Source organism: Oncorhynchus tshawytscha, linkage group LG15 (genome assembly GCF_018296145.1).
Source record: "Oncorhynchus tshawytscha isolate Ot180627B linkage group LG15, Otsh_v2.0, whole genome shotgun sequence".
NCBI lineage: Eukaryota > Metazoa > Chordata > Actinopteri > Salmoniformes > Salmonidae > Oncorhynchus > Oncorhynchus tshawytscha.
The window spans coordinates 19,474,610-19,598,796 of NC_056443.1; the positions used below are offsets into that span (position 1 = coordinate 19,474,610).

The 124,187-nt window shown below is 42.8% G+C and overlaps 4 protein-coding genes and 1 pseudogene across 4 annotated transcripts; 1 reads left to right on the forward strand and 4 right to left on the reverse strand.

Moving 5' to 3' along the window:
- Window positions 1-6,872: 6,872 nt before the first annotated feature.
- Window positions 6,873-10,406, reverse strand: LOC112215083 (annotated as a pseudogene).
- Window positions 10,407-17,719: 7,313 nt separating this feature from the next.
- On the forward strand, window positions 17,720-24,671 carry LOC112214579 (zinc finger protein 501). Its single transcript, XM_024373440.2, has 2 exons — window positions 17,720-17,993; window positions 22,942-24,671. Exons 1-2 carry the CDS (start codon window positions 17,834-17,836, stop codon window positions 24,288-24,290), a joined length of 1,509 nt encoding a protein of 502 aa, XP_024229208.1. The 5' UTR covers window positions 17,720-17,833; the 3' UTR covers window positions 24,291-24,671.
- Window positions 24,672-31,932: 7,261 nt separating this feature from the next.
- On the reverse strand, window positions 31,933-62,567 carry LOC112214580 (immunoglobulin superfamily member 1). The gene is made up of 20 exons (XM_042297799.1): window positions 62,416-62,567; window positions 61,480-61,524; window positions 61,055-61,327; window positions 50,464-50,742; window positions 45,356-45,640; window positions 43,190-43,453; window positions 42,655-42,975; window positions 42,282-42,560; window positions 41,860-42,108; window positions 41,555-41,671; window positions 41,412-41,436; window positions 41,237-41,325; window positions 41,030-41,071; window positions 40,855-40,935; window positions 40,715-40,777; window positions 36,752-36,822; window positions 35,921-36,059; window positions 34,579-34,884; window positions 32,235-32,483; window positions 31,933-32,144 (listed from the first exon to the last, which is right to left on the reverse strand). Exons 1-20 carry the CDS (start codon window positions 62,444-62,446, stop codon window positions 31,951-31,953), a joined length of 3,402 nt encoding a protein of 1,133 aa, XP_042153733.1. The 5' UTR covers window positions 62,447-62,567; the 3' UTR covers window positions 31,933-31,950.
- A 3,136-nt stretch (window positions 62,568-65,703) lies between these two features.
- Window positions 65,704-72,693, reverse strand: si:ch1073-220m6.1 (SLAM family member 9). Its single transcript, XM_024373443.2, has 5 exons — window positions 72,568-72,693; window positions 72,032-72,325; window positions 67,376-67,630; window positions 67,076-67,227; window positions 65,704-66,864 (listed from the first exon to the last, which is right to left on the reverse strand). The coding sequence occupies exons 1-5, from the start codon at window positions 72,629-72,631 to the stop codon at window positions 66,511-66,513; spliced, it is 1,119 nt and encodes a 372-aa protein (XP_024229211.1). The 5' UTR covers window positions 72,632-72,693; the 3' UTR covers window positions 65,704-66,510.
- A 32,560-nt stretch (window positions 72,694-105,253) lies between these two features.
- LOC112214583 (ATP-sensitive inward rectifier potassium channel 10-like) lies at window positions 105,254-122,695 on the reverse strand. Its single transcript, XM_024373445.2, has 6 exons — window positions 122,140-122,695; window positions 117,413-118,009; window positions 116,955-117,166; window positions 116,009-116,140; window positions 115,647-115,824; window positions 105,254-106,764 (listed from the first exon to the last, which is right to left on the reverse strand). Exons 2-6 carry the CDS (start codon window positions 117,762-117,764, stop codon window positions 106,349-106,351), a joined length of 1,290 nt encoding a protein of 429 aa, XP_024229213.1. The 5' UTR covers window positions 117,765-118,009; window positions 122,140-122,695; the 3' UTR covers window positions 105,254-106,348.
- Window positions 122,696-124,187: the final 1,492 nt, after the last annotated feature.

Sequence of the window (124,187 nt, forward strand, 5' to 3'; positions counted from 1 at the left end):
CCCCCATCCACATCAATGGAACAGTAGTGGAGAGGGTAGCAAGTTTTAAGTTCCTCGGCATACACATCACAGACAAACTGAATTGGTCCACTCACACAGACAGCATCGTGAGGAAGGCGCAGCAGCGCCTCTTCAACCTCAGGAGGCTGAAGAAATTCGGCTTGTCACCAAAAGCACTCACAAACTTCTACAGATGCACAATCGAGAGCATCCTGGCGGGCTGTATCACCGCCTGGTATGGCAACTGCACCGCCCTCAACCGTAACGCTCTCCAGAGGGTAGTGAGGTCTGCACAACGCATCACCGGGGGCAAACTACCTGCCCTCCAGGACACCTACACCACCCGATGCTACAGGAAGGCCATAAAGATCATCAAGGACATCAACCACCCGAGCCACTGCCTGTTCACCCCGCTGTCATCCAGAAGGCGAGGTCAGTACAGGTGCATCAAAGCTGGGACCGAGAGACTGAAAAACAGCTTCTATCTCAAGGCCATCAGACTGTTAAACAGCCACCACTAACATTGAGTGGCTACTGCCAACACACTGTCAATGACACTGACTCTACTCCAGCCACTTTAATCATGGGAATTGATGGGAAATGATGTAAATATATCACTAGCCACTTTAAACAATGCTACCTTATATAATGTTACTTACCCTACATTATTCATCTCATATGCATACGTTGATACTGTACTCTATATCATCGACTGCATCCTTATGTAATACATGTATCACTAGCCACTTTAACTATGCCACTTGGTTTACATACTTATCTCATATGTATATACTGTACTCGATATCATCTACTGTATCTTGCCTATGCTGCTCTGTACCATCACTCATTCATATATCCTTATGTACATATTCTTTATCCCCTTACACTGTGTATAAGACAGTAGTTTTTTTGGAATTGTTAGTTAGATTACTTGCTCTTTATTACTGCATTGTCGGAACTAGAAGCACAAGCATTTCGCTACACTCGCATTAACATCTGCTAACCATGTGTATGTGACAAATAAAATTTGATTTGATTTGATTTGATCCCTCCGTGACTGTGCATCGCAAAAGGCAGGAAACAAAACAGCCCTAAGCACTAGCTCACCCTCCTCTCTTCTCCTCCTCCTCTACTCCACGACCACACTGTCTCACACACAGACTCCCTCTCTTTCCATCTCACTCATTTCTTCTAAAATACTCCCTCACTTCCTACCTCCCTTCTGGCCCCCTTGACCTGTTTCTGTCCTCTCTTCTCTCTCCTAACCATTGGTTTTGTTTTCTTCTGGAGTTCTCTTCTCATTGACATTCAGTCCAGCTCTGAGGCTAGTTGCAGGGCAACCACAGCACAATACCATTCGTAAATGCAAATACGCACGCACACACACACACATACGCATGCATGCCCACACACACTGCCCAGTGGGAGACGCTGATAAATCGCCCTCTGGGCTTACAGCTCCATCTCTCCTTCTCTCTACCCCTCTTTCTCTCGCTCCCTCTCCCCTTGTCCCATAACCTCCCTGGCACTACAAAGCGCTCCTCTTTCATCTCACACCCTTCTCATCCCATCTCATCCCATCTCTCACTCTCCCATCTCTCACTCTCTCTTAGCCACAATGACCTCTGTTTAGGTTACATTCTCTTCATCATATTAGTATTCCGTCCTCCCAACCAACTACCTGATACTAAATAATATCTAGTTGTAGCCAGCTCCAGCATCTCCAGCCTGCTCTCTCTTCATACCTATATGCAGTAGCAATTGAGACTGGGAACGAGGTTCTCTCTAAGGATTTAACCAAGTGTTATCAGTGCTGTGTGTGTCCTCAGAGTTTGCTACTTAACAATACATATTTTGTGACAAAACCATCAACTTTTTCTCCCCAATTCCATGGTATCCAATTGTTAGTAGCTACTATCTTGTATCATCCCTACAACACTTGGGCCTGGCTCCCAAGTGGGTGGGCCTATACCCACCCATGGCTGGGCCTATACCCACCCTGTCATGTAGAATCTGTAGATTAGGGCCTAATTAATTTATTTAAATGAACTGATTTCCTTGTATGAACTGTAAAATTGTTGTGTTTATATTTTCTTTCTATATATATATATATATATATATATTTATTTATTTATATATTTATTTATTTATATATTACAGATTATATACTATGACATTGTTGAATACTCGTTTCTGATTGGCTTGAAGGGCATTCTAGAGCGTGCATTCCATTTCTATATTTCATTCTTACATGTTCTATGCTTGAGCTGCTTTTGAAAACAAAAGTTGAATTGATAACATTATTGGCCTTGTTGAATTTGATTTTCATAATAGCAAATATAGGACTGATGGTTTGGTTAGCTAAACTAGCAAGTCAGTTTGTTTGCTGACCAAGGCAACTACTGTAGTAGCTATCGAGTAAACTTGCTGGCTACTTCAGTGGATGTTGAACACATTTATTATATATATATAATTTAACAGGTAGAAATGTGTTCAACAGCCACTGAAGTAGCCAGCAAGGATAATAAAAGGGATAATCAACGCAGGGTTCTATGTGTTCTCTGGAAAATAATGAACGATGAAAGGTTAGCTCCGCTAGTACATCGTCGTTTAATACACCTTCCAAGTCGTTCATTATTTTCCATGGAATGCATAGCCCCTTGTTGATTATCCCTTACATAATATACTAAGATCATATCATATACCAAAACTAAAGAGAGTTACTTCCCCTATTGTGGCCTTTGCTCAGAATGTGAGGGTTGGTTGAATACAAATTGACTCAGGGAGAGAGAATCATCTGTTGAACATTTCCTTCATATCTCCTGTTCCGGGAATCTTACAAAACCTTTTCCACATGTCCTCTATCTCTCCATCCTCATCCCTCCATCTGTCATCCACTCCTTTATTTGTCTCTCCTCATTATCAGTCTTTTTTACACCCTGTCCTCCTTTTAATCACTATTTTCATCTAACACTTTTCTACTGATCACCATCTGTCCTCCCGAAAATCCTGTCCGTAGTAAAAGAGGGATGAATAATTATCTTTCGTCGTCACTTTTTTATTTTTTATTTCCTGCTCCATCTGTCAATCTGTCCATTCTGATTTGAGGACCTCTGTTTCTCAGAGGCCAAGATAATGTGAGGGACATGCTGACTCCTTAGCTATCACAGGAACTGTGGAGTGAACATGAGCCTATAAGAGAAAGCAGGGCAGAGAAGACAGGACTTGGGAGGACTAGGAGGAGAGGAATGGAGAGAGTAGAGGGAGGGAGGGAGGGAGGGAGGGAGGGAGGGAGGGAGGGAGGGAGGGAGGGAGGGAGGGAGGGAGGAGGAAGGAGAGAGGAGGGAGGGAGGAGAGGAATGGAGAGAGTAGAGGAGGGAGGAGAGGAATGGAGAGAGTAGAGGGAGGGAGGAGAGGAATGGAGAGAGTAGAGGAGGGAGGAGAGGAATGGAGAGAGTAGAGGAGGGAGGAGAGGAATGGAGAGAGTAGAGGGAGGGAGGAGAGGAATGGAGAGAGTAGAGGAGGGAGGAGAGGAATGGGAGAGAGTAGAGGAGGGAGGAGAGGAATGGAGAGAGTAGAGGGAGGGAGGAGAGGGAAGGGAGGGAGGAGAGGGAGGGAGAGGAATGGAGAGAGTAGAGGGAGGGAGGGAGGAATGGAGAGAGAGAGGAGGGAGGAGAGGAATGGAGAGAGTAGAGGAGGGAGGAGAGGAATGGAGAGAGTAGAGGGAGGGAGGAGAGGAATGGAGAGAGTAGAGGAGGGAGGAGAGGAATGGAGAGAGTAGAGGAGGGAGGAGAGGAATGGAGAGAGTAGAGGAGGGAGAGGAATGGAATGGAGAGAGGAGGAGGGAGGAGAGGAAGGGGGAGAGGAATGGGAGGGAGGGAGGAGAGGAATGGAGAGAGTAGAGGGAGGGAGGAGAGGAATGGAGAGAGTAGAGGAGGGAGGAGAGGAATGGAGAGAGTAGAGGGAGGGAGGAGAGGAATGGAGAGAGTAGAGGGAGGAGGAGGAGAGGAATGGAGAGAGTAGAGGAGGGAGGAGAGGAATGGAGAGAGTAGAGGGAGGGAGGAGAGGAATGGAGAGAGTAGAGGGAGGGAGGAGAGGAATGGAGAGAGTAGAGGAGGGAGGAGAGGAATGGAGAGAGTAGAGGGAGGGAGGAGAGGAATGGAGAGAGTAGAGGAGGGAGGAGAGGAATGGAGAGAGTAGAGGAGGGAGGAGAGGAATGGAGAGAGTAGAGGGAGGGAGGAGAGGAATGGAGAGAGTAGAGGGAGGGAGGAGAGGAATGGAGAGAGTAGAGGAGGGAATGGAATGGAGAGTAGAGGGAGGGAGGAGAGGAATGGAGAGAGTAGAGGAGGGAGGAGAGGAATGGAGAGAGTAGAGGAGGGAGGAGAGGAATGGAGAGAGTAGAGGGAGGGAGGAGAGGAATGGAGAGAGTAGAGGGAGGGAGGAGAGGAATGGAGAGAGTAGAGGGAGGGAGGAGAGGAATGGAGAGAGGAGAGGGAGGGAGGAGAAGGAATGGAGAGAGTAGAGGAGGGAGGAGAGGAATGGAGAGAGTAGAGGAGGAGGAGAGGAATGGAGAGAGGAGAGGGAGGGAGGAGAGGAATGGAGAGAGTAGAGGAGGGAGGAGAGGAATGGAGAGAGTAGAGGAGGGAGGAGAGGAATGGAGAGAGTAGAGGGAGGGAGGAGAGGAATGGAGAGAGTAGAGGAGGGAGGAGATGAATGGAGAGGGAGGAGAGGAATGGAGAGAGTAGAGGGAGGGAGGAGAGGAATGGAGAGAGTAGAGGAGGGAGGAGAGGAATGGAGAGAGTAGAGGAGGGAGGAGAGGAATGGAGAGAGTAGAGGGAGGGAGGAGAGGAATGGAGAGAGTAGAGGGAGGGAGGGAGGAGAGGAATGGAGGAGAGGAGGAGAGGGAGGGAGGAGAGGAATGGAGAGAGTAGAGGAGGGAGGAGAGGAATGGAGAGAGTAGAGGAGGGAGGAGAGGAATGGAGAGAGAGAGGGAGGGAGGAGAGGAATGGAGAGAGTAGAGGAGGGAGGAGAGGAATGGAGAGAGTAGAGGAGGGAGGAGAGGAATGGAGAGAGTAGAGGGAGGGAGAGAGGAATGGAGAGAGTAGAGGAGAGGAAGAGGAAGAGAGTAGAGGAGGGAGGAGAGGAATGGAGAGAGTAGAGGAGGGAGGAGAGGAATGGAGAGAGTAGAGGAGGGAGGAGAGGAATGGAGAGAGTAGAGGAGGGAGGAGAGGAATGGAGAGAGTAGAGGAGGGAGGAGAGGAATGGAGAGAGTAGAGGAGGGAGGAGAGGAATGGAGAGAGTAGAGGAGGGAGGAGAGGAATGGAGAGAGTAGAGGAGGGAGGAGAGGAATGGAGAGAGTAGAGGGAGGGAGGAGGAATGGAGAGAGAGGGAGAGAGGAATGGAGAGAGTAGAGGGAGGGAGGAGAGGAATGGAGAGAGTAGAGGGAGGGAGGAGAGGAATGGAGAGAGGAGAGGGAGGGAGGAGAGGAATGGAGAGAGAGAGAGGGAGGGAGGAGAGGAATGGAGAGAGTAGAGGGAGGGAGGAGAGGAATGGAGAGGGAGGAGAGGAATGGAGAGAGTAGAGGAGGGAGGAGAGGAATGGAGAGAGTAGAGGAGGGAGGAGAGGAATGGAGAGAGAGGGGGGAGAGGAATGGAGAGAGTAGAGGAGGGAGGAGAGGAATGGAGAGAGTAGAGGAGGGAGGAGAGGAATGGAGAGAGTAGAGGAGGGAGGAGAGGAATGGAGAGAGTAGAGGGAGGGAGGAGAGGAATGGAGAGAGTAGAGGAGGGAGGAGAGGAATGGAGAGAGTAGAGGAGGGAGGAGAGGAATGGAGAGGTAGAGGGAGGGAGGAGAGGAATGGAGAGAGTAGAGGAGGGAGGAGAGGAATGGAGAGAGTAGAGGGAGGGAGGAGAGGAATGGAGAGAGAATGGAGAGGAGAGGAGGAGAGGAATGGAGAGAGTAGAGGAAGGGAGGAGAGGAATGGAGAGAGTAGAGGGAGGGAGGAGAGGAATGGAGAGAGTAGAGGAGGGAGGAGAGGAATGGAGAGAGTAGAGGAGAGAGGAGAGGAATGGAGAGAGTAGAGGAGGGAGGAGAGGAATGGAGAGAGTAGAGGAGGGAGGAGAGGAATGGAGAGAGTAGAGGGAGGGAGGAGAGGAATGGAGAGAGTAGAGGAGGGAGGAGAGGAATGGAGAGAGTAGAGGAGGGAGGAGAGGAATGGAGAGAGTAGAGGGAGGGAGGAGAGGAATGGAGAGAGTAGAGGAGGGAGGAGAGGAATGGAGAGAGTAGAGGAGGGAGGAGAGGAATGGAGAGAGTAGAGGAAGGGAGGAGAGGAATGGAGAGAGTAGAGGAGGGAGGAGAGGAATGGAGAGAGTAGAGGAGGGAGGAGAGGAATGGAGAGAGTAGAGGAGGGAGGAGAGGAATGGAGAGAGTAGAGGAGGGAGGAGAGGAATGGAGAGAGTAGAGGGAGGGAGGAGAGGTATGAGTCCTAGATAAGAATGTATTATAGTCAGATAGGCCCAGACCTGCTCCGTACTCTGTAAACACACACTGCATGCGCCCACGCACTCCACCTGCATACCACATCCAAAAGCAAATAGCTATGCATTGAATACTTACAATCATTCCCATTGACCACATACGTTAGTTCAATGTCTAGTTTTGATTTACATTTGGCTGAGATGTCAACTAACGTGGATTCAACGTGAAATCAGCCCAAGAATTTCAAAGTCGGGTAAAAACATGACTAAATTCCCTCCCTTGCGTTGATGCCTTTTTGCAAATCCAATCAGTTTCCCACGTTGATTCAACATCATCACCATGCCATTTCTTGGGTTGAAATTAATTGGACAACATTGATTTAGAGAAAGAAAGAGAGAGAAAAACTCCTTTATTACCCCCACACATGTCACTTCATCTTGATTACAAACAGCTCAAAGACATTCTGGACTGGAACATTCCCACTTAGATTTTTTTTATTCACAAGCACAGTCCGTGTAATGATTAACTGAAATCACATGGCAACCGAGACAAACAAACAAACCAACATGAATAATGCCCATTTTAGAACTCAAGGTCAAATAAGGTCAAAGTCCTTATGTATTTCCTGATAAACACAAACAATGAAAATTGTTCAAGCCAATAAAAATGGCATACAGAGGAAAATCCTGACATAACATCCTCCTATACAAGTCTGTATCATTGTTAACCTTGTAAAATCTTCCAACTCGTGTGCCACATTTCATCGTAGCCTCAGTGTAAAACTGTCGATGCTCAGTGCCACCTGCTGATGTAAATGCAGCAGTTCAGCACCCTCTCAGCTATCCTCCAGTTCAGTGGGTTTTCAAACCTCGAGGGCAAGGGTTCCCTCTTGTTGGTGGAGAGAATTTTGCAGGTTTAAAGCTTATTTCCTGCAATTCTACACATTTTGTCATGGGTTGCAAAGAAAATGTTCTGGTTTTAAAGAAACATTTTCTTGCAATTCTATACATTTGACCATGTCTAATCTATATGTATACGTGTGACATGAGTGAAAAAATAAAATAAAAATGACAATATCTATGGGCTAAAACATTAGAGAAAAAAAAAAGCATTAGCTGACATGGGCTAGTTGATCTAGACATTTCTGACAAGTTATAAATAGCTCTCTAAAAGGTAATCCATTGACTGACATGAAAAGAGGACAACTGCCGATTCACTACCCAGTTTTGAAATTGCACCTCGTCCATTCTACCATTGCACCTTTCAAGAGTAAGTTTAAAGCCGAACTGAGTTCCTTAAAAAAAATGTTAACTTACAAGCCTCACATTTTGGGAAATAACGCTCTAGGGCTCTCAAACTCAACTCTGGACTTCGAAGCCAGTTTCACTGCATTTTTTATTTCCCTCTAGTCAGGAACTGATTTAGACCTGTGACACCAGGTGTGTGCAATTAATAATCAGGTAGAACAGAAAACCAACAGGCTCTGGCCCTCGTAGGGTACCCCTGCTCGAGGGGACCCCCAGACATTTCACAATTTTGTTTAGTTGACAAGTTGAATCAGGTGTGCTAGCTCTGGAATAGATCAAATACATGGAAGGGCTGGGGTTCCCGCTGAGAAGTTTCAGAAACACTGCATCCAGAACAGGATTGGGGTCAATTCCATTTCAATACCAGTCAATTCAGAAAGTCAACCAAATTCCAATTCCAAATGTTCCTCATTGAAAGGAAAATGTAAATGTCAGTGTGCTTCCTGAATTGAAATGAAATTGATCCAAACTGGAATAAACTAAATCTCAAAGACACGTAAAAGAAACATCCTGACCACTCTCTCTCGCACTTACTACTTACTGTAAGTCGCTCTGGATAAGAGCTTCTACTAAACGACTAGCTAAAATGTAAGCTACACCTCCTCTTCCTCCAGTAGGTCTCCCTCCTCTTCTGAGTCGTTGAGAGACTGGTTCTCTCTCGCCCTCTTTAGACTTTCCTCCTTCCCTCCGCAGTTGAGGAGATGAGACACCTCCCCTGTCTCCGGCTTCCCACTACTCTCCATGTCTAGAGGGAGAGCCAGAGAGATTTGAATTGATAAACAAAAATGAGTTGCTTTATGCATATTTATGTCTGAAAATGCAGTGGGCAATGAGTGTACATCCATCACTCGTATCGATCCCTGTCCTACCGGACTTCTTGCTGTGGTCCTTCCCCAGGCGCTCCAGACTCTCCAGCAGGTAGTCCACTTTGTGTTTGATCTGGGCCAGCTCTCTCTTGATGGTCTGCAGGTCATCTGTCTTCACTGGGTTAGGAACAAGGGGGGGGAGAGGAGAGAACGAAGGAGGAGAGAGTCAGAGGCATACATTTACAGTCGGTATGGATGTCACTTCCAGAGAATTAACATGGATGCATGTGTCTACAGGGTAAATGAATAATGGGTAACTGGCCTGAGTGAATTTGGAGTTGGTAAGTGTGTGTCAGGGACGAGATCAAGTTATACCGTTGTGTAGTTAGTACGAGTGTGTTTGATCAGTGTCGGAAGTGTCGAAAGCGTCTGTCATTCCACGTATGCGTGTGGCACTGACTGGTGCGTGAGGTCGAGGTCCTGTGGCTGCTCCTGGAGGTGGAAGATGAGAAGCGGGTCTCGGTGCGTCGGCTGCCCCCTCCACCTCCACTCAAACTGACCCGGGGATGTTCGGAGGGGATCGCCGGGCCGGGACAGGAGTGGAGGCGGAGGGGGGGCACACGGGAATGGTACGAGTACATGCTACAACGGCAACACTAAAGAGGCACACACACACACACAGGTTATACGACATAAGGCTGTTACAAATGTAATGGGTTCAATGTGTAACATCTCTCAAAAGAACGCTGCAGTTTATGGAGGAGGTACAGCAAAAATATCAGATTCTTTATCCCTTTTTAAGTATAGTGTGTGTGTGGCAACGGCAAACCAAAGACTTACAGGTCATAGGTAATCTCTCTGGAAGTCATAGTCCAAATCAAATGAAGAACTGGGCGGGCGGACAGACAGACGGCCAGGGTGGTGGGAGAGAGAGAGAGAGTGAGCGAGATTTAACTGAAACACTTGGTACAGGTGCTATTTAATTGTTTTTTATTCACACAGAGAGGAGTTGAGGTACACCTGTACATGTCTCCTGCGGAGTGCTTAACCGTCTTCAATCTCTGAGGCTTCGGTTCACAAGCGAGGTTAATGTCTGAGAGAGGGGGGAGGGGGGGGAGAAAGACATACAGAAAGAACAGAAATAGAGCAGAGGGGGAAAAAAGAGGGAAAATCAAGAGGAAGTTATATCTTGACAGGGGGTGTAACATCCACATTATCACATGTCCCCACATATACTATGCCTTTAGAAGAGGGGAAACATATTGGAGGAAGAGTGGGGACACGGGAGCAGGAGTGGAATACCGCTGCCTGGGTTCTTACCTAGCACCTGTCCTACAATCATCCTCCCGTCCTCGCCCGCTACAGCGGCCCGGGCGTTCCTCTCGTTGGCGCACTGGACGAACGCGAACCCCTTGTGGACGGAGCAGCCCACAATCTTGCCGTACTTGCTGAAGAAGAAGAACAACGAGTTCATTTACTGTCCAATGTACAACGAATGGAAATGTGTCTTTTGTACATCTGTGGCTGTCCATTGGATATTTTCACGCTACACAAGAATTGCCCTTCTGGGACAGCATTGAATTGGATTCTTCTGCTCTATCCCAACCCCGCAGAAAGACACACATACACAGAGGCTGGTGATGTTGGAGCAGAGAGCAGCCAGAGTATCGTGCTACCTACTTGAAGATGGCCTCCACGTCTGCCTTGGTGACCAGGAGTGTGTTGAGGTTCCCGATGAAAACCCGGGAACGGAGCGAACGAGGGTCCGTCTTGTTGTTCACGTTGCCGGACATCATGCTACTGGAGGTGAGAGGCCGGCTGGTGTGTTTATGAGGGGGAAATGAAGGGAGGAGAGGAAAGAGAGAGGAAGAGGGAGAGAACGGAGAAGTTGAGATATGCATGTTTGTGACTGTACGTACGGGGCTGCTTTCCAAAATAAACTGGACCTGATTTGAGAGTCTGCATCCATACATACACACACACACACACACACACACACACACACACACACACACACACACACACACACACACACACACACACACACATACACATGATTGGTTGTTTAAAACAAGCATCCCATTCATTTATGTTTGTCGGGCTACTTTAGATGATGGCTTACAGCAATGACTGTGCATAGGAGGACTTTAGGCCCTTTTTCACTTTTCTGTGCCTATAATCTACATATAATGGTTTTGTACATAGGAAGGTGGGTGGGGGTTCTCCTATTTACACACAATATTTGTGTGTCAGCAGAGCTTTTGGTTATATTTCAGGGTTTATACCGGAAGGTCTCTGCTTCTACATCTAGAGAACTTATTTGGAAGGTTGAAGTAACCAGAACTCACTCCATGTCGCCTGTGCCCTGGGCGGGCGTGGTCTGCCTGTTTCAGTTGGAGAGAAGAGTGTTGTTATTTGTCAATTGAGCCTGAGCTAGGCTATGCATCGCGGGAGACGTAGTGCATCTATGGAGTGATGTCTCTAGAACTACAAAAGTCTTCAGAGAGTGAAGCGTTTCATATTTTTGGATCAGTGCTGCTCCCATGAGGTACTGCCAAAATATTAAATATATACAGTATATATGCCTCACTAAAAAATAAAAAACATGGAGTCATGGAGGTAAAAGAAAAAGGAGAGGATGGCCAAAAAAACCTGTTGGATGAATAGTATTATCATATAAAACAAGACAAATAACTTAGAAACCGATTCATTGGGCAGGTCAATTAGCCAGAAAACCCCAAAGTACTTAAGAATATTACTGTACATAGACAGACAAACAGTATGAATCATAACTGGCATGTGAGGCCCAACATACTGTAAGAGACACTTGATAATATAATAGTATAATAGTGCACTCTCGATGAGGTGTCGCACAAATATCTGAACAACAACAATATAAACGCCTTCGGGTCCTTGAAAAGTGCTATATAAATCTCATGTATTATTAATAATATGAAGTGATTTTGGCATACCGTCTTTCATTATACATTTCTGTAAATCAAATCAAGGGACATGTAATTAGTGGTGTCAGAAAGAGGACATTCGTAAATGTCAATCCCAAAGCAGAGTACCTCTTGGCCCACAGCCACTTTCCTAATGATAAAAACAGATGTTACAACGGACCACGACACAGCCAAGGGAAGTTCCACACACACACACACACACACACACACACACACACACACACACACAGACACACACACACACACACACCCACACAATCATTTTGGATGAGACTGTTGCGTCTTGTGTTGGGTCTGGTTGTCTTGCCAAAAGCACAAATTGTGTGATGATTTTTTCTTTGCTGGCCAGTTGACGGGTTTGCTATCCACCAGCATCCATATGAGACTAGAATACAGGCAGTGCATGTGACCCGAATCAAAAGGTGATGCAATACACACAGCTGGGTACTATTTCAGAAGGTCCGGTTACACAAATGTCCGAGGTGGCAAAGGGCCGGATGGATATCGTCATTTATCGGCGTAGTAACAAACCCCGACCTCGATACCCTTGCGAACCCAAACTGTTGCCATTTTAAAGCTCAATTCCTGCAATTCTACACATTTTGCCATGTCTTATGTGTTTTCATACCTGAGTGACTCAGCAAAATCAAATGGGGGCCACCTGGGATGTCAAGAGTAAAAATGCATAACAAGAGGAAAAAATGTCCATATGCACTAACAAATTTCTAAATTAAATTGCACCTCGTGCAGGAATTCTACTATTATAACTCTCAACAGCAGTAAGTTGAAAGCCCGACAGTTCCTACATTTTTTATTTGACAAAAATGTACGTCAGGACCGCAGTCCATATCCACCCCTTTCTAGGTCCAGATATGAACCGTGGTCTGCCAGTTGAGTGTGGCTGGCGTAGGGTCTAGGGGTCGATTTGTCATTTGGCCCTAGTCTGGCAGATGTCAAACTCAGAGGAGGGGTACAAACCAATCGTGCTACATAATTCCCTTAGTGGATGACAAAATTCCCCATTAGAGATATTATTGTACAAGGAGTGAAAAGAAACACACAGCATGTGGAGTTGTTTCATAGCGTAGAGCGCTTTAGGTTTAGATTGTGGGTCGCCGTTTCTGACCAGCACCTTCGATGATTGCCTGCCTCCAATTTATTCAGTTCCCAGGTGAACAATTTCATCAATTTTTTTATCATGAAAAATAACTGGTAAAGTAGGGGTTCAATGTGAAATGCAAACTAATAGGCTAATCAAAGCTACAACAATGGAGAGTAATGATTGGCTATCACAACAGCAACAGAAAACTCCTTGCTTTGGGATTTCGAAAAGGGGAAAAGACTACTTCAAAAAGGCAGAGAGAATAAACTAAACTGGATTCAAAATCTATAGCCAATCAGTACTCCATTGTTATAGGCCTGATTAGCCTAATAGTTTGCATTTCACATTTAACCCCTAATTTTCCAGTTGTGCCTTTCATGTCCAATCAAACAGGTTTATTTTTTGTTGTTGTTGCAAATGTATTAAAAATTAAAAAAAACAGAAATACCTTATTTACATAAGTATTCACACCCTTTTCTATGAGACTTGACATTTAGCTCAGGTGCATCCTGTTTCCATTGATCATCCTTGAGATGTTTATACAACTAGGTTGGAGTCCACCTGTGGTAAATTCGATTGATTGGACACACCATTCTATACAAGGTCCCACAGTTGACAGTGCATGTCAGAGCAAAAACCAAGCCATGAGGTCGAAGAAATTGTTCCGTAGAGCTCCGAGACAGGATTGTGTCGAGGGACAGATCTGGGGAAAATTTCTGCAGCATTGAAGGTCCCCAAGAACACAGTGGCCTCCATCATTCTTAAAATGGAAGAAGTTTGGAAGCACCAAGACTCTTCCTAGAGCTGGCTGCCTGGCAAAACTGAGCCATTGGGGGAGAAGGGCCTTGATCAGGGAGGTGACCAAGAACCCGATAGTCACACTGACAGACCTCTAGAGTTCCTCTGTGGAAATGGGAGATCCTTCCAGAAGGATAAATATCTCTGCATCACTCCACCAATCAGGCCTTTTTGGTAGAATGGCCAGACTGAAAACTTCTCAGTAACAGGCACATGACAGTCAGCTTGGAGTTTGCCAAAAGCCACCTAAAGACTCTCAGAACATGAGAAACAAGATTCTCTGGTTTGATGAAACCAAGATTCAACTCTTTGGCCTGAATGCCAAGTGTCACGTCTGGAGAAAACCTGGCACCATCCCTACGGTGAAGCATGGTGGTTGCAGCATCATGCTGTGTCAATGTTTTTCAGCGACAGCGACAGACTAGTCAGGATTGAGGGAATGATGAACAGAGCAAAGTACAGAGAGGTCCTTGATGAAAACCTGCCCCAGAGCGCTGAGAACCTCAGGCTGGGGAGCAAAGGTTCACCTTCCAACAGGACAACGACTCTAAGCACACAGCCAAGACAACGCAAGAGTGGCTTTGGGTCAAGTCTCTGAATGTCTGTGAGTGGCCCAGCCAGAGCCTGGACTTGAACCCGATCAAACATCTCTGGAGAGACCTGAAAATAGCTGTGCTACGACGCTCTCCATCCAACCTGACAGAGCTTCTGCAGAGAATACTGGGAGAAACTGCCCAAATATAGGTGTGCCAAGCTTGTAGTGTCATACCCAAGAAGACTTGATGCTCTAATCGCTGCCAAATGTGCTTAAACATAGTACTGAGTTAAGGGTCTGAACACTTATGTAAATATCATAGTTCAGTTTTTTATTTTTTTATAAATTAGCAAACATTTCTGAAAACCTGTTTCTGCTTTGTCATTATGGGGTATTGTATGTAGATTGATGAGTGAGAAAAAACTATTTTAGGCTGTAACTAGAGATGTACCGATATACAAATTTTGGCCGACACCGATATCCGATATTTTCCTCGCCCCCCCAAAAAATGATACCGATAATCGATATTTAATATTTTAGCGGCCGTTTATGCATTCTAGTACAGTTAAATTGGTTTACACACACACACACCGACCAAAGTTATTTTGTTGGCATTTACGTATGTCCCCATTACCAGTAAAACATAATCACTTACTTGCTTTCACTTACTTGCTGTGCTGTTTCGTTGTTCATTTCTTCAGTCTCAACCAGGATTGCATCATACATGTCAAGCAGTGAAGTTTCAGCTCTGTCTGTCAGTGGCCTCTCTTCCTCGGTGCGCACGGTCACTGTGTCCGTTTACATCTTGTCCAGCTGTGTCTAACTTTTCACGTAAACCCTGTTTCTTGTCTGCAACGAAGTAGCGGCCCTTGTACCTAGCATTTAGCATGGTGGCGACACAGTAGAGGTTCAGAGAGAATGCCATCGAATCGCTTGTTCACTTCCTCTCGTAGAGTACTTTTCCAAGATAACCCGACGATCTGTGTTGGCAGTTTTGTTGAGCACGCGATTCAATGCCATGACAGGGTATCACGTCTGCTGCAGACTCAGTTGAGCTTATTTCTCGAGTCAGTTGTTCGAATGGAGCTAGGAGTGTACATGTTTACAAGTTTCAAACATGTTCTCAAATGCCATTGACATGGCAGCAGCGGTATGTGAACCAGCACATTCTTGAGAATGCAATACGGCTTTCCTCAGTACGAAATCCTCATCGACCCACTCTGCTGTCAGACTCATAAAGCTCATGGGGCTGACATCGGTGGTCCAAATGTGGGTAGTGAAGCTAATAAGAGTGACGCTCATAGCAAGTAGCTCATGGATGTGAGTTTCAACAATACTTTGTAACTCCGGTAAGGCAACATCTTAAAAATAGCGCTTACTTGGTAGTGGGTACCAGTGCTCGACCAGTCGGCGAAAGCCAACATCATCCACAACAGAGAATTATTGATTGTCAAGGGCAATGAATTCCATTATCTTGGCGTTAATGGATTTCGCCTTTGAGTTGTCTCGCTGATGTGTTCTTACTCTTTCAAATGACTGCTGGATCCAAACCCATCAATGGGGGAACACTGTTCCAAACCCAGCACCACGTCTAGAAAAACTTGCCATTTGCAGTGACTGTGGTGAAACGTTTGCTCTGAAAGTTGACCTGCAGAGGCATGTGACTCTCGTCAAGAAGAGACCCAATGAATGCCTTTTCTGCAAAAAAAATGCTACAACTGTAAACTGAAGGCCGAAGTCCAACTCTGTCACGGTGGGACACACTGCACCTGTCAAAGGAGATCTGTGGAGACACATGTAGATTCACACCGGAGAGAGATCATTTAGCGGTGGTGACCGTGGGAAAAGCTTCAGTCTCAAAGGTTACCTAAGAAAGGACAAACACTCTCACATAAGAGAAACCATTTAGCTGTGATGACTGTGGGAAAGGCTTCAGTCAGAAGGGAGACCTAGGGATGAATATACTGACTCACACAGGAGATTAATAATTTAGCTGTGGTTGTGGGATAAGCTTCAGTCTCAAGGGGACCCTAACCAGGCATAAACTGATTCACAGAGGAGAGAAATAATTTAACTGTGGTGACTGTGGAAAGCTTCAAGTCTAGGCAGACCCTAAAGCAGCATAAACTTACTCGCACGAGAGAGAAACCATTTAGCTGTGGTGACTAGGAAAATGTCAATCACAGGCAGAACCTATTCATAGATGTGCTTATTGATGAAGGTAACTTCTTCCCAGGGGACTTTTGATACAGCCCCTACGCTTGATCTAAATGTGAAACAGGCATAGCTTGCGGTACAGTTTTGGAAACATAAGGAATGTATCTTTCATATCAGCAAGAAATAATTTTCACACAGAAAAAAGGTAAATTAATACACATCTTTATAGGGTTAGGGTTAGTGTAGGGGTGGCAGGTAGCCTAGTGGTTAGAGCGTTGGGGCAGTAACCAAAAGGTTGCTAGATTGAATCCCCGAGCTGACAAGGTAGAAATCTGTTGTTCTGCCCCTGAACAAGGCAGTTAACCCACTGTTCCTAGGCTGTCATTGTAAATAAGAATTTGTTCTTAACTGTCTTGCCTAGTTAAATAAAAAATAGAGTCTTTCCACACTGCCATATCTCCATGTTATAGTATGTGTTTAAGGAAGACAGCTAATTACCACAGGTGGTCGCCTCTATCTAGCATCCTCTGAACATCCTCTGTAATGGAAGAAAGCCAACAGAAACATGTTGTAACCGAAAAATACTGTCGTTGCAACTGTGATAAAGCCGGATAAAACCGTGTACAGGGCGGCAGGTAGCCTAGCGGTTGGTGCGTTGGGCCAGTAACCTAAAAGTTGCTGGTTTGAATACCCAAGTCGACATGGTGAAAAATCTGTCTGTGCCCTTGAGCGAGGCACTTAACACTAATTTGCTCCAGGGGCGCCTTACTACTATGGCTGAAACAATTCAATTTACTGCACCTATCCGGTGTATGTGACAATGAAACACATTTTTTTAAGTGCATCTTTTGCAGTTGTGAAATTATTTTTATGTGATATGAAAGTTTCTAGAACTATATTGCAATTGAGAATCGATTCACATTTAGATGGAGTATTTGTCTGTTTTGGCTGCTAGAGCCCGTCTACTTTTGAAAATGAACATATAAGGTCCATGGACCTTAGGGAGTAACGGTAGGCTCATCTACACTGCTTTAGAGTACATTCTTGGGCTAAGGCAGACCCTAAAGACCCAAACTGTGCACAAACTGACTCACACAGGAGATACATTATTCAGCTGTGGAGACTGTGGGAAAAGCTTCAGTCTCAAAGGTTACCTAAGGAAGCACAAAGCAACTCACACAGGAGAGAAACCATTTATCTCTGGAGAATGAATGGTCAGACTGGGGTTATTGTTGATACATTAAACATATACTTTCCAGAAAAGATCTCCGCCCATTTGTCGAAAACTATTTTTCATTCATTTTGAACTAATTCTGCTAATTCATGATATTGAGTATTGATATACAATCGACTCCTGAGAAATAAATGATTCTCCCAGATCATCCTATACTTATGATAACCACTGTTTATCTAATGTTTTAAAAAAGAAGAAGTAGGCATCGTTTCACTTTACTAGTCTGTGGACTGGCTGCCTTGCACAGTAGTAAACCCCCAACCAGCTGGCAGCGCTGTTGTGTTTCTGAGCTTGCCACTCGCTAGCTAGAACCAAGGAATCGTCTAAAATTCCTGGAGTAGAACACGGAAGTAGGATTGGAGACGAATTTGTTTTGATTTTGAACATTCATTCTGTTGACTAAAGAAATACCAACTGACTCAGTTGAATTTGCAACGCAAAACTAATTTGATAGAAAATGTCTAAACTAGAGTTCTTGCGTGTGTTTTTGAATGAGCGTTTAACGGCTGCCGCTGTGGAGATTTTCGGGGCAGTTGAGGAAACGGTAGTGGGGTACCAGGAGGAGAATGATCGGCTACGGAGACTGCTGTGTATCACACCAAAGATAACATGTATAGGTTCGTATGTTTACTGAACACAAATATAAACGCAACATGTTACAGTTTATATCAGGAAATCAGTCAATTGAAATAAATTAATTTGGCCAAAATCTATGGATTCCTCTTTACTGGGAATACAGATATGCATCAGTTTGTACCTTAAAAAAGGGTCGGGGCGTGGATCAGAAAACCAGTCAGTATCTGGGTTGACCACCATTTGTCTCATGCAGCGCGACATATCTCCTTCGCAAGGAGTTGATCAGGCTGCTGATTGTGACCTGTGGAATGTTGTCCCACTCCACTACAATGGCGTTGCGAAGTTGCTGGATATTTGCGAGAACTGGAACACGCTGTCGTACAGGTCAATACAGAGCATTATAAACGTGCTCAATTGGGTGGCAAGTCTGGTGAGTATGCAGGCCATGGGACATTTTCAGCTTCCAGGAATTTATGTTCAGATCCTTGCAACATGGGGCTGTGCATTATCATGCTGAAACATGAGGTGATGGCAGCGGATGAATGGCACAGTCATGGGCCTCAGGATCTCCTCACGGTATCTCTGCATTCAAATTTCCATTGATACAATGGAATTGTGTTCATTGTCAGCAGGTTATGCCTGCCCAAACCATAACCCCACCGCCACCATGGGGCGCTCTATTCACAACGTTTACATCAGCAAACCGCTCACCCACACAACAACATACACACTGAAGTCCGTTATGATGGCGAACTGCAGTCAGGTCAAGCCCCTGGTGAGGACGACGAGCAAGCAGATGAGCTTCCCTGACGCGGTTTCTGACAGTTTGTGCATAAATGATTGGTTGCGCAAACCCACAGTTTCATCAGCTGTCCGGGTGGCTAGTCTCAGATGATCCCTCAGGTGAAGAAGCTGGATATGGAGGTCCTGGGCTGGTGTGGTTACACATGGTCTGCAGTTGTGAGGCTGGTTGGACCTATTGCCAAATTCTCTAAAATGACGTTGGAGTCGTCTTATGGTAGAGAAATGAACATAAAATTATCTGGTAACAGCTCTGGTGGACATTCCTGTAGTCAGCATGCCAATTGCACACTCCCTCAAATCTTGAGACATATGTGGCATTGTGTTTTGTGACAAAACTGCACATTTTAGAATGTCCTTTTATTGTCCCCAGCACAAGGTGCAGCTGTGTAATAATCATGCGGTTTATTCAGCTTCTTGATATGCCACACCTGTCAGGTGGATGGGTTATCTTGGCAAAAGAGAAAGGCTCACTAGCAGTGATGTAAAGAAATTTGTGCAAAACAAATTGATAGAAATAAGCTTTTTATGCGTATGGGAAAATTTCTGGGGTTGTTTTATATTTCAGCTCATGAAACATGGAAGCATCACTTTACATGTTGTGTTTATATTTTTGACAAGTAAATCATTTTACATAATAAATGTCAGTTTAAGTTTTGAACATTTGGAAATGAATTAAAATATATTTTTTAAGAGGTTGGCTTATTTGGAACACCTATGCATGAGGTTAAAGGGTACACTCGGTACCCATTAAGCCCAGTCTGGACTTTTCACATATTTGATCAAATCTTTTATTTCTTATAAAAATTAAAAAATAAATGTAAGTAAAAGTCATAAAACTTCACAAGAGATGAATCTGTCATTTTATATCTACTACAAAAATTAGGGCAGTATATGTTAGAAATGTCTAAACTTCGATTCTGGTGGGTTTAATAGGTACACTTAAATAGGTATACTTTGAAGGTACTTTACACTGAAGGAAGTTAAGCGACATGAAACCCACCCTTAACAAAATATTGTTCACTTAAACCTCAGTGCAGTCAAAAATGTGATTTCCTGTGTTTTTTATTTTTTATGATAAAATTATGATAATGCCCTTTCGGTGTAAGAGCTGTTTGAAAAGAGCCATTTCATCCCGTTTTGGTGGGATGAAGTTTTGGCCTACCTGGTGACATCACCAGGCGGTAAAGGAGTTAATAGACCAATAAGAAAGAGTTCCAAACTTTTCTGCCAATAACAGCTTTTTTGTTATGCTGCCCATTTTTGTAATCGGAAGACAAAACTCTACACACATTTTACATACGTGTCACTTTTTAAAAAATTTTTTTTTTACACATTCGTTACATAGCAAAAATATAGTTATTTGATATATCAGGGTATGGCTCAATTCAAATAGAAGGCAGTCAATTCAAAAAGTAAACTAAAATTACAATTAAATAATTGTAAAATGTTCATTTATTTTCAATGAATTCTCAATAAACTGACAAGTAGAAGCTATTTCTTTCCAAACTATTTACATTTCAGAATTTTAAATAAAAATGACCTGAATTGACTGCCTTTAATTTGAATTGAGCCCAGCTCTGACATCTGGATAGATTGTACTTAAACATATCAGGTAAATGTGAAATAGTGTTTTCAGTCATAACTATTATAAATCATGAGCTTTTAATCCTACCCCTTAGCTACCCTCAGCCAACCCCACCTATTTCTGTACACCACCCACGTATGATTTCCATGTGCCATACATTTTGAGCCTTTCTAATTGCATAGTATCTACAGATTGTAAGTCAAAGATTTATATTTTTTACTAAGCATTATTTTTGGTTTATTGACTATGGTTTTCCAAATCTCCCAACTGTGCTATTTGTAGGGTTAGTTTTAGGTGAATGGAGTGATTTTTCTGCCATTCCTGAACCTGTGACCAGAAACAAGCTACATAGGTTCAATACCAGAATATGTGATCTAGTGATTCTCTCTCTTCGCAACTATAAAAGCTAGTTTTCAGATTTCCCATCCCCACTCAGAACATTCCCAGACAGTCCTAGCAGAAATCGAGGAATAGCTCTTTGCTAAGAAACTAAACTATATGACCAAAAGTATGTGGACACATGCTCATTGAACATCTCATTCCAACCATGGGCATTAATATGGAGTTGGTTCCCCCTGTGCTGCTATAACAGCCTTCACTCTTTCGAAAAGGCTTTCCACTAGATGTTGGAACATTGCTCCGGGGACCTCCATGCAGCCCCAAGAGCTTTAGTAAGGTTGGGCACTGATTTTGGACGATTAGGCCTGGCTCGCAGCTGGTGTTCCAATTCATCCTTAAGGTGTTCTATGGGGTTGAGGTCAGGGCTCTATGCAGGCCAGTCAAGTTCTTCCACACTGATCTCAACAAACCATTTTTGTATGGACCTCGCTTTGTGCACGGGGGCATTGTCATGCTGAAATAGGAAAGGGCCTTCCCCAAACTGTTGCCACAAAGTTGGAAGCACAGAATCGTTTAGATTCTGTTGCGTCAAAATTTCTATGGGGCCTAGCCCGAATCATGAAAAACATCCCCAGACCATTATTCCTCTTCCACCAAACTGTACAGTTGGCACAATACATTGGGGCAGGTAGTGTTCTCGTGGCATCTGCCAAACACAGATTTTTCCTTCGGACTGCCAGATGGTGAAGCGTGATTCATCACTCCAGAGAATGCGTTTCCATTGCTACAGAGTCCAATGGCGGCGAGCTCCCGAAAGAACAGTTATTGTGCTGACGTTGCTTCCAGAGGCAGTTTGGAAGTTGGTAGTGAGTGTTGAAATCGAGGACAGACGATGTTTACGCTCTGCACACTTCAACACTTGACGCTCCCATTCTGTGAGCTTGTGTGGCCTACCACTTCACTGCTGAGCCGTTGTTGTTCCTAGACGTTTCCATTTCACAATAACAGCACTTACAGTTGACCGGGGTAGCTCTAGCAGGGCAAAACATTTGACATACTGACATGTTGGAAAGGTGGTATCCTATAATAGTGCCAATTTGAAAGTCACTGAGTTCTTCATTCAGCCCATGCTACTGCCAATGTTTGTCTATGGAGATTGCATGGATTTGTTCTCAATGTAATACACCTGTCAGCAACAGGTTGTGACTGTAATAGCTGAATTCCTGATACTTGCTGGTTGAAAATGCAATCTACACAGGATCTTCTAATCAGCCTGTTTGCATGGGTCGGAGTTTTGGCTTGCCTGGTGACATCACCAAGCTGTAAATTGGTTGATATACCAATAATAAAGACAGTTCCAAACCTCTCTGCCAATAACAGCTAGTTTTAAGTTTCCCCCTCCCCATTCAGACCACTCCCAGACAGTCCTAGCCAAATTCTTGCTTAAGAGCAATTTTTTTTGCCATTTTAATGGGAAACTATTACAGTAAGGTGCCTAATTGTTACCCAGAAATGATTTGATATTGATTTAAAAACAGTTGCATTGGTCCTACATGTAGTTCACTACTCCCCATCACTGCCAATTAGCTAGGCAGGCCAAATGCATTTTCACGATTAACTAATATCATAAAAATCAATAAATCATAGCACTTTTGGGGGCTCGTTCGACAGTTTTTACCTGATTAAGTTCGTCCCTGTTGATGAAAAATTATCTTAAAAGTACTGTTTCTGCTTCCTGTGGTTGTGGATTTTCGATGTATTGCCCAGTATCAAAACCCTGGTTTCAAATGTCCAATTTCATAACCAATATGCTGATATTTGACCAAAACATAAAAAAATACTCTACACATCACACTTGTGTTCAGATAACTTGTATTTTGCTCAGTTAGCAACTTATAATCTACCACATAGAGGCACTCTTTCCTCAGGTCAAAAAAAAATATCCCAATGCCCCAGGGCAGTGATTGGGGACACTGCCCTGTGTTGAGTGCTGTCCTTCGGATGGGTGTCCTGACTCTCTGTGGTCACTAAAGATCCCATGGCACTTATCGTAAGAGTAGGGGTGTTAACCCCGGTGTCCTGGCTCAGTCAACTTACCTGATAAAATAATGGTCAAATAAAATAAGAACATACTACTTTTGAATGTTTAGCGTAGCTAGGTGTACTCAGGCATGTCTAAAGTCTGATGACTGTATGATTCAGGTGTTCGATTTAATTATGTGGTGTATATAGCAAACCTCTGCTCCTCTTCTTCCCTCCAGACTCCCTGCCGCTCTCTCCCATAGTTTATGAAGAGGAGTCTCCCCCTGAGCAGCAGCACTGTGAGCAGGAGTGGAGCCCCAGTCTGGGGCGGGAGGACCCAGGGCACACACAGATTAAAGAGGAACAGGAGGAACTCGGCACCAGTCATGAGGAAGAGCAGCTTCAAAGGCTGGAGGCTGATATCATAGAGTTTAAATTCACTCCTTTCTGTGTGAAAAGTGAATGGGATCAGGAAGACCCACTTTGGTCCTTGACTCTTCCCCAAACCCAGACTGTGGAGAACAGAGACAGTGACTCTAAACTAGTGGATTCTAAACCTTTTGGCACTGTGACCCACCTAAAGGGTCTCGAGAATCCCTGTGACCCTCCATTTAATCAAAACAATGACTCCAGCTATTTCTCAATTGTAAGCCGCAACCCAGTAGGGCTTGACATTAGCCCACCATTGGGGGAACACTGTTCCAAACCCACCACCATGTCTAGAATAACTCACCACTGCTGTGACTGTGGTGAAACATTTGCTCAGAAAGCTGACCTACAGAGGCATGTTACTCTCCCCGAGAAGAGACCCAGTGAATGCCGCTTCTGCAAAACAAACTACAACTCCACCTGTAAACTGGAGGCACATGTCCGACTCTGTCATGGTGGGAAACCCTACACCTGTCCTGTTTGTGGCGAGACCTTCAAAGTGAAAGGAGATCTTTCCAAACACACAATGATTCACACAGACGAGAAACCATTTAGCTGTAGCTGTGATGACTCTGGGAAGAGCTTCAATCTCAAGGAACACTTAACCATAGATATACTGACCGGCACTGGAAAGAAACCATTTAACTGTGGTGTCTGTGGAAAAGGCTTTAGTCAGAAGGGTTCCCTTAAGAAGCATATATTTACTCACACGGGAGAGAAACGATTTACCTGTAATGACTGTGGGAAAGGCTTCCAACAGAAGTGGACCCTATCTGAACATATACGTACTCACACAGGAGAGAAGCCGTTTAGCTGTGTTGACTGTGGGAAAAGCTTCAATTTGAAGGGGAACCTAAGGAAGCATAAACTGACTCACACAGGAGATAAACCATTCAGTTGTGGTGACTGTGGGAAAAGTTTCAATTTGAAGGGGAACCTAAGGAAGCATAAACTCACTCACACAGGAGAGAAACCGTTTAGCTGTTGTGACTGTGGGAAGAGCTTCAATCTGAAGCAACACCTAAACATGCATACATTGACTCACACAGGAGAGAAACCGTTTAGCTGTGGTGACTGTGGGAAAAGCTTCACTCAGAAGTCTAGCCTGCTGACACATGTGAAAACAATCCACAAAGGAATAAAACTGGATGAAAATTGATAGAGGCAATTCAATTATGACAAATAGATATTATGTAAGAAGAAGGAAATTAAAGGGTAGGATGTGGACATCACTCGTAGGGGGGGACTGAAGAAAACAACTCTGGATTATTCATATTCATATAGATGTGTGATTAATTTAAAGTTAGATTTTATTTGAATGATGACGTAAGGATAAAACAGAACAGAGTATTTTAGGAAACACACAGATCTGCTGTTCAAAGTCTGTTGATGTTTTCAACGGCATTAGAAACAGGAATTCCTCTTAGTTTGTTTTGGAATTTCTCTCAGGGCGATGAGAAAATGGTCTGAATAATGTTATTTGTACATTTTTTTTTAAAAAAGGTACCTTCCAGAAAATGCTATAAAGTTTTCTCATCCATTTTGACCTAATGCTGCTTATCTATATTATAACATAAGCCTTCTAAGCTGCGGGAGAGTACAATTTTGGGCTGATTTTCTTCATTTTAGGTTAAAAAGAAGAGTGTCGTCCTCTTACATCTGTCTGTACACTTGATATGTCGCTGTGTTTTGTATAATATTATTTAAGATCGTGCTGTCATAATGCATTTGATGTAAGTAATTGTGGGCCCATTTTGAATCTGTAGAATGACTCCATTACCCACAATGCTCATCGACTGGATTTTTACAAAATTACCATGGCAATTATGTGTCACAATAATAATATACATTTTTGCAACATGCTGCAATCCATGATATTGAAGGTAAGGTAACACTTTACTTGACACCCAGCGGCATAACACATTATGACACGGTCATAACTGCTTTATGGCTGGTAATGACACCTACAGTGCATTCGGAAAGTATTCAGACCCCTTAACCTTTTCTACATTTTGTTACGTTACAGCCTTATTCTAAAATGGTTTAAATAGTTTTTTCCCCCTCATCAATCTATACCCCATAATGACAAAGCAAAAACTGTATTTTTTTAGACATTTTACAAATTGTATTACAATTAGGCTGAAATATGACACATAGATTGCGTCGCTGTACAGCTATTTTCAGAGATAGTTGTCCTTCTGGAAGGTTCTCCCATCTCCACAGAGGAACTCTGGAGCTCTGTCAGAGTGACCATCGGGTGTTTGATCATCTCCCTGACCAAGGCCCTTCTCCCCTGACTTCTCAGTTTGGCCAGGCGGCCAGCTCTAGGAAGAGTCTTGGTGGTTCCAAACGTATTCCGTTTAAGAATGATGTAGGCCACTGTGTTCTTGGGGAACTTCAATGCTGCATGTTTTTTTTTGTACCTTTCCCCAGATCTGTGCCTCGAAAAAAAATCTGTTTCGGAGTTCTACAGACAATTCTTTCGACCTCATGGCTTGGTTTTTGCTCTGACATGTACATTTTGCAAACATCTATAAATACCTGTTTTCACTTTGTAATTACGGTGTATTGTGTGTAGATTGATGAGTATATTTTATTTATTTAATCCAGTTTAGAATAAGACTGTAACGTAACAAAATGTGGAAAAGGGGAAGGGGTCTGAATACTTTCCAAATGCACTGTACATAAGTGTTTAAAGCCACATTTATTCACATCAGTTTTTTTCCCTGCCAATACGATTTTTTTCCATTTGAAAGTTTGTTTCTTAAGTCCTTAGTTGTTGTAATGAATTCTTTAGTCATGTTTTTTTCTTCCCATCATTTTAAATCACTTTATGACACTGTCATACAGCCTTGTGATCACCGTGTGTCACTTTACTTGGACTAAGAAAATACACTTTATATAACAATGTCAAGAAGCATTATGACCATCATAATCATTATAAGCCAGATAGGCCTGTCAGGTAAATGCCCTTATGTCAGTCATCAGTCAAAAAGAGGGCGTCTTGTCCTGCTCCTTAAATCTGGTCCCCCATTCATCCCAGTCATCAGAAACTGAGCTTTCGGGTAGGTGCATGTCTGACATGCACACTTATAATAATTTAATAATGGTCAATTTCAGAAAATGTTACATAACATAAACATACTCTGTTGACAAGTATACTATGGTGTATAATATAATGTTTTGCTTTGTGTGGTAGGTTTTGTGGGTCTTGACACTCTTATTTAGGTGTCATAACCAGCCATAAATTAAAGCAAATACACACTATATATACAAAAGTATGTGGACACCCCTTCAAATTAGTGGATTCGGTTATTTCAGCCACACCCGTTGCTGACAGGTGTATAAAATCGAGCACACAGCCATGAAATCTCCATAGACAAACAATGGCAGTAGAATGGCCTTACTGAAGAGCTCAATGACTTTCAACGTGGCACCATCATAGGATGCCACCTTTCCGACAAGTAAGTTCATAAAATTTCGTTTCACCTGGTGCTGTTATTGTGAAGTGGAAACATCTAGGAGCAAGAATGGCTCAGCCGCAAAGTGGTAGGTCACACAAACTCACAGAAAGGGAGCGGCGAGTGCCGAAGTGCGTAACAATTGTTTATCCTCGGTTGCAACACTCACTACCGAGTGTCGGCTGGAGTGGTGTAAAGTGTCAGCTGGAGTGCCAAGCGTCGGCTGGAACCAAGAGTCGGCTGGAGTGGTGTAAAACTTGCCGCCATTGGACTCTGGAGCAGTGGAAATGAGTTCTCTGGTGTGATGTATCACGCTTCCTCATCTGGCAGTCCGGTGGACAAATCTGGGTTTGGCAAATGGCAGGAGAACGCTACTTGCCCAAAGTCATAGTGCCAACTGTAAAGTTTGGTGGAGGAGGAATAATGGTCTGGGGCTGTTTTTCATGGTTCGGGCTAGTCCCCTTAGTTCTAGCGAAGGGAATTCAACGCCACTGCATACAATGACATTCGAGAATATTCTGTACTTCCAACTTTGTGCCAACAGTTTGCGGAATGCTTTTTCCTGTTTCAGCATGACATAGCGAGGTCCATACAGAAATGGTTTGTCAAGATTGGTGTGGAATAACTTGACTGGCCTGCACAGATCCCTGACTTCAACCCCATCAAACACCTTTGGGATGAATTGGAATGCCGACTGCGAGCCAGGCCTAATCGCCCAACATCAGTGTCTGACCTCACTAATGCTCGTGGCTGAATGGGAGCAAGTCCCTGCAGCAATGTTCCTAGTGGAAAGCCTTCCCAGAAACGGAGGCTGTTGGTACCAACTCAGGACTGTCTTGGAAAATCTTAATTTTTTTCTTAACTGACTTGCCTAGTTAAAATAAAAATATTAATGACAATGGTTTTGGAATGAGATGTTCGACAATCAGGTGTCCACATACCTTTGGCCTTCTTGTGTATGTCACAACAGTGTAATAACATGTTATGACGCCGGGTGTCAAGTAAAGTGTTACCCCACAAGGGTGTATGCTCAGCCCCCTCCTGTACTCCCTGTTCACCCATGACTGCGTGGCCAAGCACGCCTCCAACTCAATCATCAAGTTTGCAGTAGTAGGCTTGATTACCAACGATGACGAGACAGCCTACAGGGAGGAGGTGAGGGCTCTGGGAATGTGGTGCCTGGAAAACAACCTCTCACTCAATGTCAACAAAACAAAGGAGTTGATTGTGGACTAAAGGGAACAGCAGAGGTTGCAACCCCCTATCCACATCGACGGGACCGCAGTGGAGAAGGTGGAAAGCTTCAAGTTCCTTGGTATATACATTATTGACAAACTGAAATGGACCGCCCACACAGACAGTGTGGTGAAGGCGCAACAACCTCAGGAGGCTAAAGAAATTTGGCTTGTCACTTAAAACCCTCACAAATGTTTACAGATGCACAATTCAAAGCATCCTGTCGGGCTGTATCACCGCCTGGTACGGCATCTGCACCGCCCGCAACCACAAGGCTCTCCAGATGTGGTCTGCCCAACGCATTACCGGGGTCAAACTACCCGCCCTCCAGTACACCTACAGCACCCAATGTCACAGGAAGGCCAAAAAGATCATCAAGGACGTCAACCACCCGAGCCATTGCCTGTTCACCCCACTATCAACCAGAATGCGAGGTCAGTACAGGTGCATCAACGCTGGGACCAAGAGACTGAAAAACAGCTTCTATTTCAAGGCCATTAGACTGGTAAACAGCCATCACTAGGACATTAGAGGCTGCTGCCTGTAGGCATAGACTTGGAATCACTGGCCACTTTAAGGAATGGAACACTAGTCACTTTAATGATGTTTACATATCTTGCATTACTCATCCTCATATGTATATACTGTATTCTATACTATTCCACAGTATCTCATTCACTTATTACTCATCTCATATGTACGTATATACTGTTTTTCTATACTATTCTACAGTATCTCATTCACTTAATAATGCTTACATATCTTGCATTACTCATCTCATATGTACGTATATACTGTTTTTCTATACTATTCTACTGTATCTTAGTCTGTTCCGCTCTGACATTGTTTGTCCATATGTACTGTGTATAGTCTTAATCCCTAGTTAGATTTGTGTGTATTGGGTATATGTTGTGTAATTTGTTAGATATTACTTGTTATATAGTACTGCACTGTGGGAGCTAGCACAAGCATTTTATTACACCCACAATAACATCTGCAAATCACTTGTATGTGACCAATAAATGATTGGAACTGCGCTGCTTTGCTTATAGTCTACAGGGGCCCGTGCGTAAGATCTTCAACGACATATCTCATGACCTGCTGCCCTGTTTCCCTAATTCTTAAACCAGCGTTTCCCAAACTCCGTCCTGGGGACCCTAAGGGGTGCACGTTTTTGTTTTTTCCCTAGCAATACACAGCTGACTAAAATAATAAAAGCCCAATGATGAGGTGATTATTTGAATCAGCTGTGTACTCCTAGGGCAAAACCAAAACATGCACCCCTTGGGGTACCCAGGACTGAGTTTGGGAAACACTGTCTTAAACTAACCTTCAAACCTTTCAAATAATGCTGTTAAATAAAACTAGGTATATAATGAGTCAAATAAGCATTAGGCCTAAAACATAGGCAACAAACGTTAGCTGGTAGATGCCAGCCCACACCGTTGCCAGCCCAATACTACAAGGGCTCCAGAGTGCAACTATTAAAACCATGAATTGATCAAACAGTAGCCTAAAGTGCATTGAAGGCCCAATGATTTCCCTGTGTTTATATACAGTACCAGTCAAAAGTTTGGACACACCTACTCATTCAAGGGTTTTTCTTTATGTTTACTATTTTCTACATTGTAGAATGACAGTGAAGACATCAACACTATGAAATAACACATATGGAATTATATAGTAACAACAACAAAAAAGTGTTAAACAAACCAAATTGATTTTAGATTGTAGATTCTTCTTTTAGATTTTAGACCCTTTGCCTTTGACAGCTTTGCACACTCTTGGCATTCTCTCAACCAGCTTCACCTGGAATGCTTTTCCAACAGTCTTGAAGGAGTTCCCACATATTTTGAGCACTTGTTGGCTGCTTTTCCTTCACTCTGCGGTCCAACTCATCCCAAACCATCTCAGTTGGCTTGAGGTCGGGGGATTGTGGAGGCCAAGTTATCTGATGCAGCACTCAATCACTCTCCTTCTTGGCCAAATAGCCCTTAGACAGCCTGGAGGTGTGTTGGGTCATTGTCCTGTTGAAAAACAAATGATAGTCCCACTAAGCGCAACCAGATAGGATGGCGTATCGCTGCGGAATGCTGTGGTAACCATCCTGGATAGGTGTGCCTTGAATTCTAAATATATCGCTGACAGTGTCAGCAGTAAAGCACCATCACACCTCCTCCTCCATGCTTCACGGTGGGAACCACACATGCGGAAATCATCTACTCTGCTTCTCACAAAGACACAGCGGTTGGAACTAAAAATCTCAAATTTGGACTCATCAGAACAAAAGATAGATTTCCACCGGTCTAATGTCCATTGCTCGTGTTTCTTGGCCCAAGCAAGTCTTATTATTGGTGTCCTTTAGTAGTGGTTTCTTTGCAGCAATTCAACCATTAAGCCCTGATTCACACAGTCTTCTCTGAACAGTAGATGTTGAGATGTGTCTGTTACTTGAACTCTGTAAAGCATTTATTTGGGCTACAATTTCTGAGGCGTGTAACTCTAATGAACCCATCCTCTGCAGCAGGGATAACTCTGGGCCTTCCTTTCCTGTGGTGGTCCTCATGAGAGCCAGTTTCATCATAGCACTTGATGGTGTTTGCGACTGCACTTGAATAAACTTTTAAAGCTCTTAAAATTTTCCATATTGACTGACCTTCATGTCTTAAAGTAATGATGGACTGTTGTTTCTCTTTGCTTATTTCCCATAATATGGGCTTGGTCTTTTACCAAATAGGGCTATCTTCTGTGTACCACTCCTACCTTGTCACAACACAAATGATTGGCTCAAACTCATTAAAAACTCATTAAGAAGAAATTGCACAAATTCACTTTTTAAAAGGCACACCTGTTAATTGAAATGCATTACAGGTGACAACCTCATGAAGCTGGTTGAGAAATTGTGCAAAGTTGTCATCAAGGCAAAGGGTGGCTACTTTGAAGAATCTCAAATATAAAATATATTTGGACTTGTTTAAAACTTTTTTGGTTACTACATGATTCTATATGTGTTAATTCATAGTTGATGTCTTCACTATTATTCTACAATGTAGAAAGTAGTCAAACATAAAGAAAAACACTTGAATAAGTAGGTGTGTCCAGACTTTTGACTGGTACTGTATGTGTATATATACACTGCTCAAAAAAATAAAGGGAACACTTAAACAACACAATGTAACTCCAAGTCAATCACACTTCTGTGAAATCAAACTGTCTATTTAGGAAGCAACACTGATTGACAATACATTTCACATGCTGTTGTGCAAATTGAATAGACAACAGGTGGAAATTATAGGCAATTAGCAAGACACCCCCAATAAAGGAGTGGTTCTGCAGGTGGTGACCACAGACCCCTTCTCAGTTCCTATGCTTCCTGGCTGATGTTTTGGTCACTTTTGAATGCTGGCGGTGCTTTCACTTTAGTGGTAGCATGAGACAGAGTCTACAACCCACACAAGTGGTTCAGGTAGTGCAGCTCATCCAGGATGGAACATCAATGCGAGCTGTGGCAAGAAGGTTTGTAGTGTGGTTTTCCACTTTAATTTTAAGTGTGACTCCAAATCCAGACCTCCATGGGTTGATAAATTTGATTTCCATTGATAATTTTTGTGTGATTTTGTTGTCAGCACATTCAACTATGTAAAGAAAAAAGTATTTAATAAGAATATTTCATTCAGATCTAGGATGTGTTATTTTAGTGTTCCCTTTATTTTTTTGAGCAGTGTATATATACACTGTAAACACAATCATAAATAAATGGCAAGGCAATAGCAAAAACGTCAAAATCATATACATGTTTTTTTTCAGCTGACAGTTCATATTGTAACGATCACATGGATGATTCAGTCTGTTTGATGACATCATCAGATGGTAACTCGTCTTGAGGAGATTTGACTGTTGAACACAAGCCTATAAGAATATCATGGACAGAGATTAGCATCGGAGTTAAACTGATTCAACTGCACAACCTCAGAGGTAATGGAAAGGTTAGTTTGCCATTTTTAAGGGTAAAAAAAGTGTCCATAGAAGACATTTAACAGAAATAGCTGCAACTTATGTCTATTTGAAATGAACAATTTCAGTCAACATTACTTGATAACAGTATTCTTGTATTTGTACTTATTAGGGATTCCCATTAGCTACTGCCAAGGCAGTGATATAAGAGCATGACATAAAGAAGGAGTATACTGAAATAAAGTGGTCACCTCGAGCCCTGCAACATTTTATCATCAGCACAATAGACACCAGTAGAAAGGGAGACACCACCAGTAAACCACACAGCAGCCTGGGCAGCAGAGAGATGAAGACAACAGAACCTGGAGAGAATATCAAACACATGTTTTACCATCAACACACACACACACACACACACACACACACACACACACACACACTGCTCTTCTCACCTCTCACTGTCACCCAGCTCTCTGGTGATTCTCCTTCATTAGATTTACACTTATAGAAGCCTTCATCTGACTTGGACACTGCAGGGATGTTCATCTCTCCTGTGGTTTCATTCCTGATGAGTACTCCATCTTTGTAGAAATCAACCCTGGGGTTCGGGTTTGTTTCCTGATAACTATTTGCACAGCGCAGAGTCACAGAGTCTCCCTCAGTTATAGGATAGGCAGGGCTCTCCAGGATTAAAGCACCAGCTGTGCAACATAATGTAGAAATAAAACTGTAAATCTGGAGCAATCACTCACAATATCTTAACGTCTTATATGTTTGTTTTTAGGAGATGCAATCATTCAGTTTCAGAATTGAACATGACAATTTCCTTAGCACCATCAAACAACTGTTTACCACAACAAGTGGGAAGATGAACATTTTGTGATAGTTTGAAGTACGGACTGCAGCTAAACTCAGCAAAAAAAAGAAACGTCCTTTTTTCAGGACTCTGTATTTCAAAGATAATTTGTAAAAATCCAAATAACTTCACAGATCTTCATTGTAAAGTGTTTAAACACTGTTTCCCATTATTGTTCAATGAACCATAAACAATTAATGAACTTGGAACGGTCGTTAAGACACTTAAAGCCTACAGACGGTAGGCAATTAAGGTCACATTTATGACAACTTAGGACACTGAAGAGGCCTTTCTACTGACTCTGAAAAACACCAAAAGAAAGACTCCCAGGTTCCCTGCTCATCTGCGTGAATGTGCCTCCTGTGCAAGGAGGCATGAGGACTGCAGATGTGGCCAGGGCAATAAATTGCAATGTCCGTACTGTGAGATGCCTAAGACAGCAGGAGAGGGTGACAGGATGGACAGCTGATCGTCTTCGCAGTGGCAGACCATGTGTAACAACACCTGAACAGGATCGGTACATCCGAACATCACACCTGCGGAACAGGTACAGGATGGCAATAACAACTGCCCGAATTACACCAGGAACACACAATCCCTCCATCAGTGCTCGGACTGTCCACAATAGGCTGAGAGAGGCTGGACTGGGGGCTTGTAGGCCTGTTGTAAGGCAGGTCCTCACCAGACATCACCAGCAATGTTGCCTATGGGCACAAACCCACTGTCGCTGGACCAGATAGGACTGGCAAGAAGTGCTCTTCTCTGACGAGTTGCGGTTCTGTCTCACCAGGGGTGATGGTCGGATTTGTGTTAATCGTCAAAGGAATGAGCGTTACACCGAGGACTGTACTCTGGAGAGGGATCGATTTGGAGGTGGAGGGTCTGTCATGGTCTGGGGCGGTGTGTCACAGCATCATCGGACTGAGCTTGTTGTTATTGCAGGCAATCTCAACGCTGTGCGTTACAGGGAAGACATCCTCCTCCCTCGTGTGGTACCCTTCTTGCTCATCCTGACATGACCCTCCAGCATGACAATGCCACCAGCCATACTGCTCGTTCTGTGTGTGATTTCCTGCAAGACAGGAATGTCAGTATTCTGCCATGGCCAGTAAAGGGCCTGGTTCTCAATCCCATTGAGCACATCTGGGACCTGTTGGATCGGAGGGTGAGGGTTAGGGCCATTCCCCTCAGAAATGTCCAGGAACTTGCAGCTTAATGCAGCTGGTGGCCACACCAGATACTGACTGTTACTTTTGATTTTGACCCTCCTTTGTTCAGGGACACATTCTTCCATTTCTGTTAGTCACATGTCTGTGGAACTTGTTCAGTTTATGTCTCAGTTGTTGAATCTTGTTTTGTTCATACAAATATTTACACATGTTAAGTTTGCTAAAAAATAAACACAGATGACGTTTCTTTTTTTGCTGAGTTTATAAATGTCCACTGTCTTTCCATTTTCTTCACACAGAGAGAGTACAGAGATCAAAACCAACAAAACACCACTCATTAATCTCTTAGCACAGTTTACTATAACTGTAGCGAAAGAACTCTCAACTACTTACAATAATAACAACTTGATACTACAAGGAATCCAACAAAAATTGCATTTTGAATTCATTGTTATTGACAGCACATTTTGCAACCACTGAGTTGGCACCACTCTTTAGTTCCTGAGTGATGACATGGTTAAATGCACACCACCACACTAACCAGGTCTGCGTGGCATTGGTTATGCAAGCTAAGGTTCTCACAGAGAAGCAACATCAATGTAGGGTAGTCACTTTCTTGTGAGAGCTTGTGGTTTGATATCAGAATGTGCAGAGGCTTGTTTCATGTTGCACCCACCATAGATAGATAGAGATAGATAGATAGTTTACTTTCTATGACTATATATCTATCTATCTATGTAAAAAAAAAAAAAGAAGCTGACAGCTGCCTACCGTGAACCTGCAGAGTGACAGCCTTAGCGGGAATCTGCTTGTCTGTTTCAGCAGTAACAAGAAATTCCCCTGAGTCTTGCAGAGTCAGTTTCCTAATTGTTAAACTGAAGTTAATGACATTCAACTCTAGTCTCCCATCAAACTGGGATCCTCGTGAATACACAACTTCTGAGTTGAATTCTACAATATCCTTTCCTCTGTACTTCCACTGCATTATGGTGACATTTTGCCCCTCTAAGCCTGCAGGGATCTCCACGGAGTCCCCTACTGTCTTGTGGAATGACAGGTATGAAGAAACACCCACACCTGAAACACAAACATGTACATTAGCATTCTGACACCAATCAAAGGTTACTCTTTACATTACAGTGCACTTACTTACATGAATAATTACACAGTAGTACGGTGTAGCAAGTATATTATACTGAATGTGGTATATATCTTTAAATATTTACATATCTGATTGTGTGGGTCCTATTTTACTCAATTAAAGTCCACCCCCTCCCCAACATTCAGTAGAACAGGATGAGATGACAGGAAAAGAGAAGTGGGGGTGGATCTGATAACCCCTCCTCAGCTCACAAGTACAAACCACATTGTGTTTAATGTTTAATTATTCACCAGAAATGCATCATATCCTGCATGGGCGGCATTACAAAGACATGCCAGTCTGAAGTAATGAATTATAAACCCTTACAACAAAAAAAGACAAATTAAGACAGTTACAGCTCAATAAAGTGTGTTATTTAGGGCATAACTGCAGTTATCCTAGTCCGGCTGTAATAAAAGCAAAAATTCGATACAATCCCGTATTGACTTAAATTTAATGAATGACAAGCATCTAGCACAGGGTCGTAATGTCTTTGCATTCAAGAAGCACTGCAACAACTGCTGACCCAGCCACACCATTGGCACTCATTCAAAACTGCTGAATCACTTCATCACGATATGTTCCTGAAAATAGGTATTATGTAGGTGTTATCACACAGTAATAAAGCAAAAGATTCTAAATATCCAGCCAATCACTGACAACCAGGCATGTACAGTCAACACACACCATGTAAAGACCAACAACGAAGTTAGAGAAAGCTGACGGTTTTCCTTACTTCATCATGCAAGCAAGCTCATGCAATAGATCCTGTTTGGGGATGATTCTACCCTCTTGGTTTCACATTAGAATAAGGAGACCATTGAAAAGACCCTAAGCAGCCAATTGACTAAAGTCAGTAAGTGGTTATCCATTTAGGCAAGACAGAATGTATCCTGTTTGGCAAGAAAGCACATTCAATACAAAGCATGAACAGGAGAAAGTTTTTTAAATATTCTTTTTTACAAAACTTACCATAGTGGAAGTTGGAGAGTAGGAGAAGTAGTATTCCCTGTTTGGAGAAGCAGGAGAAGGGACCACCAGACATCTCTTTCAGGTGTTGTATGACTGTTTCCTCTTGCTGTATGTCCTTATCTATCACTGTCACTGGTAGCTAGCAGTTGACTATCCAAAACACACAGAGAAGAAAGAGTAGAGTAGAGAAAGAGCAGAGACCTCCTTTTGACAAGGGCTTCCTGTATGTTAGCTGAAAAAGAAGTCACATTCTATAGTTGCTCTCTGAAAATAACCCTTCACTCAGATTGAGTGTTAGACGATGAGGCGTGGCTGTGTTTGGGGTCTGTCACTGTGTTGATCAGTCTGATGGTGGTGATTTTGGAGCATGTGTTTCCTAGCTGCTGCTGGTTATGTGGTTAATGGTCATGGTGTTTCACAGATACCGGTAGTTTTGTTACTTTATGAGCAGACGACTCAAGGTTGTAGAGAAAGACAGAGGGAGATAGAGGGCTCGGGGGAAGAGAGAGAGTGAGACAGAGAGAGAAAGAGAAAAAAATGATAGAGAAATAGATACAGAGAACAAAAGAGAAAGAGAAACGGGGGGTTAGAGAGCGAGTGAAAGAGAGAGAGAGCAAAAATAACATAAGAGTGAGTGTGCATTTTCATCTTGGCTTCATATACCTGCAGAAGTGTTTGCATGACTTCTTCTGCATGCTCATAAGTCAGTGTGGCTGAGGGACATGAAACACCTGTCAACTTTTTCAGAAGGTACTGGGTCCCAGGTTACTGACAAAGGCCCCCCCTTCTACGTTTCAGGTAACATCTTGTGGTGATGTCACTTTCTGTGACTTGTGGTCTCCGTGGCAACCTGTTTCTGTTTCTCAGGAGCAGTGACAATGACCGGGCTGCTGGGTGTCTGTCTGACCACATAGACATAAACACATAGACACAGAAACCCTCTAACTGGAACAGTGATCTTCCAGACCATGCAGGGACACTGGAAATAGCAGTAAGAGTCATACACCACTAATGTCATTAATCGTCATGATCTGTCTGTAGGATGAGGAGGCAATAAGGGAGAACTGGTAGTCATGCATACATAGGTCACTAGTTGGAATTCAACACAGCAGTGAAAATATTCAATATTGCTTCCATTTAAATACCACACCCTGGCTAATGAGTCTTACATTTGCTTACTTGGAAGATCCCTTTGTCGTCATAGACGTGCATGTCCACATTTCAATATTAAAAAGGTGATACACAGTAACAGTACTAACCAGCTCCTCAGATCTCCTGCAAAGTATATGACATCATAAAACTGAGAAGAACTGTTCTTTTCAGGCACACTCTTCCCTAATAAGTCATTCTGAAAAATGGGGTTCGGCATTTGAACTTTGTTCATGAGGCATTTATGTTATATTTCTCAAGATTCAATGGGTAGATATAATTAAGTCCAGAAATGGATGCAGAAATAGAAGATTGCCCCTTTAATTTGCGACTCTAGTATTTTCATTTTTGGAGAAAAAAACGTTCCCGTTTTAAACGGGATATTTTGTCAGGACAAGATGCTAGAATATGCATATAATTGACGGCTTTGGATAGAAAACACTCTAACGTTTCCAAAACTTTAAAGATATTGTCTGTGAGTATAACAGAACTGATGTTGCAGGCGAAAGCCTGAGAAAAATCCAATCCGGAAGTGCCCCAGGTTTTGAAAGCGCTGCGTTCCAATGAGTCCCTATTGAGCTGTGAATGTGCCATCAACGAGCTTACGCTTTCTACGTATTCCCCAAGGTGTCTACAGCATTGTGACGTTTTACGCATTTATTTACGCATTTATGTTGAAGAATAGCCGTAGGCGGCTACATTGCGTAAGTGGTCACATGGTGGCTCCGAGAGAGATTCTCGTGTAAAATACAAAGGTAGCCATTTCTCCAATCGGTCCTACTGAAAACCTAATTGTCCCAACGGATATATTATCGAATAGATATTAGGAAAATACATTGAGGATTGATTATAAACAACGTTTGCCATGTTTCTGTCGATATTGTGGAGCTAATTTGGAATATTTTTCGCCGTTTCCGGGCGATTTCTCAGCCAAACGTGAAGAACAAACGGAGCTATTTCGCCTACAAAAATAATATTTTGGGGAAAAATGAACTTTGGCTATCTACCTGGGAGTCTCGTGAGTGAAAACATCCGAAGTTGATCAAAGGTAAACAATTTAATTTGATTGCTTTTCTGATTTGTGACAAGGTTGCCTGCTGCTAGCAAGGCATAATGCTATGCTAGGCTATCGATAAACTTACACAAATGCTTGTGTAGCTTTGGCTGTAAAGCATATTTTGAAAATCTGAGATGACAGGGTGATTAACAAAAGGCTAAGCTGTGTCTCAATATATTTCATTTGTGATTTTCATGAATAAGAATATTTTCTAGGGATATTTATGTCCGTTGCGTTATGCTAATTAGTGTCAGGCGATGATTACGCTCCCGGATTCGGGATGGGGAGTCACAAGAAGCCCTTTAACTCAAACATTTGGGAGCCTAAGATCTATACTAGGCTGAAAGGAGGTTTGACCAAATTAGGTTTTATGGAAACATTTACAATGACAACATCCATTTACTGTAAGAAAGCACTCATTCCATCAGGTGGATAAAAAGTTTATAAAAAGCATAATGCAAAGATAATGTAAAAGTACAGGCCATTAGAAGAAAACATGAATAATACTTATAATATTTTGGAAATTCATATGCAAATATGTTGTTCTATCATCTGAATAACAGACATAATAAATCAAAGATAACCATTGTAATACTTTTACAACAATACAGTACAATTCAATACACAACACAAAGCAGATACAATTACTGTAGCTGCAGATAAGATCCATTATCATTACACCACACAATACAAAAAGCTGTTACAGTAATACACAATCAAACCATGCTTAAATGCAATATATCTGTTGATAAATAAAATAAGAAAAAAATCCTTAATGTACAAGGTGTTATTGTGTGTGTGTGTGTGTGCGTGCGTGCGAGTGTGTGTGTTTGCGTGTGTCCCGCCATCCCTCCATCCCTCAAGGACCTGCAACATTTCACCACACAAAGTAGTTTAGGACAGGCAGTCAAACAAACTCTTAAGAATCAAACAAATAGACGTCCTTTAAGTAGTGTTGAAATCTAGCTTGAAATATACTTATTCATGTTATCATTCTAGAATCGATTGATTACTTCACATGTATAAGGAATGTATATGTTGGGGCCAATGAAGGGTAGATGGGAACTAGGAGTGTAGAAAGTTCATATTCTGTTCCATGTTTCTAAGGAGGGAGGTGAAGGGCAACAGTTAATCACTGATAAGGCAGGCCAGCTGCGGGACTAGGGAGGAGTCAAGAATGCGTCTTGAGGTCGAATCAACAGATGAAGTGAGAAGAAACCTCTGGGAGGGAGACCAGAGAGGCCCACCACAATGACTCGTCTACTACAGTCCTACAGTCCTATCTCACACATACACTTCCATGCCCACAAATGTTTTAGTATCAGGCAGGTCTGACTACACCAGTGAAAGGTACCAATTAAATCCCTGCCTAGCAACAGAGATGTATTGGTTGTCTAGATTTGTAAGGAGTTGACCTCCCCTAGTGCAAAGTTATAAATATATGTGCTTGTGTATTCATGCCTTGTCTTTGCAGATGTATGACCCAGAGGGGGAATAAACTTGGTTTGAGCTTTTTCTAGTTGTCCGTCTGAGTTTTTACTACAGTTTGCCCAGAACCTAACAATAGATTAAGTATACTTTGACATTGAAGAATTAGTTCCATATTAGTATCATATTAAATATCAATAGCATACGACTATAATTTGTCTTATCTGTGGATGTGCCTGGCTTCACTTGAGAATAGACCAAATCTGCCTCAGGTGGATTTGCAGTTTCTATAAGGGGTAAGGATAACACATTAGAATAATATAACCAGGCCTACCAAGTGGCTCAGTGGTCTAAGGCACTAGCTGTGCCACTAGAGACTCTGGGTTTGAGTCCAGGCTCTGTTGCAGCCGGCCGCGACCGGGAGGCCCATGGGGCGGCGCACAAATGGCCCAGCATTGTTAGGGGAGGGTTTGGCCGGCAGGGATATCCTTGTCTCATCGCACACTAGCGACTCCTGTGGCGGGCCAGGTGCAGTGCATGCTGACACGGGCGCCAGGTGTACGGTGTTTCCTCTGACACATTGGTGTGGCTGGCTTCCGGGTTGGATGGGCATTGTGTCAAGAAGCAGTGCAGCTTGGTTAGGTTGTGTTTCGGAGGACGCATGGCTCTTGACCTTCGCCTCTCTTGAGGCCGTACAGGAGTTGTAGCGATGAGACAAGACTGTAACTACCAATTGGATATCATGAAATTGGGGAGAAAAAAGGGGTGAAAATACAAAACAAATATATATAACCAGTGAATATACAGAATAATATACAGCTGGTGGTTAGAGAGTTGGACTAAGCTGACAAGGTACAAATCTGTTGTTCTGCCCCTGAACAAGGCAGTTAACCCTAGTGACGGCCTGTTCCTAGGCCGTCATTGAAAACTAGAGTTTGTTCTTAACTGACTTGCCTAGTTAAATAAAGGTAAAATAAAAAGAGGAGTGAGGGGAAATATGGAGGGATGTCTAGTCTTACCTTTCTTCTTTGGCTTTGGCCTTCTGTTTAAGCTGATGAAAATGGACAAATGAAAGAATGAGATTATTGCACATCTTCATCAAAATTCCAAAATCGCACATTTAGATTTCACTGATTGCCAACGTGTAGAATGGGTCTCACCTGTGGCCTTCCCTGTCTTGACCTCAGAATAGACTGGATTTTCTTTTGGATCAGCTGGCATTTCTGAGGAGGAGGACTTTTTTTATGAGTGAAAAACAATGCTGCATTTTGTATTAATTTATGTGACGGTTGAGAATTACTTTTATTTTTCTTGTCCAACTCTTTGAGTTGAATCTGGGCATACATCACATCACTTGGTCCAGCAGTAGCAGCACCAGCATCTGAAGCATACAGGTAATACACTAATATCTCTACTTAGTGCAACAACAACTCTATACTGTATTCATGCTTAACTTAACATACAGTATACAATACCATTGTCATTATTGTCTGAGGGAGTGATTGTATCGTAGATACCTGTTGCTCAAAGAACAGATAGAAAGATGAATGTGTTGGTTTTCCCTCAGCTTGTCTAGGGACTTAAAGTACAGTAGCATGTTGTATACAAAGTGAATGGTGAAAAGTTAGTGTGTGAAATTACAGAGAGGGGAGAGAGACAGTGGTCTGGACTGAGAGACTGACCATGCTGCAAAAGTGTATACCCAGGATCAGGAGCCCGTCCCTGGGTAGATTCTTGGTCCTGTTGGTTGGTGCTCTGGGGCTGGGGGAGCCTTACAGGGAGAGAGATAGTCATGAAACACACAGATTATATTTTACTGTATGAAAAGGAACATAGTTGATAGACAGGTGTACTCACGAGAATGTCCTGTTGCAACAGGAATCTGTTATGAGAAATGCATACTATTATATCAGGTTATTAATGTTTTGAACTTTTGCAATTAGAATTTTTTTCTCCTAAACATGACCAAAAAGTTTAATGAGAAATTATAAAAGTCTCACCTTTGGCATTTTTATATTGACACAGCAGTACCAGGAGAATGGCCAGTAGAACACCAGCAACAACCAGGCCCACAACCACTCCTACTAGGACTGATGTAGAGGGTCCAGGAGTTACGCCTGGAGAGAGAACAACACATGGACAAAGTGAAACAATTCTGTAGATACATTATATATATTTGGCAACTGACTTGAGATCAGATGACCAGCCTGAGCTTGCAACTCCAAACCTACAGTATGCTTTTTAACACTACAAATCTCTGATGACCAGAGATGAAAATGTAATGTGATCATTATCATTTTCTCACCTCTCACTCTCACCACGCTCTTTGGTGATTCTTTTTCATTAAATGTACACTTATAGGAGCCTTCATCTGACTTGGATACTACAGGGATGGTCATTTCTCCTGTGGTCTTATTCCTGATGAGTACTCCATCTTTGTAGAAATCAACCTTCGGTATTGGGTTTGTTTCCTGATATCTATTTGTACAGCGCAGAGTCACAGAGTCTCCCTCAGTTATGGGATAGGCAGGGCTCTCCAGGATCAGAGGGCCAGCTGTGTAACATAATATATCAATAAAACTGTAAATCTGGAGTAATCACTCACAATATATTAACATATGATGAGCTTGTATTCTATGAAATGCACCCATTCAGTTACAGAATTGAACATCATTATCATACGTTGTAATGTAAAAATGGTTAGTGAATGTTGGACAATAGACGTACCAGCCACTGTGATGTTGACAGCATTACTGTACTCTCCTGATCCAGACTCACACCAGTACACTCCACTGTCCCATGAGAATGTAAACATTATGGTACATTTGGATCCTGCTATTGATCCCCAGTTAGAGCCACACTCTGAATCCACTGCTTTCTCTCTGTATCTCTTCAGTTTCCATCCAATAGTGTTCCCCTTCTCCTCACAGCTTAGTGAGAGAGACTTTTGGGTAAAGTGTTGATTTCGGTTAGGTCTCATTTTGAGAGAAACTGAAGGTTGCGGCTCTGAAACAAAGAGTGACAGAGTCAAATTATAGTTATATATACATATGAGGGGGACTTAAGTGTGATTAAATGCAGTTACAATGCGGTTAGTTACCTCCTGACCAGAGAAACTGAGGTTTACTGTAGAGTGTGTCATAAACTGGGTCTCCTCTTCCAGCTCTACACACATATCCTCCTGTGTGACTAGGACCAGTAGGGATCAGAGTGTAGGAGTCTTCACTAGTCCCATTGCCAGATAGAGGCTCTACAGAGTAGGACCTATCTGACAGGGAGAGTAACCTAGCTGTGTAGGGAACAGTTCGGTACCAGAAGAACCTCCAGCCTGTAGATGACTCTTTAACCCAACAGCTCAGAGTAACTGAGTCTCCAGGGTCCAGCCACTGAGGAGAGACACTCAGGACAGCTTGGGGTTGATCTGTTAGAAAGGATAATGACACAATTAAATTAGTTAAATGTTCAAATAATTTAAGATAAAAAAATTACCCATTTTGTTATTATGGTATAGTACCTTACCCTAAAATCTAAATATAATTGATCATTGATCTCTGTCTGCTATTTGACCTCATTCCTTATGTCTTTTTCTCACTATTCTGTCTCTTTCTCTTGCAATCCCATAAAAACAGACTTACCTAACACAGTTAATTGTAGAGCATTACTTGTCTGGGAGTGTTTTAAGCCATTTCTTTTCTGAAGACCTTCACAGGTATATAAACCATTCTTTGTAGGATGGATTCTGTACTCGGGCTCTGTTTTGGTGGAGACCAACTTCCCACTGTTATAAAAAGCATACTCAATCTCTTCTCCCCCCTGTATGTCACATCTGAGAGTGACAGTCTCTCCACTGAAAATCTGGGGCCAGTTGGGTTGGAGGGTCAGAACAGCCGCAGGTCTCTCTGCACAGACACAACACAGAAAATAAACATTACCACATAGCTTAGAATGTAAAATAATGTTGATCAGAATTTTCCACAACATGACCATATCATAAGTTGTCATTTTTGAACATACGTATGCAGTCTGAACTGTCTGACTTACAGTGCCTTGCGAAAGTATTCGGCCCCCTTGAACTTTGCAACCTTTTGCCACATTTCAGGCTTCAAACATAAAGATATAAAACTGTATTTTTTTGTGAAGAATCAACAACAAGTGGGACACAATCATGAAGTGGAACGACATTTATTGGATATTTCAAACTTTTTTAACAAATCAAAAACTGAAAAATTGGGCGTGCAAAATTATTCAGCCCCCTTAAGTTAATACTTTGTAGCGCCACCTTTTGCTGCGATTACAGCTGTATGTCGCTTGGGGTATGTCTCTATCAGTTTTGCACATCGAGAGACTGACATTTTTTCCCATTCCTCCTTGCAAAACAGCTCGAGCTCAGTGAGGTTGGATGGAGAGCATTTGTGAACAGCAGTTTTCAGTTCTTTCCACAGATTCTCGATTGGATTCAGGTCTGGACTTTGACTTGGCCATTCTAACACCTGGATATGTTTATTTTTGAACCATTCCATTGTAGATTTTGCTTTATGTTTTGGATCATTTTCTTGTTGGAAGACAAATCTCCGTCCCAGTCTCAGGTCTTTTGCAGACTCCATCAGGTTTTCTTCCAGAATGGTCCTGTATTTGGCTCCATCCATCTTCCCATCAATTTTAACCATCTTCCCTGTCCCTGCTGAAGAAAAGCAGGCCCAAACCATGATGCTGCCACCACCATGTTTGACAGTGGGGATGGTGTGTTCAGGGTGATGAGCTGTGTTGCTTTTACGCCAAACATAACGTTTTGCATTGTTGCCAAAAAGTTCAATTTTGGTTTCATCTGACCAGAGCACCTTCTTCCACATGTTTGGTGTGTCTCCCAGGTGGCTTGTGGCAAACTTTAAACTACACTTTTTATGGATATCTTTAAGAAATGGCTTTCTTCTTGCCACTCTTCCATAAAGGCCAGAATAGTGCAATATACGACTGATTGTTGTCCTATGGACAGAGTCTCCCACCTCAGCTGTAGATCTCTGCAGTTCATCCAGAGTGATCATGGGCCTCTTGGCTGCATCTCTGATCAGTCTTCTCCTTGTATGAGCTGAAAGTTTAGAGGGACGGCCAGGTCTTGGTAGATTTGCAGTGGTCTGATACTCCTTCCATTTCAATATTATCGCTTGCACAGTGCTCCTTGGGATGTTTAAAGCTTGGGAAATCTTTTTGTATCCAAATCCGGCTTTAAACTTCTTCACAACAGTATCTCGGACTTGCCTGGTGTGTTCCTTGTTCTTCATGATGCTCTCTGCGCTTTTAACGGACCTCTGAGACTATCACAGTGCAGGTGCATTTATACAGAGACTTGATTACACACAAGTGGATTGTATTTATCATCATTAGTCATTTAGGTCAACATTGGATCATTCAGACATCCTCACTGAACTTCTGGAGAGAGTTTGCTGCACTGAAAGTAAAGGGGCTGAATAATTTTGCACGCCCAATTTTTCAGTTTTTGATTTGTTAAAAAAGTTTGAAATATCCAATAAATGTCGTTCCACTTCATGATTGTGTCCCACTTGTTGTTGATTCTTCACAAAAAAATACAGTTTTATATCTTTATGTTTGAAGCCTGAAATGTGGCAAAATGTGGCAAAGTTCAAGGGGGCCAAATACTTTCGCAAGGCACTGTACCAAGATCTGGTCATCAGATTGATGACATATACAGTGATGTCCACACACACACACACACACACACACACACACACACACACACACACACACACACACACACACACACACACACACACAAAATTACTCACCTTTCACAGTGATAGTGACAGGATCACTGATGATCGATGATATGGATCTGGACTGGATCTCTCCTTGACACCAGTAGAGCCCCTGGTCAGACTCAGCAGCACTACTGATGGTGAAGGTGGTTCCTGTTGTCGAGTGTCTGCCAGACAAGGTCACTACTTTCTTAGTGTTGTCTTTGTACCATGTGTAGCTCCAGCCACTGTCAGACCCCACTGAACATGTCAGAGTTACTGTCTCTCCAGTATATGCAGGGTTTGGTGTTATGTTGAGTGTAGCTTTGGGCAGGGCTGTGAGAAAAGAGCATAATTTAAAGATCTGGAAACATGCTTGGTAATATCCATAGATTTAGCTGTTGTTGGAACGTTTTCATACTATAAAAATACTAGGCAAAAAATACTTGTCTATGTGCCAGTCACTCCCTCCTTTGGCCTTGGAGGAGATACGGTCTGAGACAAGGTGTGTGGGGTAGTGTCTGGAACTATTGTACGTCATCTCTGATGTTACACCTATCCTGGGATAGTGTATGACCCAGAGGCTCACTCGCCTCAGGACTCCAATTGATTTAAGCCTTATAAGTAGTTGGTGTTTCTGTACCAGGGACGAGATCAGAGCCTCGTCTTAGGGGCCTAAGCTCTGTACAATAAGAACAGTTTTCATAACAAATACTATCTGGCTGGGGGATACTCCTTGATCATATATCAAGTCTCACCTAATATCCTGATTGGTGATTGACCTTGTCTCTACTCATTATTTATTAGAATTTCCACAACAGAAAACAGCCTCAATTCTTCTTGGGTAAGACGCTACAAGCTTGGCACACCTGTATTTGGGGAGTAATCTCCGATTCTTCAGGTTGGATGGGGAGCGTCGGTGCCCAGCTATTTTCAGGTCACTCCAGAGATGTTTGATCGGTTCAAGTCCGGGCTCTGGCTGGGTCACTCAAGGACATTCAGAGAGTCCTGAAGCCACTCCTGCGTTGTCTTGGATGTGTGCTTAGGGTCACTGTCATGTTAGAGGGTGAACCTTTGCCCCAGTCTGAGATCCTGAGTGCTCTGGAGCAGGTTTTCATCAAGGATCTCTCTGTACTTTGCACCGTTCATTTTCCCTCAATCCTGACTTGTCTCCCAGTCCCTGCTGCTGAACAAAATCCCCACAGCATGATGTTGCCACCACCATGCTTCCCCTTAGGGATGGTGCCAGGTTTCCTCCAGTTGTGACGCTTGGTATTCTGGAGTGCCATCTTGGTTTCATCAGACCAGAGAATCATTTTTCTCAGGGTTTGAGAGTCCTCTAAGTGCCTTTTGGCAAACTTCAAGCGGGCTGTCATGTGCCTTTTAATGAGGAGTTGCTTCCACCTGGCCACTCTACAAGAATGGCCTGATTACTGGAGTGCTGCAGAGATGGTTGTCCTTCTGGAAGGTTCTCCCATCTCCACGGAGGAACTCTGGACCTCTGTCAGGGTGACCATCGGGTTCTTGGTTACCTCACTGAACAAGGCCCTTCTCCTCTGATTGCTCAGTTTGGCCGGGCGGTCAGCTCGAGGAAGAGTCTTGATGGTTCCAAACTTCTTCCATTTAAGAATGATGGAGGCCACTTTGTTGATGGGACCTTCATTGCTGCAGACATTTTTTGGTAACCTTCCCGAGATCTGTGCCTCGGCACAATCCTGTCTCGCAGCTCTACGGACAATTCCGTAGAGCTCTGCACTGTCAACTGTGGGATCTTAAATAGACAGGTGTGTACCTTTTCAAATTTCCAATCATGTCCAAACAATTTAATTTACCACAGATGGACGCCAATCAAGTTGTAGAAACATCTCAAGGCTGATAAATGGAAACAGGATGCACTTGAGCTCAATTTCGAGTCTCTACGTACGTAAATAAGACACTTGCCAGTTGGTCAGCACATGTTCGCAGTACACGTCCTGGTAATCCGTCTGGCCCTGCGGTCCTGTGAATATTGACCTGTTTAAAGGTCTTACTTACATCGGCTGCGTAGAGCGTGATCACACAATCGTCCAGAACAGCTGATGCCCTCATGCATGTTTCAGTGTTACTTGCCTCGAAGCGAACATATAAGTTATTTAGCTCGTCTGGTAGGCTTGTGTCACTGGGCAGCACTCGGCTGTGCTTCCCTTTGTAGTCTATAATAGTTTGCAAGCTCTGCCACACCCGACGAGCATCGGAGCCGGTGTAGTACGATTCAATCTTAGTCCTCTATTGACGCTTTGCCTGTTTGATGGTTCGTCGGCATAGCAGAATTTCTTATAAGCTTCCGGGTTAGAGTTCCTCTCCTTGAAAACGGCAGCTCTACCCTTTAGCTTGGTGCGGATGTTGCCTGTAATCCATGGCTTCTGGTTGGGGTATGTACGTACAGTCACTGTGGCGACGACGTCTTCGATGCACTTATTGATGAAGCCAGTGACTGATGTAGTGTACTCCTCAATGCCATCAGAAGAATCCCGGAACATATTCCAGTGTGTGCTAGCAAAACATTCCTGTAGTTTAGCATCTCCTTCATCTGATCACTTTTTTAATGATCGAGTCAATGGTGCTTCCTGCATTAATTTTTGCTTGTAAGCAGGAATCAGGAGCATAGAATTATGGTCAGATTTGCCAAATGGAGGGAGATGGAGAGCTTTGTATGCATCTCTGTGTGTAGAGTAAAGGTGGTCTAGAGTATTTTTCCCTCTGGTTCACATTTAACATGCTGATAGAAATGAGGTAAAACTGATTTAATTTTCCTGCGTTAAAGTCCCCGGCCACTAGGAGAGCCGCCTCAGGATGAGCGTTTTCCTGTTTGTTTATGGTGGGCTTAGGGCCAGCATCGATCTGTGGTGGTATGCAGACAGATACGAAAAATACAGATGAAAACTCTCTAGGTAGATAGTGCGGTCTACTGCTCATCATGAGATACTCTACCTCAGGCAAGCAAAACCTAGAGACTTCCTTAGATATCGTGCACCAACTGTTGTTTACAAATATACATAGACCGCCACCCCTTGTCTTACCAGAGGCTGCTGGTAAGACAATCCTGCCGATAGAGTGTATAACCTGCCAGCTGTACGTTATTAATGTCATCGTTCAGTCACAACTCGGTGAAACATAAGATATTACAGTTTTGAATGTCCCGTTGGTAGGATATCTGAGCTTTTAGTTCATCCCGTTTATTTTCCAATGATTGTACGTTGGCTAACAGTACGGAAGACAAAGGCAGATTAGCCACTTGTCACCTGATCCTCACTAGGCACTCCGATCTCCTTCAGTGAAATCTCCATCTCTCTCTCCTGCAAATGACGGGGATGAGGGCCTGTTCGGGTGTCTGGAGTAAATCCTTCTCGTCCGACTCATTAAAGAAAAATGATTTGCCCAATTCAAGGTGAGTAATCGGTGTTCTGATGTCCAGAAGCTGTTTTCGGTCATAAGAGATTGTAGCAGCAACATTACATACAAAAAAGTTACAAACAATGTGAAAAACAAACAAAATAGCACGGTTACCCTTTCTAGGGCAGGGGTTCCGCTAGCGGAACACCTCGACAACATTCCGCTGAAAAGGCAGTGCGTGAAATTCAAAAATATTTTTTTGAAATATGTAACTTTCACACATTAACAAGTCCAATACAGTAAATGAAAGAGAAACATCCTGTTAATCGACCCATGGTGTCAGATTTAAAAAATGATTTGGAGCGAAAGCACAACATATGATTATGTTAGGTCATAGCCAAGTCAAAAAACCACACAGCCATTTTTCCAGCCAAAGATAGGAGTCACAAAAAGCAGAAATATAGATAAAAGTAATCACTAACCTTTGATGATCTTCATCAGATGACAGTCATAGGACATCATGTTAGACAATACATGCATGTTTTGTTTGATAATGTGCATATTTATATCCAAATATCTCAGTTTACATTGGCGCGTTACGTGCAGTAATGTTTTGATTCCAAAACCTCCGGTAATTTTGCAGAAATACTCATAATAAACATTGATAAAAGATGCAAGTGTTATTCACAGAATTAAAGATAGACTTCTCCTTAATGCAACCGCTGTGTCAGATTTTTTAAAAACTTTACGGAAAAAGAATATTCTGAGAACGGCGCTCAGAGCCCAATCCAGCCAAAGAAATATCCGCCATTTTGGCTAGAAAAAACTAGAACATTTTGGCTAGAAAAAACACTATAAATATTCACTTACCTTTGATGATCTTCATCAGAAGGCACTCCCAGGAAACCCAGTTCGACAATAAATTACTGATTTGTTCCATAAAGTTCCATAAAGCCCATCATTTAGCCACTTGTTGTTAGCATGTTCAGCCCAATACTCCATCTTCATGAGGCGCGAGCACTTCCTCCAGACAAAAACTTGAAAAGTTCCATTACAGTCAGTAGAAACATGTCAAATGATGTATGCAATCAATCTGTAGGATTTTTAAAACTTAAATCATCAATAAGTTTCCAACCGGAGGATTTCATTGTCTGAAGAAAAGCATTAGAACGATAGCAAACTCTGTTGGGAGTGCGCGTCATGAGACCCGAGGCTCTCTGCCAGACCACTCACTCAAAGAGCTATTATGAGCCTCTCCTTTATAGTAGAATCCTCAAACCAGTTTCTGAAGACGGTGACATCTAGTGGAAGCCCTAGGAAGTGCAACCTCATTCATATCTCACTGGGATTTCAATAGGCACTGTTTTGAAAATCGATTTCTCACTTCCTGTTTGGATTACTTCTCAGGTTTTTGCCTGCCATATGAGTTTTGTTTTACTCACAGACATCATTCAAACAGTTTTAGAAACTTCAGAGTGTTTTCTATCCAATACTAATAATAATATGCATATATTAGCATCTGGGACAGAGTAGGAGGCAGTTCAGTCTGGGCACGCTATTCATCCAAAAGTGAAAATGCTCCCCCTAAGAGACGAAATCGGCAGCCATCTTCTACGGTGCCATTATAAAAGTGTTCTGACTTCTGTAGTTAGTACCGTAACTATACTTTTTTGCATTCATATGGACACACAGACCATTTCATATGGACACATCGACCACACAGACCATTGAGTGACTCAATATAAAGTGTCCATTTGTATGATAAAAAACTAAGTAAAGTAACTCACCTTTCACAGTGATTGTGACAGGATCACTGATGATGGATGATATGGATCTGGACTGGATCTCTCCCTGACACCAGTAAAAACCCTGATCAGAATCAGCAGCTCTCCTGATGGTGAAGGTGGTTCCTGTTGTAGTGTGTCTGCCAGACAAGGTCACTACTTTCTTAGTGTTGTCTTTGTACCATGTATAGCTCCAGCCACTGCCGACTGAACACGTCAGAGTTACTGTCTCTCCAGTGTATACAGGGTTTGGATATACGGTCAGTGTAGTTTCAGGAAGAGCTAAGAAAACAAAAAGCAGAATATCAAAACATCTGGATACATGCGTGATAACAAATGAATACATGAACTATATAGTTTATATATTGTACCAGTCAACAGTTTGGACATACCTACTCATTCAAGGGTTTTTCTTTATTTGTTACATTGTAGAATAATAGTGAAGACTTGAAAACAATGAAATAACATACATGGAATCATGCGGGAATCAAAATAGTTTTAAACAAATCTAAATATATTTTAGATTTTAGATTCTTCAAAATAGCCACTCTTTGCCTTGATGACAGCTTTGCACATTCTTGGCATTCTCTCAACCAGCTTCACCTGGAATGCTTTTACAGCAGTCTTGAAGGAGTTCCCACATATGCTGAGCACTTGTTGGCTGCTTTTCTTTCACTCCGCGGTCCAACTCATCCCAAACCATCTCAATTGGGTTGAGGTGGGGTGATTGTGGAGGCCAGGTCTTCTGATGCAGCACTCCATAACTCTCCTTCTTGGTAAAATAGCCCGTACACAACCTGGAGGTGTGTCGGGTCATTGTCCTGTTGAAAAATAAATGATAGTCCCACTAAACCCAAACCAGATGGGATGGCGTGTCGCTGCAGAATGCTGTGGTAGCCATGCTGGTTAAGTGTGCCTTGATTTCTAAACAAATCACAAAGAGTGTCACCAGCAAAGCACCCCTCTCAACATCACACCTCCTCCTCCATGAGTCACGGTGGGAACCACACATGCGTAGATCATCCGTTCACCTACTCTGTGTCTCACAAAGACACAGTGGTTGGAACCAAAAATCTCAAATTTGGACTCATTTGACCAAAGGACAGATTTCCACCGGTCTAATGTCCATTGCTCGTCTTTCTTGGCCCAAGCAAGTCTCTTCTTCTTATTATCTCTTCTTATTATTGTCCTATAATAGTGGTTTCTTTGCTGCAATTTGACCATTAAGGCCTGATTCACACAGTTTCCACTAAACAGTTGATGTTGAGATGTGTCTGTTTCTTGAACTCTGTGAAGCATTTATTTGGGTTGCAATTTCAAAGGCTGGTAACTCTAATGAACTTATCCTCTGCAGCAGAGGTAACTCTGGGCCTTCCTTTCCTGTGGCGGTCCTCATGAGAGCCAGTTTCATCATAGCGCTTGATGATTTTTGCAACTGCACTTGAAGAAACTTTCAAAGTTCTTGAAATGTTCTGTATTGACTGACCTTCGTGTCTTAAAGTAATGATGGACTGTCGTTTCTCTTTGCTTATTTGAGCTGTTCTTGCCATAATATGGAATTGCTCTTTTACCAAATAGGGCTATCTTCCGTATACCAACACTACCTTGTCACAACACAACTGGCTCAAACTCATTTAAATGGAAAGAAATTCCACAAATTCACTTTTAACAATTATTCTACGATGTAGAAAATAGTCAAAATCAAGAAGAACCCTGGAATGAGTAGGTGTGTCCAAACTTTTGACTGGTACTGTATATATTATTTGTATTATTATTAAGTTAAATGAAGACAAATGCTGTTAGTGTACCAATCAGTTAACAGTCTTTCGTATCGAACGCTACGTATCGAACCTACAGATTCAGATTCGATACCCGTGCCAGCCGCCACCGGGAGACCAATGGGGCAGCTTTTGGTTTTAGTTTAGAATCCTCCAATCCTCTATATGTAATTATTGGCCGAGAGTCACCCCATATTTTTCGATATACTGTAGGCCTACCATAGGCGACATGAGTCCCACATGAGTAATGTGCTGGTAAAAGTGGTGTATGTCTTATTTGTTTAATGAACATATTGAAGTTAGAAGCAATTGGATTTGAAGCACAAAGTATCAAAATACAGAGCGGTGTTGGTAAAGGTCCAGTTGAAGTCGGAAGTTTACATCCACCTTAACCAAATACATTTAAACTCAGTTTTTCACAATTCCTGACATTTAATCCTAGTAAAAATTCCCTGTCTTAAATCAGTTAGGATCCCCACTTTATTTTAAGAATGTGAAATGTCAGAATAACAGTGGAGAGAATGATTTATTTCAGCTTTTATTTCTTTCATCACATTCCCAGTGGGTCAGAAGTTTACAAGCACTCAATTAGTATTTGGTAGCATTGTCTTTAAAGTGTTTAACTCTGATCAAACGTTTCAGGAAGCCTTCCACAAGCTTCCCACAATAAGTTGGGTGAATTTTGGCCCATTCCTCCTGACAGAGCTGGTGTAACAGGTTTGTAGGCCTCCTTGCTCGCACACGCTTTTTCAGTTCTGCCCACACATTTGTCTATGGGATTGAGGCCAGGGCTTTTCACTCCAATACCTTGACTTTGTTGCCCTTAAGCCATTTTGCCACAACTTTGGAAGTATGCTTGGGATCATTGTCCATTTGGAAGACCCATTTGCGACCAAGCTTTAACTTCCTGACTGATGTCTTGAGATGTTGCTTCAATATATCCACATTTTGGAGGTTATTTTGTTTTCAAAAAAACTAAAGTGAGCGACTGTAATCTGAATAAAAGGCCAAAGGCCAAAATATTTATTTCTGTTTTTAGAGGCAGAGAAACGCTGGGCCAATTGTGCGCCGCCCTATGAGACTCCCAATCACGGTCAGATGTGATACATAATAATAATAATACTTTTTGATGTATTAGTCGTTTTTTCTTTTCTGATGGATTAAACTGAAATTGCAACCAATCACGGCCAACCTAACTAAGAAATACATTTGACGATAGAATTATCCCTCTACCCTCCTTTTAGGCAAGCCTATTGTCCAGCTACCTGCTAATAGCCATAATGGCCCTATTTGTCCTGTATTGTCCTGTAAGCAACTATTTGTTTACCTTCATTACACAACTTTGTTCCAATATTTCTGTAATTCAGTAATATTTATTACCATAGTAATTTGTTATGTATCCATATCTAAATAAACATCGGCATTTTGAAAGAGTATTTTTATCATAATTTTATTAACAAAGGCATAAAGATGCAGATGAAGATATACAGTACTGTACATTTGGATAACAAAACATTTAAAGCATTTTGAAGATATAAGCCACCTGCATGTGTTTATTAGGCTACAGCAGAACAGCAGAACGGTCCGGACGGCCCTTGCTGTGCCTGGTGAGCAGTTGATCAAGTTCTGTTGTCTGAAGAGGAATGGAAATGTCAGGGTGAACCGACGACCTGATGAACCCGCCAGGTATGTTGACTCTCCCTGTCAGATAGGGAGTTCCAGAGCTCACAGGTGTGCCTGGCATGGATTGGGACTCCATCTTGTTCCACGCCCTCTTCAACGCGCCATTCTCCGCCTGACTCTCCGCCAATGCCGCCTGGCTCTGGACCAATGCATCAGCTGTCGCCCGTATCTTTGCCCTCAGATAATATTTCTCTTTCTGCTGGTCTGTCTTCAATGACTCGATCTCGGTCTTAAAAGTTTGAATCTGATCCATGTGCACCTTCATCAGATGAGCAGAATGGTACAGCCCTAAGCCCCCATCGATTACAGTGGCATATGAACAGGTACAGTAGGTGACAATACTGAAAAATAGGCCTAATAATGCTACAAAATAATGCATAAATAAATCTTAACCATGTGCTGCACATTTTTACATTGTATTCCGTTTCCAGCGAGATTATTCAAGACATCGACTCACTGAATGAGTCGATGGCAACACCAACATCTCTATAATCACAGTCAAAAGACAGTTGAAGAAACTTGCATGGACTTATGGAAAAGCTCGGTAAGACATGTTTTATATACATATATATATATCGGGTTTTTTCAGAACATTAACCATGTGTGTTCGCTTGTTTTGTACTGTTCTGTAGTTTCGATGTGATGATTCATCTGACAAACAAAGAACTTTGCTTCCTGCAGGCCCAGGCTGTTATGCAGAGTGGAGCAAGTGAACCCAAGAGCAGACTCAGACAAGAAGACTGGGATAAGGTTAGGTAGGCTGAGGCTGGAGCGAGGGATGGGGTTGGGTAAGCACGTCCGGAGAGGAATCCAAGGAAGCTGAAGAGTGTGGGGTCCAGGACAGGGTAGCAGGACTGACTAGACATGAGACTAGAGACAGGGACCAGAGTCAGAGCAGATAAAACTGTTTTCCCAGCGTCAGGCAAGGGAAAACAGGCACAACACGAAAACACGATCTATGCAGGAACAAACGGCTAAAAACGCAGACTGACTGAGCAGAGGTTACGATCTGGCAGTGTGGATGTGGCATGGCTGAGTATTTGTAGAGGTCTTGATTATGGAACAGGTTGCAGCTGGTGGGGATCTGCTCTGCCTCCACCACACTCCGCCCACACAATCACACACACACACACACACACACACACACAGAGAAAGAGAGGAAGAGAGCACTGGGGGAGTGGCAGCAGGTTGGGGAGACAAAGGAGGAGAAGTGGAGGGCGTGACAAGCGCAGATGTAACACAGGCATGGATCAAAGCTGACGAGACATTCAATGATGTCTTCTTCACAGACGAATCAACCGTGGCCCTTGAGCATTTTGCTCAAAATTGCTATAGAAAAAAAGGAAGAAGGGCAAGCAAGCCCAAGCATCCGCTCAAACTCCATGTCTGGGGGGCAATGTCTCGCCAGGGACCCAGCCCATATTTGATGGTAAGTTTGGCAATTCACTGTTGCCTCCATTTTCAGGTATCATGGCCCGAGATGTCTTTGAGGAAGAAATCATCAAGAGATATGCTGGCCCCTATGTCAGAAAGGTGTTTCTGGGACCACATTGTTTCTTTCAAGGTAGGATTATAGCAATATTTTATCATTTTTAGGCCTATGTACATGTACATTTATAGTATTGTACCTAATGTTGTTGGCTGTTAGGCTAAACGTATTTTTTTCTTCTCCAAATGCAGACAATGACACAAAACACACTGCCGCTGTAAGGCGTGTATATGGGAGGCGAAGTCAAGTGCAGGAGAGCGGAGTATATTAAACAGGCGCACTTTAATACCGGTCAACAACGACAGCACATAAAACAGACTAGTGCCACAAACACTGTCTAATTCAAAAGTGCAGTGCCTGACAAAATAATCACGTAACAATAAACAATTACACACAAAGACATGATGGGGAACAGAGGACTAAATACATGTTGATTGATTTAGGAATGAAAACCAGGTGTGTATGGAACAAGACAAAACAAATGGACATATGAGAAATGGAGCAAGGAGAGGAGCCGACTTTGGCGGAAGTCGTGACAGCCGCCCAGATTTGCATTGCAAATGAGGGCATAACCTGGGTCAAGACGCCAGCAGAGTAAGTAGACCTTTATGAAGTAAAATAAAGATTAGATAAAAATAAATAAATCAAAGACCTACAACACCTACGGTAGTCCTGCAGTATTTCTAAAAATGTTATTTTTTTATCTCTACATGTAGGTCTCCTGATTTAAATCCGTATCTCTGCCAAGCCTACAAGCAAATAAGAACTACTCAAGGCCATCAAGACGTTTTGGCAAGAGAAATTGACAATAATATAATGCAAAAAATAGATTGATCGTCTCAGCAAGGTTTTACCCGTGGTCTTGGAGCTGGGTGGAAGTGCAACTAAAATGTAGTTTAAATAACCATCTGCATTTTGAATGTCTTTTTTCTAGTTATTTTATTAACGAAAGCATAAAGACGTTGATGAAGAAATACTGTATTGCTAGATTTGAGTTAGAAATGTAACACTTCAGAGTACTTAAGCATTGAATACATTGCAGGTAGGGGGATGTTCACATCTACAGTAACCGGGCTATAAAGAGTCTATTGTCCTGCTAATCGGGCTACAAGTGTTTGAAAACCTGTTTTCCAGGTCCATCACTACTGTAAATAAAAATACAGCATCTTGTTTACGTTCTTTATTGTAACCACAATGTAACAAATCATTTGTATCTACCTTTCCAATTAATTTTAGAGTTTGGGATTAATTTGATTAATATTATTGTGTCTCTATTCAAAGAAAAACAAAAAACCCTCTGGGTTTTTGTTAGTATGGATTCGAAAATATGGCGCTGTACAACGTGGCGGTCAGGAGTAGGCTACCATACTGGGCTATTTAGCTAAAGAATCCCCTTGTCGTGCGGGCACGCTGGAGACTGGGGTTCAGGAGTAGGCTGTCCTTGTAAATTGTAAATTGTAAATGATTTCTTAACCTCTCTAGGATATAACCTCTCTGGCCAAAAGCCAGCGAAAATGCAGAGCGCCAAATTCAAATAAATTACTATAAAAATCAAACTTTCATGAAATCACACATGTAAGATACCAAATTAAAGCTACAATTGTTGTGAATCCAGCCAACATGTCAGATTTCAAAAAGGCTTTTCGGCGAAAGCAAACGATGCTATTATCTGAGGATAGCACCTCCGTAAACAAAGAGAGAAAAGCATATTTCAACCCTGCAGCGCGACACAAAACGCAGAAATAAAAACATAATTCATGCCTTACCTTTGACGAGCTTCTTTTGTTGGCACTCCAATATGTCGCATAAACATCACAAATGGTCCTTTTGTTTGATTAATTCCGTCTGTATATATCCAAAATGTCAATTTATTTGGCGTGTTTGATCCAGAAAAACACCTGTTCCAACATGCGCAACGTGACTACAAAATATCTGTAAACGTTGCCAAAACATTTCAAACTACTTTTGTAATACAACTTTAGGTATTTTTAACGTAAATAATCGATAAAATTGAAGATGGGATGATCTGTGTTCAGGAGGAAAACAAACTGTAGCTAGCTTTCTGGTCACTCGCCTCTATCTAACAGTACACTTGAAGTGACCCTCATTCTGAACAGGGCTACTTCTTCATTACACAAAGGAAAAACCTCAAACAATTTCTAAAGACTGTTGACATCCAGTGGAACCGGTAGGAACTGCAAGTGGGTCCCTTAGAAATCTGGATTCCCAATGAAACCCCATTGAAAAGAGTAACCTCAAAAAAAGAGATCTGAATGGTTTGTCCTCGGGATTTTGCCTGCTAAATAAGTTTTGTTATACTCACAAACATGAGTCAAACAGTTTTAGAAACTTCAGAGTGTTTTCTATCCAATACTAATAATAATATGCATATCTTATCTTCTGGGAGTGAGTATCAGGCAGTTGAATTTGGGCATGCTTTTCATCCGGATGTGAAAATACTGTCACCAAGATGTTAACTGACTTGCCTAGTTTAATAAAGGTTACACTAAGAGCATAACATTTCTACACCGTAATTGTAGTCTAACCAATACCCAAAAGGAGATTCAGTAAAAATAAAAATGTCATTGATTTATGAAGACCAGTCCCCATGTTTGTCTCAGAGCAGTGCGAAACGGTGCTAAAATAGTTGTAGGCTATTGCTTCAAATCATATTGCTTCTAACTTCAATATACTCTTTAAATAAATAAGACCTACACCCCTTTTACAATACATTACTCAACACTAGTGTGACTCATGTCGCCCATGGTAGGCCTACAGTATATCGAAAAATATGACGTGACTCTCCTCCAATAATTACGCACAGTGGGGCAAAAAAGTATTTAGTCAGCCACCAATTGTGCAAGTTCTCCCACTTAAAAAGATGAGAGAGGCCTGTAATTTTCATCATAGTTACACTTCAACTATGAAAGACAAATAGAGGAAAAAAATTCCAGAAAATCACATTGTAGGATTTTTAATGAATTTATTAGCAAATTATGGTGGAAAATAAGTATTTGGTCACCTACAAGCAAGCAAGATTTCTGGCTCTCACAGACCTGTATCTTCTTCTATAAGAGGCTCCTCTGTCCTCCACTCGTTACCTGTATTAATGGCACCTGTTTGAACTTGTTATCAGTATAAAAGACACCTGACCACAACCTCAAACAGTCACACTCCAAACTCCACTATGGCCAAGACCAAAGAGCTGTCAAAGGACACCAGAAACAAAATTGTAGACCTGCACCAGGCTGGGAAGACTGAATCTGCAATAGGTAAGCAGCTTGGTTTGACGAAATCAACTGTGGGAGCAATTATTAGGAAATGGAAGACATACAAGACCACTGATAATCTCCCTCGATCTGGGGCTCCTGTGGGGTCAAAATGATCACAAGAACGGTGAGCAAAAATCCCAGAACCATACGGGGGGGACCTACTGAATGACCTGCAGAGAGCTGGGACCAAAGTAACAAAGCCTACCATCAGCAACACACTACGCCGCCAGGGACTCAAATCCTGCAGTGCCAGACGTGTCCCCCTGCTTAAGCCAGTACATGTCCAGGCCCGTCTGAAGTTTGCTAGAGAGCATTTGGATGATCCAGAAGAAGATTGGGAGAATGTCATATGGTCAGATGAAACCAAAATATAACTTTTTGGTAAAATCTCAACTCGTCATGTTTGGAGGACAAAGAATGCTGAGTTGCATCTCATACCTACTGTGAAGCATGGGGGTGGAAACATCATGCTTTGGGGCTGTTTTTCTGCAAAGGGACCAGGACGACTGATCGGTGTAAAGGAAAGAATGAATGGGGCCATGTATCATGAGATTTTGAGTGAAAACCTCCTTCCATCAGCAAGAGCATTGAAGATGAAACGTGGCTGGGTCTTTCAGCATGACAATGATCCCAAACACACCGCCCGGGAAACGACGGAGTGGCTTCGTAAGAAGCATTTCAAGGTCCTGGAGTGGCCTAGCCAGTCTCCAGATCTCAACCCCATAGAAAATCTTTGGAGGGAGTTGAATGTCCGTGTTGCCCAGCAACAGCCCCAAAACATCACTGCTCTAGAGGAGATCTGCATGGAGGAATAGGCCAAAATACCAGCAACAGTGTGTGAAAACCTTGTGAAGACTTACAGAAAACATTTGACCTCTGTCATTGCCAACAAAGGGTATATAACAAAGTATTGAGATAAACTTTTGTTATTGACCAAATACTTATTTTCCACCATAATTTGCAAATAAATTCATTAAAAATCCTACAATGTGATTTTCTGGATTTAAAAAAAAGTTGAAGTGTACCTATGATGAAAATTACAGGCCTCTCTCACCTTTTTAAGTGGGAGAACCTCTACAATTGGTGGCTGGCTAAATACTTTTTTGCCCCACTGTATAGAGGATTGGAGGATATCTGTAATTCAGTGATATTTATTCCCATAGTAATTCATTTTGGATCCATATCTAATTAAACATTGGCATTTTAAAAGAGTATTTTTTTCATTATTTTATTAACGAAAGCATAAAGATGCCATTATTAGTTACATTGTTTTACTTTGAACATGCAGCCTGGCACGAAGAACAGTGGGAACATTTCCCTAGTTCCCTAGTGTTGCTCTGTGCTACCCAGTGTCGTGGGGTGGGGGTCCATTGTCCATCTCCCTTCCTCATTGGCTAGGTCCATCTTTTGGTGCGGCTCTGCGGCCCATCCAGTGCCCCCTGCCCTCGTGCCTTGAACCTCGTTCACTTTCAATAGATACAGCTGGAGAACTGCAAGGTAATCCCATTGTGCGCCACTCTGTAGCCATGACCAATATGACCAATATGACCAATATATATTGTCCTATAACAGGGTTAATAATATATATGTGAGAATATCCATGGGGCTTTTATTTAATTCTAAATTAATAATAATCACTTTGTTTAAAAAATAACAATATTTTGGAAAATACCGATATTTTGGAGATTTTTTCATTTTCAAATCATGTAAAATGAGTGAGAAAATTGCCATTCTTGAATATGGGGTGAGACAATGTTACTCATGTGTAAATAAAGCCAGTTTGTTATTTAGAATGATTTATTTATGTTTTTAGAGGGAGAGAAACCAAAAACCTACTCATTCTCCCAGTCAAGGACAGCACAGGTATTGAACCAGCATCTATAGCAACACAACTTGCACTGCTATGCAGTGGCTTAAACCATTACACCACTCAGGAGCTGTACAATGTGACTGGTCGGGAGTTGCCTAAACTACTACAGTAAGAGCAAAATAATCCTAACAAAATAAAATAATAAAAACCTTAGTGTAACAGTTTTGGTAAGCAACACCGAAGTCGTGAACAATTATCAGTTTCTATTTAGGTTTATGTCGCCCATTCATTGCCAGTTAGAGATACAGTTGGACCCAAAAGCATAATCAGTGCTCTAACTCCCCCTTGCGCTGGTCTGGAGCAATGAAGTCGTGCCGCAGGGTACCGTACTAAACCACAAATTACCTTGAAGTACCGCAGCATAATCGCAAAACCTTTAGTGGAGCAACCACTGTAGGCAGACCTTTTTAAAATGATGAAATAGCCTCATTAAAATGGGGCCCAATGTCAAGTGGTTATGGGCATGGAGGCACTGTTGTGAATGAGAGATAAGATGACTTACCTGTCACTGTCAGTCTGACTATATCACTCCACTTAGAATGCTTCTTCTGATCAACATGTGTACCCAGACACCTGTAGTCAGCACTGTCTGAAATCTTTACCTCACTGATCTCATATTTATGCTTCCTACTAAGGAAGTCCACACCATCCTTGCGCCATGTGTATTTCCAGTCAGTGACTTCTCCCCTCTGTATGTTACATCTGAGAGTGACAGATTCTCCACTGAATATCTGGGAGGATTTGGGTTGTTTGGTCAGAACAGCCTTTGCCTGTCCTGCACAAAATAAAACCAGCATGAAACAATTACTTTAACACCTGTTATTTGTTAACATGTTAACACTCAAAAGCACATTTAAAAAATCACAAACAAAGAAATATGATGAAGCATCAAGAGATGAAGGCTTGATCAAGTGTACAAATAACTACCATCGTCATCATCAGAGTGTCCAGAGTAGATGTGTGTACTCAGCACTACAACAAAGAAAGTCACAATATTCCAATATTAGCTTGAAATAAATAACAACATGCCATATTAATGTCACTGTTTACCAAATCCATACTGTACTTTTTTTTATTTTTAGGTACAATCTGCGGTTTCTACATCGATTTTTGCAATTTTAAATGAAACATAGCCATTTATTCTTGAAGAGTAGAATTTTGAATTCCCTCATTAGCTTAGTACAACTGTCTTATCCCATCATAACCTATAATATGGTTATTTTATTACAATTATTGTAAACAATGTAGATGAATTCATTTCTTTAGCCCCATCCCTCAGCCGTATACCACAACAAGCACAGGCTGACAATTTTGTGGTATTTTCGATTACATACTGCAGCTTTAAATGTCCACTGACTTCCCTATGTTGGCACCTGACTTCCCAGAGAGAGTACAGAGATCCAAAACACCACTCATTCACTTTTTAGCACAGTTCACTATAACTGTAGTGAAGGAACCCTCAACCGTTTACAATAATACTACAACACATCCAACAAATATTGCATTTTATATTCATTGTCATTGACAGCACATTTTGCAACCACTGATTTAACACCACTCTTTAGTTCCTGAGTGATGACCTGGTTAAATGCACATCACCACGCTAACCAGGTCTGCATGGCATCAGCTAGAAAAGCTCCCATGGAGATACAACATCAAGGTAAAGTGGTCACTCACTCTCGCTTCATATATTCCTACACCATATTTGCTGCAATTTCCTTTTAGTGCTGTTTACTAAGCGTTTGCAATGTTCTAAATAAGGGATAAAACACCATTTATGTTAATGTCTGATTCCTTTTTCCCTTAAATTCTTAGTAAATCAGGTAATAAGTGTTCATATACAAACACTAACTCAGTACTTACATAGTAGCAAACAGAACAAGGTGTGCTCCATTCTGTTCCCACAGACAAGTGACTTTCTCTATAACTACAGTCGTTCTGACAAACCCCTCCACGCCGTCACAGAGAAAAACAGAGAAAGAGTCTAGAGAAAATGTACAAAGACAGAAAATAGAATAGCCGTTGATACATTTTGATCAACTTCTTCTTATGGTTGGCTACATTGCCACACACTAGTTCCTTCCTCATTTTTGGAAGACACTAGGATGGAACAAGAATAGAGACCTGAATTGACGAGATCAGAGCTTGTGGTTGGACATCAAAATGTGCAGTTTGTTTCATATTGCACCCACCAAGCACATTGATAGATAGATTGGCAAAAAGTGCTCTTCACTGACGAGTCGCGGTATTGTCTCACCAGGGGTGATGGTCGGATTCGCGTTTATCATCGAAGGAATGACCGTTATACCGAGGCCTGTACTCTGGCGCGAGATCGATTTGGAGGTGGAGGGTCCGTCATGGTCTGGGGAGGTGTGTCACAGCATCCTCGGACTGAGCTTGTCATTGCAGGCAATCTCAACGCTGTGCGTTACAGATACAACATCCTCCTCCGTCATGTGGTACCATTCCTGCGGACTCATCCTGACATGACCCTCCAGCATGACAATGCCACCAGCCATACTGCTCGTTCTGTGCATGATTTCCTGCAAGACAGCTATGTCAGTGTTCTGCCATGGTCAGCAAAGAACCCGGATCTCAATCCCATTGAGCACGTCTGGGACCTGTTGGATCGGCGGGACAGGGCTAGGGCCATTCCCCCCAGAAATGTCCGGGAACTTGCAGGTGCCTTGGTGGAAGAGTTGGGTAACATCTCAGAGCAAGAACTGGCACATCTGGTGCAGTCCATGAGGAGAAGATGCACTGCAGTACTTAATGCAGCTGGTGGCCACACCAGATACTGACTGTTACTTTTGATTTCGACCCCCCCCCCCTTGTTCAGGGACACATTATTCAATTTCTGTTAGTCACATGTCTGTGGAACTTGTTCTGTTTATGTCTCAGTTGTTGAATCTTGTTATGTTCATACAAATATTTACATATGTTAAGTTTGCTGAAAATAAACACAGTTTGAACACATCTTTGTAGTGACTCTGTGTTGTCACTTCATTGGAAAACCTCCCTGGTCTTTGTGGTTTAACCTTTGTTTGAAAAATCCACTGCTCGACTAAGGGGCTTTACAGATAATTGTATGTGTGAGGTACAGAGATGAGGTGGACATCCAAAAATCATGTAAAACACTTATTTCACTCCGAGTGAGTCCATGCAACTTATTATTTGACTTGTTAAGCACATTTATACTCCTGAAACTATTTAGGTTTGCCATCACAAAGGGGTTGAATAATTATTGACTCAAGATATTTCAGGTTTTCATTTTTTATTAATTTGTAAAAAAAAAAATGCAAAAAACATTGATATTATGGGGTATTGTGTGTAGGCCAGTAACACAAAATATATACATTTAATCAATTTGAAATGCATGCTGTAACAACAAAGTGTGGGAAAAATCAAGGGGTGTGAATACTTTCTAAAGGCACTGTGCCTATCTGTCATTTTTTTTTTTTTTTTTACGTATTACCTTTTATGGCAGATGGCCCAGTACAGTGTGTATGGCATTGTGTGGGTGAGCAGTTTGCTGATTTTAATTGTGAAGAGAGTGCTCCGTGGTGGTGGGGTTATGGTACGGGCAGGCATAAGCTACGGACAACTTACACAACTGCATTTCATCGATGGCAATTTGAATGCACAGAGATACCGTGACGAGATCCTGAGGCCCAATACAATGCCATTCATCCACCGCCATCACCTCATGTTTCAGCATGATAATGTACAGTCCCATGTTGCAAGGATCTGTACACAATTCTTGGAAGCTAATAATGTCACAGTTCTTCCATGGCCTGCATACATACCACACGTCACCCATTGAGCATGTTTGGGATGCTCTGGATCGACGTGTATGACAGCGTGTTCCAGTTCCCACCAATATCCAGAAACTTTGCACAGCCGTTGAAGAGGAGTGGGACAACATTCCACAGGTCAAAATCAACAGCCTGATCAACTCTATGCGTGAGGCAAATGGTGGTCATATCAGATACTGACTGGTTTTCTGATCCATTTCCCTACCTTTTTTGAAGGTATCTTTGACAAGATGTATATCTGTATTCCCAGTCATGTGAAATCCATCGATTAGGGCCTCAATCATTTATTTCAATTGACTGATTTCCTTATATGAACTGTAACTGCAAATTGTTGCATGACGGATTTATATTTTTGTTCAGTATATGTTATGAATTTGAAAAATGTACAATATGATCTGAATTTGCAAATTGATATGTTATGAATTTTAGGTTAAAGGGTTAAGGTTAGGGTTAGAGGAAGGGTTAGCTAAAAGGGTTAAGGTTAGGTTTAGAGTTAGTCATCATGCTAAGTAGTTGCAAAGTGGTAAGTAAGTTCAAAAATGGCTAATTAAAGAAATGATAAAGTTGTCCATGATGAGATTCAAACTCGCGTCCTTTGGGTAGTCGGGCGGACAAACCCTCAAACTTCTGGCCCATAGCCCTGCGTGGCATCGACTGTGCCACAAAACCATGCTAAAGTGGTTATGTCGATATCCATGTTTATAAACGCAGGGTTGCTACAGTTATTGTTATTTGTGATGGTACAGTAATACTTTTTTTTGTATATTATGAGGATAAAAGGGTCAAACAAAATGTGTACAGTACAAGCAGAGGGTCATGTAAAAATATTTTTTATGTTTGGGGGGGTGATTTTTGTCCACAACTCTCGTGCACTCTTAAATGGGAACACACACATTTAACATGAACATATCAGGATATAGTACTGTGAGTAATTCCATTTAGATTGCTTCCGGAGAAGAGAGAGGGAAGGCACAATGTTATCCTGTCTGGGAGTTTCACAGTGGATCATGCTACTACTTCCCCAGCAACGAACAGAGTCGATACGCTTGCATCCGTGACGGAGGACATCTGCATCCATGACTCGACTTGAGAATAAAGGACTCGGACCTCAAACACTAGGGACTTGGGACTCGACTCAGGCTCGTGGTTAAGTGACTTGACTACATCACAGAGGAGAAGGGTTGCAGACACTCCCCTGGATTGGACTGACAGAAGCGATGTAAGACGGCCAGTGGGTCTGGATTGACAATACAAATCTTAATGACAGCATCAAGTAAGGACATGTTTAAGGCTAATTTACAGTACACACACACATACACACACTCAAAAGCATGTATACATAGTACACTCAAAAGTATTTATTCAAATACACAATAAACACATTCTCACCAGGGTTGGGCTCAATTCTGACCTTTGGAATTGACTCCCATTCAACTAATGAGTTGAAATTCTATTTGAATTGGCCACACCCCACATGATGTATAATTTGAGTTTGAGTGGCAGGGAGTAGAATTGAATAAAGTGCAATTCAAAGAAATTCCACTCAGTCATAGAACATTAGTTTCATTGAATCTGTCATACCTGTATAGTACCTGTGTAGTTCTACCACATAGCCAGCTAGATGTAACAGATCCTACAGAAATTGATTGAAACTTTTCTATTGATATTTGTAAATGCGCTTTCTCATCGATCTACATTGGACATTTCAGTCATTTACCAGCGATTTACATTTAGTGAATTATAGCCAATTAGATATGGTACTTATTACAAAAATGATAACCCAAAAAATATGATATACAGTTGATTGATTGTACGTGTCTTTTTATTGCTATTGTTTGGTTGAGCTTGTCATCTCAACCTTCTTTTCAGTTGGTTAAAGATGGGATCAAACACGGGATTCCCATGTATTTTTATTCAGCTGTTTTGTATACATGTATTTTTAATAAAGCATGTACAGTGCTAATAGATGGAATGATTAATTAAGCAAAATAAGTAAATGTTTTTTTTCATATTCATTTCCCCCTCATTCTTCCTCGTTCACAATTTCCCGTGTTTTGCTTTTCGCTATCTGAGTCTAGGGGTCAAGTCTTAGTCAATGTAATAGCAGGGTAACTGTGAGAGGGACGGAGGGGTAGTTTATCTCCTATGGAGCAGCTCTGTCTGGTTTGTTGAGATTGTTCCCGTATTTGTCCACTGGGCAACACTGTGCTGCTGCTGGTTTCTGTACAGTGCTGTAGATCGATGTAGGGCTCTGCGGCCCTGGTCTGTCTTCTTTTGTAGCGCCCACTTTGTCCACTAGGTGAGACTCTTCTGCAGCTGGTTGCTGCACAGTGCTGTAGATTGCCGCTGACTGTGACTCTGGCATCTCTTCTGGTGACGGGAGCTCCACTCCTGCAGCTCCTGGTTTCCCTACAGTGACGTAGATAGTTGTTATGTCAGAAGCCCCTGTGTTTCGTGGTCCCGGTCTCTCCCCTTGTGGAGCGCTCACTGGGTTGACCTGTTAGGATGTGAGACATTATACTGTATCAACATTCAAATGATCATTCTTTAAACATTTTGAGAAACATTTGTTCTTTAACTACTGAAAGTAGTCATTCCCATGTGACATGACTACGTGGCGATAGAGCTGGGGGGGAAAAAACACTCTTTTGAGATACAAGGTTTTTCCAGGACACTGACAATAGATAAATGATGGACAGAGATGGTACCTGCAGTGGCAGCTTGTTTTTATGGGCCCTTCTTCTGGTTGATTTGATGCGTCGTATTCCAACAAACACAATAATGAGTAGCAATCCAGCAGTAACACTGCCCACAACGATGCCAACTAGGTATTCTGAAGCTTTCCCACCCTTCTCAATGCCTGAGATGTCACACGCACGCACACACACACACACACATTGTTATTCACATTTTTGCTGGAAAAAACATAATTATGTTAACAGAAATGATATTAAAACTTTGATCTTTTTTTAACAATGATAGAGGCACAGAAGGTAAATTGGACTTACATATGTCCTTCATGGGTTGTGAGTTGGTCTCTGCACTGACGTGATTTTTGCCTGTGCACTGGATAGTGCTGTTGTCATTGGAGATGGTGATATTGACTACGGTGAGTGACTGTTGTGACAGTGTGCACTGACGCCCGTTACAGACAGACAATGCCCAGACGTCTTTAACAGAACAGTTCACTGTGATGTTACATTGTCCCCGACTTGAGTTGGAGTAGAGAGACACCACCTTCATGACTGGTATGGAAACAGCTTCTACAAGAACCAGTGGTTGGAAAAAAGGTTATATCCATGACAAGAAGAGTCAGAGGAGTGTGAGGAATCTCCTATAGTTTAATCCTATAGTAAAACAAAATAATGATTGTGCATAAACCAGTTATAACCAGTGTGTGGGTATAATCGCTGGGAAAGCAAAGCCAGAAACAAGCCATCTTACAACTTTTGTGTTATATAGGCCTAAGCCTGAAACATTAAGAAGACACAGTGGCAGAATAAATTCAACCACACCTTTGTTTCATCCCAAAACCAGAGAGCAACCTGTGTCTGGTCAAGTCCTCAAAGCATATTGCATGTAAGAAACGGTTACATGACCTTCAGCATGGTCAAGCAAATTAATGTTTCCAACATTTTGGGACCACAAAACAACTATTGATTTTGAAGCACAAATTTCAACTTCAACATCCTCAACATCATCAAATCACCTCTGCTTAGTCTAATACAGTGGCAACTAAAATATACCAAAAATAATTTAGTCCAATCAAGGTAAATATGATGTGGCTGTCCATGGTTCTCATTTCTGTGTGTGTGTGTGTGTGTGTGTGTGTGTGTGTGTGTGTGTGTGTGTGTGTGTGTGTGTGTGTGTGTGTGTGTGTGTGTGTGTGTGTGTGTGTGTGTGCAAGTGCCGGTTAGTTTTCGTGCAGTAGAAAAAACATTTTGACTCACCCTACTTTGATGTGGCTGTCCATGGTTCTCATTTCTGTGTGTGCGTGTGTGCGCGCGTGCGCAAGCGCGTGTTCGTTTTCGTGCAAGTAGAAAAAAACATTATGACTCACCCTGTCAATGCCATCCTCTCTTTCATGTTGACAAAACGGTCTATCACTCTGTCATACAGTAAGTAGTACACACTTTCATTTTTTGTTGTCCTAGGCTACCTGGCTGAAATGCTTGCTTGGTAGCCTAACTTTCTTTCATGGGCAACATTAGCTAGTTAACATTTAGCCTTCTACATCTAGCTACATATTGAACTTCCATCCTCTCAGGCCTGGGGCACAATATATGAATTTGTGGTTGGATCAGAATCGCCATTGTAATCTTTGGCCAGTACGGAGAATTAAGTAAAACCACAAGTCCAAATCCCTATCTCCATTCATGGCTTAATTAGGAAAGGGACCATTTTAGCTAGCTATAGTGTAACTAGCCACTGGATGACATCAACACATAATGATTGGAGTGAAGCCAAATCCAAACTGGCTTCCCTTGACACTTTGTTTTGGTGCACCAGGACCATTCACAGTTGAGCTCTCTCAGTTTAGCTCAACGCTGATTGGCTATTATTTATTTTTTTATCAAGGGAAGCCAAATGCTCTCTGGCTTCCCTTGCATTCAATGCTACGAGTGGCAAAAATGTCATACTCTTTTGGACCAGAAAGCATCAGATAAAAGGCCTACACATACAGCGACAGAGGGGAGCTGTTTCACTCTCTAGGATGCTTTCTCCGGTGAGACACATTAAGCCTATTGCAAATTGAAGGAAAATTATGAAAGTGTTTTTTTTTTGTTAGGTTTTTGTGTACATTTTTGGGGGAGCCTAGCTTCCCTTGGCATCCATGAATACACAACACTGGTTATAACGTAGAAAGCAATGACCGTAGTTGTAGGAAAATGTGGGAAAACATTTGCAGGAATGTTTATATTGTGTGCAGGGGCATAGGCTTGACTCTGACATTGGGGGAGTGGACATTTTTCTACGGGGATCCGGTGGTTATGGCCCTGGATTATATTTTTTTGAAACCTGTTTTAAATGCTCACTTCTAACTTTTGAGAAAATGATACAGACAAATATTAACTTACAAATGTGAAAAATGTACAAGGCTAAGTGGGGCATAGCAGAGGGGCACCTACTCTGGTCAATCAGTCTCAGGGGCATGGCTATTCATACTTAATGAATACCAGAGTGATTGTTAATGTGGATATATACTACATGAGAAAAAGTATGTGGACACCTGCTCGTCGAACATCTCATTCCAAAATCATGGTTATTAATATGGAGTTGGTCCCCCCCTTTGCTACTATAACAGCCTCCACTCTTCTGGGAAGGCTTTACACTAGATGTTGGAAAATTACTGCGGGGACTTGCTTCTATTCAGCCACAAGAACATTAGTGAGGTCGGGCACTGATGTAAGGTGATTAGGCCTGGCTCGCAATCTGCAAGGGCCTTCCCCAAACTGTTGCCACAAAGTTGGAATTACAGAATCATCTAGAATGTAATTGTATGCAGTAGTTTTAAGATTTCCCTTCACTGGAACTAAGGGGCCAAGCCCGAACCATGAAAAACAGCCCCAGACCATTATTCCTCTTCCACCAAACATTACAGTTGGCACTTTGCATTCGGGCAAATAGAATTCTTCTGGCACCCGCCAAACCCAGATCCAACCAATGGCTTACACCACTTCAGCCGACGCTTGGCATTGCGCACGGTGACCTTAGACTTGTGTGTGGCTGCTCTGCCATGGAAACCCATTTCATGAAGCTCCTGACAAACAGTTCTTGTGCTGATGTTGCTTCCAGAGGCAGTTTGGAACTTATTAGTGAGTGTTGCAACTGAGGACAGACAACTTTACGCGCTACGCACTTCAGCACTCAGCAGTTCCGTTCCGTGAGCTTGTGCGACCTACCACTTCGGGGCTGAGACTTGCTCCTAGACATTTCCATTTCACAATACAGCACTTACAGTTGACTGAGGCAGCTCTAACATGGCAGAAATGTGACGAACTGACTTGTTGGAAAGGTGGCATCCTATAACGATTCCATGTTGAAAGTCACTGAGATCTTCAGTAAGGCCATTCTACTGCCAATGTTTGTCTATGGAGATTGAATGGCTGTGTGCTCGATCTGTCAGCAACAGGTGTGGCTGAAAGAGCCGAATCCACTAATTTGAAGGGGTGTCTGCATAATTTTGTATGTATAGTGTATTCAATTAAACAGCCATTTGGTACTCAGAATGATTCATTTCCCAGTATTTTTCTCGCTTTCCCTAAGTCAGGAATTTTACTTCTGCTTCTATATAGGGTATGGTTTGAAATGTACTGTAATATTCTCAACTTATAATAGTTATTATACTGTAATAATAACCAGCAACATACACAGTTGGAAATGTAAGTAGGTATAAAAGGTCAAACCGAAATAAATACATCTCCACTCTACAGAAATATAAAAATGTATTATCATCATCATCATCATCATCATCATGGCTTCCTTTCTCCTGCATGAAATTAACACATGCAATACACTCTCTAGACCAGGGGTCCTTTTCTAGAATGAGGGCTGCTTTAAAAAAAATCAAACATGTCATGAGCTACTCGTTTTTTTCTAGCTTTCAAACAGGCACATTCATCTCTTCTCCTCTCCCCTGCAACTCTTCCCCGCGTCTTTAGTCTACAAGAGAAAGTGGGTGCACTATGTTTTCTGTCAATATACGTGTTCAAATAATGGTTAATAAATAACTCTAAGGGGGCCCTATAAAATATGTGCTTTTCTCCCCAAATTATGTTATACATTTTCCCAAATGATGTTCTGTTTCATTTTTCCTGGTTTTATATGTTTTTGTTTTTCTGTCTTAAAATTACAATTGTTCTTAAAGAAACAGAATTTGAGGTTCTAAGTCCATGTCAATGGATAAAGCACTTTTTTTAGGTCTGGAAGAAAACGAACACATGTAGATGAATTGCGCATCTGGCCCTTTAATTGCGCAGCTAGTGAGTGAGTAATGTGCCTTCTAATTTGCTGCTTCCCTGATGGTTCTGTACTGCTGCTGGTAATTTCATGGCAATGTTTGCAAATAACAAATATCAGATACAAACGATATACTACTCATGATACACTTCTGCCAGGTAAGCCTACTTTGCAAGTAACATATAATTGAGAAGGTTTAGGGGGACATATTTCAGTCTACCCACAAGACAGTTATCACATCAACTGGCTACACACGGAGTGATAGTCAAACGCGCGCACCACACAGACAAACAGGAGCAATATTGCTGGAAATTAATTGTCAGATATTGTGTTAGGTTTGGCTTTTTAAGCCGATAATGGCTAACTAGGGGTGTGATAATGTTAAAGTTGCGATTGTACGATTTGTTTTTGACGGCTAGCGGTTGAACACTTAAATTGCATGTCCTTTCAGAATTATTTGGTGAGCTACTCATAGGTGATATGCGAGCTACTAGTAGCTCCTAATCGACCTGTTGGAGACCACTTCCCTAGAACAAGGATCAGCAACTTTGATGGTGGTGGGGGACACAAAGACATCTGAACTCATCATGAGGGACCAACGTGGTTTTCTCGGGTCTGCTTACTAACATCCATACCCACATACCCAGTCAGAGCCGGCAATAGCCTTTTTGTGGGCCCTCAGTTAAATTTTGAATTATACTCACCCTGTATTGTTACTTTGTACTCAATAATAGTTTCTAAATTCCATTTTCCAACAGTCGGATAGTAAATTCCACTGTCCGTTTCCTTCAGATTCTTAATGCACAGAGAGTGGTTCACCGGGTTATATTGCACCTTCTCCTTGTATTGAGGAGAGATCTCTTTATTATCAACTATTACATCACTTTTGAATTTCCATTTAAGTTCTTCATGCTCCCCAGGGGATTCAGCAACGGCCAGACACACCAAACCTCCCTTCAACCCATACTTTTCTATTGACGGAACTTCAGCCCAGGTCCCTATAGAAAAAAGAAAAGGTTCACCGGGTGCAACGTTTTTTCAGCAGGGGATAAAACACGAATAGCATACCAGGCTAACTATTTACCTTCATATTTTTTTCTAATTCCTGACTGTTATTTGACATTTTTATTTTGTCCTAAAAGCTTAATTCCCTTTGGAAAATACATGTGCACCGTTTATTAAATCTATTTCTAGAAGTCACCTTAACTATCTTAAAAAAAAAGAAATTGGTATGGGTTACCTGTGAGGATGAGTAGAAACCATAAAATGTTCATTGTTTTAGTGTAAGTGATGAAGTCTGGCATCGTTCTCTGATCTCTGTCAAGGTTGAGTTACTCAAAACAAACTAAGTAGGTGATGGTAGTTCCCTGCCCTAAATACGATTCTCACAACTTCCCGCCCCCTCAGTTTAAGCTGTAGTGTTAAATGCTCACTTTGAAAACTTATTTTAAGGGGTAGATCAGCTTTAACATTGTAGATAGATTATGGCTTCCATCAATGTAATTACCTGCATCATTTCCAGTCCCCCATATATATTTTTGTAAATATACTGTAATGTGCCTTGCAAAAGTATTCATCCCCCTTGGCGTTTTTCCTATTTTGTTGCATTACAACCTGTAATTTAAATGGATTTTGATTTCTGTCACGCCTTGTTCTGTTTCACCTGTTCCTGTGATTGTCTCCACCCCCTCCAGGTGTCGCTTATATTCCCCAGTGTATTTATCCCTGTGTTTCCTGTCTCTCTGTGCCAGTTTGTCTTGTATGTTTAGTCAAGTCAACCAGCGTTGTTTTTGCTGTACTCCTTTTGCTATTCTCCTTTTTCTAATCGTCCCGGTTTTGACCTTTGCCTGTTTCTGGACTTTGTACCCGCCTGCCTGACCATTCTGTCTGCCTTGACCACGAGCCTGTCTGCCACTCTGTATCTCCTGGACTCTGATCTGGTTTTGACCTTTTGCCTGTCCACGACCATTCTCTTGCCTACCCCTTAGGATTATTAAACATTGAAAGACTCCAACCATCTGCATCCGGGTCTCGCCTTGTGCCTTGATTGATGTCTTGTAATAGACATACACAAAATAGTCCAAATTGGTGAAGTGAAATGGAAAAAACATTTCTTTCAAAAAACTGAAAAGTGGTGCGTGCATATGTATTCACCCCCTTTGCTATGGAAGCCCCTAAATAAAATCTGGTGCAACCAATTACTTTCAGAGGTCACGTAATTAGTTCAAGTCCACCTGTGTGCAATCTAAGTGTGACATGATTTCAGTATATATATACCTGTTCTGAAAGGCCCCAGAGTCTGCAACACCATTAATCAAGGGCCACCACCAAGCAAGCGGCACCATGAAGACCAAGGAACTCTCCAAAAAGTTCTGGGACAAAGTTGTGGAGAAGTACAGATCAGGGTTGGGTTATAAAAAAATATCTGAAACTTTGAACATCCCACAGAGCACCATTAAATCCATGATTACAAAATTGAAAGAATATGGCACCACAACAAACCTGCCAAGAGAGGGCCACCCACCAAAACTCATGAACCAGGCAAGTAGTGCATAAATCAGATAGGCAACAAAGAGACCAAAGATAACCCTGAAGGAGCTACAAAGCTCCACAGTGGAGATTGGAGTATCTGTCCATATGACCACTTTAAGCCGTACACTCCACAGAGCTGGGCTTTAAGGAAGTGTGGCCAGAAAAAAATCCATTGCTTAAGAAAAAAATAAGCAAACACTTTTGGTGTTTGCCAAAAGGCATGTGGGAGACTCCCCAAATATATGGAAGAAGGTACTCTGGTCAGATGAGACTAAAATTGAGCTTTTTGGCCATCAAGGAAAACTCTCTGTCTGGAGCAAACCCAACATCTCTCATCACCCCGAGAAACCATCCCCACAGTGAAGCATGGTGGTGGCAGCATCATGCTGTGGGGAGGTTTTTCATTGGCAGGGACTGGGAAACTGGTCAGAATTGAATAAATGATGGATGACCTGTTTCAGTCTTCCAGAGATTTGAGACTGGGATGGAGGTTTGCCTTCCAGCAGGACAATGACCCTAATCATACTGCTAAAGTAACATTTGAGTGGTTTAAGGGAAAACATTTAAAAGTCTTGGAATGGCCTAGTCAAAGCCCAGACCTCAATCCAATTGAGAATCTGTGGTATGACTTAAAGATTGCTGTACACCAGTGGAACCAATATAACTTGAAGGACCTGGAGCAGTTTTGCCTTGAAGAATGGGTCAAAATCCCAGTGGCTAGATGTTCCAAGCTTATAGAGACATACCGCAAGAGACTTGCAGCTGTAATTGCTGCAAAGTATTGACTTTGGGGGTGTTAATAGTTATGCAAGCTCAAGTTTTCTGTTTTTTCTTGTTTTATTACTTGTTTATTTCACAATAAAAAATATTTTGCATCTTCAAAGTGGTAGGTATGTTGTGTAAATCAAATGATACAAACCCCCCCAAAAATATATTTTAATTCCAGGTTGTAAGGCAACAAAATAGGAAAAATGTAAAGAGGGGTGAATTCTTTTGCAGGCCACTGTAAATATATATATATATATATATATATATATATATATATATATATATATATATATATAGATAGATAGATAGATAGATAGATAGATATATATATTGTTTTCCTTCATTATTTTCCCCTGTCATGCCCTGGCCAAAGAGAGGCTTTTATTCTCTATTTTGGTTAGGCCGGGGTGTGACTACGGTGGGCATTCTAGTTTCTTTATTTCTATGTTTTCTATTTCTTTGTTTTTGGCCGAGTGTGGTTCCCAATCAGAGGCAGCTGTCTATCGTTGTCTCTGATTGGGAATCATACTTAGGCAGCCTTTTACCCACCTGTGTTTTGTGGGTAGTTGTTTTCTGTTTCGTGTCATTACCTGACAGAACTGTGCGCTTTCGTTTTTTCATTTTGTTATTTTGTTCAAGTGTGTTTTGGTAAATGAATAATCATGAACACTTTCACTCACGAGAGCTGGAACATAACCCTACAATCCCTCCCCTAATTGTAGTAAACTAATGGACAACAACATTTAGTCTTCTACTTCCAGCATACATAGTTTTTACATTTTATGGACACAGTATATTTTACAATAGTTATTTTTTGTTTGTTTTTCGTCCCATCCTTCAGCTCCAATCAACCCCTCCCATCTAGCTCTGAACACCATCCACTTTTTCTATTTGCCATATTTTTTAACTGTGCTGTTTCACAAAAGTTCTGATCCTTTCTTTTCTCATAGTATCACGACTCAGGATATGACCCAGGTGCAGACAGGAGGCATCAGTTATCAATCATTTATTATAGCATGGGGCAAAGGACAGCTCGGGAACAGGCAGAGGTTCGTAATCAGGTCAGTGAGGCAGGTACAGGATAGCAGGCAGGCTCGGGGTCAGGGCAGGCAGAGGTTCGTAATCAGGTCAGTGAGGCAGGTACAGGATAGCAGGCAGGCTCGGGGTCAGGGCAGGCAGAGGTTCGTAATCAGGTCAGAGTCAGGCAGGTATAGGATGGCAGGCAGGCTGGGGGCAGAACCGGTAAACCAACACTTGAGAAATAGGAAAACGGGAAAGCACGCTGGTAAGACCTGACAAGACAGGGGGAACTGGCGACAGACAAACAGAGAGCACAGGTATAAATGCTCAGGAGTTAAGAGGGAAGATGGGCGACACCTGGAGGGGTTGGAGAAAAGCACAAAGACAGGTGAAACCAATCAGGGTGTGACACAGATTCTACATATTGTAAATTAAAAGTAAACATTTTTGCTAAGAGTATTATTATATTATTGATCGATTGACTATTACTTTTTAAATCACCCAGCAGTGGTATTTGTAGTGGGGGACATAACTTGGCAGGGCGTCTGGGGGTCCTCCCATTTTTGGGGGCATCTACAGCACATTTCCTGCATTTCTACACAATATAATATGACCCATGGCCCTTCTTGCTGTCTCTATTTACAACAACAAAAAGTAAGCAAAAATGCCCACAGTTCGGTAAGATGATTAAACATATATATAAATATGTTTAAGTGATTGATAAGACTAGATCCATGATATTTCAATAATCAATATTTTGTTGCTCCTTTAACCAATAGCCTAACAAATGAAAAACTCTCACAAATAAAGTACAAAGACAACGTTTGATTGCCTTTAATCCTCTATATCAAATTTCAGCCAGACCGCCCAGCCAACCGCCCAGACAACCCGAGCCGCCTACATGCTCGACCCCCACCAGTCTAATCAATAACTCAACTCTCTCCCCAACACAACTTCCTTCCCATCTTTTTTTTATGTCTCGAGGGAAAATGTTGTAGTTGGGTATGGATATCTCAGAAACAATTCTTATTTTTAAAAATCCATCTTTCCAGAAACAAGTCTCTCACTGTTGATGCTTGCTATAGACCACCCTCTGCCCCCAGCTGTGCCCTGGACACCATATGTGAATTGATTTCCTCCCCCCCCCATCTATCCTCAAAGCTCGTGCTGCTAGGTGACCTAAAACTGTGACATGCTTAACACCCCGGCCATCCTACAATCTAAGCTTGATGCCCTCAAGCAGCCCTGCGCGCCCCACAGCAACTCGCCCAAACCTCCCGCACTTCTCCTTCACCCAAACCAGATAGCTGATGTTCTGAGAGAGCTGCAAAATCTGGACACCTACAAATCATCCAGGCTAGACAATCTGGACTCTCTCTTTCTAAAATTATCTGCCAAAATTGTTGCAACCCCTATTACTAGCCTGTTCAACCTCTTTCGTATCATCTGAGATTCCCATAGATTGGAAAGCTGCCGCAGTCACCCCCCTCTTCATAGGGGGGACACTCTAGACCCAAACAGCTACAGACCTATATCTATTCTACCCCTGCCTTTCTAAGGTCTTCGAAAGCCAAGTTAACAAACAGATTACTGACTATTTCGAATAACACCGTACCATCTCCACTATGGAATCTGGTTTCAGAACTGGTCATGGGTGCACCTCAGCCACGCTCAAGGTCCTAAACAATATCATAACCGCCATCGATAAGAGACATTACTGTGCAGCTGTATTCATCGACCTGGCTAAGGCTTTCGATCAAGGCTTTCAATCACAACATTCTTATTGGCAGACTCAACAGCCTTGGTTTCTCAAATGACTGCCTTGCCTGTGTCACGAACCGGCTCAAAGCCCGTAACAAAAAGTGAGTCAACGTGGAGATAAAGAATAACAAAATATATTCATTAACTGAAGTAAAGTAAATACAATTAACAATGGTGTGTGTTTAGTCAGTAGTCAGTAGTGTAAGTAAGTGGTCGCTTGTATACATGTTATAATGAGGGGTCTTGAAAGGTGCCAACGCAAACAAACCAAATAGCTACAAAAACTACCACAACCAAAATCTGTCTGTGTCTGCATTGAGAGAGTCTCCTCCGTGAATGGGGAAGTGGTGTATTTACACCTGGGCTCAGGTGTGTCCCATTTCTCTGACGACCCTGCTGGCTCAGCCCACCGACATGCTATTAAGGAAAACAAGAGCAAAGAGAAAGAATTCAGCAGACAGAGTGGGAGGGTCGTCACACCTGGTTCACCAACTACATCTCTGATAGAGTTCAGAATGTCAAATCGGAGGGTCTGTTGTCCGGACCTCTGGCAGTCTCTATTGGGGTGCCACAGGGTTCAATTCTCGGGCCAACTCTCTTCTCTGTATACATCAAAAATGTCGGTCTTGCTGTTGGTGATTCTTTGATCCACCTCTACGCAGACGATACCATTCTGTATACTTCTGGCCCTTCTTTGGACACTGTGTCAATTAACCACCAGATGAGCTTCAATGCCATACAACTCTCCTTCCGTGGCCTCCAACTGCTCTTAAAGGCAAGTAAAACTAAATGCATGCTCTTCAACCGATCGCTGCCCGCACCTGCCCGCCCGTCCAGCATCACTACTCTGGACGGTTCTGACTTAGAATATGTGGACAAATACAAATACCTAGGTGTCTGGTTAGACTCCTTCCAGACTCACATTAAACATCTCCAATCCAAAATTATATCTAGAATCGGCTTCCTATTTAGCAACAAAGCATCCTTCACTCATGTTGCCAAACATACTCTCGTAAAACTGACTATCCTACCGATCCTCGACTTCAGCAATGTAATTTACAAAATAGCCTGCAACACTCTACTCAACAAATTGGATGCAGTCTATCACAGTGCCATACGTTTTGTCACCAAAGCTCCATTATACTACCCACCACTGCGACCTGTATGCTCTCGTTGGCTGGCCCTCGCTTCATACTCGTCGCCAAACTCACTGGCTCCAGGTCATCTACAAGTCTCTGCTAGGTAAAGCCCCGCCTTATCTCAGCTCACTGGTCACCATAGCAGCAACCACCCGTAGCACGCGCTCCAACAAGTATATCTCACTAGTCACCCCCAAAGACAATTCTTCCTTTGGCCGCCTCTCCATCCAGTCCTCTGCTGCCAATGACTGGAACAAACTGCAAAAATCAATAAAGCTGGAGACTCTTACCTCCCTCACTAACTTTAAGCACAAAGCTGTCAGAGCAGCTCACAGATCTCTGCACCTGTAAATAGCTCATCTGTAAATTAGCCCATCCAATCTACTTCATCCCCATACTGTGTTTAGATTTATGTTGCTCCTTTGCACCCCAGTATCTCTACTTGCACATTCATCTTCTGTACATTCTACCATTCCAGTGTTTAATTGCTATATTGTAATTACTTCATCACCATGGCCTATTTATTGCCTTTACCTCTCTTATCCTACCTCATTTGCACATGCTGTATATAGATTTTTCTACTCTATTATTGATTGTGTGTTTGTTTATTCCATGTGTAAATCTGTGTTGTTGTATGTGTCGAACTGCTTTGCTTTATCTTGGCCAGGTCGCAGTTGCAAATGAGAACTTGTTCTCAACTAGCCTACCTGGTTAAATAAAGGTGAAATAAAAATAAATAAATAAAAAAGCCAGAGTGACAACAGTACTGTCCCCCAGGGCTAGTATAGTCCCCCAGGGCCAGGACTGAGCAGCCCAGCAGGTAGGGATTGCCTGAATCTCCTCTGACGTGGGCATATTTTCAAATCAGACTATGAAGGTTGCATAGTATACCCTTAATCTTAAAACAAATCTAGTCATACTGTACATAACTTTACATTTCTTCCATACATTGTGGGAGGATAACTAACTTTCCAATTAATGGCAATGCATTTATTAGCCACTATAAATGGTAGGTTGCACAGTTTCTTCTGATAACAGTCTCCAGTATCAACATTTCCAAGCAAACAAAAATAGGGAGGAGGGAGAATCTGTTGAGATAAAAAAAACATACTCTTTGTCAGACTTCCTTAAAATAGCATCTGGCTTGTCCAGTGTTTGCTGGACAGAGAGAATAAAGTGTTGTAACTGTAAAAATTCACCTCACCTCTGTCACCTACTGGTCTTCCCTGGCTGCCTGACCCTGCTGAGACCCCTGTCGCCATCTGATCCTCCTAAAATGAGGCATGACAAAGAATTACCTTGGTGTACATTTATACATTATATTATCCAAGAATATAATTAATGGTTCAATAATTGAAATGACCATCATTCCCAGATCCCAGACAGTAGCTAAAAGCTAAAGCAGCTGTCCTGTAGCTATTGTTGTCACACCCTGATCTAATATACCTGTCTTTGTGCTTGTCTCCACCCCCTCCAGTTGTTTCCCATCTTCCCCATTATCCCCAGTGTATTTATACCTGTGTTCTCTCTTTGTCTGTTGCCAGTTCATTTTGTTCGTCGAGCCTACCAGCGGTTTTCCCTTGCTCCTGTCTTTGTTCTAGTTTTCACATTTCTGACTTGCAGACTTGTTTACGTGTTGCTGTGCGTTTTGTTGCCAAGCTTACTTTGCTACCTGACAACTTTACGTTTTTTTCTTTTTAATTACCGTTTATATTTTTGGTTTTTCCCTCACTCAACTTTTTTTCATTCAACATTTTCACTCCCGGATGCTTTATCTGGACATGGTTCGTCAGGGCCCCCAACAGCCGAAGCTAAGTAGTAACATGAACACGATGCCTTCTAATTGCAGTCACTATACTCATAATATACAGGAGAATGATCGCCTTACGGCGAGGATAGCTGTACTGCAAGCCCAGCTTCAGACGTAAGCGTTAGGCAAGGGTAATTTCAGTGTAGGAAAGAATGAAACAGTGTCTGTGCCACCAGAAAGTACAGATAGTAACGTTAGTATAAATCCCCTCGCACGGTTCCCGCAGCCGGACAACTTTCTGACGGTTTCTGGAGGGAAATGCTGTAGGAATGCTCAACTGGTGTCGCTCATTCAGCCGACAGAAACTTTCAACCGGTTTTCCCCATTAAGAAACGAGTCGGAGTCAGAGGCCGAGCCTTCTCTTGTCGCTACTCCTCCCGTCGCGGGGCTGAGACGCCGACGCTTCCCACCATTAGCTCTGACAAATTGAAAATTCTAGTCATTGGCGACTCCATTACCGGCAGTATTAGACTTAAAATGAATCATGTTTACCAGGGGGCAGGGCTACCGACGTTAAGGCTAATCTGAAGATGGTGCTGGCTAAAGCTAAAACTGTCGAGTGTAGAGAGTATAGAGATATTGTTATCCATGTCGGCACCAACGATGTTAGGATGAAACGGTCAAAGGTCACCAAGCGCAACATAGCTTCATCGTGTAAATCCGCTAGAAAGATGTCGGCATTGAGTAATTGTCTCTGGCCCCCTCCCAGTTATCGGGAGTGATGAGCTCTACAGCAGTCTCACAACTCAATCGCTGGTTGAAAACTGTTTTCTGCCCCTCCCAAAAGATAGAATTTGTAGATAATTGGCCCTCTTTCTGGGACTCATCCACAAACAGGACCAAGCCTTACCTGCTGAGGAGTGACGGACTCCATCCTAGCTGAAGGGGTGCTCTCATCTTATCTATCAACATAGACAGGGCTCTAGCTCCACAATGAAATAGGGTGCAGGCCAGGCAGCAGGCTGTTAGCCAGACTGCCAGCTTAGTGGAGTCTGCCACTAGCACAGTCAGTGTAGTCAGCTCAGCTATCCCCATTGAGACCGTGTCTGTGCCTCAACCTAGGTTGGGCAAAACTAAAGTGTTCACCTTAGCAATCTCACTAGGATAAAGACCTCCTCCATTCCTGTCATTATTGAAAGAGATCGTGATACCTCACATCTCAAAATAGGACTACTTAATGTTAGCTCCCTTACTTCAAAGGCAATTATAGTCAATTCAATCACTGATCATAATCTTGATGTGATTGGCCTGACTGAAACATGGCTTAAGCCTGATGAATTGACTGTGTTAAATGAGGCCTCACCTCCTGGCTACACTAGTGACCATATCCCCCGTGCATCCCACCAAGGCGGAGATGTTGCTAACATTTACGATAGAAAATGTCAATTTACAACAACAACAAAAAGACATTTTCGTCTTTTGGGCTTCTAGTCATGAAATCTATGCAGCCTACTCAATCACTTTTTATAGCTACTGTTTACAGGCCTCCTGGGCCATATACAGCGTTCCTCATTGAGTTCCCTGAATTCCTATCGGACCTTGTAGTCATAGCAGATAATATTCAAATTTTTGGTGACTTTATATTCACATGGAATATTCACAGACCCATATATTCATCATCGACTCAGTGGGTTTTGTCCAACATGTCTCTGGACCTACTCACTGTCACAGTCTGGACCTAGTTTTGTCCCATGGAATAAATGTTGTGGATCTTAATGTTTTTCCTCATAATCCTGGACTATCGGACCACCATTTTATTACGTTTGGAATTGCAACAAATAATCTGCTCAGACCCTAACCAAGGAACATCAAAAGTCGTGCTATAAATTCACAGACCACACAAAGATTCCTTGATGTCCTCCCAGACTCCCTCTGTCTACCCAAGGAACGTCAGAGGACAAAAATCAGTTAACCACCTAACTGAGGAACTCAATTTAACCTTGCGCAATACCCTAGATGCAGTTGCACCCATAAAAACATTTCTCATAAGAAACTCCCTGGTATACAGAAAATGCCCGAGCTCTGAAGCAAGCTACCAGAAAATTGGAACGGAAATGGCGCCACACCAAACTGGAAGTATTCCAACTAGCTTGGAAAGACAGTACCGTGCAGTATCGAACAGCCCTCACTGCTGCTCGATCATCCTATTTTTCCAACTTAATTGAGGAAAATAAGAACAATCCAAAATGTATTTTTGATACTGTTGCAAAGCTAACTAAAAAGCAGCATTCCCCAAGAGAGGATGGCTTTCACTTCAGCAGTAATAAATTCATGAACTTCTTTGAGGAAAATATCATGATTATTAGAAAGCAAATTACGGACTCTTTAAATCTGCATATTCCTTCAAAGCTCAGTTGTCCGGAGTCTGCACAACTCTGCCAGGACCTAGGATCAAGAGAGACACTCAAGAGTTTTAGTACTACACTGCTCAAAAAAATAAAGGGAACACTTAAACAACAGAATGTAACTCCAAGTCAATCACACTTCTGTGAAATCAAACTGTCCACTTAGGAAGCAACACTGATTGACAATAACTTTTCACATGCTGTTGTGCAAATGGAATGGACAACAGGTGGAAATTATAGGCAAGACACCCCCAATAAAGGAGTGGTTCTGCAGGTGGTGACCACAGACCACTTCTCAGTTCCTATGCTTCCTGGCTGATGTTTTGGTCACTTTTGAATGCTGGCGGTGCTTTCATTCAAGTGGTAGCATGAGACGGAGTCTACAACCCACACAAGTGGCTCAGGTAGTGCAGCTCATCCAGGATGGCACATCAATGCGAGCTGTGGCAAGAAGGTTTGCTGTGTCTGTCAGCATAGTGTCCAGAGCATGGAGGCGCTACCAGGAGACAGGCCAGTACATCAGGAGACGTGGAGGAGGCCGTAGGAGGGCAACAACCCAGCAGCAGGACCGCTACCTCTGCCTTTGTGCAAGGAGGAGCAGGAGGAGCACTGCCAGAGCCCTGCAAAATGTCCTCCATCAGGCCACAAATGTGCATGTGTCTGCTCAAATGGTCAGAAACAGACTCCATGAGGGTGGTATGAGGGCGTGACGTCCACAGGTGGGCGTCGTGCTTACAGCCCAACACCGTGCAGGACTTTTGGCATTTGCCAGAGAACACCAAGATTGGCAAATTCGCCACTGGCGCCCTGTGCTCTTCACAGATGAAAGCAGGTTCACACTGAGCACATGTGACAAACGTGACAGAGTCTGGAGACGCCGTGTAGAACGTTCTGCTGCCTGCAACATCCTCCAGCATGACCGGTTTGGTGGTGGGTCAGTCATGGTGTGGGGTGGCATTTCTTTGGGGGGCCGCACAGCTCTCCATGTGCTCGCCAGAGGTAGCCTGACTGCCATTAGGTACCGAGATGAGATCCTCAGACCCCTTGTGAGACCATATGCTGGTGCGGTTGGCCCTAGGTTCCTCCAAATGCAAGACAATTCTAGACCTCATGTGGCTGGAGTGTGTCAGCAGTTCCTGCAAGAGGAAGGCATTGATGCTATGGACTGGCTCGCCCTTTCCCCAGACCTGAATCCAATTGAGCACATCTGGGACATCATGTCTCGCTCCATCCACCAACGCCACGATGCACCACAGACTGTCCAGGAGTTGGCGGATGCTTTAGTCCAGGTCTGGGAGGAGATCCCTCAGGAGACCATCCGCCACCTCATCAGGAGCATGCCCGGCCGTTGTAGGGAGGTCATACAGGCACGTGGAGGCCACACACACTACTGAGCCTCATTTGACTTGTTTTAAGGTCATTACATCAACGTTGGATCAGCCTGTAGTGTGGTTTTCCACTTTAATTTTGAGTGTGACTACAAATCCAGACCTCCGTGGGTTGATACATTTGATTTCCATTGATAATTGTTGTGTGATTTTGTTGTCAGCACATTCAACTATGTAAAGAAAAAGTATTTAATAAGAATATTTCATTCATTCAGATCTAGGATGTGTTATTTTAGTGTTCCCTTTATTTTTTTGAGCAGTGTATATCTCTTGACACAATGATGAAAATAATCATGGCCTCTAAAACTTCAAGCTGCATACTGGACCCTATTCCAACTAAACTACTGAAATAACTCCTTCCTGTGCTTGGCCCTCCTATGTTGAACATAATTAACAGCTCTCTATCCACCAGATGTGTACCAAACTCACTAAAAGTGGCAGTAATAAAGCCTCTCTTGAAAAAGCCAAACCTTGACGCAGAAAATATAAAAAACTATCGGCCTATATCGAATCTTCCATTCCTCTCAAAACATTTAGAAAAGGCTGTTGCGCAGCAACTCACTGCCTTCCTGAAGACCAACAATGTATACAAAATGCTTCAGTCTGGCTTTAGACCCCATCATAGCACTGAGACTGCACTTGTGAAGGTGGTAAATTACCTTTTAATGGCATCAGACCGAGGCTTTGCATTTGTCCTCGTGCTCCTAGACCTTAGTTTGATACCATCGATCACCACATTCTTCTGGAGAGATTGGAAACCCAAATTGGTCTACACGGACAAGTTCTGGCCTGGTTTAGATCTTATCTGTCGGAAAGATATCAGTTTATCTCTGTGAATGGTTTGTCCTCTGACAAATCAACTGTAAATTTCAGTGTTCCTCAAGGTTCCGTTTTAGGACCACTATTGTTTTCACTATATATTTTACCTCCTCGGGGATGTAATTCAAAAACATAATGTTAACTTTCACTGCTATGCGGATGACACACAGCTGTACATTTCAATGAAACATGGTGAAGCCCCAAAATTTCCCTCGCTAGAAGCCTGTGTTTCAGACATAAGGAAGTGGATGGCTGCAAACTTTCTACTTTTAACTTCTTGCGACTAGCAATCCCGGATCCGGGAGCGTAATCATAGCCTCAAACGAATTAGCATAACGCAGCGGACATAAATACCCCTAGAAACTTTTCCTATTCATGAAAATCGCAAATGAAATATATTCAAACACAAGCTTAGCCTTTTGTTAATCACACTGTCATCTCAGATTTTCAAAATATACATTACAGCCAACGCTAGACAAGCATTTGTGTAAGTTTATCAAGGCATAATGCTATGCTAGGCTCTGCTGGCAGCAGGCACATTTTCACGAAAATAAGAAAAGCAAAAAAATTCAATCATTTACCTTTGAAGAACTTCTACCACTACAACGCCAAACTTTTTTCCAAATTAGCTCCATAATATCGACAGAAACACGGCAAACGTTGTTTAGGATCAATCCTCAAGGTGTTTTTAACATATATATTTGATAATATATCCGTTGAGGCAATTGGTTTCTCATAAGAAGCGATTGGAAAAATGGCTACCTCCAGTATTTTATGCAAGATTTTCTGCGGGAGACACCATGTGACCACTTGCTAAATATGGTCCCTTACGGCTATTCTTCAACGGAAATGCGCAAAAAGACGTCACAATGCTGTAGACACCTTGGGGAATACGTAGAAAATGTAAGCTCATTCGTAGCTCATTCACAGCCATAAGGAGTCATTGGCATGAGGAGGTTTCAAAAAATGCGGCACTTCCTGGTTGGATTTTTATCTGGGTTTCGCCTGTAACATCAGTTCTGTTGCACTCACAGACAATATCTTTGCAGTGTTGGAAACGTCAGAGTGTTTTCTATCCAAAGCTGTCAATTATATGCATAGTCGAGCATCTTTTAGTGACAAAATATCTTGTTTAAAACGGGAACGTTTTTCATCCAAAAATTTAAATAGTGCCCCCTAACACCAAGAGGTTAAACTCGGTCAAAACAGAGATGCTTGTTTTAGGTCCCAAGAAACAGAGATCTTCTGTTGAATCTGACAATTAATCTTAATGGTTGTACAGTCGTCTCAAATAAAACTGTGAAGGACCTTGGCATTACTCTGGACCCTGATCTCTCTTTTGATGAACATATCAAGACTGTTTCAAGTACAGCTTTTTTCCATCTACGTAACATTGCAAAAAAAATCAGAAACTTTCTGTCCAAAAATGATGCAGAAAAATGTATCCATGCTTTTGTTCTTCTAGTTTAGACTACTGCAATGCTCTAAATAAACTTCAGTTCGTGCTAAATACGGCTGCTTGAATCCTGACTAGAACCAAAAAAATGGATCAGTACTCCAGTGCTAGCCTCCCTACACTGGCTTCCTGTCAAGGCAAGGGCTGATTTCAAGGTTTTACTGCTAACCTACAAAGCATTACATGGGCTTACTCCTACCTATCTCTCTGATTTGGTCCTGTCGTACATACCTACACGTACGCTACGGTCACAAGACGTAGGCCTCCTAATTGTCCCTAGAATTTCTAAGCAAACAGCTGGAGGCAGGGCTTTCTCCTATAGAGCTCCATTTTTATGGAATGGTCTGCCTAGCCATGTGAGAGACACAAACTCTGTCTCAACCTTTAAGTCTTTACTGAAGACTCATCTCTTCAGTGGGTCATATGATTGAGTATAGTCTGGCCCAGGAGTGTGAAGGTGAACGGAAAGGCTCTGGAGCAACGAACCGCCCTTGCTGTCTCTGCCTGCCCGGTTCCCCTCTTTTAACTGGGATTCTCTGCCTCTAACCCTATTACAGGGGCTGAGTCACTGGCTTACTGGTGCTCTTACATGCCGTCCGTAGGAGGGGTGCGTCACTTCAATGGGTTGAGTCACTGATGTGATCTTCCTGTCTGGGTTGGCCACCCCCCCTTGGGTTGTGCCGTAGCGGAGATATTTGTGGGCTATACTCGGCCTTGTTTCAGGATGGTAAGTTGGTGGTTGAAGAGATCCCTCTTGTGGTGTGGGGGATGTGCTTTGGCAAAGTGGGTGGGGTTATATTCTTCCTGTTTGGCCCTGTCCGGGGGTATCATCGGATGGGGCCACAGTGTCTCCTGACCCCTCCTGTCTCAGCCTCCAGTATCTATGCTGCAATAGTCTGTGTCGGGGGGCTAGGGTCAGTTTGTTATATCAGGAGTACTTCTCCTGTCTTATCCGGTGTCATGTGTGAATTTAAGTATGCACTCTCTAATTCTTTCTTTCTCTCTCTCGGAGGACCTGAGCCCTAGGACCATGCCTCAGGACTACCTGGCATGATGACTCCTTGCTGTCCCCAGTCCACCTGGCTGTGCTGCTGCTCCAGTTTCAACTATTCTGCCTGTTATTATTATTTGACCATGCTGGTCATTTATGAACATTTGAACATCTTGGCCATGTTCTGTTATAATCTCCACCCGGCACAGCCAGAAGAGGACTGGCCACAACCTCATAGCCTGGTCGCTCTCTAGGTTTCTTCCTAGGTTTTGGCCTTTCTAGGGAGTTTTTCCTAGCCAACGTGCTTCAACACTTTCATTGCTTGCTGTTTGGGGTTTTAGGCTGGGTTTCTGTACAGCACTTTGAGATATCAGCTGATGTACGAAGGGCTATATAAATACATTTGATTTGCCTGCCTGCTGTTCTGTACCATTGTCACACCCCCCTGGATTATTGACCTCTGCCTGCCCTGACCTCGGACTGCCTGCCGTTCGGTACCTTATGGACTGATCTGGATTACTGACTTCTAGCTGCCCCTGACCTGTCATTTTGCCTGCCCCCTATTCTAGTTATAAACTTTTGTTACTGTCTGCATCTGGGTCTTCTCCTGAAATGTGATAATTGTAGGTGTACCCAGCAATTCAAGAAGGAACCTTTTATCATTCACTGAATATTCTTCAAAATTCACCTGAGCTCTGTAGACTGGTCTTCTCTGGCTGTCTGACACTGCTGGGACCCCTGTCACCATCTGATCCTGCTAAGACATGATGAGCATAGTGCTGTACATAGTACTGACTGCACTAGAGGGCTGCATTCCCACGGGATGCTTGCAGGACCTATGGGTCCCAACAGATCATTGCGGTGCAATCAGCATTTTTCATGCTTCCGGCGGGAGCTCAGACGATTTTTGGATGTAAATATTTTTGTTGTCCTACAGATTATTATTTGAGGTACTTTTTACCACTTTTTCGTGATATCCAATTGGTAGTTTTACAGTCTTGTACCATCGCTGCAACTCCAGTACGTACTCGAGAGGCAAAGGTCTAGAGCCATGTGTCCTCCGAAACACAGCCACACTGCTTCTTGACACACTGCCCCCTTAACCCAGAAGCCAACCACACCAATGTGTCTGAGGAAAGTCAGTATGCCTGCGCCCGACCCCCACAAGTAGTCGCTAGAGGGCAATGGGACCGGGACCTCCCAGCCAGCCAAACCCTCCACTAACCTGGTCGACGCTGGGCCAATTGTGCACCGCCTCATGGGTCTCCCAGTCAGCTGTGATACAGCCCGGGAACGAACCCTGATCTGTGGTGATTCCTGAAAGCAATGCAGTGTCTTGGACCGCTGCGCCACTCGGGAGGCCCGCACAGATTATTCTGAAACGGTCCTCTTTCTGCTTTGTATGCGTTAGCCTACCTATTGTCTTTAAAGCACATATTTTTTTGCATTATTCACCCACTCAGAACCTCTCCTAGTTGGGCGTGACAGTTCAAGTGCTCCTAGTATGTGAGGTTACATTGAAATAAATTAGGCTGCCTACATGGGCAGAGAATCATGTGGAAGTTAACTTGAATATGAAATTAACTTAAATATGATTAGACTGTAGTTTACTAGAGTGTTTGTAAATAAATATTGATAATGAAAAGAAGTGGAGGGCGGACAACCAAAGTGGGGGGAAAAATGTAATCATCATTGAAAAGGAAAAGACACAACACACACAGGTTAGGCTACTATGGTGAGCGAGCATTGCGCCTTTTCATTTTCAGTAAGTATGGATTAGCCATTAATTTGTTTCTGCCTGCAAATCGTCCTCCTAAATGGTAGGCTATATCCTATAGGTCGATGCAAAACGTAAGAGGTGTCGCTGTCAACATTCTTGCTTCATCCAGTTCAGTAGCCATACCAGGCCAAATTGAGCAATCAGGGGAGAAGAGCCTTGGTTTGGGAGGTGACCAAGAACACGATGGTCACCCTGACCGAGCTCCAGAGTTCGTCTGTGGAGATGGGAGAACCTGCCGGAAGGACAACCCTCTCCGCAGCACTCCACCAATCAGGCCTTTATGGTAGAGTGGCCAGACGGAAGCAAGTCCTCCATAAAAGGCACATGACAGCCCGCTTGGAGTTTGCCAAAATGTACCTAAAGGACTCTCAGACCACGAGAAACAAGATTCTCTGGTCTGATGAAATGAAGATTGACCTGAATGCCAAGGGTCATGTCTAGAGAAAACCTGGCCCCATCCCAACGGTGAAGCATGCTTGTGGCAGCATCATGCTGTGGGGATGTTTTTCAACGGCAGGGATTGGGAGACTAGTCAGGATCGAGGGAAAGATGAATGGAGCAAAGTACAGAGAGATACTTGATGAAAACCTGCTCCAAAGCACTCAGGACCTCAGACTGGGGCGAAGGTTCACCTTCCAGCAGGACAACGACCCTAAGCACACAGCCAAAACAACCCAGGAGTGGCTTCGGGGACAAGTTTCTGAATGTCCTTTAGTGGCCCAGCCAGAGCCCAGACTTGAAAATACCTGAAAATAGCTGTGGAGCATCGTTCCCCATCCAACCAGACAGAGCTTGAGAGGATATAAAACTTTTTTTTTAAATGTAACCTTTATTTAACTAGTCAAGTCGTATATGAACAAATTCTTATTTATAATGACAGCCTACTCTGGCCAATTGTGCACAGTCCTATGGAACTCCCAATCACAGATGGATGTGATTACTTAAAAATCCTACAATGTGATTTTCTGGATTTTTGTTTTGGATTCCGTCTCTCACAGTTGAAGTGTACCTATGATAAAAATGACAGACCTCTACATGCTTTGTAAGTAGGAAAACCTGCAAAATCGGCAGTGTATCAAATGCTTGTTCTCCCCACTGTTTGTTCAGTTTGGGTTGAAAGGGAGAGTTGAAAAGACGTATTTTTTGTGTCGTTGAAAAGACACCTATAAAAATACGTCCATCTAGTTGAAAAGATGTATTTTTCAGGTCGTTGTTTTATTGACTTGCAAAGAACATAATGTCAATGTAACCTATACACATGGACGCAATGACCCCCCAAAAAATCTGTATTTTTTTTTTTTTATTAGCAATCACGCTACTCATTACATTACTCCAGTATTTGCATGGAACATTCAGTCAAATAATGCTATCTAGTACAGAGATAACAGACAAAATATATTTAAGTTCAAATGAATAGAATGTATTATAGTCATTGAATAATCATCCATCAAAATGACAGATATTGTTTTGCTGTGTTAGCAACGGCCCTGTGTGGTGGTGACGTGGAAACCACCACCCACGGCTCAACCAGGAGCATGCTTGAGGTGGTCTGCCCCGCATCTCGAACATAATGGTCAGAGGTCTTGCTGTTCCATTTCTTGACTGCAGCTGTAACACCAAAATTAACACAGTAAGTTATAGAAAAGACTAATGGATATGGAGCATCTTACAGGTTCCCCACGGCACTTAAATCAGCATTCACACTTTTTTTGTGTCGCGTAGTAATAATGATAATGTATTACACTAATTCTGAATCAATTAGAAGTGGATAAATGTGTTTGCTTTTCCGTGTCTATCAAAGACAAAAAGCAGTTTACAAGATACGTTTGGTTAAAGTTGTTCTTCTCGGGCTGACCATTGATTATGGCCGGGCTCAAACTTGCAAAGTGTTGAAAAGACGAGGGCCTGTTTGAATGGCGCAAGCTGTATCTTTCACTCCTCCCTAATAGACTTTTATAATCACATTCATTGGTAAACTCTGAACACTGCAGCCTAATATATTTGTCAGTACGCAGAGATCGCAAGTAAAAAATGATACTTGAAATGGGGGAATGTTGGGCCGACTGGTTGCGCAAGGAGACAACGGCAATGTCAAACGTTGTAACGGTTTTCATGTGGTGAAGGAGAGTCGGACCAAAATGCAGCGTGTAGATTGCGATCCATGTTTAATGAACAAACGTAACACGAATCTAAATACAAACACTACAAAACAATAAACGTAACGAAAACCGAAACAGCCTATACTAGTGTAAACTAACACAGAGACAGGAACAAGGACACTAAGGACAATCACCCACGAAAAACTCAAAGAATATGGCTGCCTAAATATGGTTCCCAATCAGAGACAACGATAAACACCTGCCTCTGATTGAGAACCACTTCAGACAGCCATAGACTTAACTAGAACACCCCACTAGCTACAATCCCAATACATACACACCACATACAAAAACCCATGCCACACCCTGGCCTGACCAAATACATGAAGATAAACACAAAATACTTTGACCAGGGCGTGACAAACGTATGGAAGATATTTGGCTCGAGCTCATTTGTCTGTGTGTGCTCTTTAGTTACTACATAATTGCTCTCACCTTGTCTGGTAGAGTAACAGGATGGATGTGGGGAATGTCTGTGCTCTCTGCTCTGGAGGTGGGACTGGCTAGTAGAAGCACTGGATGATTGTGCAACATTCAAAACCAATGAATCAACCTATCTTCACGACTTGACCGGTTAGCTGATTAAGATTATCTGGACTTGTATGGCAAGCTGAACTCTTGACCCACCGTGTGTGAAGTGAGATGCGGAAGGACAGCATCTGGAACGGCCAGCTGAATCCCTGGATTGTGCAAATCTCTCCAACTCTGCTCTCTTCAAACTACATCTAGCATATTGGCTGATATAGCCCAGTAATACAATGTAAGGATCATGTTAGAATCTCTGGTAATTTAACCTATTTTTGCACGTTTGGTATTACCAATAGGGCAAAAAATTTGCTGAGACCATGGCTGGCAAGTGAGCAGCGTCACATACGCCTCAAATAACATTACAAGACTGGGGTTGGAATTCAGACCAGCTCTTGCCATACATCTTGCGGTAGTGGGTGGGAGTCAGACAGAAAGCCAATCAGTTTCCACATAATTTCAACCAAGAAAATCGTTGTGACGACATTGAATATAACGTGGAAAACGGATTGGATTTGCAAAGTCATCAACGGATTCCCCCCGGTACTGCTGCTCATTCTGTTCACCAGCTCCGGAGGTCTAAGTCACCGGTCTTCTAGGAGTCACTGAACTGGATTCATTACCACCAACCCCAGACTATCTTGTCTCATTACGCACACCTGGTTCCCATTCCCCCTGATTAGTATGTGTATATATATATGTGCCCTCATTTCCCCATTGTCCTGGTTGATTATTGTTCCCTGTTTGTCTTGTGGGTACTTGTTATCGGCTTTCGTGTTAGTGTGCACTTGTTATTATGGGTCTCGTCCCGTGTATTTATTAGAGGTTTACATGCTCATGCTTTGTTTGGGTAACAGAATGGTCCTGAATAATTTTGCACGCCCAATTTTTTAGTTTTTGATTTGTTAAAAACATTTGAAATATCCAATAAATGTCGTTCCACTTCATGATTGTGTCCCACTTGTTGTTGATTCTTCACAAAAAAATACAGTTTTATATCTTTATGTTTGAAGCCTGAAATGTGGCAAAAGGTCGCCAAGTTCAAGGGGGCCGAATACTTTCGCAAGGCACTGTATATACGTGTTTGTTTTGGGCTTCGTCCCCAACATGTTCATGACATACTCTATTTTGGATGGAGGAAAAAATATATATATTTCGTATTACTGCACCTGTCTCCTGTCATTATACAACGTTAGGGCATTATTTTGTCTTTTTTTCACCCAACTTTTAACCTAAATCCAATGACATGGTGACATTTTGTTGATTTCACATATCATTTACGTTAGTTGACAGCTCAACCAAATGTTAATCAAAACTAGATGTTAAACTGACATTTGTGGGCTGTGTCTAAACAGTTAATTAGACATTAACATGGTGAGGGGGTGTAGCTCCCTTTTTTAGGTGTGAGAGTGAAACTGACTGCGGAAGGAAGCTAAAAACCACACCGCACACTTCCTGTTTATTGAGTTGTACGATGAACACCTGTTCAGAAGTTATCTGGTTTGAATATACTGTTTTCCATGGCTAGAAGAATCAACTTTAGGCCTAAAGGAGACACCACTTTTTTTATATAATAACTGTTCAAAACTTTGAAGGTTTAAAAGATATTCATTCTGTTGACAATTTCCATTTGTCCATTTGACAAAATTATCGTAATTTAATGGCGCAATATAACTTTTCACGAAAACAACGACTTGACTGACTTTTGATATTGCCCTAAAGAAGTTAAGAATATTTTGTGAAGGTTTATGGTACATGTATGGCTATTATTAAACTTAGCTACTGCAGGGCTGTGAAGGCAGTGCACACCAGCTCTCCAACTGACTGACTGTTGAACTTAAGGTGAGGAAGAATGCTTTAGGCCTACCAGAGTTAGTCCTTTAATCTAATAATATAATGCTTATCGAAATTAACAAATTAGCCTCCTGTACGCCTATACCTTTTATTGTAGTAGTAGCAGCCATTTGACAATTATCTTTCTCTAGGGCTACACCGTAAAACATTTCCTGTACAATTTACAGTAACTTTCAGCAATTGGCCAGTAGTTACTGTAATCCATTTTACAGTAACATACATTTTAATGTAATCTAATCTACAATAGTCAGTTACTGTAATCTATTTTACAGTAACAATTACAGCATATTACTGTAATTACCTAGTGACATATTACCCGGTGTTCTTTGCAAGTTTTCATTTTCACATTTGTTTGAAAAAAAGAAGATATATCAGTAATAGAAAGTACATTTCTGTAACCTTTATAGAAAATGTTGTAGTTAAAGATACACTGGTCTTCAAAATTACTGTAATTACAACAAGATACCTTATGGTATACATTACATGGCCAAAAGTATTTTGGACCCTTTCAAATTAGTGGATTTGGCTATTTCAGCTGACAGGTGTATAGAATCGACCACACCACCATGCAATCTCCATAGCGAACATTGACAGTAGAATGGCCTTACTGAAGCACTCAATGGCTGATGCCACCTATTTTTGTTCATTTAAAAAAAAGTTTATCCAATTATTTTTTTTAGGAGGTAGATCAGCTTTAATATTGCAGATAGATTGTGGCTTCCATCAATGTAATTGTCTACATCATTTCCAACCCCTCATATATTTAAAAAATATTTATTTTCCCCTAACCCTACCACCTCTTCCCTAATTGGAGTAAACTAATGGACAACAACTCTGAGGCTTGTAGTTCCAGCTTATACATACTATATGTATTTTACAGACACAGTATATTTTACAATGGTTATCTTTAGTTTGTTTCTAGTCCCATCCTTCAGCTCCACTCAACCCCTCCCATCTATCTCTGAACACCATCCAGTTTTGCTTTTGCTTTGCCATATGTTTTTCAACTGAAATTCGTTGTGGTGTAAACTGGGCATAAGCAGATAACGTCGAAGCAGTGTGCTGATCCATGTATCACTTTATCAGAAGTTCGTCATCAATGACATCCGAAGCTTCATTTGATCACGTGCTTTTTCAAACCGTGTGTTGCAAAATTTGAGATCCCACTGATTTTGCCGTGGTTATGGTGCTTTCATCAATTCCAAACTGCTTTCAAACACCAACCTCTACTGGACACTGTACATTAAATCAAATTTTATTTGTCACATACACATGGTTAGCAGATGTTAATGCGAGTGTAGCGAAATGCTTGTGCTTCTAGTTCCGACAATGCAGTAATAACCAACGAGTAATCTAACCTAACAATTCCACAACAACTGCCTTATACACACAAGTGTAAAGGGATAAAGAATATGTACATAAAGATATAAGTGATGGTACAGAACGGCATAGGCAAGATGCAGTAGATGGTATCGGGTACAGTATATACATATGAGATGAGTAATGTAGGGTATGTAAACATAAAAGTGGCATTGTTAAAAGTGGCTAGTGATACATTACATCAAGATGGCAAGATGCAGTAGATGGTCTAGATTACAGTATATACATTTGAGATGAGTAATGTAGGGTATGTAAACATTATATTAAGTGGCATTGTTTAAAGTGGCTAGTGATCTAGTCATTTTTTACATCAATTTTCCATTATTAAAGGGGTTGGAGTTGAGTCCGTATGTTGGCAGCAACCACTCAATGTTAGTGGTGGCTGTTTAACAGTCTGATGGCCTTGAGATAGAAGCTGTTTTTCAGTCTCTCGGTTCCCTGCTTTGATGCACCTGTACTGGCCTCGCCTTCTGGATGATAGCGGGGTGAACAGATATAGTTACAAATATAGTTAGGATTTTATACAAACGTTTCACCTGACCGGTAGCTTATTAGGTAGAGTATGGAACATTCAGGGACATGAGGTTGAGTCCCGTTGAAGGCACACTATTTTAAAATGTGTTTTGTGTCTTAAGCATCCTAAATTAATGCCATAGATTCCATTTTTGAATAGTCAACTTAAAGACAAAAAATGGAAGCATGAAGTAAGATGCATACCTGGTATTTCAACTGTTTATAGGCTACTAAAGCCAATGACTTACCGCTGCACCCTAGAGTTTTGATATAAAGTATATCTGATTATGTACTGCTGGCAAGAAGATATCACTGATAATGAAGCTGTGAGTAATTAACCGTTTTTCGGCACAATTTGGTGAAAGCGCTGAAGCCTTCAGGAAGCCTCAGTTTCCCATCACTACAATACACGACTTTGAATTGTATTACAAAAACTTTTCAGCAATTGCTAATAGTGAATATGTAATTATATATTACAGCATAAAAACTGATATTTGGTGTTTTACATCACTTGATTTAAGGCCTTAAAGGCTTCTAAACTGACAGTGACTACAGGGAAAAACCGATGAAAAGGACATGTCTAGCCATTCAACCATTTAAAGGTTTTAGACTTGATGCTGCTACTGATCTGTCCCCTGTATAAATTAAATTGTTAGGGAACTACTACCACATATCAGTTAAATTCTGTAATGGTTCTCTAACCACAGACGCTGGGAGACGGGAAGCAAGTACAGGGCGAGGATTTAATAGTAAATGGACATGAAACTAAACAAGAACAGCATGTGGACAAGCGAAACAGGAATGAAACAGTGACAGATATAGGGGAGGCAATCAATGACGTGATCGAGTCCAGGTGAATCTGGGTGCGCGTAACGATGGTGACGGGTGTGCGTAATGATGAGCAGTCTGGTGACCTCGAGTGTGTGAGAAATGTAGCCTATTACAAGACACACCTCATATGTTGTTTTTTTCTTTCTGGGGGATAGATCCGCTGTAATATTGCAGATAGATTGTAGGTTCATTTTAATTGTTTGCATCATTTATAATCCCCTTTATTTGAATTTTTTTTTCTATACCTGACCATCCCTACCGTGATTGAAGTAAACTAATGGACAACAATTGCTATTGCTACTTACAACTATTTTCGCTCACATCTACTGTACCTGTAGTTAAATAACTATTCATATATTCCTAATTTCCTTTTTCTTCAAGTGCTAAATTTTCACCCACAGCTGCCGATCCACCATTCATTGCTATCTTAACTCCTGCCCTCCAGTGTCACAGATTAACCTTAATCTTTCCCAGTTTAACGCTATTTTGTTATTTCCTTTTGCAATACATTTCGACATATGTTAATGAGTCAGAAACAACAATACCATTCACCCACTAGTGTTCTAAAGGTTTTTGGTGCTCCTCTAAGATGTCGCCTCACTGGATGGCCACCGTTTTGCAAGCTCCAACCCAACTTAGCATTTTTGTGATTCTTTTTTAGTTTATTTTTACTTTCTTTTCATGAAACTTTTGAACATCAGATCGGCAGTTACTTACCTCAATTCCGGCTTCAACTTTGACTTTGACTTTGACTCCCAACTCATCTGCCCTGGGCTCTTTCTGTAATTTCGACCCAATTTTCAGGCTACCCAAGAGGAAACGCCAATGTTACACAGGCAAGAGAGGGTGGATACTGGCAAGATTAAGGTGAAGGGAGAACCGGAAACCTCTTCCCTACATTCTACTGGCCAATCACTTGATAATAAGATGGAGGACCACCGATCGCGGATTTGCTACCAATGGGACTCTCAAAACTGCAATATTCTCTGCTTTTCTAAAACATGGCTCTCGGACAAGACCCCTCATGGCTATCCAAGTCAATGGATTCTCCGTACATGGTGTAGACAGGACAGTAGAGTCAGGAAATTGACTTGAGCGCGGTGGAAGTGTTGACCCATTGTTCACCCATCTTGGAATACCTGATGGTCAAATGCTGACCATTCTACCTCCCGAGGGAGTTTTCATCTGTTATCGTGACTGTTTTATACATTCTACCTCAGGACAAGAAAAAGAACAAGCTGGCACTTAACGAACTGTACGAGGCTATAACCAAGCAGCAAAAACATACATCCAGAGGCTGCTTTTCTGGTTGCTGTCGATTTCAACTCCGCGTCATTAAGACACGTGATGCCCAATTTCCATCAACACAACTCGCCACTAGGGACAGAACAGCTGGCAGGAATAGTCACAGTCATTTTCAACCTCTCCTTGTCCCAGTCTGTAATCCCTGCGTGTTTTAAGATGACCACCATCATTCCTGTCCCCAAGAACTCTAAGGCTTCAAGCCACAATGATTACTGCCCTGTAGCACGCACATTTATAATCATGAAGGGCTTTGAGAGGCTGGTTATGGCAGACATCAGTTCCATCATCCAAGACACCATAGAGCCACTCCAATATGCATACTGCCCCAACAGTTCCATAGACGAAGCAATCTCAATTGCACTCCACACTGCCCTCACCCACCTAGATAAAAAATAATATCTATGTGAGAATGCCGTTCTCACATAGGTATTTACTGTGCATTCTACAGTGTTTTACTGTAGAACTTACAGAAAAGTATTTCAGTGTGCTGTAAGACACATTTACGGTATTCTACTGTTTTTTTACTACTGTTGAAATTACAGTAAAGTCTTCCATTGTAGGCCAAAGCTTCTCTTCCTTTATATATTCTTTTTAAATATCAGTCATACAGTGGATGCCTACTGTAGGCCTATATGCATGCAATGCCCTGATTCATTTACCACAGTTGAACCGTGAGGTGGACAATTTTTTGTTTTACGAAATGTAAAAACAATAGGCTATAAAGTTTTCAATATGCTACGCATCGAAGAAAAAAAACTAATTTGTTATGGGCAGTTTTCTAAGGACGCATAACGTTGGATTCTTCCTTCATGTGGTTTTCGGCAGACTAGACGCTTTGTTGCGTATTGCTGCTTTTCACTGTTCAGAAACTGCATTGCACATTTGTTTATACATACATACATACATACATACATACATACATACATACATACATACATACATACATACATACATACATACATACATACATACATACATACATACATACATACATACATACATACATACATACATACATACATACATACATACATACATACATACATACATACATTCAGTCTCTGCTGCTGCTGCTACCAATTCAATCTTCTGGGATTTCCTTACCATCTGCGTGGTACAATTAATGACAATAGCAATAAACGCCAATAAGCCAACCTTATTAAATGTTCGGGTCACTCTGTACTGGCCTACTACTCACAAGGATCCTTTCAGTCTCCCTCACCTTTTGCCTACCATCCTCTACTTTCCTCACTCCCTCAGCATATGACAGTTTCTGCATTGCTCTCAACCTGGAAACTTCCACCTGTCTCACTCGCACAGGACGTTTCTGATCCCAAACAACATGGCCACCCCCACGATTGAAACACTCTACTTTTTCCACCGAAAGGTCACACTCCTTTGTCGCATGCCCTCCTGCACACTTCTCACGCCTTGGAATCCCCCTCCTGCATACTGTTGTAACATGACCATAAACCTGAAACACCGTAGTGTGTGTTCAGAACAACAACTTATACACCCTAGCATGACTTTATCGGCAAACAATCTGCATCAAACTCCGAAGGACAGACGGGGTCTTCTCAGTTTTGCGCTCGACGCCAGGTCTGCATTTAAAATAAATAAATGAGGGGCAACAGGATGATTTTGCGGAACATTTGCGGGACAGTGTAGCCTACATGAAAAACAATGTCTGCATAATGGCACGGCAGTTGAGTTTTGGCCGCATGCTAATTTTCTGGGGGGGGGGGCCTATTCAACTAACCATCCTAAAATGATGTGGTGTTTTTGGGGTAACAGTAACATTATACGATCTCATTATGTGACCCCCACCCTGATTTGGTCCAATGTAACAACATTTCAATTTCTTTTTTTTTCATTGGATAAAAGTAGAGACTCAGAGCTAGAAAATGGTATATCATGCACTGCAGTTGAGGAACAATCCGAAAGTAACTGCTTTGAAAGTTGATCAACTTGTAACCCCACTTTTGAAAAAATGGCCTTGGTACACCTACTGGAGAGCTCTTCTTTGTCTACACCCATTCAGCATCGTTCACACCCGCTTAAGCCTTAGCCCCGCCGATGACTTTAATGATTCACCTGTGAGGCCATGTGCTAAACAGAGTGAGTAAGGTAGTGTAGTAAACAACCAAAGATTTCAAGACTAAAAGTGGTGAAGTTAGTAACCAAAAAGTAGTTGTAAAAATACACTTCATCTAGTCCTTGGCCTATATCCTAAACTGACTTTGGTGCAGGTCATGTTGTCCTTCACATTACTGTCTTTAGTGAACACACACTATATCGAATCAAATCAATGTTTATTTGTCACATGCACATGATACAGAAGGTGTAAATGGTACAATGGAATGGTTACTTGCATAGGGAAGTCTTTTGTTTAGACTTCTAGCTAGCTAGAAGGGGGGGAAATTTAAAGTATGCTAATATCTTGTTCAACATATTTTTGGGGTGGTTTGACACTATTCAGAAAATAATGAAATTAGATGGGGAGACAGGCAAATGTGAGAACAGTGGGAATGTCAGAGGGAATACTCCGCACAAGAAAAACTAATGTTGATGGCAGAGGATAACCAAATCATAGATTACAGTTTCCTTGTCCATAGACTGCTTTCAAACATTTTGTAATCTCTTTAAAATAGGGCTGAAATGTCACATTTACATAAGTATTCAGACCCTTTACTCAGTACTTTGTTGAAGCATCTTTGGAAGTGATTACAGCCTCGAGTCTTCTTGGGTATGACGCTACAAGCTTGGAACACCTGTATTTGGGGAGTTTCTCCCATTCTTCTCTGCAGATCCTCTCAAGCTGTCAGGTTGGATGGGGAGTGTCACTGCAACTATTTTCAGGTCTCTCCAGAGATGTTCATTCGGGCTCTGGCTGGGCCACTTCAGGCCAGAGTTCAATCTTAGTTTCATCAGACCAGAGAATCTTGTTTCTCATGGTCAGAGTCCTTCAGGTGCCTTTTGGCAAACTCCAAGAGGGCTGTCATGTGCCTTTTTACTGCGGAGTAGCTTCCGTTTGGCCATTCTACCATAAATGCCTGATTGGTTGAGTGCTACAGAGATGGTAATCCTTCTGGAAGGTTCTCCCATCTCCACAGAGGAACTCTGGAGCTCTGTCAGAGTGACCATTGAACCTGAACCAGGCCATTCTCCCCCAATTGCTCAGTTTGGCTGGGCAGCCAGCTCTAGTAAGAGTTTTGGTGGTTACAAACTTCTTCCAATGATGGAGGCCAATGATGGAGGCCACTGTGTTCTTGGGGACCTTCAATGCTGCAGAAATGTTTTGGTACCCTTCCCCAGATCTGTGCCTCGTCACAATCCTGTTTCGTTGCTCTATGGACAATTCCTTCGACCTCATGGCTTGGTTTTTGCTCTGACCATGCACTGTCAACTGTGGGACCTTTATATAGACCGATGTGTGCTTTTCAAAATCATGTCCAATCAATTGAATTTACTACAGGTGGACTCCAACAAGTCAATGTGTCTGATTACTTCCAAATGTACTGTATATCAATATTCAGGTGGTTTATTCATACTAGCTGAAAACTCATGCCATCCTCTTACACTACATAGACAAAATATATGTGTTTGTGAGTCCTCCTCTACCATCGTTGCCTAGCATGTGCACTATACTAAATTGTCCTGGAGCATTTAATATCCAATGTGTATTTGTAGGAGTTATTCAAAACTGTCCATGAATGGCTGAAAAAATACATAGTCACATATAAATAATTTTCAAAGACACAAGTAGGCATGTCAGACACTAGCAAAATTGTGAAGAAGCGGAATAATCAAATACTGTATGTGTGGAATAACAATAGGGTTCTTGCTGGCAAGTTCTTAATTACACTTTGAATGGTGTATCAATACACCCAGTCACTACAAAGATACAGGCGCCCTTCCTAACTCGGTTGCCGTAGAGGAAGCAAACCGCTCAGGGATTTCAACATGGGGCCAATCACTGGTCACTTTAAAACAGTCACATGGCGGTGATAAGGGAAAACGAAGAATGAATCAACAACATTGTAGTTACTCCACAATACTGATCTAATTAAACAAAATGAAAAGAAAGAAGCCTTTATAGAATAATAACATGCATCCTGTTTGCAACAAGGCACTAAAGTAATACTGCAAAAAATGTGGCAAAGCAATGAACTTTTTTGCCCTGAATACAAAGTGTTATGTTTTGGGCAAATCCTATACAACACATTACTGAGTACCACTGTCCAATTTTAGTGGTGGCTGCATTATGTTATGGCTATGCTTGCAATCGTTAAGGACTGGGGAGTTTTTCAGGATAAAAAGAACGTAATGGAGCTAAGCACAGGCAAAATCCTACAGGAACACCTGGTTCCGTCCGCTTCCACCAGGCACTGGGAGATGCATTCACCTTTCAGCAGGACAATAACCTAAAACACAAGGCCAAATCTACATTGGAGTTGCTTGCCAAGAAGACAGTGAATGTTTCTGTGTGGCTGAGTTACAGTTTTGACTTAAATCTACTTGAAGATCTATGGCAAGAACTGAAAAGGATCAACCAATTTGACTGAGCTTGAAGAATTTAGAAAATAATAATGGGAAATGTTGCACAATCCAGGTGTAGAAAGCTGTTAGATTTATCCAGAAAGACTCACAGCTGTATTCACTGCCAAAGGTGTTCTACAAAGTATGGACTCAGGGGTGTGAATACTAGATATTTTGTATTTAATTTTCAATACATTTACACCAATTTCAAAAACACACTTTTTACTTTATCATTATCGGGTATTGTGTGTAGATGGCTGAGAAATGTATTTTATATATTTATTCTATTCAAGCTGCAACACAACAAAATGTGGATTAAGTCCAGAGGTATGAATACCTTCTAAAGGAACTGTATTTGCTATTCTGTGAGGGCCTACGTTCCGAACCCACTTCGGTGCTTTAGGTGCCAAGGATTGTAACATGTGTGTAGAAGGGAGATTTCACAATGTGAGAAATGTGCAGGAGGGCATAGTCAGTTCGAGAGTACAGTTGGGATAGAGAAAGCGCTGTGTCAACTATGGGGGTGCCCATGCAGCCTGGTGTAAGATTGTTTAGGGCCAAGTAGTGTGATGGGTTGGGGTTTTGTTGGGGATAGTGTACAGGTGCAGGGTTAGATGGTGGTGCAATTTGAAGGTTTTCTCATTCTCCTTTTCCCTTTTTTTATAATACTTCCTTTAGGGGAACTGAGAAAGGTAGAAATATCATAAGCGTCTAGTCTGCTGGAAATTCACAAGAAGTCCTTCACCATAGCAGTCATTCTGAGTGCAGGTTTTGGGTGATAAAAGATTCAAATAGTTGGCTATTCATTTTCTGGCTGGATTTCCGATAGGAATTACTAATCACTTCACGAACCAGCGTGTTGTGACTCGCAGGTCTGATGTGGTCCATGAGCCATAACTAAAGGCCTTATGAAATGTATAATTTGTGGTCACACAGTTTACTTTAAATTGAAATGCATTAACTTAGGCAGGCGCTTGGTGAAGGCTTCTTTGAATTGCAACAACCATTTCACTGTCACTAACAAATACAGTCATGGGTGGGTATCTCTCTCATTCACTCAAAAGACAAGCTGGATTGTACAGTATGCAAATAGGGTAGTGTTCAAACACCCTCAGTGTTTAAAACCTATACGTCTTGTGCTGAATAAACGTGTTTATGTGACTAAAAAGTGTTACATGCGAACAAAAATGTTGCGCCGTTTACAATCTAAACACTGTGCCGTGTTTTCATCTGAATTATTTGACTTGTTTAAATCCAAATTCAGATCCTAAACACTTTGTTTTACGGTGTAGGGTGATGTTCCATTATTAGAGATGGGCCCTGGCCTGGCAACACATTATAAACAATCACAGACATGGGGCACGTTCAGCAGGACATAGCATATACAAAATATTCTATGTAAAACAAACAGCTCTGTGTGACATGTAGAATAAGGAATCAGGTCAGCTCTATTCGTGCTATTTCTATCTGCAACGTTCGACAACATTTGGCTACTTAATGTGGCCCTGATGAACCAAACCCTCTGACCTACACAGCTCTGACAGGCATTACAAAATACATTTACTGGCACCATAGAAAAGGATGTCAATATCCTCTGAATGGTAATGCTAATGATATCATAATAGAGAGGAGTTGGTGTATAACGTACTGTCGTGGCCAAAAGTTTTGAGAATGACACATTAATTTCCACAAAGTTTGCTGCTTCAGTGTTTTAAGATATTTTTGTCAGCTGTTAGTATGGAATACTGAAGTATAATTACAAGCATTTCATAAGTGTCAAAGGCTTTTATTGACAATTACATGAAGTTGATGCAAATAGTCAATATTTGCAGTGTTGACCCTTCTTTTTCAAGACCTCTGCAATCCGCCCTGGCATGCTGTCAATTAACTTCTGGGCCACATCCTGACTGATGCAGCCCATTTTTGCATAATCAATTCTTGGAGTTTGTCAGAATTTGGGTTTTTGTTTGTTCACCCACCTCTTGAGGATTGACCATAAGTTCTCAATGGGATTAAGGTCTGGGGAGTTTCCTGGCCATGGACCCAAAACATTGATGTTTTGTTCCCTGAGCCACTTAGTTATCACGTTTGCCTCAAACTGTTCATGGATGGTTGGGAGAAGTTGCTCTCTGAGGATGTGTTGGTACCATTCTTTATTCATGGCTGTGTTCTTAGGCAAAATTGTGTGTGAGCCCACTCCCTTGACTGAAAGCTTTACTGTTGGCATGACACAGGACTGATGGTAGTGCCCACCTTGTCTTTTCCGGGGATTCATCAGAGAAAATTACTTTACCCCAGTCCTCAGCAGTCTAATCCCTGTACCTTTTGCAGAATATCAGTCTGTCCCTGATGTTTTTCCTGGAGAGAAGTGGCTTCTTTGCTGCCCTTCTTGACACCAGGCCATCCTCCAAAATTCTCAGACTCACTGTGCGTGCAGATGCACTCACACCTGCCTGCTGCCATTCCTGAGCAAGCTCTGTACTGGTGGTGCCCCGATTCCGCAGCTGAATCAACTGTAGGAGACATTTCTGGCGCTTGCTGGACTTTCTTGGGTGCCCTGAAGCCTTCTTCACAACCATTGATCTGCTCTCCTTGAAGTTCTTGATGATCCGATAAATGGTTGATTTAGGTGCAATCTTACTGGCAGCAATATCCTTGCCTGTGAAGCCCTTTTTGTGCAAAGCAATGATGACGGCATGTGTTTCCTTGCAACCAACCATGGTTGACGGAGGAAGAACAATGATTCCAAGCAACACCCTCCTTTTGAAGCTTTCCAGTCTGTTATTCGAACTCAATCAGCATGACAGAGTGATCTCCAGCCTTGTCCTCGTCAACACTCACACCTGAGGGAATCATTGACATGTTAGCTGGTCCTTTTGTGGCAGGGCTGAAATGCAGTGGAAATGTTTTTTTTGGTGTTCAGTTCATTTGCATGGCAAAGAGGGACTTTGCAATTAATTGCAATTCATCTGATCACCCTTCACAACGTTCTGGAGTATATGCAAATTGCCATCATACAAACTGAGGCAGCAGACTTTGAAAATGTATATTTGTGTCATTCTCAAAACGTTTGGCCACGACTGTACTGTAAAAAGGACATTGACATATCAAAAGGCATAAGTGTTCAGGTTTTGAAGTGCATTATGAATAAGAAGTACATACACATTCAGAATTGCACTCACATTGACTCATATAAACATGCTTGCACACACACGCACACGGACACACACACAGCGCATGAAATTAGGAAGTTAGTCCCATTACTCTCCATTGTGTAAAGTACAATTTTCCACCAAGTTAAAGTGCTTTTAGTATTGTTAACATACATCTTCAATGCATATATTCCAGTGAAAAGAAAACATAAAAGAACAAACTCTGAACATCAGGGTTGGTGTCAATTCCATTTCAATGCCAGACAATTGAGGATGTACACTGAAATAACAATTATTTTCAATGCTTTTCAAGAAGGACCATTTGGATTTGGAATTTGGTTTACTTTACTTTTTTGACTGGAATTGAAACGTAATTTACCCCAGCCCTGCTAAACATATATTCAGAAGAATGAGTACATACACACATACATACAATATGATATATTCAGTCAAAATCCTTCAAGAAAAATAGTTTGTATTCCAGTGCTTCCACTCCCAGTACCTTTTTGTGTAAAAAACAGACAGTACCATGATTCTGTGATTATGTCCAAGTAAACCATGTTATGTTCACATAAACCAGTCAACCTTTATAGTTACACAAGTACTTTCATTAAAAAAATACAGACATATGAAGTTTAAAAAGCCCCTTTAGTCCATCTTTGATTACAGTACAGTAAACCCAGATCGGCTGTACAGTATGTTGTCCCTTTCCAGGTTATTGCTTGTGGAATCCTCATCAACCACAAGGGGTGATACATTCCCATCAAATCCAAAACACAAGCGCATGTGTGTGTAAGTGTGTGTGTTTTGTGTTCACGTTTCCCAACAGGGGAGCAGCTCTTCTCTATTGCATTCAATAATGTTTTCTCACTTGATAATTGTTCAATGTCCATACATATCTCCTATCATATCTCCTTGCTCTCTCATTGCATCCTACTCGTGCTCTCTCTCTCTCTAGACATTGCTGATACGGACACTGAGAAGACTACTATCTCGCCCCCTGCCCCTCCCCCTCTCCTCCCCTCTATAGCCCTCCTCCAGTTTGATCTTCTCCGGGTCTGCCCCTTCCTCCGCGCCCCCTCTGTTGCTGCCATGGTAAAGGGAGGAGCGCATGGCTGGGCTTGGGGGCGAGGCCTGTTTGACGAGGGGGGTGGTCTTTGTTTTGGCCACCTTGTCAAAGAAGGCGAAGTCGGCCACATACTTCCCCGAGGGGGACAGGGAGACCACGGGGGGGAACTCGTACCCCCACAGGATCTCGTCAGGCAGGTAGGAGGTGCGCACCTGGCATGTGGCGGAGGTGGGCTCCACCGTGGCACTCATGATCACCAGCAGCTCAAATTCTGCCAGATCCGGATCCGTCCATCCCCCTCCTACGACAGAGAGAATGAAAGAAAGATACAAACTCTTTAGCACTGAATATGCATGAGCCAGAATGGGCTGTAACAATAACTATATGTACTAAATGTTATATCTTGACTTACCATCTGATTTCTCTGCTGAATCCAGATCACAAAATGAATGGACTAAATGGCGTGGGACTTCCTTGCGTAAAACCAAAGCTAAAGTTGCACCATGGCGACTGAGCTATAAACACAGTCCATTGAGAGAAGTTAGTGTGTGGCCTCTTACCATACACACACTCTCTTTCCACAAGCCTGCTCCAAAACATAAAACCCACACAGCTACTCACAAAAACACACACTTACTGTAAACACAAATTACTATACTCATAAAGGACATCAAGCACACTTGTTCAAGCGGTTGTTCCTGAAATCCGATCACACATTCATACAAAGACCCATTAAAGAAAACATATACATAATGATACCATTAACATGCGCATCACCTTTCACTAACACACGGCCACCATTACACAAATAATACGCTACAAGGCATATACACTCCAACAAGCACACACCTGCGTCAACAGCCCACACTCAGAGATGTTCCGTCATCTGTGAAAACAGCCCTTATCCTAACCTGAACCCAGTACTGCTCTCACTGAGGCAAAAACAGTGTTTCGTAACACACACACACATGCCCATGCACGAACGCACAAGCACACACACACGTATGCATGCACCAGTGGAGGATGGCTCATAATAATGGCTGAAAACCATGTATTTGATACCATTCCACTCCAGCCATTACCACAAGCCCATCCTCCCCAATTAAGGTGCCAGCACGCACACGCACACACATACATACATACATACATACATACATACATACATACATACATACATACATACATACATACATACATACATACATACATACATACATACATACATACATATAGTACAAAATGCATGGTATGTGGTAGACAGTCTAGTTAGTCAGAGGAGCTTTTTCTTCAGAACCTGCCCCAGTTCCTACGCCAACACCATAACACCACTCTCTCAAACGGCTAAGTCCGCCCTCTCTTGGCACAGGCCTGAGGCCTGAGAAGTGAAACAAATTACCCCAGCTCGGAGCCGTTTTACTAGAGAAGTAGGCAAAACTTGAGACGCTGCTGACGGTGTTTGCAATTCCCCCAAACAAACAAAAAAACAACTCTCGGAGACTGAGTGCACAACTGGTAGTCATTAAACTAGTTTTTTAACCACTCCACAAATGTCTTGTTAACAAACTATAGTTTTGGCAAGTCGGTTAGGACATCTACTTTGTACATGACACAAGTCATTTTTCCAACCACTGTTTACAGACCGATTATTTCACTTATAATTCACTGTATCACAATTCCAGTGGGTCAGAAGTTTACATACACTAAGTTGACTGTGCCTTTAAACAGCTTGGAAAATTCTAGAAAATAGTCATGGCTTTAGATGCTTCTGATAGGCTAATTGACATCATTTGAGTCAATTGAAGGTGTACCTGTGGATGTATTTCAAGGCCTACCTTCAAACTCAGTGCCTCTTTGCTTGACATCATGGGAAAATCTAAAGAAATCACCCAAGACCTCAGAAAAAAAATTGTAGACCTCCACAAGTCTGGTTCATCCTTGGGAGCAATTTCAAATGCCTGACGGTACCACCATACAAACAGTACGCAAATATAAACACCATGTGACCATGCAGACATCATACTGCTCAGGAAGGAGACGTGTTCTGTCTCCTAGAGATGAACATACTTCGGTACGAAAAGTGCAAATAAATCCCAGAACAACAGCAAAGGGCCTTGTGAAGATGCTGGAGGAAACAGGTACAAAAGTATCTATTATCACAGTAAAATGAGTCCTATATCGACATAACCTGAAAGGCCGCTCAACAAGGAAGAAGCCACTGCTCCAAAACCGCCATAAAAAAAGCCAGACAACGGTTTGCAACTGCACATGGGGACAAAGATTGTACTTTTTGGAGAAATGTCCTCTGGTCTGATGAAACAAAAATAGAACTGTTTGGCCATAATGACCATCATTATGTTAGGAGGAAAAAAGGGGGAGCTTGCAAGCCAAAGAACACCATCCCAACCGTGAAGCACGGGGGTGGCAGCATCATGTTGTGGGGGTGCTTTGCTGCAGGAGGGACTGGTGCACTTCACATAATAGATGGCATCATGAGGAGGGACAATTATGTGGATATATTGAAGCAACATCTCAAGACATCAGTCAGGTTAAAGCTTGGTTGCAAGTGGATCTTCCAAATGGATAATGACCCCAAGCAAACTTCAAAAGTTGTGGCAAAATGGCTTAAGGAGAACAAATGAAGGTATTGAAGTGGCCACAAAGCCATGACCTCAATATAGAACATGTGTGGGCAGAACTGAAAAAGCATGTGCTAGCAAGGAGGCCTACAAACCTGACTCAGTTACACCAGCTCTGTCAGGAGGAATGGGCCAAAAGTCACCGAACTTATTGTGGGAAGCTTGTGGAAGGCTACCTGAAACGTTTGACCCAAGTTAAACACTTTAAAGGCAATGCTACCAAATACTAATTGAGTGTATGTAAACATCTGACCCACTGTGAATGTGATGATAGAAATAAAAGCTGAGAAATCATTCTCTCTACTATTATTCTGACATTTCACATTCTTAAAATAAAGTGGTGAGCCTAACTGAACTAAAACAGGGAATTGTTACTTGGAATAAATGTCAGGAATTGTGAAACTGAGTTGAAATGTATTTGGCTAAGGTGTATGTAAACCTCCGACTTCAACTGTATGTCATTCAGATGGCTAGCTGCCCGGCAAAGGCTGGCTAGTATTACTTAGCTAGCTAGAAGGATGAAGTAAGACGCTAATTTGAAACAGAGCCTGCCTCAGCAGGATAAATAAATTGGTTACTAAGTTCTCATAATTACTTTGCATAACAAAGTAGGCTACTGAGACAGACAGTGATGTGGTGCTCAGTGGTGAGGCTGAGGCAGGCTGCAACGCAAACAGGAGGAAGTAGAGGAGACAGAGTGAGGGGGAGAAAGCAGAGAGAGGTCAGTACAGTGGTTTCCAAACTTGCTCGGTGCCCCATGTGGGGTCCCTGAGGAAAATCTATACTAATCTTATCATACAAGTTAGAAACAAAAAAAAGGGTCAGGGTAAGGCAGAGTGGTCAGGCAGGCGGGCTTGGAGTCAGGACAGGCAAGGGTCAAAAACCAGGAGGGCGAGAAAAGAGAGACTGGAAAAACGGGAGACAAAGGGCTGTGAGACATGAACTCTGGACACATGAAAGGTGGGATGATCTTGGAGATGGGGAACGGGCCGATAAACTGGAGGGAGAGTTTGTGGGATTCAACGATCCCGGGGAGCCGGTTGATGGCGATCCGCTTATCGTAGATACCTGGAGGTGGTCTTGAGGAGGGCCGACCGGGCTCTCCTCCAGATACGACGACAGCAACGGAAAAACATCTGGGCAAAAGGTATGCCGACCTCCTCTTCCTGCTCAGGGAAGAGCGGGGGCTGTGACCCCAGGTAACACTCAAACGGTGATAGGCCCATGGTAGGGAAGGGTGCTACGGGCATATTCCACCCACACCAGCTGCTGGCTCCAGGTGGTGGGGTTGGCGGAGACGTGCTGCATCCTGAGCTGGGCCATCTCCTTGGCAGAGGGTAACTTGAGGAGAGGAATTAAGTGGGCAGCCTTGGAAAAGTCAGGATGGCGGTGTTGCCAGCAGACGGTGGGAGACCTGTGACAAAGTCCAAGAGATGTGAGACTAGGGGTGATGAGGGGCAGGCAGAGGTTGGATGAGGCCAGCTGGAGCTTGGCGAGGGGTTTTGTTTCGTGCACAGACCGTGCAGGCGGCAACAATGGTGGAAACGTCGGGAACCATGGTAGGCCACCAAAAGCATTGTCGCACAAAGGCCAGGGTCTGCCGGGAGCCCGGGTGGCAGGCAACCCTGGAGGAATGGGCCCACTCCAGGACTGCGGAGCGGACAGCGTCAGGCACGAACATCCGGTTATCTGGACCACATCAGCGTTCACTGGGACCGCTGCGCCTCCCAGACCTGTTTCCCGATACCCCAGCTGAGTGCCGTCGCCAGGCACGAGGTGGGAAGGATGGTCTCGGGCTCCGGGGTGGTAGCTGTGGGGTTATAGCTTGCAGCTTGAGATCCCAAAATGCCCGGTTCGCAGCCATGGACAACGTGAACGGAACCTTGGTAGAGGTGAGGGCAGACAGGGGGGAAGCCAGGGTGCTGTAACCCCAGATAAAAGGGTGATAAAAGTTGGCGAACCCTAGGAAGTGTTGCAGCTGCACCCTGGACATAGGCTGAGGCCCATCCACCACCGCTTTCACCTTCTTGGTGTTGGTGTTGAACGCGGTCTTCCACTCATCCCCCTCTCGTATTCGCACCAGGTGCTGGGCGTTACGTAGATCCAGCTTGGAGAACACAGTGGAGCGGGGATGTTCAGCTTAGAAGCCATTGTGGTGTCCAAAAAGCTCTCATCAGCCCCGGAGTCAATAAGGACCCGGAGAGATTCTGACTGGTTTCCCCACAGCAGAATGACAGGGTATGAGTAAGGGAAGCAGAAAACTTCCCCATATGGCCCACCAGAGTACTCGCTCCTACCCATGAGCCTGGTCTTTTACCAGGAAGAAAGACAAAATGACAAACTCTCGCAATACAGACAGCTCCTTGTGCTGATCCGGTGTTGCCGTTCCACTGGCGACAGCCCAGCCCTGCCTAGTTGCACGGGCTCGGGATACAGTGCCTCGGCCCTCCTCGGTGACTCTTGAGGAAGGTCGGAAAATCTTGGGTGCTCTTGGCCACAGGACCATCAGGGACTTTAGGGATGACTCGAAGGCGAGGTGGAATCCCTGGACATGGGATACCGAATTTCCTCTCCATCCGTCGTTCCCGCAATCGCTCATCGATGCAGATGGTCAAAGCGATGAGGGTGGTCAACATCTGTGGGTATCTCCCGAGCCTCAAGCTCATCTTTAACCTCCTCGAGACGCCGTGCAGGAACATGACAAACAGTGCTTCCGAGTTCCACACACTCTCCGCTGACAAAGTACGGAAACCCACCACATAGTCGGCCACAGTGCAGGCATCCTGCCTGAGCTGGATTTGCTTCCAGGCATTTTCTCTCCCAGAGAACGGGGCATCAAAGCCTTTCCTCACCACTCCCACGAACCCCTCCAGGCTTGCACATATAGCGGGCGTTTCCCATATGGACGGTAGCCCAGGTGAGAGCCCTTCCAGACATCAACGTGATGAGGTAGGCTATTTTGGAGCGATCCGAGGGGAAGGAGGAGGGCAGAAGCTCTAAATTGCGGGCACACTGAGCTAGAAACGCCCGACAGGTGCTCGGCTCTCTTTTAAAGCGTTCCGGAGGAGGTAACCGAGGCTCCCGGGAAGGTGGAGTGGCCGGTGGGGTGGCGCTGCTAACCGACGAGTTGCTGAGGGGTGGTGGGGTTACCACCGTGGCAGGCTGCCACCCAGACGACCTGCGGAATTGCTCCAGCATCATGTCCAACGCCAGGTCATGGCGGTCAGCCAACATTTGGTCCCCCTCCATCAGCCCACAAAGAAATTCCTTGTGCCTACCAATGGAGGCTCCTTGGGAGGAGATGGCGCTGCGCAGCTGGTCCGGGTCTGCTGGGTCAGTCATGGCCAGTTCGTATGATCAGGTATGAAGGTAAGACCCAGATGTAGACCACATCGAATAAACAATAGTTTAATATTCCAACAGGGGCATGCAATAGACAGGTCAAGGCAGGCAGGGGTCAGTAAACCAGAGGTGGGGCAACGGTACCAGACGGCAGGCAGGCTCAGGGTCAGGGTAAGGCAGTGCTCGATAATCCAGGGGGGGCAAAGGTACAGGTCGGCAGGCAGGCTCAGGGGCTGGCAGAGTGGTCAGGCAGGCGAGCTCGGAGTCAGGACAGGCAAGGGTCAAAAAGAGAATTTTACTTGCCACCGAGCTGCCTGAAAATTACTGTCAAATTTATGGTAACCCCTTTCCATTGCAAAGAGGTCCAGATATATCTACAGAAATCCATCATGAGGAGTTGCGAGCAGAGCTACTGTGAGAGGAGGCCGTATTAGAAGCTAGATCCATAGATACTGCAGGGGAAATGACTAGTATTATGTACTATTAGTATTATGCTACTTCTAATAGTAGTATTATGCATGCTACTTTTATACAGTATTAAGATTTGATCAGATATTACTTACATTTTCAAGGTACACCGCATGAAGCCAAAGCAAAATGGAGTGTTATCTGGGATCAGGCATCATTTAAAAGCCTTATTATGTGTACAGTAATACAATACCATATAATCTGAGCACAGTCAATTTAACAGGAAGAGTCTGGCGGCTCAACTAGACAGAAATTCATGATAGACAGGAAATAGAGAGAGAAAGAGAACTGCTTCGGTGAGTAGAGAACGATGGGGTGCACAGGAAGAGAGATGTAGAGAGATAAGCATACATACATACCACACAGTGCTGCAGATAAAACAGAGAGGAGTGAGCGTCAGTATCAGAGAGGAGTGGAGATGTAGAGCAGTGAAGGAGTGGAGAGATAGGAAGGAGTCAGTATCAGAGAGGAGTGGAGAGGTAGAGCAGTGGAGGAGTAGAGAGGAGTGAGAGTCAGTATCAGAGAGGAGTGGAGAGGTAGAGAGTCAGTGGAGTGGAGAGGTAGAGCAGTGAAGGAGTGGAGAGATAGGAAGGAGTCAGTATCAGAGAGGAGTGGAGAGGTAGAGCAGTGAAGGAGTGGAGAGATAGGAAGGAGTCAGTATCAGAGAGGAGTGGAGAGGTAGAGCAGTGAAGGAGTGGAGAGATAGGAAGGAGTCAGTATCAGAGAGGAGTGGAGAGGTAGAGCAGTGAAGAAGTGGAGAGATAGGAATGAGAGTCAGTATCAGAGAGGAGTGGAGGGGCAGCAAAGGAGTGGAAAAATAGAAGTAGGGCAGTGAAGGAGTAGAGAGTTAGAAGCAAAGGAGCGAAGCAATAGAGCAGCAAAGGAATTGAGAGATACACTCTTAGAAAAGGGGTTTCTAAAGGGTTCTTCAGGTGTCCCCATAGAATAACACATTTTGGTTCCAGTTAGAACCAAAACTCCTCTGTGGAAAGGGTTCTACCTGGAACCAAAACTAGTTCTTCAAAGGGTGTGGGACAGCCAAAGAACCCTTTTAGGTTCTAGATAGCAAATTTTTTCTAAGGGTGTGTGGAGCAGCGTAGTAGTGGAGAGGTAGAGCAGCGTAGTAGTGGAGAGGTAGAGCAGCGTAGTAGTGGAGAGGTAGAGCAGCGTAGTAGTGGAGAGGTAGAGCAGCGTAGGTAGAGAGCAGCGTAGTAGTGAGGTAGAGCAGCGGTAGAGCAGCGTAGTAGCAGCGTAGTAGGTAGAGCAGCGTAGTAGTGGGCAGAGAGCAGCGTAGTAGTGGAGCGGTAGAGCAGCGTAGTAGTGGGAGAGGTAGAGCAGCGTAGTAGTGGAGAGGTAGAGCAGCGTAGTAGTGGAGAGGTAGAGCAGCGTAGTAGTGGAGAGGTAGAGCAGCGTAGTAGTGGAGCGGTAGAGCAGCGTAGTAGTGGAGAGGTAGAGCAGCGTAGTAGTGGAGAGGTAGAGCAGCGTAGTAGTGGAGAGGTAGAGCAGCGTAGTAGTGAAGCGGTAGAGCAGCGTAGTAGTGGAGAGGTAGAGCAGCGTAGTAGTGGAGCGATAGAGCAGCGTAGTAGTGGAGAGGTAGAGCAGTGTAGAGGTAGATCAGCATTCAGAGTGGGTCGGTAATAACCCTGTGGTTAGTGGTGATGAGAGGCCTGTCCTCCTGTAACAGGATCCCCCACCCCTCACTGCATCGGACTGTACCCCATTGTCTTCTAAGGAGACACCCTGGCACCCACTTACACACACATTCCACAAACACACACACACACAGAGCGAGAGAAAGAGCCCTCTCCTGGTGCGGTCCCTCAAAACACACACATAGTATGTAAGAATACACACATAAACATTCAGTACGCATATATGCACATACAGAATGCATGCGCACACACAGACACACACACACAAACATGCTCCCCCATCCCTCTACTGCCAATGTCCCTTCTCTCCATCACAACACTCATCTCGAACCTCCCTAAATTCACCCTTCTCTTTCTTTCCACACAGATTGGTTTCAGTCCCCACACCCCAACGGACCCTCTCCTCCCATTGAGGATCAAGATATGTGAGGTGTAAACGATAGCAACAACTTCACCTACTTTACACGGACTGTACAGTACCGTAGTTCACTAAACCCCAAAAACCACTGCTACAACAGCACCTTGGGAATGTACCTGTAACTACACTATGCCTGCCTACTATATTACTCCCATGTGAAGACATGGCTTTCAGGACACTTGACATAAAATGGGGCCTATAGAACAAGAATACACAACTCCAATGACTCTTCAGGTGTCAGGCAAGGTTACTCATCATACATGCGCAAAGAAAACATATTTGTAGCCTTTTCCTGCAGTCAATGACCAAAAGCGCACTCTTTGGCTTTGTGTGTGGAATGTTATTCATATTTTTCATACTTAATCCAGATTTATTTTTTTTATTTTTTTAAACGTCTAAAATCTTGTGTTTCTATGTCAAACTGTTTTGTTATATTTCAGTCTTCTGCGATGTGTATAGAAAGTGTAATATTGGGATGCAAACTCAAAATTGAATACATTTTAACTCTATATCTGACAGGTGTCTTCTTTTTTTTAAAGCCCGTAACCATGTGTGTGAGGTGTATACTTTTGTTTCACAGTAGATTTGTTTAAGACTACCAAGAATCTCTCTGTGTGACCCTGATTTTGCCCAGTGCAATAAGTGTCAACGTTATTGAGACTCGTACCCTTGATGGCCCAGGCTCTGAGTGGGCTGCTGTCATCAATGACGTGGTAGAAGGTGAGTGGGAGGATGAGGAAGGGGCTGTCGCTGGACATGTCCACCTGGAAGGGAACGTTCCTCTGGTCCAGTCGCACCGTCTCCCCCTCCTTGGTCTGGGATGTCTGGAGCAACTTCCCTGTTACCTGGTAGCCAAAATGGAGTCATATTCAATTGTATGGCAGTACATGAGTGAGAATCCTGAATAAGCTTGACAACATGACGACAACCTATATCTACCATGGTGATCCATTTTTTCAGGAAATATTTTTTTATTTTTGTAATACTCAATCACTAACACACACAGAGACACACACACACTATCTCTACCGAGCAGCCCAGTAACAGGCTCTTGCGCATGTTGGCCACTCGGATCATGAGGCAGGGTCGGCCCTCGTGATTGGACACCACGGCGTGCCGGCTGAACTTCACTGTCTCGCCTCTCTTCTTGGGCCGCGCCACCTGAGGAAGACAGGGGGGGGAGAGTGTGTCAGAGCCACACAATGTAGCATGGTGAACTACACTACCCACAATGCTACCGGTAACATGTCCTGTTTATTTGTTAGGCTGTTAACAACCTGCTGTCCGTCTCCTTATCAATACATACAGTACAGTACATGGCATGCACTTACTATCATTTTAACCTCCAGCCCCAACACACACACACACACATAACTGAGTGAAAAATAAAGAAAGGGCTTGTAAGTCTTATTATTAAGGGGCCAGAATGATAACCCTGACCCTCGTAGATAAGAGGGGAGAGAGGAGGATAATTAACACTGTTGTTTACACAGGAGTCCAGTGCTGAGTAGGGCCAGTGCTGAGTAGGGCCAGTGCTGAGTAGGGCCAGTGCATATAGTTGTACTGTTGTGTGTTGGACGTATGGATGCAGTGCATATGGTGGCCAGACTATATTACCGGACATGGGTCATGTGTGTCGATCCAAAGTTCAAATGTTTCATAGTATTGGGCACTGAGTGTACAAAATATTAGGAACCCCTAATATTGAGTTGCACCCCATTTTGCCCTCAGAACAGCCTCAATTCGTCTGGGGGCACGGACTACAAGGTGTCGAAAGCGCTCGACAGGGATGCCGGACCATGTTGACTCCAATGCGTCCCACGGTTGTGTCAAGTTGGCTGGATGTCCTTTGGATGGTGGACCATTCCTGATGTACACAAGAATCTGTTGAGTGTAGTGTGGTGCTAGGCTTTATTAATGAATGGGATGGTAATAGTAATCATGATATTGATATGCCCAGGACACGGTGAGGTACCTTGGCGAGGAAGGTTCCTGTGATGAAGATCTCCAGAACCATGGTAATGACAAGCTGGAGGATGAGGAGGATGATGGCGGCAGGACATTCCTCTGTGATGCAACGAAAGCCGTAGCCAATGGTGGTCTGGGACTCCAGCGAGAAGAGGAACGCCCCCGTTAGGGTCTGCACCTGCATCACACACGGGGTGTGGTTGGACGGCGGGTCAAACTCTGGAAGGAGGGAGAGCAGAGATACAGGGAAAGAGGCATGGTTCTGAACAGATTGTTTGACATGCCAGGCGGTTGAAGAACAAATTGCGGATATGACCCGAGAAAGGGCTAAACTAAGGAAGGCACATTCTTACACCTCTCTCATTCTCCCTCTTCTTGACTTACGTTCTCTGTCGCCTTCTCTCTCTTTCTCCGCCCCTGCCCTCTCCACCCTCTGCTCCCCCTTTCCCCTCCCTCCATCCTCACCTAGCAGGTCTCCATGCACCAGCGCCACCAGGTACCACAGAACCCCAAACAGGAACCAGGTCCCGGCGAAGGTGGCCGAGAACAGGAAGAGCTTGTAGCGCCACTGCATGTCCAGGAAGGTCGTCCAGATGTCACGCAGGTACAGCGCCCCGCGCCCGCTCACATGCTCGATGCGCACGTTGCTGTGCCCGTCCTTGGAGAGAACGCGTCGTCTCCGTCGGAGCGCACAGACCGTTGCCGCTGCCTCCCCCACCGCCCCCAGCAGCGGCTTCAGAACCTCCGTCTGGGTCATTGAGTGACACACCTTTTCGGGAGAGGGGCCACGTGAGGACGGGGGAGTGGCCGAGGTCATGGCTGCAGCTTTATGGGAGGAGAGGGATCGAAAACCAGGGTTGAGGGGGAGATTGAGTGGATAAGCGGGAGGAAAAGGAATGTGAGGGAGAGGGGTGAAGAGGGCGAGGGGGTCAGAAAGAGGAAGATGTAAAGTTTATGAAAAACAAGTTGAAAAGATGGGGTTTGTGAGAAAGGAGAGAATAGGAAAGGAATAGAGGAGAAAAGTTGATAAGGGGATGAATGAAAGAGATGACAGGAGTGGAACTTTTTTTTTTTTGGGGGGGGGGACATGGGGAGAGAAAGATAGGGAGATTATAAATGTGACACACAATAACATTTTCCAAGTGGACAGAGGCAGGCCTGTTGCTGTCCAAGGTGGTCCATTTAAAACTCTCTCTTACTCGTTCTCTTCATCCCTCTCTTTTCAGATGGAGCAGCAGCTCCCCTTTCCAAGTAAAAATCCCCCTTTCAGAGTGAAGTTGCAGCTGTCTTTTCACGTAAAAAAAAAAACCTCTATAATGCTAAGGGACTCCTGTGTCTGCAGCACATCAGGCTGGCTCGATCGAGATGGACAGAAACAAGGCTCACTTATTCCCCATTCAAACATTGGAATAGAAAAGCAACATGCAGTATCAAATCAAATCAAATCAAATAGTATTTGTCACATGCGCCGAATACAACAGGTCTAGACTTTACTTACAAACCCTAACCCACAACGCAGTTGGGGAAAAAAAATATAGACCAAAAAAATAAATAAGAATAAGACAATAAAAGTAGCAAATAAAGACAAAGAAATATCTGTGAATGAGAGATGCTGGATCAACCGTTTTACAAATGTGCTTTAATCCCTGACATGTTCTGACATCTCTTTCATTATCCCTTCATCCCTAAACAATTAAAATTTTTAAAAGGTGGAATCGTCTTACTGCTTTTTACACATTTATTGGTTGTGGACTTTCATAAGACCTCAAACTACTACCCTATAAAAGTTGATTACGTTGATGATTAGACCCACACTACCCCAGGGGTCTACTACCACGTGCAGCTTCAATGGGACATTCATCGGGTCCTTATACAGCTGTCACTTATTGAGCTTATTTTCACCTCCCAATAAATGTGTTTCTGTGTCTGAGAATGAATTACGTGGTGTGGTTTGTGGAGGCAGGATAGCCTGGAGAATATAGCTTGTGTGTTATCGGGGCTAGTAAGAGGCCTGTTTCTCTCCTTTGTGGATATGGATACTTGTTGTTTGTGTGTGACTTTGGCCCGAGCATCCTTCTGGATGTCCTTCTGCATCCTCTCTCTCTCTCTCTCTCTCTCTCTCTCTCTCTCTCTTCCCTCTCTCTCTCTCTCTCTCTCTAGCCTTCTTTCTTTCGCTCTCACACTCTCGCCCTCTTTCTTGGCTAAACGGTCCCATTTGTCTCTTCCTGCCTCTGCTTTCCGGATCCAGTAAAAAATAACCAACCGTAGCAAAGCCAGAGAACTAGGCACTCTGATACATACTCTCCTTTCTGGCCTTTCTCTCTGTGTCGCCACTCGCTTGCTCTATTCCTTCCTCTCTCTCTCTAGTGCTGGAGCTCACTGTGAGTATGAATAGGGATCTGTTTAAATGTCTGTGCTCAGAATACTAAGATGGGGGGTGAGGCGGCACTTGTGACTTGCTAAGTGCATTCACAGCTGACCTCTGAACCTTACTGAGGCCCCTCCCACACATACAGTAAACACACACTCACATATACGGGGACATACACGACAATGTTATACCAATGTTAACTTTTCCTGAAACAATGTTTGTGACACTTTATCATTGTCATAGACCAAACTGTTACAATTATTTCCGCTCAATTCAGTATTCCTTTTAACACTTCTGTGTCTTCCTCTCGACTATAGTCTTTCTTCATCCCTTTCTCCCTCTCTCTATCTCCCTCTGTCCTGTGTTCACAAGAATCCTTTGTTTAGAGAGTAGATGAAAGGGACAAAAGCCACCATTGAAAAATACGACTGAGTGAGAGAGAGGGAGAAAGTGTGTGTGTGTGACCATATGTGTGTGGTCATATGTGAGTATATGTTGGAGAGTGTGAGGGGGCAGCGAAAGGGGAAGGGAGGATTGAGAGAGGGAGCAAGAGTGAGAATCCAAAGGAGGGAAAGATGTGTGGAGAGAGAGATAGAAGGTGTATTAAAACAGATTGGTGACAAAAAAAGATGCTCATTTGGCCGCCTTTCATTCCAGTTCTCTGCTGCCTGTGACTGGAACGAATTGCAAAAATCACTGAAGTTGGAGACTTTTATCTCCCTCACCAACTTCAAACATCTGCTATCTGAGCAGCTAACCGATCGCTGCAGCTGTACATAGTCTATCGGTAAATAGCCCACCCATTTTTACCTACCTCATCCCCATACTGTTTTTATTTATTTACTTTTCTGCTCTTTTGCACACCAATATCTCTACCTGTACATGACCATCTGATCATTTATCACTCCAGTGTTAATCTGCAAAATTGTAATCATTTGCCTTCCTCCTCATGCTTTTTGCACACAATGTATATAGACTCCCCTTTTTTTCTACTGTGTTATTGACTTGTTAATTGTTTACTCCATGTGTAACTCTGTGTTGTCTGTTCACACTGCTATGCTTTATCTTGGCCAGGTCGCAGTTGCAAATGAGAACTTGTTCTCAACTAGCCTACCTGGTTAAATAAAGGTGAAATAAAAATAAAATATATATATATATATATATATATTTTTAAAATTAGTATTCCTGAGCGTTGTACTTCACCACACTCCTTCCTTCCCCTGTGTGTTCACCCTACCAAAATCCCCAATCTCTATACAACACTCCAACGACCTCCGAGCATTTTTTCCCCCCACGCTGCTGACAACTATTTTTGTCTGCTCATGCAGGAGTAATACAGGCCCAGTACACTAATAATGTGAAAAATGAAGCCGTTTTATTCTGATTTATCAGCACCCCTACTTCCATGTACATGAACAGTATAAGGTGTAAAAAAAAAATCCCCACACAGCCTCACCAAACACTGAGACAAGTAATCCATACAAATTCTAAAACAACTTCTTAGCCAAACTATTTGTGTTTCAAGTACTCAAACTACTCACACACTGGCCCTTATCTAACATCTCCAAATAACCCTTTCAGTATGTCTTCCACACTGTACCCTTACCAGTCTACTGAGGGCAACAGTGTCCGTTTGACACATTGGTAGACTTGACTTGTCGACTGCAGCCTGGGAGTGAGTGGTCTGGAATGTCCAATTCAAATGTCATGGGGTCAGGTTGTCTTCCTACAGGTGTGATTTAGAACACTCGCCATGGCCAATACAGTATCTACAGTATAATATACACTAAACGACAGTATCTAAACACTTTTCTCTTCCACTTTAGACATAAGGCTGTTACTGTTACTGTGTTTAAACAGAAACTCCAGAAACAGCCGCGCCTCCAGCAAAGTGAGGATTGATTCCTAAACAGACTCAACCAAGTCGCCAGAAATGTTTCATAAACACCTGTAGGATCCATTCAGATCAAGGACTGTCACTAAATACATCGTTTTATTGATTGACTGTGTAGTCAATGCTGTAAAGGTGACTAGAGAAATGGACAGACTTATTATTAAGGGGTGATGGAGAGAAGGAAGAAAAATGATTCCAGCATCCAAATGGTCATTTTAGATACAGTACATGCAGGTGTTCACAAACTGCAGCCCCTCTTATAAATGCCACAGACACAGCGGGCTACTGTAAAAAAAACACTCACCTGTAGCCTACATAGTACAGATGTAGGATCTTAATTTGATCACTCTTTTGATTGCTGAGAATTTTCCTGCACTGCCGGAAATGCAAACTTGTAGTGTATTCAATGTTTACAAAAAGCTTCTCAATATTTTGATTTGCCCCAACAAAAAAGTATCTACCTCTACAAAAAAATGCCTATGAATTATAATCCACATAATAATTCACATTTACTGTTCCTGCAGGATTTTTTTCCTTCTGTAACAAACTGGCTCAAATTAAGATTCTACATCTGTAGCACTCATCCTGTTCTCTCTGTGTGGATGCACCTGTGCTCTCTCTGCTTATGGTCTCTTTGCAATACCAAGCCAAAGTAGCATTCATATTATTTCTTTATTCTATGGTTATTACTCATGAAGAGGGTGGAACATGCATAAATGTCTTTTTTTCATCAAGTGAGTGCTGGCCTTTATATATAGGCCATATATCTAACTATCCCCGCTGTCGCTCATGTGAGAAGTCACCACATCCTGTTGCTCTGTCGCTATCATAACAACGTGGAGATGCATTAAGTTATGGGAATAGTGATCTAGTAGTAAAAACAAATTGAATTCAGGCCTATTGATTCATGTGCTGGTCATCACTCACCTTTTGTTGCAATTGTTGAATGCAATTTTGAAACTTGGAAAAAGTCGTTTGTATCGCCCAAAAACCATGAAAAGAAATTGATGTCGCGGAAAGAGCAAGTTGACTATTTGCCTTTTTGGTTGATCAGTGCGACCTCGTGCATTTGAAGCAATGCGCACTTGTTGACAGTTCTCTCACACGGATGTTCACAAAACCCAACTTTCATTGTCTACAGATTTTGATCCTGATTATAGTTCTACATATTTCCGTTGTAATTCTAATAGGCCTAACAACATGACAGTTAGTTCAAATCAACCAGGTTTCAGTAGCTAAGACCGAATTTAGGCTACCAAACACAAATCAGTGGTTGCACTGAAGCTGAAGTGTCAGTCGGTACCAGTTCCGATTGACTGTTACAGAGTTATTATGTAATAAAATAGTTTCAATGTCCCCGTTGAATCTAAAGCTGTGATGGTTCTCGGATTCATGTAGAAGTTGGAGTGTCTCTCTTCTCTGACATTTTCTCTTGTCTCTCTTTATAAGTGGAAAAAGTAGCCTATTCAGTCACTCAACTGGACTCAGGACATTTTAATTCATTAATTCAACTCTCCTCCCAGTTTCTCCTCCCACCCTCTCGCTCTATCGCTCTCTCTCTCTTTCCTTCCCTGACTGTACACTGTAAATGGGTCCCTTGTTGAGGGTTCCTCGACTGTTCAGCCTTTGTCAACTTTCTCATGTAAATTCCTGATGGTTAAGATACAAACCTGGAAGTCATTTCACTATTAGAAAGCATGTAGGTAGTTACACATCAGAAGTAACAAAATACACTTTATTGAGGCCTTGGCTCCTCGCAATTTTGCGTCGGCAAAGTTGGCCAATGGTTTGACTGAAAAATGTTGGCTTTGCTCTGTGAGGCCATGTCATGTCCGCCTGCAAGGAGAGAAACTCTAGACTACACGTGCTCCTATTGCGAGGACATCATAGCAAATAAGACAACTGGACACTTATGCCTACCCAGAACAGTGAAATATCTATTACATGTTCATATTGATCTCCTCTCTTATAGAATCCTGCTTCTTGGAAAAATAAAAGGACAACCTTTGAAGTTTGTTTTGGCGAGAGCTGAATTTACCGCGTGACCCAGCTGAGCGTCCCTGACCTTTTTCACATATGCATCAATCTCATGGATCCATTGTTCCATCCTGTAGTCTACATCCCGCTGAGTGCGGGGTTCCCTCATCCGGGCACGGGGGCCCCTAAAGAGAGTGCTTGTGTGTACAGTTGATGTCGGAAGTTTACATACACTTAGGTTGGAGTCATTAAAACTCGTTTTTCAACCACTCCACAAATTTCTTGTTAACAAACTATAGTTTTGGCAAGTTGGTTAGGACATCTACTTTGTGCATGACACAAGTCATTTTTCCAACAATTGTTTACAGACTGATTATTTAACTTATAATTCACTGTATCACAATTCCAGTGGGTCAGAAGTTTACATACGCTAAGTTGACTATGCCTTTAAACAGCTTGGAAAATTCCAGAAAATGATGTCATGGCCTTCGAAGCTTCTGAAAGGCTATTTTTTTATATTTTTTATTATTATTTATTTATAAAAATTACCTTTATTTTACTAGGCAAGTCAGTTAAGAACAAATTCTTATTTTCAATGACAGCCTAGGAACAGTGGGTTAACTGCCTGTTCAGGGGTAGAATGACAGATTTATACCTTGTCAGCTCAGGGATTTGAACTTGCAAACCTTCCAGTTACTAGTCCAACGCTCTAACCACTAGGCTACCCTGCTGCCCCATACATGATTTGAGTCAATTGGAGGTGTACCTGTGGATGTATTGTGCAAGCATTTGAGAATGGAAAAAGGAATTTGCTCATGATTACAACCTGTAGGCCTATCAGGGTGTCAGAGTCACATTGCCAATACCTGTGTTTCCATTCTATTTCTTGTTTCTGTGTCTTTTATAATCCATTAAACTGAGTAGTCTAAGTAACAGTCCTCTAAGGAATGAATGAGATGATGTCACTCAGTTCGTCCAGGCTCTCCTGTAGCTGTTCA

Coding starts and splice junctions, on each gene's coding strand:
- LOC112214579 (XM_024373440.2), top strand. CDS start 17,834: ATGTCTAAACTAGAGTTCTTGCGTGTGTTTTTGAATGAGCGTTTAACG. Junction 17,994..22,941: donor ACCAAAGATAACATGTATAG/GTTCGTATGTTT, acceptor TCTTCCCTCCAG/ACTCCCTGCCGCTCTCTCCC.
- LOC112214580 (XM_042297799.1), bottom strand. CDS start 62,446: ATGGAGCACACCTTGTTCTGTTTGCTACTAT. Junction 61,328..61,479: donor ACACTCTGATGATGACGATG/GTAGTTATTTGT, acceptor TATTTTGTGCAG/GACAGGCAAAGGCTGTTCTG. Junction 32,145..32,234: donor GAGCTGGGTGACAGTGAGAG/GTGAGAAGAGCA, acceptor TATTCTCTCCAG/GTTCTGTTGTCTTCATCTCT.
- si:ch1073-220m6.1 (XM_024373443.2), bottom strand. CDS start 72,631: ATGCCAGACTTCATCACTTACACTAAAACAATGAACATTTTATGGTTT. Junction 72,326..72,567: donor GTTTCTACTCATCCTCACAG/GTAACCCATACC, acceptor TTTTTTCTATAG/GGACCTGGGCTGAAGTTCCG. Junction 67,631..72,031: donor GTACAAAGTAACAATACAGG/GTGAGTATAATT, acceptor TGGTTCTTGTAG/AAGCTGTTTCCATACCAGTC.
- LOC112214583 (XM_024373445.2), bottom strand. CDS start 117,764: ATGACCTCGGCCACTCCCCCGTCCTCACGTGGCCCCTCTCCCGAAAAG. Junction 115,825..116,008: donor GCCTGTTACTGGGCTGCTCG/GTAGAGATAGTG, acceptor TTTGGCTACCAG/GTAACAGGGAAGTTGCTCCA. Junction 106,765..115,646: donor CAGAGCCTGGGCCATCAAGG/GTACGAGTCTCA, acceptor TCTCTGTCGTAG/GAGGGGGATGGACGGATCCG.